General features: G+C 45.7%; 1 protein-coding gene and 1 pseudogene across 1 annotated transcript; one reads left to right on the top strand and one right to left on the bottom strand.

The window, feature by feature from the left end:
* The first annotated feature begins 7,602 nt into the window (after positions 1-7,602).
* Positions 7,603-10,639, top strand: LOC147958616 (choline/ethanolaminephosphotransferase 2-like). The gene is made up of 7 exons (XM_087532219.1): positions 7,603-7,618; positions 7,765-7,834; positions 8,154-8,217; positions 8,821-8,861; positions 8,950-9,034; positions 10,423-10,485; positions 10,577-10,639. Exons 1-7 carry the CDS (start codon positions 7,603-7,605, stop codon positions 10,637-10,639), a joined length of 402 nt encoding a protein of 133 aa, XP_087388345.1.
* Positions 10,640-38,994: 28,355 nt separating this feature from the next.
* On the bottom strand, positions 38,995-115,043 carry LOC147958615 (uncharacterized; annotated as a pseudogene).
* Between the last annotated feature and the right edge of the window lie 29,136 nt (positions 115,044-144,179).

Here is a 144,179-nt window from a genome sequence, read left to right as displayed (position 1 = left end):
CTTAATTACTGCTCGTTCTCGAGTAGGTAAATGATAAAAACAGAATTTTTGATGTGGAATGCTACCTAGCATAATTCTCAATGTAATTTTCTTTATTGTGGCATGAATGTTCAGATCCGAAAGATTCAAGAAAAAAGTTTAATATTGACATAAAAATAATAATACTTCAAGCATACTAACAAAGCAATCATGTCTTCTCAAAATAACATGGCCAAAGAAAGTTATTCCTACAAAATCACATAGTCTCGCTATGCTCTATCTTCATCACACAAAGTATTTAATCATGCACAACCCCGATGACAAGCCAAGCAATTATTTCATACTTTCGATGTTCTAAAACTTTTTCAATCTTCACGCAATACATGAGCGTGAGCCATGGATATAGCACTATAGGTGGAATAGAATGGTGGTTGTGGAGCAGACAAAAAGGAGAAGATAGTCTCACATCAACTAGGCGTATCAACGGGCTATGGAGATGACCATCAATAAATATCAATGTGAGTGAGTAGGGATTTCCATGCAACGGATGCACTAGAGCTATAAGTGTATGAAAGCTCAACAAAAGAAACTAAGTGGGTGTGCATCCAACTCGCTTGCTCACGAAGACCTAGGGCATTTTGAGGAAGCCCATCATTGGAATATACAAGTCAAGTTCTATAAAGTAAAATTCCCACTAGTATATGAAAGTGACAACATAGGAGACTCTCTATCATGAAGATCATGGTGCTACTTTGAAGCGCAAGTGTGGTAAAAGGATAGTAACATTGTCCCTTCTCCCTTTTTCTATCATTTTTTTATTTGGGCCTTTTCCTCTCTTTTTATGGCCTCTTTTTTCCCTCTTCTTTTATTTTCATCCGGAGTCTCATCCCGACTTGTGGGGGAATCATAGTCTCCATCATCCTTTCCTCACTTGGGATAATGCTCTAATAATGATGATCATCACACTTTTATTTACTTACAACTCAAAAATTACAACTCGATACTAGAACAAAATATGACTCTATGTGAATGCCTCAGGCAGTGTACCGGGATATGCAATGAATCAAGAGTGACATGTATGAAAGAATTATAAAGGTGGCTTTTCCACAAATACGATGTCAACTACATGATCATGCATTGTAATATGACAATGATGTAACGTGTCATAATAAATGGAACGGTGGTAGTTGCATGGCAATATATCTCGAAATGGCTATGGAAATGCCATAATAGGTAGGTATGGTGGTTGTTTTGAGGAAGGTATATGGTGGGTGTATGGTACCGGCGAAAGTTGCGCGGTACTAGAGAGGCTAGCAATGGTGGAAGGGTAAGAGTGCGTATAATCCATGGACTAAACATTAGTCATAAAGAACTCACATACTTATTACAAAAATCTATTAGTTATCGAAACAAAGTACTACGCGCATGCTCCTAGGGGGATAGATTGGTAGGAAAAGACCATCGCTTGTCCCCGACCGCCACTCATAAGGAAGACAATCAATAAATAAATCATGCTCCGACTTCATCACATAACGGTTCACCATACGTGCATGCTACGGGAATCACAAACTTTAGAACAAGTATTTCTAAAATTCAGAACTACTAAACTAGCATGACTCTAATATCATCATCTTCATATCTCAAAACAATCATCAAGTATCAAACTTCTCATAGTATTCAATGCACTTTTTATGAAAGTTTTTATTATACCCATCTTGGATGCTTATCTTATTAGGACTAATTTTATAGCCAACGCAAATTACCATGCTATTCTAAAAGACTCTAAAAATAATATAAGTGAATCATGAGAGATCAATAATTTCTATAAAATAAAACTACCACTGTGCTCTTAAAGATATAAGTGAAGCACTAGGGAAAAATTATCTAGCTCAAAAGATATAAGTGAAGCACATAGAGTATTCTAATAAATTCCGATTCATGTGTGTCTCTCCAAAAGGTGTGTACAGCAAGGATGATTGTGGTAAACTAAAAAAACAAAGACTCAAATCACACAAGACGCTCCAAGCAAAACACATATCATGTTGTGAATAAAAATATAGCCTCAAGTAAAGTTACCGATGGACGATGACAAAAGAGGGGATGCCTTCCAGGGCATCCCCAAGCTTAGGATTTTGGTTGTCCTTGATTTTTACCTTGGGGTGACTTGGGAATCCCCAATCTTAGTCTCTTGCCACTCCTTATTCCAAAATCCATCAAATCTTTACCCAAAACTTGAAAACTTCACAACACAAAACTCAACAGAAAATATCGTGAGCTCCGTTAATATAAGAAAACAAACCACCACTTCAAGGTACTGGAATGAACTAATTATTTATTTATATTTCTGTTAAACCTACTGTATTACAACTTCTCTATAGTTCATACCCCTCGAAACTAGCCATAGATTCATCAAAATAAGCAAACAACACACGAAAAACAGAATCTGTCAAAAACAGAAAAGTCTGTAGTAGTCTGTAGGTTTCGAATACTTCTGTAACCCCAAAAATTATGAAATAAGTTGTTGGACGTGAGTAATTTGTCTATTAATCATCTTCAAAAATAATCAACCTAATCGCACTCTCCAGTAAAAAATGGCAGCTAATCTCGTGAGCGCTAAAGTTTCTGTTTTTTACAGCAAGATCGCAAAGACTTCCCCCAAGTCTTCCCAAAGGTTCTACTTGGCACAAAAACCAATTAAAAGCATAAAACCACATCTAAAAAGAAGCTATATGAATTATTTATTACTAAACAGGAACAAAAAACAAGAAACAAAAATAAAATTGGGTTGCCTCCTAACAAGCGCTATCGTTTAACGCCCCTAGCTAGGCATAAAAACAAGAATAGATCTAGGTATTGTCGTCTTTGGTATGCAATCCATAAGTGGCTCTCATAATAGATTCATAAGGTAATTTAATTTTTTCCTAGGAAAGTTTTCCATGCCTTTCCTTAACGGAAATTGGAATCTAATATTTCCTTCTTTCATATCAATAATTGCACCAATCGTTCTAAGGAAAGGTCTACCAAGAATAATAGGATATGTAGGATTGCAATCTATATCAAAAACAATGAAATCTATGGGCACATAATTCCTATTTGCAACAATAAGAACATCATTAATCCTTCCCATAGGTTTCATAATGGTGGAATCCGCAAGATGCAAATTTAAAGAACAATCATCAAACTCACGGAAACCTAACACATCACACAAAGTTTTTGGAATCATGGAAACACTAGCATCCAAATCACATGAAGCATAGCATTCATGATCTCTAATTTTAATTTTAGTAGTGGGTTCCCACTCATCATAAAGTTTTCTAGGAATAGAAACTTCTAATTCAAGCTTTTCTTCATAGGATTGCATTAAGGCATCAATGATATGTTTGGTAAAAGCTTTATTTTGATCATAAGCATGAGGAAAATTTAGCACGGATTGCAACAAGGAAATACAATCTATCAAGGCGCAATTACCATAATTAAATTCCTTGAAATCCAAAATAATGGGTTCATTGCTATGTAAAGTCTTGACCTCTTCAATCCCACTTTTACGAATTTTTGCATCAAGATCTAAAAACTCCGAATCATTGGGACGCCTTTTAACTAAAGTTGACTCATCTCCAGTCCCATCATTATCAAGATTCATATTGCAAAACAAAGATTTAATAGGAGACACATCGATCACTTTTAGATCTTCATCCTTATTATCATCTAACTCTTCCGATTTGGCGGCCATCTTATTAACTAAGGTGGCCTGATTATCCAAAATTTGGTCTATTAAGTTTTCAAGATGAGCAAACTGAGATTTCAAACCATAAAATTCCTTAGACATATCGTCGAGCTCTTTATTCATGTACTACATAAAACCTTTTTGCTCTTTAAGCTCATTTCTGAAGAAATTATTATGCTCAAATTGCAAGGACATAAAACTTCTAACGTTGTTTTCAATTTCTTCCAACCTTCTATGGTGAAGATCAATACTTTTTGGAAGAGACATCGTGACACACAAGCACACAAGAAGCAAGAAAAAGAATCGAACAAAAAAGAGGCGAACGAAAAAGAGGGCGAATAAAACAACAAGGGTGAAGTGGGGGAGAGGAAAATGAGAGGCAAATGGTAAATAATGTAATGCGAGGGATAAGAGTTTGTGATGGGTACTTGGTATGTCTTGACTTGTGCGTAGATCTCTCCGGCAATGGTGCCAAAAATGGCTTCTTGACGGGAGATCAAATCTTGACTTGACTTGGTGCAACCTCCCCGGCAACACCGCCAGAAATCCTTCTTGCTACCTCTTGAGCATGCATTGGTTTTCCCTTGAAGAGGAAAGGGTGATGCAGCAAAGTAGCGTAAGTATTTCCCTCAGTTTTTGAGTAGCGTAAGTATTTCCCTTAGTTTTTGAGAAACAAGGTATCAATCCAGTAGGAGGTAACACGCAAGTCCCTAGTACCTGCACAAACAAACAAGAACCTCGCAACCAAAGTGATAAAGCGGTTGTCAATCCCTTCATGGTCACTTATGAAAGTGAGATCTGATAGAGATAATAAGATACATATTTTTGGTATTTTTGTTGTATAGATTGGAAAATAAAGATTGCAAAATAAAAAACTATAGAAATAGCAAGTAGATAGGAAAATAATATAATGGAAAATAGACCCAGGGGCCATAGGTTTCACTAGTGGCTTCTCTCAAGATAGCAAATTCTACGGTGGGTGAACAAATTACTGTCGAGCAATTGATAGAAAAGCGAATAGTTATGAGAATATCTAGGCATCATCATGTATATAGGCATCATGTCCGCGACAAGTAGACCGAAACAATTCTGCATCTACTACTATTACTCCACACATCGACCGCTATCCAGCATGCATCTAGAGTATTAAGTTCATAAGAACAGAGTAATGCATTAGGCAAGATGACATGATGTAGAGGGATAAACTCAAGCAATATGATATAAACCCCATCTTTTTATCCTCGATGGCAAAAATACAATACATGCCTTGCTGCCCCTGCTGTCATTAGGAAAGGACACTGCAAGATTGAACCCAAAGCTAAGCACTTCTCCCATTCCAAGAAAGATCAATCTAGTAGGCCAAACCAAACTGATAATTCGAAGAGACTTGCAAAGATATTAAATCATGCATAAAAGAATTCAGCGAAGAATCAAATATTGTTCATAGATAATCTTGATCATAAACCCACAATTCATCGAGTCTCGACAAACACACCGCAAAAAGAATTACTTCGAATAGAGAGAAGAAGCCAAGAGAATCGAGGAGAACTTTGTATTGAGATTCAAAGAGAGAAGAAGCCATCTAGCTAATAACTATGGACCCGAAGGTCTGTGGTAAACTACTCACACATCATCGGAGAGGCTATGGTGTTGATGTAGAAGCCCTTTGTGATCGATTCCCCCTCCGGCGGAGCGCCGGAAAAGGACCCAAGATGGGATCTCGCGGGTATAGAAGGTTGCGGCGGCGGATATACGGTTTCGTGGTGCTCCCGGATGTTTTTGGGGTATATGAGTATATATAGGCAAAATAAGTAGGTCGACGGAGCCACGAGGGGCCCATGAGGGGGGGGCCTACCCCCCTGGGTGCGCCCTCCTACCTCGTGGCCGCCTCGTTTCTTCCTGGACGTCCACTCCAAGTCTCCTGGATTGCATTTGCTCCAAAAATAACTCTCCCGAAGGTTTCATTCCCTTTGGATTCCGTTTGATATTCCTTTTCAGCGGAACACTGAAATAGGCAGAAAAACATCAATTTGCACTAGGCCTTTGGTTAGTAGGTTAGTCCCAAAAATAATATAAAATGTATATTAAAGCCCATTAAACATCCAAAAAAGATAATATAATAGCATGGAACAATAAAAAAATTATAAATACATTGGAGACGTATCACCGCCCCCCCGTTTCCTTCTCTTCTTCCTCTCCTTCCTTCTTCACCTACTTGGACTAGGAAAGGGGGAAACCTACTCCTACTAGGAGTAGGAATCCCCCCTTGGGCGCGCCCCTTGTGGCAGGCCCTCCTCCTCCTCCCCTCCTTTATATACAGGGTAGGGGGGCACCCCATAGACACACAAGTTGATCTTTAGACGTGTGCGGTGCCCCCCTCCATAGTTTTACACCTCAGTCATATTGTCGTAGTGCTTAGGCGAAGCCCTGCATCGGTAACTTCATCATCACCGTCAACACACCGCCGTGCTGACAGAACTCACCCTCGGCCTTAGCTGGATCAAGAGTACGAGGGACATCACCGAGATGAACGTGTGCAGATCACGGAGGTTCCGTGCATTTGATACTTGATCGGTTGGATCACGAAGACGTTCGACTACATCAACCGCGTTACTAAACGCTCCCGCTTTCGGTCTATGAGGGTGCGTCGACACACTCTCCCCGCTCGTCGCTATGCTTCTCCTAGATAGATCTTGCGTGATCGTAGGAAATATTTTGAAATACTACGTTCCCCAACACCTTTGTCTTCCTCATGTTCGGGAGCCTGATCATCGGACTGTCGGCAGCCCTAGAATTATATGCTTCAGCGCAAAGGACGACTCACTTCCCCACTGCTCATCGGAGTGGAACCCCCGGCTGATACTTCAGCGGGAGAGGAAGGCGGCGCCTACGCTTCCGTGGAGCCCATGTAGGATTGACAGAGGTCCTCGCAAGAGAAGAACCAGGCAAGACACCGGCTATGTACGTCGTCGTCGCCTCGGCGGTGCCTTCATGGGACCCAAGAGGCGGCGGCCTCCTGTGTTCTACTTATCCTTGATGATGGCAGCGGATGCTGAGGCGTTGGCCACCGACTCGTCGCTCTCCGCGCACCCGGCTTCTGTCTCTGCATGCATGGCGTGGCCACAGGCGCGGTCGTAGACGACGCCCGTGCTGCCGTGCTCCCCGCCGTGCCAGCATGGAGTAACTCTCCACTCCTCATCGAGTTGGTCTGGAGCGGCGAGTTGCTGTACCACGCGCCTGCTTGGGGCGGCAACTGGCTCCGTCATGCTAGGCTCGGCGGGCCACCCAGCCGGCTTATATGCTGGAGAACTGCTCTTCGAAAGCCATTGGAAGAGTGGAGAAAATGGTGAAGGAGGAGATTCTGGCCTCGTTTAAATAGAGGACGGACGGGAGGAGCTCGACCGACGTTGTGTTTAATGTCGGCCTGCTCATGAACGGACGTGTGGCCGGAGTAAGTTTCTCGGCTTCCACATAGCCTTAATGGAGACGTATGAATGCAGCGAGGAGGCGTGTTCAGCCGGGAATGCAGCGAGCGGTGCCCTCGGCCGGCGCGCCGCTTGAGGGGCGGAGGAAGTGAGAGGTCGCGTCTGCACTGAGCCACATTCAATGTAGAGCGGCGCACTCTAAAGTGGCATGAATGCAGGCAGCTGGCGCCGGGTGGGATGCGCGCGCAAGGGGGTAGGGTTTTTTGGTGGGCCAGGGCAGTCAGAAGTGGGCTTGGGATCGGTCCGGACTCCTGCAAACCTCACCCACTTTTGTCTCTGATTTGCGGGAGAAATCGCATTCGGACCGCACTACGGACCAATACAGGTCGGCGTTGGATGGCATCCGCAGTTCGGACGGTTGCGGGAGGTTTGAGGATCAGCGTTGGAGATGCCCTTATCTCCTGTATTTCGATAATGACTGCTAGCATAGGTCTGTACTATGTACTTTACTCTTTCTCTGCTGGAGTGCGAGTTACAACTTACATTGTCTAGCAGTGTTGCCAACATAGTAGTGCAAGTACTCCACGTGAATATTAATAGAAACTGTTTCTGATTTGTTGCTTTCACTTGTATCAGAAATCCCCCTATATGTTATCGTGTTGATTCTGATGATCATGTTTGTTGTAATCCCAACAGTTGGATCCAAGTGAGTTTAAATTCCTTTGTATTTTATTTTTTGAGTAACTTTTTTCATGGCTCCATGACATGAAGTGAACAAATGACTGATACATATGCCTGTCATGCAATTCTTATTTGTGTTTAATACCCAAAACTGTTGTGAAATTGCTTGCAAATAATTGAATCTTCATGTTTCAAGAACCAGTGCCCTTGAATGTGATTTTTTTGTGGCATTTACCGCATGTCCACTAAACAATTCCAAAGCAATAAGCCAATAATAAGTAATGTGCTACATATGTCTTACTGATATTTCTTGCTTACACATGAATGATTCTCCTGTCATGCAGTATTGGTAATGTCCACAAAGTAGTCGATGCACGGACAGGGAGCATGGAATTAGCATTGGCAATGGTAAGTTTTTGGAATTTCCTATATGCAAAATACTTAAGCTTGTAATCTTTTAGGTTGTAGATTCCTGGACTAGAGCGCTTCTGAAAACTCTAGGGCATCCATTCATTAGAACTTCAACAAGCAAGCAATGATTTGAATATTTGATATGTATAGTCTTCAGTTTGTATATGTGTATATGAACAATTTTTTTATCATCAAGCTTGTATTTTTTTTACCGTAAACTGTAGGAGAGGCCCCGACAGTAAAATTTTATTGATAAAATATAAAAAAACTTGTATGTCTTTGGACAACAAAATTACAAATGTATAATAATAATGTATCAACAAATAGTTCACCCCAAAGCTTATAACTAGAGCATAAAAATGGCAAAAAGTCAGGTCTTAGCTATTGGGTTTAGTTTTGTAGCCATTATTTTATCTTGGACAAGTGTAGCTCTTAAAAATATTATGCTTTTGAATAGTCCAAGTTCCGTCTGATTATTTTAAATATTTAATTCAACCTGGAAGGCTAAAACCTTATTTACAAGAACAATACCGAATTTCTGCTTTATCTTTTTACATTCCATGCACATTTTAATGCTTGTATTTTACATTTGGGCTGCAGCTCCTTCCGTTTATTGTGTTGTTAGTTGGAGTTGTTGTATGGTATGGGATAAGAAAGACTACTCATTGTTTATTGTACAAAATATCTATCTTTGAATGTAACGCTAGTTTCATTTATCTTGTTGTGTAGGTGTTATCTCTCTCCTTCGGATATCATGAGGAACCAGCCACATCTGCTTGTGATCGGAACTGATTCTGCCTTTGGAAATTTGGTTGTAAGTTCCTTATTTGTTGTTCGTTTCCTTGACACTGACTTGCTGGGTAGTTTGTAATATGGAATAATGTGCTTTCATATTTACAATATTGCTCCTGCTAAATCGCATGGTGTGTCTGTCTACTTTTCCTTCTAGAACACAGTATGTTGCATATGTACAACTGTGCATTGTGAAAAGAAGGGAAAAATGTTAGGGTTCAAAAGCTCCATAGTATTTGCATGTTGGATGTTTTTTGTTACTTCTAGATGTAGATCCAGTGCACCAAAAGATCGACTGCCTTCCAAAAAGCAGGCGATCCCCTTACTTTTTTCCAAGATCTGAACTGACCAAGCATTAAAACATCCAGACGAAATGATTGTCCAAGTGTGTTATCTTGGTAGTTCTGGTTGCTACTGGAAGTTGACTATACACCTTCAGCAACTGTCATCGAGTGCAATCTTATTTTCTGATTGAAAGGAAACAATATAACATTGTACATCAAACAAATTACAAATGTTCAAATGTAGTATGTTGCTACATCTTCTAACCATTGATTTCAATAAGAAGGTGAGGTATAATTCTGATTTCAACTTATTTGTTACTAAAATATTGATTTGTGCAGATATGAGCTAGTACTACATCCGTCCTGGTTTACTAGCCCCCCTCATATTTTGACTATGATTTTAGCTACTCCCTCTAATGCAGAATTAATTGACCCAACCTCTATACAATGTAAAAGGCACATTGTATACAGGCCGCGTCAATTAATTCGAATCGGAGGGGGTGATAAAATATAAGTTATACGTAGCAAAAGTAATATAATTGAAAATGACATTCAAATACGAATCCAACAATATTTTTTTGACATACATTAACTTTTTTGCTAGTCAAATATATGGTCAAACTTTGACACAAATACGATGGGACTAATAAACCCGGACGGAGGTAGTATCACTTAAATCTGAAACTTATTGTTTTCGAAACTTCGATTCTGTGATTTGAGATGATAAACTCAAAAATGTCGACATACGGTGTGCAAGTTGAGTTATGTGTGGTAAACTAGATAGTTCCGTTATCCACCTGGACATATGGAATGGAAAAAGCACCTAATGACTTGGATATTAGACATGGGCAAGCAAATCACCTTACAACTAACATAGATGATAGATTGAACTCATGTCTTGTGCTGCCTGCGGTGACACTCCATTTTCTGAATAAGCATCTAATGGCACTCTGTTCCTCCATGTTATGCTATTGCATTTACTTCTTCGTGATGATGCGGGCATTTATGGATTGACATGAAAGTGGCATACATATTGCATAAATTAGCCTATGATCATTCTTAAAAGAAATTCTAGACTTGCTACTTATTTTTCCATAATATAAATGAACTTGCCATGCATGGACAGGGAAGGAAGACACTTGCTCATTTATGTGACAATCCCAAAGGTCTAAAAACAGGAATGTGCATGGTATGTCTATGTTGTGTAGTGTCATGTTTTCACTCTTACATACAAAGTGTAGGAATAGTTCAAACTAATGACTAAATATCTCTTGTTTCAGGCTTTGGTGTTTCTTCCTTTTGCTATCGCAAATGCTCTCACCGCCAAGATTAACAATGTGTAAGTTTCTTGTCGCCGCTGTCGGTGTCAAAACTGGCGGATCTCGGGTAGGGGGTCCCGAACTGTGCGTCTAAGGCGGATGGTAACAGGAGGTGGGGAACACAATGTTTACCCAGGTTCGGGCCCTCGCAATGGAGGTAATACCCTACTTCCTGCTTGATTGATCTTGATGATATGAGTATTACAAGAGTTGATCTACCAAGAGATCGGAGAGGCTAAGCCCTAGAAGCTAGCCTATGGTATGATTGTTGTTGTCCTACGGACTAAAACCCTCCGGTTTATATAGACACCGGAAGGGGCTAGGGTTACACAGAGTCAGTTACAAGGGAGGATATCTACATATCCAAACGGCCAAGCTTGCCTTCCACGCAAAGGAGAGTCCCACCCGGACACGAGACGAAGTCTTCAATCTTGTATCTTCATAGTCCAGCAGTCCGGCCAAGGGATATAGTCCGGCTGTCCGAGGACCCCCTTATCCAGGACTCCCTCAGTAGCCCCTGAACCAGGCTTCAATGACGATGAGTCCGGCGCGCAGATTGTCTTTGATATTGCAAGGCGGGTTCCTCCTCCGAATACTCCATAGAAGATTTTGAACACAAGGATAGTGTCCGACTTTGCAAAACAAATTTTACATACCACCGTAGAGAGTATAATATTTCCACAAATCTAATCTCCTGACAACTTTTCATAACGTGACATCACGCCCTGGCCTCGGTCATTATTCGAACCATTTTTCCCAACCAGCCATTGCACGTGTTGCGAGGCGGTTTTATTGGCACGTCTTGTCGAAGCAGAGATCATGTCCCCTTATCACTGGATTCTTATCAATACGGGTGTGGGTAACCCAATCATGCTCGTAAGTACGACTCCTCGATTTTAGGCAAGTTCCAAACGGCCACGCGGAGGACGCTTGATATTCGCCGTCTTTATAAAGGGGCTCAAAGCCTGTCCTTTTCTTCTCACACTCAATCCCTCCCTTCCCCCACCCCGAGTTCCAACACCCAAGGCATAGGCGAAGTGCTTCGGACCTTCAATCATGCCCGGATCCAACCTTCAGGGCCGGTGGATGGCTTCCTCTGTCACAGAGGAGGACATCAAGAAGCTGAGGGAGGCCAGGTATCTGACCGTCGAAATCTCGCACAGGCTGACTGCCCGTGGGCAGGTCATCCCCACTCCCGAACCCAATGAGAGTGTCGTATTTGTTTCCCACTTCCTCCGAGGGCTAGGCTTTAGTCTTGATCCCTTCGTTAGAGGGCTCATGTTCTATTATGGGCTCGACTTCCATGATCTAGCTCCGGATTCAATTCTTCACATCTTGTCGTTTATCGTCGTATGTGAGGCCTTCCTCCGCATCACCCCACACTTCGGCTTATGGATCAAGACCTTCAATTTGAAGCCGAAGATAATCGATGGGCGACACACAGAATGCGGAGGTGCCACAATAAGCAAAGGCGTCGATGCACCATGGCCAAAGGGTTCCTTCCCGGAGATATCCAACTTATGGCAGCGGGAGTGGTTTTACATCACAGCTCCCTGAAGTACTAAGTGGGTGGCTCCCCTCGCCTTCCGTTTGGGCCCCAGACCACAACTGGCGTCATGGGTCAACAAGGGGCTAGACTGGGGGCCGGTTAATGATGTGCCGACATTGCAAAGTCGCATCCGAGATCTCCTCAAGAGGGATGTCGGTCTTGTCAAAGTAATGCAAGTTATGCTAGTTCCTCGGGTCCTGCCATGCCAACCTTGATCTCTCTGTATGTGTGAGTTCAACCCGAAAGGACCGCGAGCTATTCAGCAGTTCTTTGGCATGACGCTCGAAGAGATGTATGGATTGTTCTCCGGATCATGAATAAAGTGTCCGGACACCATCGAGGATGCGGGTCTCAACTGCAACCGTCCAGATACCCAGGTGAGTAATTCTGCGGAGGAACATGCTGTCTTTTTATTTGTCACAACATCATTCTGAAAAAATTGATCTTGGCCAGGACTGGATAACAAAGGCAAAGATGATCAGGTGTTCGGCTCCCCTTCCTGAAGGCTCACCGGATCCTAAACTAGCCAGGATGCTTGAGCATGCACCTTATCAAGTGCCATCAGGGGAAGATAAAGGGAGGGATAAAGAAGGGAAAAGCGGGCCTCACGCATTACTCGTCCAAACCGGGGGAATTAGTGTCTCCACGAAGGAGGAGGATCGGGGAGAAGAATCTAGAATCCCCTCCTCTCAAGGAAGGAAAAGGACTGCCTCTGACGACTTGGAAACGAAAGGTTCCCAATGAGGGAAGAAATCTTCGTCAGGAGGCACTGCCCCGGAGGGCGTCCTTATCGCACAGTGCCCGCAAGGGGGCCAGCCCTCCACCGAGCTGTAAGTGAATCAAGAGTACTTCTGGTAAATATATCCTGCATTATCTCCGAGGACAATAACCGAGACATATATCTTGCAGCTCGGCTCGCAGCCCTTCTCAACAGAGTTCATCTTTAGGGGATCTTCTTCCGGAGATGATGGAGAGCGAAACGCCTCCCCTGCCTCCCCGCCTCCTGGGACGGACGACCCTGAGATGTCATCACAGAGGGTTTCTCCTGATCTACCAAGGCCAGAAGGTAACCCTTCGGCCACCCGCAGTCCGAAATATTCGTCTCCCATGGAGAGCAACAAAAAGGGTCCGGGACTGTCCGGTGGGAAACCGGACGTACTGATGAGCTTTTGGAGAAAGCGGCTATTTCAGAGGAGCACCGTACTTTAATGAGTATGGTGGTTGAGAGGATCTCCTCCGCCACAAGTGGGTTGCATGAAGCTTTTATGAGCCTGCTAAGAGGCTTTGAGGTACGCAAAGTAATATATATAAAAAATTGACGGTACCGCACACATTAGGTGTGCTCTATACAGATAGTAGCCCCTGAGACTCTGGTTGCTATCCGTGGGCAGCAAACAGAGGATCATAATCCCAGGTTAATAATGGCGCTGCTTTCATGTGCAGACGGCTGACGGTCCGGTGGCTGGCCGGACTGCTGTGTTTGCTGGTTTGAGCCGGCAACTTGATACGGCAGATGCCAACATTGCGCTTGTGAACAAGCGGCTTGACGAGGCACAGGGTATGTATTTTCGGGTGGTCAGCAAGTATTAAGAGGAGCATGATGCTAGTGTCTGTAATACGTTTTGACTGCAGATGGAGCTGCTGCCATGGAGACCCTTCGGGTGGAACTTTCTCGAGCCAAGGAACAAGCCAGGAGAAGTGATGCGGCTTCCCTAAAGGTGGCCGAAGACTTAAGAGCCGAACAGGCTGCTCATCGCAAGAGCAAAGATGAAATAGCCAAGATGGCTGTTGAGCTAGAACATGCCGCCGGCCGATATGAGCTTCTTGAAAAGGAAAGCCAAGTGAGGGAGGCTGACCTGAAGAGAGCCGTGGAGGCAGCCAAGGAAACCCATTCTAAAATCAGAGCGGCAGAGGAGGAGCTCTGTCAAGCCGGAGATATCACGGCTAGGAAGCCCTTTTTGTTGCGGACGAAGTTCGGAGATCCGAAGTATGCCCCTCTGGATCAATTATGGAGTGCTGCGGACGCGTATGCGTACTTGGCAATGAGTGTTGCTGATGCGACTGCGTTTTTCAAAGATCAAGAAGATCACGAAGTGGGGAAGTTGTTCTGGTCACAATTCAGTGCTCCGACGCGTCCGCTGCTGTTAAATGAGCAAATGGCCGAGTGGGCTGAGCTCCATAGGTTGTCCGGGCTTGCCATGAGGTCTGTCGTGGATCATCTTTGGCCGGAAGGACCAAAGCCGAATAGTTATTTTGGTTTAGTGCAACGATTCCTTGGCGCTGTGCAGCATATCGATGCCGTAAAGAGGTCAGCGTGCATAGAGGGTGCGCGGATGGCTCTTGCTCGTGTTAAGACATACTGGGCAGAGATGGATGCCACCACTATTGCAACCCAGGGTCCGGTCGTAGGCCAGGTCTCGGCCGAGCACTATTTAGAAGAAGTCCTAGAAGGCGCTCGTTTAATAGAGGCTCAGTGCTCGAAGAATATTATGTTCGAGTGACATGTATCCCAATTGTAAAAAAAATGCTATTTGGGTTATAAAGGCTATGTTTATACTTTTGCCTTAAAGTATTAGTATTCCTCCTGTGCGGCTGTTCTATGTATGTATATAACCTGAAAGTTTGTAGTCATCGGCTTCAGCCCCACGCACATAATGCGGGGGTGTTCGGAAAAGCACGTATTCTCACTTTATCCAACGTCTTTATCCATGAAGAAGGAGGTGATAGCGCGGCGAACAAGGCAATCGCACTATATTGCTTTAACACTTTCACTTAGCCATAGGAGTTTGATAGTGGGGCTACTATATAGCCCCTGGTACCTCCGCGCTTATCCGAATACGGTGCACGTACATACATGACCAGGAAACCGGTCCTTCGTTAATGCGGAGGAATCGTGAAGATTCCGCTGAGTCATCGAGTGGTTGACCAATCTCGCGCTTTATCATGACAGTCAGTTTTCGGCTTTCTCTACTAAGGTGCTCACCCAGATGAACCAGGGAACAATCGCAGTAGTTCTCCCGGTGCCCCCTTAGCCGATAGAGTGGAACGTAAGGTAGCAAAACACGGGAGCCGGGCAAACCCAACATTTGACCAAAGACATGATTCGGAGCTGATGCATATAAGGCCAAACTCGTGACGCCGAACACTCCCTAAGGTATTCGGACTTTACAACATATACCGGGCTGAGCAAAGCCCTTGATAATAAACCTTGAATTTCCAGGTACGTGCATCGATCTGACATGGCAAAAATGCCAATAACGTCAGCATCCCTCTCGGTTGTGTTAAGTATCCGGAGGGCGTAAAGCAACAAGAGACAGTGGGAAAGGTTTACACATGGTCTTAATCTAAAAAGAAACCTTTGAGCGGGGCCCTACTGCACGTCTGCGCCTGTGTCTCCGTTGTGCCGTGTCTTGGGAGGGTGTAGCACGATTGTCATCTGCAAGAGAGAAAAAACCCAGGTGAAAGCCAATGTGCGGAAAATTGGTTATTATTAATAGATCATTGAAATTCAATCTAAGTAAGGTCAAACCGAACTATAGTCCTTTTTACATGCGGGAAGCCCCTAGCGCCACCTATGGGGGTATATCCATCGACCCGATCTCGGGTTTATCTGAACTGTTATAGCGAGGGGTGCGCCAGACTCGTCTAGCCGTGTCCGCGGTCTTGACGACCGATCCTTTATTCTGGTTGGAGGGGTCGCTCAGTGTTTGGCTGCGAAAGCCGCCGTACACTCCTCTGCATGTAAGGAATGCTCTGAGTGTCCGCTAACTGTGATAATGCCACGTGGACCGGGCATCTTAAGCTTAAGATAAGCGTAATGTGGTATTGCATTAAAATGGGCGAAGGCTGTTCTTCTGAGTAGTGCTTGATAGCCGCTTCGGAATGGAGCGATGTCGAAGGTTAATTCTTTGCTTCGGAAGTTGTCGAGAAAACCGAATACAACCTCTAGTACTATAGAGCCCGTGCAGCGGGGCTCTGGGCCTGGTACTACTCCTTTAAAGGTAGTATTGCTTTGGATGATTCTTGTTGGGTCTATCCCCATTTTGCGGACTGTGTCTTGATATATCATATTAGGACTACTGCCATCGTCCATAAGGACTCGAGTGAGATGGTATCCATCAATTATTGGGTCTAGTACCAAGGCAGCCGATCCTCCGTGCCGGACACTAGTCAGGTGATCCCTGCGATCAAAAGTGATTGGGCAGGCCGACCAAGGGTTTAACTTGGGGGTAACGGGCTCTACGGTGCATACGTCTCAGAGCGCGCGTGTGCTCGTCCTCTTTGTTACGTGAATCATGTTCACTGTTTTGACTTCTGGTGGGAATTTTTTCTGTCCCCCAGTGTTTTGTTGGTGAGGCTCATCCTCGTCTTCACTTGGTGTCTCCCTCCCCTTGTGTTCGGCGTTTAGCTTGTCGGCCTGCTTAAAGACCCAGCATTCTCTGTTGGTGTGATTTGCAGATTTATAGGAGGTGTCGTGAATCTGACATAATCTGTCTAGAATCTTGTTTAGGCTGGACGGTCCATCTTTGCTGCCTTTGAATGGCTTTTTCCATTGACCGTGTCGAGAGCCCCTGAATCCGGCATTTACCGCCGTGTTGTCTGGGCTGTCTTCATTGCTTCGACGCTTGCTTTTATTGCGTCATGGTTTTCCATTGCCATCCCTGCCTTCGGATGTTCTTGGGTCGCTGGTGCCGCTGCGGGCCAGCCAGCTATCCTCGCCCGCGCAAAAGTGGGTCATAAGGCTTGTTAGAGCTGCCATTATCCTTGGTTTTTCCTGGCCAAGGTGTCGAGCAAGCCATTCATCCCGGATGCTATGTTTGAAAGCCGCTAAGGCTTCGGCGTCCGGGCAATCGACAATTTGATTCTTCTTAGTGAGGAATCTGTCCCAAAGCTTTCGTGCCGACTCTCCGGGTTGCTGAATTATGTGACTTAAATTGTCTGCATTCGGAGGTCGGACATAGGTCCCTTGAAAATTAGCCCTGAAAGCGTCCTCGAGCTCTTCCCAACTTCCAATTGAGTTTTCGGGGAGGCCTTTCAACCAGTGCCTAGCTGGTCCTATCAACTTTAAGGGAAGTATTTGATGGCGTGGGGATCATCTCCACGAGCCATGTGGATGTGAAGGATAAAGTCCTCAATCCAGACCACAGGGTCTGTTGTTCCGTCGTATGACTTTATGTTCACGTGTTTGAATCCTTCTGGGAATTCATGGTCCAGTACCTCGTCGGTGAAGCATAGGGGGTGCGCGGCACCCGTGTATTTGGGTGTGTCTGACGGTTGTAGTGTTCGGTTTTGATTCTGAACTATTATTCTGTCAGTATAGTCATTTGGGCGGCGATGATTCTGTGCCGGAACGCGCTTCCTAGGTCCGTAAATGGACCTGGTCAAACCGGCTTTTTTGTGTAGGTCCTCGTGTAGGTCGTGTGCTGACTTGTGTACGCCATCGTTAGCCGCCCTGTCGCGACCACGGGGTGGCCGGTCCGGTTGATCGGCCGTTTTATTTTCCGGTTGAGTGGGCTCTAAGGCCTCATCATCGAATTCAGGCAACATCTTGCGCTTTGGATAGCTTTTTGTGTGGCGATTACCGCCGTACTTTTCTTCCGTGTCAAGCACTTTATACCATCTGCTGTTGAGCATATTCTGCGCGGTCTTAAGCCTTTCCTTCTTCTTCTTCAGGCTCCGCGCGGTTTCAATGAGCCTTTTATGAAGGTTCTCTTGTTCCAAGTGTCTTTCAGGGATGATGTGTGCATCGTCGTCCAGACTATTCATGTCTCCGGAGACAGGTTGATGAGTTTTACCCTCGTGGTCGTCGTGACCTGACAGCGGCACCGTACTATGTTCGTCGTCCGCTGGTTCACCCTGCTCCACCGCTGGGTTCATGTGGTCGTTGTCTCCTTTGGGGTCGACCGGGGTGTTACTCTTTCTTGCACTGTTATCGCTGTTTTTGCCGGGGCGGGATTTGGAGCGGCACTTATGCCGTCGCTTTGGTTGCTTCTCGAGGGAATTGTCCTTCGCTGCTTCCTCCCGTTCCTCGTCATCATTTTCTAGGGGTGTATCCACCATGCATATCATGTGATGAAGTGGCAGTCCAGTGCCCTGCGGGCGGTGGTTCCTGTTCATTTCCCGCATTGTCGTCCATACCGTCGATGTCTTCAGATCCGAAATCAAGCATGTCGGTTAAGTCGTCGACGGTGGCTATTAAGTGGGTGGTGGGTGGGGAACGAATTTCTTCGTCGTCTGCTTCCCACTCGAGCCGAACACAGTTCGGCCAAGGGCCTCCTGACAAGGAGAGAGACCTTAATGAATTTAGCACATCGCCCAAGGGCGAGTGCTGAAAGATATCCGCGGAGGAAAACTCCGGGATCAGCGCCCAATCATATTTGATAGGTACGGACGCAGGCGGTTCGGAGACCGTGGCCGGGGACGAATCCAGAGGTCCGGCAAGACAGGTCTCATAGGAGGTGAAGTCAGTATTCGGTTCTATCGCCGCTGAGTGTGCGGCCTCTGGGGAGGGGTCCATCCACCTGTCCTCGCACGGTGCGATCTGCTCCGGATCAAGGGCCAGAGTCGCCACAGGTGTGATCTCCCGAACACTGTCAGGCGGTAGAGCTAAGTCATGCCCGTCGTGACTGTGCGGCGCACCTGATGTGGGCTCGAATCCGTCGAAGATCAAGTCTCCGCGGATGTCGATAGTATATTTCAAACTTCCAAACCTGACCTCATGGCCAGGGGCGTAGCTTTCGATCTGCTCCAGATGGCCAAGCGAGTTGGCCCGTAGTGCGAAGCCGCCGGATGCAAAATCTGTCCAGGGAGAAAAACCTCACCCTGGATCGCATCGTTGCCGATGATCGAAGGAGCCATCGAGCCTTATGGTGACGACACAGTGGAATTCTCAATGAAAGCACCAATGTCGGTGTCAAAACCAGCGAATCTCGGGTAGGGGGTCCCGAACTGTGCGTCTAAGGCGGATGGTAACAGGAGGTGGGGAACACAATGTTTACCCAGGTTCGGGCCCTCGCAATGGAGGTAATACCCTACTTCCTGCTTGATTGATCTTGATGATATGAGTATTACAAGAGTTGATCTACCACGAGATCAAAGAGGCTAAACCCTAGAAGCTAGCCTATGGTATGATTGTTGTTGTCCTACGGACTAAAACCCTCCGGTTTATATAGACACCTGAAGGGGCTAGGGTTACACAGAGTCAGTTACAAGGGAGGAGATGTACATATCCGAACGACCAAGCTTGCCTACCACGCAAAGGAGAGTCCCACCCGGACACGGGACGAAGTCTTCAATCTTGTCTCTTCATAGTCCAACAGTCCGGCCAAGAGATATAGTCCGGTTGTCCGAGGACTAATAACCTACAAGTATAGGAGATCGCAACAGTTTTCGAGGGTAAAGTATTCAACCCAAATTTATTGATTCGACACAAGGGGAGCCAAAGAATATTCTCAAGTATTAGCAGCTGAGTTGTCAATTCAACCACACCTGGAAACTTAGTATCTACAGCAAAGTATTTAGTAGCAAAGTAATATGATAGTAGTGGTAACGGTGGCAAAAGGTAATAGTAGTAAAAGTAATGTTTTTGGTACTTTGTAGTGATGATAGCAATAGCAACGGGAAAGTAAATAAGCAAAGAACAATATATGGAAAGCTCGTAGGCAATGGATCAGTGATAGAGAATTATGCTGGATGCGGTTCATCATGTAACAGTCATAACCTAGGGTGACACAGAACTAGCTCCAGTTCATTGATATAATGTAGGCATGTATTCCGAACATAGTCATACGTGCTTATGGAAAAGAACTTGCATGACATATTTTGTCCTACCCTCCCGTGGTAGCGGGGTCCTTATGGAAACTAAGGGATATTAAGGCCTCCTTTTAATAGAGTACCGGAAGAAAGCATTAACACATAGTGAATACATGAACTCCTCAAACTACGGTCATCACCGGTAAGTATCTCGATTATTGTCACTTCGGGGTTAACGGATCATAACACATAATAGGTGACTATAGACTTGCAAGATAGGATTAAGAACTCTCATATATTGATGAAAACATAATAGGTTTAGATCTGACATCATGGCACTCGGGCCCTAGTGACAAGCATTAAGCATAGCAAAGTCATAGCAACATCAATCTCAGAACATAGTGGATACTAGGGATCAAACCCTAACAAAACTAACTCGATTACATGATAGATCCCATCCAACCCATCGCCGTCCAGCAAGCCTGCGATGGAATTACTCACGCACGGCGGTGAGCATCATGAAATTAATGATGGAGGATGGTTGATGATGACGATGGCGACGGATTCCCCTCTCCGGAGCCCCGAACGGACTCCAGATCAGCCCTCCCAAGAAGTTTTAGGGCTTGGCGGCGGCTCCGTATCGTAGAACGCGATGAATTTCTCTCTTTGATTTTTCTCTCCCCGAAACACAATATATGGAGTTGGATTCGGAGAGGCACCAGGGGGCCCATGAGGTAGGGGGCATGCGCGCCCCCACCCTCGTGGACAGGTGGTGGGCCCCCTGGTCTTCATCTTTTGCAGGAATTTTTTATATTTTCCAAAAAGTTGCTCCGTGAAGTTTCAGGTCATTCCGAGAACGTTTGTTTTTGCACATAAATAACACCATGGTAATTCTGTTGAAAACAGCGTTAGTCCATGTTAGTTCCATTCAAATCATGCAAGTTAGAGTCCAAAACAAGGGCAAAAGTGTTTGGAAAAGTAGATACGACGGAGACGTATCAGCTCACCCAAGCTTAAACCTTTGCTTGTCCTCAAGCAATTCAGTTGACAAACTGAAAGTGATAAAGAAAAACTTTTACAAACTTTGTTTGCTCTTGTTGTTGTAAATATGTAAAGCCGGCATTCAGGTTTTCAGCAAAGATTATAACTAACCACACTCGCAATAATGCTTAGGTCTCAGGTTTACTCATATCGATAGCATAATCAGCTAGCGAGCAATAATAATAGATCTCGGATGAAAACACTTTCTCAAAAAAAATCATAATATGATATAACAAGGTGGTATCTCGCTAGCCCTTTCTGAGACCGCAAAACATAAATGCAGAGCACCTTTAAAGACCAAGGACTGACTAGACATTGTAATTCATGGTAAAAGAGATCCATTCAAGTCATACTCAATGTAAACTAACAATAATGAATGCAAATGACAGCGGTGCTCTCTAACTGGTGCTTTTTAATAAGAGGATGATGACTCAGCATAAAACTAAATAGATTAGCCCTTCGCAGAGGGAAGTAGGGATTTGTAGAGGTGCCAGAGCTCAGTTTTGAAACAGAGGTGAATAATATTCTGAGCGGTATACTTTCATTGTCAACATAACAACCAAAAGACGGCGATATCTTCCATGCTACACACATTATAGGCGGTTCCCAAATAGAATGGCAAAGTTTATGCTCCCCCTTCCACCAACAAGCATCAATCCATGGCTTGCTCGAAACACGAGTGCCTCCAACTAACAAGAGTCCCAGGGGGAGTTTTGATTGCAATTATTTTTATTTGATTTGCATAAAGCATGGGACTAGACATCCTGGTGACCAGCCATTTATCTCGTGAGTGAGGAGCGGAGTCCACTCTTGAGAATAACCCACCTAACATGGAAGATACAGACAGCCCTAGTTGATACTTGAGCTATTCGAGCATACAAAACAGGATATTTATTTGAAGGTTTAGAGTTTGGCACATACAAATTTACTTGGAACGGCAGGTAGATACCGTATATAGGTAGGTATAGTGGACTCATGAGGAATAACTTTGGGGTTTAAGGGATTGGATGCACAAGCAGTATTCCCGCTTAGTACAGGTGAAGGCTAGCAAAAGACTGGGAAGCGACCAGCTAGAGAGCGACAATAGTCATGAACATGCATTAAAATTACTCAATACCGAATGCAAGCATGAGTAGGATATAATCCACCATGAACATAAATATCGTGAAGGCTATGTTGATTTTGTTTCAACTACATGCGTGAACATGCGCCAAGTCAAGTCACTTAAATCATTCAAAGGAGGATACCACCCTATCATACCACATCATAACCATTTTAATAGCATGTTGGCACGCAAGGTAAACCAGTATAAGCTCCTAGCTAATCAAGCATGGCACAAGAAACTATGATCTCTAGTTGTCATTGCAAACATGTTTATTCATAATAGGCTGAATCAGGAACGACTAACTAATCATATTTACAAAAACAAGAGAGGTCGAGTTCATACCAGCTTTTCTCATCTCAATAAGTTCATCATATAATAATCATTATTGCCTTTCACTTGCACGACCGAACGATGTGGATAATAATAATAGTGCACGTGCATTGGACTAAGCTAGAATCTGCAAGCATTCAATAAACAGGAGAAGACAAGGCAATATGGGCTCTTTTGTCAGATCAACAATAATGTATATAAGAGCCACTTCAACAATTTAATCATGGTATTCTCCTGTCGACCCCCAAAGAAAAGTAAAGAAATAAAACTATTTACACGGGAGAGCTCCCAACAAGCAAAAGAAGAACAGGAAATCTTTTTGGGTTTTCTTTTTAATTACTGCTACAAGCATGGAAATTAAACTAACTAAAAGCTACAACTAATTTTTTTGGTTTTTCTTAAGGTTTATTAAACACACAAGAAGAAAGCATAAAAAGGAAAATAAACTAGCATGCATGATACAATGAAAAAGTATGAGCACCGACATCTAGCAATGAGTGTGTGAACATAAATGTAATGTCGGTGGGAAATACGTACTCCCCCAAGCTTAGGCTTTTGGCCTAAGTTGGTATATGGCCACGGCTGGCCTGGCGGATATCCATAATAGTAGTTGGGGTCGTACTGAGAAGAAGAAGAAGAAGACTCCGATATCCCACTGGTAATTGGACTGTCGTGAAGGATCAACTTGTGGTTCCGGCTCTGGCTCCATGGCTGGTGCAGGGTTCTGGTAGGCGTGAATAGCCTTCAACGGAACAAGGTACTGGCCTGCAGATAAATCAAACAAAGAAGGAGCAGGCAGGGTAATAGTCTCAGGATGATGTTTATTAAAGAACAATTTGTATTTAAGTTCTCCTTCCCTATTCTTAACAATAAAATCATGTGCCACCATACTTTTATAATCTAGATAAACACGAGGCAGCACTTTTTCTTCCTTCTTATAATGCCTAATAGGTATGTTAAAATGTGCAGCTAGGCGTGAAGCATAGATGCCTCCAAAGATGGGGCCCTTGGTACTGTTCAAACTTAACTGTTTGGCAATAATGCCGCCCATACTAACAGAGTTATCACCGTATAAACCGTGGAGCAAAATAATAATATCAGGGATACTAAGGTTTCCACAGTTTCTGCGACCAATTAAACAACGACTAGAAAATAATGCAAAATAACGTAAAACAAGAAAATGTATGCTAGTGATTCAAGCATCGGAAACCTTCCTTGTTTCCCCTACAGTGATAGTATCAATAAACCCGTCCGCATCATCGCGATGTGGTTCTTCTGTCTTGCCCTCAAAAGGGACTAAACAAACCCGACAAAAATCATAAAGTGACATCTCCTTATGCTCATCATATAAATGGAACTCCACCATAGGTGGTGAGCTCCTAGAATGGAAATGAAAGTTTTGCACAAAGATATTTGTGAGTAAGAGATACTGATCGCATTGGTCATGGAGGCCATTCACACGCCCGAACCTCCGCGGTGCGAGGCAGATTATACTTAGGCTTCGGTGCCTTTTCCTTCAAGCTTTGGCTCGATGAGCCCCTCAAAAGTCTCTTCATCATTTTCTGAAAAATTCTGAAATTTTTAGTAACTTCAAAATAAAAGTAAACCAAACTCAATGATATTGATAGCAACTACTCCTACAAGTGCCTAGGGCCTATATCATGCATCAAAACTACTTTTCACCAAATAAATTTGACATGCAGGCTCAAGAACAGGGTCACCTAAGCAGCAAAAGTTTGCAATGAATAAAGCACTAGAACAAAAACTAACTGGACCAATGGAGGAGTCACACACAAAGGAACAATCTCCCCAAGCAGTTTTTCTGAGAGGTGCTTTGAGCAAGGAGATCGAAAATGGCAGCAAAACGAGCTTGGGCTCGGGTTTGAGCTGGATATTCGTGTTTGGGGGAGGAAGAAGGAGTGTGTGGGTGAAAGGATAAGTGGTGGAGGGCCACCGTGGGCCCATGAGGCAGGGGGTGCGCCCAGGGGGGTAGGGCGCGCCCCAACCCTCGTGGGCAGGTGGTTAACCCCACCTGCTGTGTTCTCAGTGCCAAATATTCTCAAATATTCTAGAAAAAATCATATTTAAATTTTAGGGCATTTGGAGAACTTTTATTTTCGGGGTATTTTTATATTGCACGGATAATCAGATAACAGATAGAATTTTTTTTATTTTTATTTTATTTAATATAAATAATAGAAAGTAAAAGGAGGGTACAGAAGGTTGTGCCTTCTAGTTTCATCTATCTCATGCTCATCAAAAGGAATCCACTAACAAGGTTGATCAAGTCTTGTTAACGAACTCATTCCAAATAACATGGAACCGGAGAAATTTTGAATAACACTATGTTACCTCAACGGGGATATGCACATCCCCAATAATAAGAATATCATATTTCTTCTTGACAGTAGGAAGAGGAAATTCAAAACCTCCAAATATAATCGATGGAATTTTTCCAATAGAATTGATACTGTGAACTTGAGGTTGTTTCCTCAGAAAGTGTACCGTATGGTCATTGCCATTAACATGAAAAGTGACATTTCCTTTAGTGCAATCAATAACAGCCCCTGCAGTATTCAAAAAGGGTCTTCCAAGAATAATAGACATACTATCGTCCTTGGGAATATCAAGAATAACAAAGTCCGTTAAAATAGTAATGTTTGCAACTACAACAGGCACATCCTCACAAATACCGACGGGTATAGCAGTTTATTTATCAGCCATTTGCAAAGATATTTCAGTAGGTGTCAACTTATTCAAATCAAGTCTACGATATAAAGAGAGAGGCATAACACTAACACCGGCTCCAAGATCACATGGAGCAGTTTTAACATAGTTTATTTTAATAGAGCATGGTATAGTGGGTAGTCCTAGATCTCTAAGTTTCTTTGATATTCCACCCTTAAAAGTATAATTAGCAAGCATGGTGGAAATTTCAGCTTCCGGTATCTTTCTTTTATTTGTAACAATATCTTTCATATACTTGGCATAAGGATTCATTTTGAGCATATCAGTTAATCGCATAAGCAAAAAGATAGGTCTAATCATTTCAGCAAAGCGCTCAAAATCCTCATCATCCTTTTTCTTGGATGGTTTGGGAGGAAAAGGCATGGGTTTCTGAACCCATGGTTCTCTTTCTTTACCATGTTTCTTAGCAACAAAGTCTTTCTTATCATAACATTGATTCTTTGATTGTGGGTTATCAAGATCAACAGTAGGTTCAATTTCTACATCATTATCATTACTAGGTTGAGCATCATCATGAACATTATCATTAACATTATTACTAGTTTCAGGTTCATTACCAGATTGAGTTTCAGCATCAGAAATAGAAATATCATTTGGATTCTCAGGTGTTTCAGTAACGGGTTCACTAGAAGTATGCAAAGTCCTATCATTTTTCTTTTTCTTCCTTTTAGAAGGACTAGGTGCATCTATATTATTTCTCTGAGAATCTTGCTCAATTCTCTTAGGGTGGCCTTCAGGATACAAAGGTTCCTGAGTCATTTTACCAGTTCTAGTAGCCACTCTAACAGCATTATCATTATTCTTACTATTCAATTCATTGAGCAAATCATTTTGAGCCTTAAGTACTTGTTCTACTTGGTGGTAACCATAGAAGCATGTTTACTAATAAGTTTAAGTTCACCTTTGACATTAGCCATATAATCACCCAAGTGTTCAAGCATATTTGAATTGTATTTCAATTGTCTACCAAAATAAGCATCAAAGTCTTCTTGCTTAGCCATAAATTTATCAAACTCATCTAAGCACGGGCTAGCAAACATAGTAAATGGGATTTCAGCTTTATCATATCTATAGAGAGAATTTACCTTTACTACATGTGTCGGGTTATCAAGACCATGATTTTCTTCAATAGGTGATGGATCAAGATCATATGTTTCTTCAACATGCGGTAAATTAAGACCGTGTATTTCTTCAATAGGAGGTAAATTCTTAACATCTTCAGCTTTAATACCTTTTTCTTACATAGATTTCTTTGCCTCTTGCATATCTTCAGGACTGAGAAATAGAATACCCCTCTTCTTCGGAGTTGGTTTAGGAATAGGCTCAGGAATTGGCTCCGGAGGTTTCCAATTATTTTCATTTGTTAACATATTATTCAATAGAATCTCAGCTTCATCCGGTGTTCTTTCCCTGAAAGCAGAACCAGCACAACTATCCAGGTAATCTCTGGAAGCATCAGTTAGTCCATTATAAAAGATATCAAGTATTTCATTTTTCTTAAGAGGATGATCAGGCAAAGCATTAAGTAATTGGTGAAGCCTCACCCAAGCTTGTGGGAGACTCTCTTCTTTAATTTGCACAAAATTATATATATCCCTTGAAGCAGCTTATTTCTTATGAGCAGGGAAATACTTAGCAGAGAAGTAATAAATCATATCCTGGGGGCTACGCACACAACCAGGATCAAGAGAATTAAACCATATCTTAGCATCACCCTTTAATGAGAACGGAAATATTTTAAGGATATAAAAGTAACAATTTCTCTCATCAGTAGTGAATAGGGTTGCTATATCATTTAATTTAGTAAGATGTGCCACAACAGTTTCAGATTCATAGCCATGAAAAGGATCAGATTCAACCAAAGTAATTATATCAGGATCAACAGCGAATTCATAATCCTTATCGGTAACACAAATAGGTGAAGTAGCAAAAGCAGGGTCAGGTTTCATTCTAGCATTTAGAGACTGCTTGTTCCATTTAGCTAATAACCTCTTAAGTTCGTATCTATCTTTGCAAGCTAAAATAGCTAAAGAAGCTTCTTCATCAAAAACATAACCCTCAGGAATAACAAGTGATTCTTCATCATCACTTTCATCAGTATTATCATATTAAATATTTTCAATCTCTCTAGCCCTAGCAAGTTGTTCATCAAGAAATTCACCAAGTGGCACAGTAGTATCAAGCATAGAAGTAGTTTCATCATAAGTATCACGCATAGCAGAAGTAGCATCATCAATAACATGCGACATATCAGAACGAATAGCAGAAGCAGTTTTAGGCGTCGCAAGCTTACTCAAAACAGATGGTGAATCAAGTGTAGAGCTAGATCGCAATTCCTTACCTTCCCTCGTAGTTGAGGGATAAATCTTGGTTCTTGGATCTTTCAAGTTCTTCATAATTATAAGAAGATATAAATCCCAAGTGACTCAAAGAATAGAGCTATGCTCCCCAGCAACGGCGCCAGAAAATAGTCTTGATAACCCACAAGTATAGGGGATCGCAACAGTTTTTGAGGGTAAAGTATTCAACCCAAATTTATTGATTCGACACAAGGGGAGCCAAAGAATATTCTCAAGTATTAGCAGCTGAGTTTTCAATTCAACCACACCTAGAAACTTAGTATATGCAGCAAAGTATTTAGTAGCAAAGTAATATGATAGTAGTGGTAACGGTGGCAAAAGGTAACAGTAGTAAAAGTAATGTTTTTGGTATTTTGTAGTGATTATAGCAATAGCAAGGGGAAAGTAAATAAGCGAAGAACAATATATGGAAAGCTCGTAGACAATGGATCAGTGATGGAGAATTATGCCGGATGTGGTTCATCATGTAACAGTCATAACCTAGGGTGACACAGAACTAGCTCCAGTTCATCGATATAATGTAGGCATGTATTCCGAACATAGTCATACGTGCTTATGGAAAAGAACTTGCATGACATCTTTTGTCCTACCCTCCCGTGGCAGCGGGGTCCTTACGGAAACTAAGGGATATTAAGGCCTCCTTTTAATAGAGTACCAGAACAAAGCATTAACACATAGTGAATACATGAACTCCTCAAACTACGGTCATCACCGGTAAGTATCCCGATTATTGTCACTTCGGGGTTAACGGATCATAACACATAATAGGTGACTATAGACTTGCAAGATAGGATCAAGAACACTCATATATTGATGAAAATATAATAGGTTCAGATCTGAAATCATGGCACTCGGGCCCTGGTGATAAGCATTAAGCATAGCAACGTCATAGCAACATCAATCTTAGAACATAGTGGATACTAGGAATCAAACCCTAACAAAACTAACTTGATTACATGATAGATCCCATCCAACCCATCACCGTCCAGCAAGCCTACGATGGAATTACTCATGCACGGCAGTGAGCATCATGAAATTGGTGATGGAGGATGGTTGATGATGACGATGGCGACAGATTCCCCTCTCCGGAGCCCCGAACGGACTCCAGATCAGCCCTCCCGAGAGGTTTTAGGGCTTGGCGGCGGCTCTGTATCGTAAAATGCGATGAATTATTCTCTCTGAATTTTTTCTCCCCGATGCACAATATATGGAGTTGGAGTCGGAGAGGCACCAGGGGCCCACGAGGTAGGGGGCGCGCCCCCCACCCTCGTGCACAGGTGGTGGGCCCCTGGACTTCATCTTTTGCAGGTATTTTTTATATTTTCCAAAAAGTTGCTCCGTGAAGTTTCAGGTCATTCCGAGAACGTTTGTTTCTGCACATAAATAAGACCATGGTAATTCTGCTGAAAACAGCGTCAGTCCGGGTTAGTTCCATTCAAATCATGCAAGTTAGAGACCAAAACAAGGGCAAAAGTGTTTGGAAAAGTAGATATGACGAAAACGTATCAAGGACCCCCTTATCCAGGACTCCCTCAGCCGCGCCTAGTAATACTAAATGGAATTGTACCTATGTGCAGTTAAGCTAAACGATGCATCATTTTTATCGACGGGACTCCTTTGGCTGATGAGCTTTTGGTTATTCTTCTGTATTGTGCAACCTCAGGTGAAGTACTGCACTCCAACATTTAGTTTCAGATGTTGATAGCTTAAGTGTTTGACCGTCTCAGCTGAATAGCTTTGCATCTGTTTGCAACCTAAGTGACATACATAAATATCCTACCATCTCATGTCTTTTTTTTTGTAACACAGTGGGTCTTTACATGGATCTCGCCATTTCGGTTTGTCATGAAATCAAGGATGCTCTTGGAATCTATTGCTTCAGGTCTGGAAATCTCACATGTTTTTTTGACACAATGAAATCTCCTGTGTCATCTATCATTCTAAAAAGTACCACATCTGACACCACCTTTTACTGTTTCACAGGATAGCCAAAAAAGAGGCTTGAGTTTGCCTGAATCCCTATGTAGCAAGCGAAGCATTCTCCCTTCCAGACATTATCTGTCTGCATTCACAAGTCTAATGTTACAACAGCGCATAGCCATGGATGCTCAACGAATCCTGTCTTCGGAACTCCATGGCCACCGGTTATTCATCATGTTAAAATGCAGATAGATATATCTTGTGTGGACTGTAATGCAGATTTGTGTTAAGTAGCGTAAGTACATGTGGTGCGGTCGGTGTAATGTACATCATGGCTAGGGAAGCGGTAGCTTTCTTAACTTAAACTAGATGGTGGGATAACTGTTGTTTGTAAGATTGTGTTCCAAGAGAATTATTTTGTGGGGTGCAAAGCCTAGTGTCACCAAAGTTTTTCCTTTTTCTTTTCAGAGGAGTTGATTACCGTATAGCAAATGTAATTTTGGGTGGTGCGAGCCGTCTTGTGAAACTAATTTACATGGCTTGTAGGTTTCCTTTTAGAACAAGTTTAGTAATGCCATATGTGTGCTAAAAAGTCCCTTCGTTTTAGAATACAAGGTGTATAGATATCGTACATCAGTGACTATTATCCATGCTAACATTGCGCGTTCCACATATAAATGTTGGAGTTTAGTAATACCATATGTGTGCTAAATATATACACCCTCTGCCCCTAATGTTGGACGTTTTTTGACAATACACTCATAATCTAGGACTTTTTTTGACACTAGTGTAGTATCAAAAAACGGACGGAGGGACTAGGTAACTATGCTTTTATTAAAAAGGAGGTGACACACAATTTCAATTACTGGGTTCTTTTGGATATTAAAAAAGGCCAAAGAAAAATATTAAAAAAGGCCAAGACTATTTTTCCTAACTTTTAAATAAGCATATGGGCTAGCATGACAAGTTAAGGCCTAAGGAGGTCATTAATTTAACAAAAGGTAACATAAACACAATTCACTGACATCACAAATGGAATGGGGAAACCAATACGCTGATATCGCAAAGGAATGGGGAAACCAAAATTCATTTTTTTCCTGAATGTAAAGGTATGCGAATGCAGTGCCATTGTTTGTCAAAATAACACCATCTGAACATACTGCATATGCAAATTGTAAAGAACTCTAGTTTTGCTAAACTTCTGGTGCCTGAAATTTTTGTTGGCATCAGTCACTTTTTCCTTCTTCCTGAGCAAGAGAGATGGAAGTCTAGACCTTGTCAGAGAAGAAGCAACCTCGCTGGAGAAGTGGCCCCCACTGTCTATTTTAGGGATGTGGGGGTACAGGTTCACCAGAAAGCAGCAACACCACTATATATCTTACAGGAGCGGGGGTGCGGGGGGTCGCTGGAGTTGTTCACTGGTGTGGGGCTTAGAGGGACGTCCGGGACGTTAGCCAACAACGGCGGTAGCGCCCACCGGCCGCGGGTGGTGGATGTCCTCGGTTGGGCGGGGCAAGATAGGGGCGTGTAGGAGGAAAAAGAGAGGAGGGAGGAAGAATATGAACAATACTAGATCTATTTTGGGCGGTTGGATGAAGATCGGACGGTCTATGTAAAAATGACCGATGAACCATTTTTCAGGTACCTGGCAAATAGAGGCTCCCAAAAAACTCTATGCTCCCTAGGTAGTGAGCACTCTAGGCTCTAGTTCCTTCTCATTTGCACATCATTTTGCGGGGCGCGTCACCCTCATCACCCCTCCCTCGTCGGAGCCGGGCAACCAATGTTGTAGTAAACAGTCAGGAAGTCATCATGCTAAGGCACCTTACGACCAATGCACCAGAAAAACAACTATCGTTGATGAAGAGAACCGTAGATCAAAAGGATCCAACCTGCAGACACATAGACGTAGACAAACGAAGACCAAATCCAGGCGGATCTACCAAAGACAATTGCCGACCGGATCCCATGAGATCCATCGGAGACACACCTCCACACGCCCTCCAACGACGCTTGAAGAATCACCGGGAGAAAGGCTAAGCAGGGAGAACCTTGTTCCATCTTTAAGAACTCGCCACCGCCTCGTCCTCTTGTGCATGGCACAAATCCTAACAAAACTCAAAAAGACACCTAAAAATGGAACCCTCCCATCGGCAAGGGCCAGGATCCACCACACCTCCATGGTCCAAGAACCATAGGAGACGAGATGGACCAGCGGTAATGCTGGCGAGAGGGAAGGAAAACCTATATGAGAGTTTCACGAGGTGGGATGACGGTGTTTCGGCATCGATCTACACTGCTCCAGCAGCTGCCAACGCTTCTAGACATTCCTTGTCAGCTTGTCATTGTTGACTAAGGTGCACCACATAAGAATCTAAGCATCCTAGAGCATCTTCGTTGGATGTTATAGATACAAAAATAATAGATTTTTACATCACCAAGGGATAAAACGATGCTCCAATAGATAATGTAGATGAAAAAAATTACTCGAGTATTTTATGTAAAATAGGGCACCAAGTGATACAAATTTTTCATCACTTGTGAGAAAATCCAAAAGCAGTCGTGTTGTAACACCCCGGTGTAATGATGCTACAGTAACCACTGGGGTTAAGTTAATCATTTTGCTGAACAAGTGTTTGAACATCATTTTCTCCTCTCTCTCTTTCAAATTCCAGTTGAATTCATTTTCAAATTATGAGTGAAATTCAAAATGCTCAAACATGAAAACTAAAATGTTCATCATGTGCCAAATTTTCCACAACTAACATTGGTGATGAACCAACATTTTTGCAAAGGGTTTAAGTGGCCTAAACTACTTAAAACAGTAACCTAAGCAATAAATTAAATGCCCTTTTTTAATTTATAAAATTGGCAACTATTCCAAAAGCCTCCCAACCTTTTTGTGGCAGTGCACTTTAATTCTTTGAAATTGTTTTGACTAGTGGCATAATTTTGCAAAGTCATTTTTGACAAAAAGGAAAATGCAACAGCTGCTGAAAATAAAAAAAGAAAAAGAGAAAAGGGAGAGAGAGAGAGAGAGAGAGAGAAGTGCCCCTGCCCCCCTGGGGTCAAGCCCACCTGGGCCGGCCCAAACTTCCCCTCACCCAGGCCGGCCCACCTACCTCTCCCCGGTACTGTTCCCCCCTCCCCCTGTTCAGGCCGAGGGCGCACTCGCGCGTCGCCGTCGGACCACCTCGCCGGCTCCGGCTAGGGGATAAGGCCCCCCGCCTTCCCGCCTCCTCGCTCCCCTCTCCCACTCGCCTGGCCTCCTCCCAGAGCCATCCCCCTCGCTCTCCCTCTCACTTGCTCACTCCTCCCCTCTGCGCGAGCTCCTCCGAGCAGGCTCGTCGCCGTCCGCCGCTCGCAGACGCGGCCATCATCGACCCACGTCCCCGGAGCGAGTCTTGGGGATCCGTGGGCCTCTTCTTCGTCAACCCCGCACAGCCATCGGGGCTGGGGCACGTTGCACGCGTCTCACCAAGTTGTCTCCCTCTCCACCGAGCGCATCAGTTGCCCCCCGCCGTCGCAGCCGCGGCCATCGGCGTCGTCCTGTCCTTCCAAGGTGCCCGAGGACTCCGCCGGTCTCTGCCTCATCACGTGGCGCTGTTTGCTGGAGCTAACAAGCCCCGCAACACCGGATCCCCGTCTTCTTCCTCCCCGGGTCGCCGGCCGCCACCGTCATTGATTCGGTCTTCCCCTGCGCTCACGACCTGTCGAGGGCCTTTCTTGCGCCGCGCGGTGAGCCCCTCATCCTCTCCCCTCGCTCCCCTGGCCTCTTGCGCTCCCGTAGCCACCGCGTCCGCCATGGCCGAGCTCGGCTCCGCCATGCAGCTAGTCGCTGTCGCTGTAGTCGTTACCAAGGTCAGGCAAGCACGGCAACGTGCTCAGGGCGTCTCACTGGTGCCGGCCGAGCCTCTAGCTCGTCTCCCTGCACCCTCTAGCTCCGTTTCCATCGCTACCCGATCTCCGGCGTCCGCTCCGCCGCTTGCCGCCGTCGTCTCTGCCGTTTCCGGCCAAACCATCACCACAGAACGACGCGGCATTGAGAGGCCGTTTGAATGAACCCAACCGCACGCCAAATGGTGCCATGTGTGCAAAGTCCGAGGTGCTCCAGTGCTTGGCCGCCGCGTTGAGCTTGCCGGAGCCGTCTTCGGCACCGCCACTGCCGTGGCACACCTGGGGCCCGCCCCTGGGTCACTACCAGTGGGACCCAGGGACCCTAGTTGACTGGGTTGACCAGTCAACCCTGTTGACTAGGCAACCCCCAGACACTGACCAGTGGGGCCAACCCCCCCCCCCTAATTAACAGGAATTAATTAAATTAGTTTAGTTAACCTAAATAGTGACTGACAAGTGGACCCAGGTTCTAATCTAGTTAATTTAGTTTAATTTAAAGCACTGTTAGCCCTCTGTGTATGACATGTGGGTCCCACTGGACCCACTGGTCAGGTCTGACCTGGTCAGCCGCTCTGTTGACTGCTGAGGTCATCAAGACGTCATGCTGACGTCATTTTCCATTTCTGTTAATATAAATAATTCCAGAAAATACTTTAATCTTTAGAAATTCATAGAAATTAAACCGTAACTCCGATGAAAATGTTTTCTATATGGAAGTTGCTTAGAAAAATCCCACGAATCCGAATGCGTGGTCCATTCACCTGTCACATGCCCCTAGCATGCTGAACATGGAACCGTCCCCCCTCTTCCATCTCTCCGGAATCCGCCTAACACCGGGAATTCATCCTCGGATGTTTATCCCCTCCGTCTACAACGTGTAGTACTACGTTAGGGCAACCCTAGCTTTGCCTATTGTCATGTAATGCTTGGTGATGCATCTGTTTACTCTGTATTTACTGTTTCTTCCCCCTCTTCTCTCCGGTAGACCCCGAGACCGATGCCGCCCCTGTGATCGACTACGTCGACGACGACACTTCTTCCTTTTCAGCAAAGCTTCCAGGCAAGCAACTCCCCCTTGAGCATTCTGATATCACCCATTTCTTCCCCCCTCATGCTTGCATTAGAACTGCTACTGCTTTCTCTTTGATCCTACTCTGATGCATAGCCTGTTGTTGTTACCTGCTTTCATACCTAACCTACTTATCCTAAACTACTTAGTATAGGTTGGTTAGAGATCCATCAGTGACCCCACCTTGGCCCAGTTGCCTCGCTTTATGTTTCGATGACTCGATCAATGTGATCCACGTCTAGGCCCGGACACCACACATCACCCCCCTAGTTGTACGACTCTGCAGAGTTACCATCAAGTGCCGAGGGTGGAACCTCTTACATCACTACTGATGAGACCTCTATAGTGTAGCTATACGGTCGAGGTCATCGAGGGTGATTTCCTCCTTAACCACTTCCGTTACGGCTCTGTCATGCAACCCCTCAAGTGTGAACCCCGAGGGTGGATCCTCTTATGTTCACCTTGATGATAACATCGAGTGGAATTCATCGGGGGTGATACCTCGGGTTTTCCCCCTGGTGTTAGACAAACAGTTACTATGGTTAATATGACTTTACACTGAACCATGTTACTAAAGACGGGTCGGCCCTGAGGGGTACCCGCACGAGCTTAATAGCGAGTGATGTGGAGTCGGGTTGACCTGGAAGGTGCCCGCGAGATACTTACGAGGCGTGGCCGGGCATTCCTAGCCCTTGCCACAAGTACTCGAGACGGGGCGACGGGGTCACATCTTTCATGAGTCTCTGCTTGTTACCGCGTGTTACTGATCCACTACGATTTGGATATTTGATCCAAGGGGCCTCTGACCTGATAGCACTAATCATCATATGGGCATAGTATGGGCGTTCTGCGTCGTATACATTAGCCGAAGCTTAATAGACATCAGCGACTGAGCGGCGTGCGCCGGGTTGGACTGCGTAACCTCCTGCCTTGTTGAAGGAGGTAGCTAGGTCTGCTCATCGGCCGCCCACGCAACGTGCAGGAGTTCCCGGGGCGATGACCCATGACCCCTGGGGGCATAGGTTTAGTCCGGCGTGTTGCCCACTCTATTAAGTCTAGGTCAGGTTGCGGCGTATTGTTTGGCCGAGGCCGGGCATGACCCAGGAAAGTGTGTCCAGCCGGAGTTAATCGAGCGTGGTGGGTAAGTTGGTGCACCCCTGCAGGGAAGAAAACATCTATTGATAGCCTGTCCTACGGTAACGGACACTTGGAGTTGTATCCCGATCGATACAACTAGAACTGGATACTTGTGATGAGAAATGAATTATGTATGAGAAATGGATAGTATGGCTCTGGGATTGCTTTCTCGCAGGGAGTCGAGAAAGGATCTCTGGCCGAGGTTGATAACACTACTACTGCTTTACATTATGTTGATATGTACTCTTCTATATGCTGCAAGATGCTTGAAGATGCTAGTCTTCAATAGGCTAGGCTTTCCCCTTCTCTTCTGGCATTCTGCAGTTTAGTCCACAGATACAACCCATTTCCTTTGATTCAAATGCATACTTTAGTTTAGATCTAATGTAAGTCTTGCGAGTACTTTGGATGAGTACTCACAGCTGCTTTGCTACCTCTTTTCCCCCATACCCGATTGTTGCGACCAGATGACGGATCCCAGGAGCCAGACGACACCACTCATGACTACTACTACCCCGAGGGTCCCTACTACTACATGACGACCGCTGACAACTTGGAGTAGTTAGCAGGCTCCCAGGCAGGAGGCCTTGCCTGTTCGATCATTGTTGCTTTTGTGCTAGCTTTCTTAAGGCAAACTTGTTTAACTCATGTCTGTACTCAGATAATGTTTCTTCCGTTGACTCCTTTTGTTTTCAAGCTTATGTATTCGAGCCCTCGAGGCCCCTGGCTTGTAATATAAAGCTTGTATTATTTTAATTTGTGTCTAGAGTTGTGTTGTGATATCTTCCCGTGAGTCCTTGATCTTGATCGTACACATTTGCGTGTATGATTAGTGTACGGTCAAATCGGGGACGTCACAAGTTGGTATCAGAGTCGACTGCCTATAGGTACCCCCCTTTCCTACTCCTTTGCCGAAGTTGAGTCTAGTCACTGAAAAACTTTTACTAACATTGGCTGTGTGTCTTACGGGCCCACGTCGCCATATGGGTGGTATTAGGATCTTTTATTCCTCGTCTATACTCTGGGACTCTGATCTCTCTTCTATTCGGGTTAAAATGGTTTTACTAACTCTAACATTAGGAGCCCGTGACCACATTCACCCCAAAGCTGGATAAGCCATAGTTTTCCTTAGAATAGTATTCTGGATAGTACACACACTCTCGTGATGACAACGAAGTGGTATCCATCGTACCTCTTTCATTATGCATGTTTCATCATGAATGATCCTTGTTTTTACAAATGCTCAATGTTGAATTACCCCATGTTACATGTTAGCGGGATGGTTAGACCTGCTGGTCGTGGCCGTGGTGCCAACGATCCACCACCGCCCGAATTCTTTGCTGGAATGATGCAACAATTTGAGCTGAACCGCCAGTTCATGGAACGAATGATGGCTCAGTTTCCTCGTCCGAACATGAATCAACAGCCAACCCCAGTATCTTTGCAGGACTTCATGCGTCTCAACCCAACTATTTACCGCAGCTCAACTCAACCCCTTGATGCTGATGACTGGCTCTGCGACATCACATATGAAATGGAGTCTGCTAGTGTGGCCCCTGCTAGTTATGTCACCTTTGCATCTTTCTTTCTAAAGGGTCCCGCTGCTGAATGGTGGGACAGCCACAGGCGTACCCTGCCTACTGGAACGGTCATCACTTGGCCAGATTTCCAAGCTGTTTTCCGTGCCCACTTCATTCCTCAAGGAATCATGGACAGGAAGAAGCGAGATTTCCGCAACCTCACCCAAGGCAACAATACTATAGATTCTTATTAGCGGGAATTTCTGGACTTGTCTAGTTATGCTGAAGAAGACATTGCAACTGATTCTCGTAGGCAAGAAAAGTTCCGTGATGGACTTCACCCTCATATTAAGCTAGCACTGCTCTCTCATGACTTTGCCGACTTCGCCACCTTGGTGAACAAGGCTATTCAGGTTGAGACTGGTCTTCAGGAACACCAGGGATCCCTTAGGCGCAGCCATGACGCTGGCCCATCTTCGGGCCCGTCAGCGCAGAAGCGTCAGATATGGATTCCCCACAGCATGTATCGTCCAGCTGCACCTGCACCAAGACAGTCTTATGCTACACCTCGTCTTCCCCCTCCACCGTAGTGGCAGCCCCTTCGGGTTGTACCACTCCAAGCTTCTGCTCCCAATCCCAATGATGGTCTGTGCTTCAAGTGTGGCCTTCCGGGCCATCGTTCCAGGAACTACCCTCAGGATCAGAATCAGCTGGCTCTGCCTTCTAATTCTCGTGGTATCAATCAACCCCGCAACCATAATGCCAGTCCATATGGTTGTGGTCAGGCTAATCATGTTGATCTAAATGAAGCTCAAGACCAGCCTGCCACTGTGATGGGTACTCTTGTCGTTAATTCAGTACCAGCATCTGTTTTATTTGATTCAGGAGCATCGCATTCATTCATGTCAGAAAATTTTGCATATGCACACGAGATTTGATGCGAGCCCATGAACACTCGATTGTGGTACGCACCCCTGCGGGTCAGTGTCGAACTACCATGATTGGTCGCGACGTCCCCGTTGAAATTGAAGGGTTGGAATTTCATGTTTCTCCCATTATTCTAGAGTCTTCCAACATTGACCTCATTCTGGGAATGGAATGGTTGAAAGCACATACTGCCTCTATCGTTTGTGCCACCAAAGTCGTTCATCTCCTACATCCTTCCGATGAGATAGTAAGCTACCATGCTCAGATTGTTCAAAACGCCGAGGCACGACTTTATGCTTTGAATGCGTTGAACGCAGCACCTCTTGAGGGAATTGAAAAGATTCCAGTTGTTCGCTACTTCCTAGATGTCTTTCTAGAAGAACTTCCAGGAATACCCCTTGCCCGGGCTGTCGAGTTCGTCATCGATTTGAAACCAGGCACCGTTCCTATCGCCAAATGACCCTACAAGAAGCCACCTCATGAACTCCTTGAACTTAAGGAGGAAATCGACAAATCTCTTCGCAATGGTTTCATTCGTCCAAGTTCCTCTGCTTGGGGAGCACCTTCCCTCTTTGTGAAGAAGAAGGATAGAACGAATCATTTGGTCCAAGACTACCGCCCTATCAACCAAGCTACAATTCAGAACAAATATCCCCTTCCTCGGATCAATGATCTGTATGATCAACTTTCTAGTTAATCAATATTCTCTAAACTCGACTTGAGATTGGGTTACCACCAGATCCGTGTTCGTGAAGAGGATATTCCAAAGACCGCATTCGTCACTCGTTATGGTTCTTACGAGTACACCGTCATGTCTTTTGGCCTGACCAATGCTCCAGCCACATTCTCTCGTCTGATGAACTACATATTCATGGATTACCTCGACAAGTTCGTCGTAGTCTATCTGGATGATATCCTGGTATATTCGAAGAACAAAGAAGAACATGATGAACATCTTCGACTTGTTCTAGAGAAGCTTCAAGAACATCAACTTTATGCTAAGTATTCCAAGTGTGAATTTTGGTTACCCGAAGTCACCTACCTCGGTCATGTCATCTCCAAGGATGGTATTGCTGTCAACCCAGAGCGCGTTAAGGCTATTCTTGACTGGACCCCTCCGAGGACTGTCAAGCAAGTCAGAAGCTTTCTCGGACTCGCCAGTTATTGTCGCCGCTTTGTGGAGAACTACTCCAAGATCGCCAAGCCACTGACCAACCTGCTTCACAAAGGCATTAAGTTCGATTGGACAAACAAATGTCAGGAAAGTTTCCAGGCACTCAAAGACAAGCTGACATCTGCCCCAGTGCTTGCTCCCCCTGATTCTCGCAAGGACTTTGTCACCTATTGCGATGCTTCATGTCAAGGATTAGGCTGTGTCCTAATGCAAGAGAGTAGAGTGATTGCTTATGCCTCCCGTCAAGTGCGTCCTCATGAAGAGAACTACCCAGTTCACGACCTTGATCTTGCTGCGGTTATCTATGCACTAAAGCTATGGCGACAGTACCTTCTCGGTAATCGTTGCGAGATCTTCACTGATCACCAGAGTCTGAAGTATTTGTTTACTCAGCCAGATCTGAACCTCCGTCAGCAGCGATGGATGGAAGCTAGTGCTGACTACAACTGCGGTATATCCTATACCCCTGGTAAGGCTAATGTAATGGCCGATGCCCTGAGTCGTAAGTCTTATTGCAATAATCACAGGGTCTACAAAGCTCAACCCTGCCTTTATGAAGAGCTATGCAAGCTAAACATTCAACTAGTTTCACAGGGTTCTCTGAATAACCTTGTCCTGGAACCAACTCTTCTGAAAGCAATTAAGTCTGCTCAAGCGAAAGATGCTCATGTTGATCTGATGAAAAAGGATCTTGCCTTGGAGAAATCAAGAGATTTCTCACTTGGTGAAGACGGAACCTTGTACTTCAGAGATCGCATTGTAGTACCTCGGTTCGAGCTTATGATAGAGAAGGTGATGGAAGAAGCGCATGACACCCCTCTCTCTATTCATCCGGGAAGTACCAAGATGTACTTAGACATTCGACAGAAGTATTGGTGGTCCAAGATGAAGCAAGATATTGCTCGATATATCGAAGAATGTGACGTTTGTCGTCGCGTCAAAGCAGAACATCAGAAACCGGCTGGACTTCTGCAACCTCTCCCTATTCCTGAATGGAAATGGGATAAGATTCAGATGGACTTCGTCACTGGCCTTCCCAAGTCTCAGAAAGGTAATGATGCTATCTTTGTCGTCATCGACCAATTCTTGAAGGTTGATCACTTTCTGCCAGTCAAGGAGACTATCACTGCTAGTCAATTAGCAAACTTGTATATCTCCCGAATTGTGTCACTCCACGGCATTCCGAAGGAGATCAGTTCAGACCGTGGCAGTTTATTCACTTCGAAGTTCTGGGAAAGTTTCCAAGAGGCAATGGGAACTCATATTACCTGGAGCACTGCTTATCATCCCCAATCCCAAGGCCAAGTTGAGCGAGTGAATCAAATTCTTGAAGACATGGTTCGAGCTTGTGTTATTTCTTTTGGCAAGAAGTGGGAAGAATCTCTCCCTTATGCGGAGTTCTCTTATAAGAACAGTTATCAAGCCAGCTTGAAGATGGCACCCTTTGAAGTGCTATATGGACGTAAGTGCCGAACCCCTCTGAATTGGTCAGAAACTGGGGAACAGACGCTCATTGGTCCTGACATAATTCAACAAGCTGAAGAGCAAGTTCACATTGTCCGGGATAATCTCAAGGCGGCCCAGTCCCGCCAGAAGAGCAACTATGACCGGAAACACTAGGTTCAACTTATCAACCTGGTGAACAAGCTTATCTGCGTGTCACTCCTTTGAGAGGCACTCATCGGTTCGGAGTCAAGGGCAAGCTAGCTCCGCGCTACATTGGTCCTTTCCGCATTCTCTCCCGTCGTGGACTGGTGGCTTATCAATTGGAGTTTCCACCTCAGTTCTCTCACGTCCATGATGTCTTCCACGTGTCGCAACTTCATCGGTGCTTCAAGGATCCGGAACGTGAAGTGGATGCGGAACTGATTGAAGTGCAAGATGATCTCACATACAAGGAGCATCCGATCTGCATTCTTGAAGAAGCTGAACGTCGAACACGCTAGAAGGTTACCAAGTTCCTCAAAGTGCAATGGTCAAATCATTCTAAAGATGAAGCCACATGGGAACGCGAGGATAACCTCTGTGCTGAATACCATGACTTGTTCCCTTCTACCTCTTAATTCTCGGAACAAGAATTTCGTTTAGAGGAGGAGAGTTGTAACACCCCGGTGTAATGATGCTACAGTAACCCCTGGGGTTAAGTTAATCATTTTGCTAAACAAGTGTTTGATCATCATTGTCTCCTCTCTCTTTCAAATTCCAGTTGAATTCATTTTCAAATTATGAGTGAAATTCAAAATCCTCAAAAATGAAAACTAAAATGTTCATCATGTGCCAAATATTCCACAACTAATATTGGTGGTGAACCAACATTTTTGCAAAGGGTTTAAGTGGCCTAAACTACTTAAAACAGTGACCTAAGCAATAAATTAAATGTCCTTTTTTTAATTTATAAAATTGGCAACTATTCCAAAAGCCTCCCAACCTTTTTGTGGCAGTGCACTTTAATTCTTTGAAATTGTTTTGACCAGTGGCATAATTTTGCAAATTCATTTTTGACAAAAAGGAAAATGCAAAAGCTGCTGAAAATAAAAAAAGAGAAAGAGAAAAGGGAGAGAGAGAAGTGCCCCTGCCCCCCTGGGGCCAAGCCCACCTGGGCCGGCCCAACTTCCCCTCACCCACGCCGGCCCACCTACCTCTCCCCGGTACTGTTCCCCCTCCCCCTGTTCAGACCGAGGGCGCACTCGCGCGTCGCCACCGGACCACCTCGCCGGCTCCGGCGAGGGGATAAGGCCCCGCGCCTCCCCGCCTCCTCAATCCCCTCTCCCACTCGCTTGGCCTCCTCCCAGAGCCACCCCCTCGCTCTCCCTCTCACTCGCTCACTCCTCCCCTCTGCGCGAGCTCCTCCGAGCAGACGCGGCCACCGTCGACCCCACGTCCCCAGAGCGAGTCTTGGGGATCCATGGACCTCTTCTTCGTCAACCCCGCGCAGCCGTCGGGGCTAGGGCGTGCTACCTCTTGAGCACTACATTGGATTTCCCCGAAGAGGAGAGGATGATGCAGCAAAGTAGCGTAAGTATTTCCCTCAGTTTTTGAGAACCAAGGTATCAATCCAGTAGGAGGCTACGCTCAAGTCCCTTGTACCTACACAAAAACAATAGCTCAACGCAACCAACGCGCTTAGGGGTTGTCAATCCCTTCACGGTCACTTACCAAAGTGAGATCTGATAGAGATGATAAATAATATTTTTGGTATTTTTGGCATAGAGATGTGAAGTAAAAAGTAAAAGCAAAGCAATAATAAAGTGATGAAGATTAATATGATGAGAAAGAGACCCGGGGGCCATAGGTTTCACTAGTGGCTTCTCTCAAGAGCATAAGTATTCTACGGTGGGTGAACAAATTACTGTTGAGCAATTGACAGAACTGAGCATAGTTATGAGAATATCTAGGTATGATCATGTATATAGGCATCACGTCCGAGACAAGTAGACCGAAACGATTCTGCATCTACTACTATTACTCCACTCATCGACCGCTATCCAGCATGCATCTAGAGTATTAAGTAAAAACAGAGTAACGCCTTAAGCAAGATGACATGATGTACGGGGATAGTTTCATGCAATATGATAAAAAAACCCGTCTTGTTATCCTTGATGGCAACGATACAATACGTGCCTTGTTGGCCCTTCTGTCACTGGGAAAGGACACCGCAAGATCGAACCCAAAGCTAAGCACTTCTCCCATGGCAAGAAAAACCAATCTAGTATGCCAAACCAAACTGATAATTCTAAGAGACTTGCAAAGATAACCAATCATACATAAAAGAATTCAGAGAAGATTCAAATATTATTCATAGATAGACTTGATCATAAACCTACAATTCATCGGTCTCAACAAACACACCGCAAAGAGAAGATTACATCGAATAGATCTCCACATGAGAGGGGGGCATTGTATTGAGATCCAAAAAGAGAGAAGAAGCCATCTAGCTACTAACTATGGACCCGTAGGTCTGAAGTAAACTACTCACACTTCATCGGAGAGGCTTGGATGATGATGTAGAAGCCCTCCGTGATCGATGCCCCCTCCTGTGGAGCTTCGGAACAGGCCCCAAGATGGGATCTCGTGGATACAGAAAGTTATGGCGGTGGAATTAGGGTTTTGGCTCCGTCCCCGATCGTTTGGGGGTACGTGGATATATATATAGGAGGAAGAAGTACGTCGGTGGAGCAACAGGGGGCCCACGAGGGTGGGGGTGTGCCTGGGGGGTACGGTGCGCCCCCCTACCTCGTGACCTCTTGTTAAGTGTCTTGACGTAGGGTCCAAGTCTTCTCAGTTGTACTCAGTGAGAAAATCACGTTTCCGAAGGTTTCATTCCGTTTGGACTCCGTTTGATATTCCTTTTCTTCGAAACCCTAAAACAGGCAAAAATCAGCAATTCTGGGCTGGGCCTCCGGTCAATAGGTTAGTCCCAAAAATAATATATAAGTGGAAAATAAAGCCCAATATAGTCCAAAACAGTAGATAATATAGCATGGAGCAATCAAAACTTATAGATACGTTGGAGACGTATCAAGCATCCCCAAGCTTAATTCCTGCTCATCCTTGAGTAGGTAAATGATAAAAACAGAATTTTTGATGCGGAGTGCTACTTGGCATAATTTTAATGTAATTCTTCTTAATTGTGGTATGAATATTCAGATCCGAAAGATTCAAGACAAAAGTTCATATTGACATAAAAATGATAATACTTCAAGCATACTAACTAAGCAATTATGTCTTCTCAAAATAACATGGCCAAAGAAAGTTCATCCCTACAAAATCATATAGTTTAGTCATGTTTCATTTTCGTCACACAAGAATGCTCTCATCATGCACAACCCCGATGACAAGCCAAGCAATTGTTTCATAGTTTAGTAATCTCAAACCTATAAACTTTCACGCAATATATGAGCGTGAGCCATGGACATAGCACTATGGGTGGAATAGAATATAATGAGGGGGTTATGTGGAGAAGACAAAAAAGGAGAAAGTCTCACATCAACGAGGCTAATCAATGGGCTATGGAGATGCCCACCGATTGATATTAATGCAAGGAGTAGGGATTGCCATATAACGGATGCACTAGAGCTATGAATGTATGAAAGCTCAACAAAAGAAACTAGTGGGTGTGCATCCAACTTGCTTGCTCACGAATACCTAGGGCACTTGAGGAGGCCCATTGTTGGAATATACAAGCCAGGTTCTATAATGAAAATTTCCCACTAGTATATGAAAGTGATAACATGAGAGACTCTCTACTATGAAGATCATGGTGCTACTTTGAAGCACAAGTGTGGTAAAAGGATAGTAACATTGTCCCTTCTCTCTTTTTCTCTCATTTTTTTGGGGGCCTTCTCTTTTTTATGGCCTTTCTATTTTTTTGGGCCTTCTCTTTTTTTTATGGCCTTTATCTTTTTTTATTCCTCACTTGGGGCAATGCTCTAATAATGATGATCATCACACTTTCATTTATTTACAACTCAATAATTACAACTCGATACTAGAACAAAGATGACTCTATATGAATGCCTTCGTCGGTGTACATATGCAATGAATCAAGAGTGACATGTATGAAAGAATTATTAATGGTGGCTTCGCAACAAATACTATGTCAACTACATGATCATGCTAAGCAATATGACAATGATGAATGTGTCATGATGAACGGAATGATGGAAAGCTGCATGGCAATATATCTCGGAATGGCTATGGAAATGCCATAATAGGTAGGTATGGTGGCTGTTTTGAGGAAGATATAAGGAGGTTTATGTGTGAAAGAGTGTATCATATCATGGGGTTTGGATGCGCCGGCGAAGTTTGCGCCAACTCTCAATGTGAGAAAGGGCAATGCACGGTACTGAAGAGGCTAGCAAGGATGGAAGGGTGAGAGTGCGTATAATACATGGACTCAACATTAGTCATAAAGAACTCACATACTTATTGCAAAAATCTACAAGTCATCAAAAACCTCGGGACTACGCGCATGCTCCTAGGGGGATAGATTGGTAGGAAAAGACCATCGCTCGTCCCCGACCGCCACTCATAAGGAAGACAATCAAATAACACCTCATGTTTCAAATTTGTTGCATAACGTTTACCATACGTGCATGCTGCGGGACTTGCAAACTTCAACACAAGTATTTCTTAATTTCACAACTACTCAACTAGCATGACTTTGATATTATTACCTCCATATCTCAAAACAATCATCAAGCATCAAACTTTTCTTAGTATTCAACACACTCATAAGAAAGTTTTATTATTAATCTTGCATACCAAGCTGTTGGGTAACGTGGTAATTTCAAAAAAAAATCCTACGCACACACAAGATCATGGTGATGCATAGCAACGAGAGGGGAGAGTGTTGTCTACGTACCCTCGTAGACCGAAGCGGAAGCGTTGACGCAACATAGAGGAAGTAGTCGTACGTCTTCCCGATCCGACCGATCCAAGCACCGTTACTCCGGCACCTCCGAGTTCTTGGCACACGTTTAGCTCGATGACGCTCCCCGGGCTCCGATCCAGCAAAGCTTTGGGAATGAGTTCCGTCGGCACAACGGCGTGGTGACGATGATGATGTTCTACCGACGCAGGGCTTCGCCTAAGCACTGGAACGATATGATCGAGGTGGAATATGGTGGAGGGGGGCACCGCACACAGCTAAGGAACGATCACGAAGATCAACTTGTGTGTTCTAGGGTGCCCTCCTGCCTCCGTATATAAAGGATCCAGGGGGGGTGCGGCCGGCCCTAGAGGAGGCGCGCAGGAGGAGTCCTACTCCTACCGGGAGTAGGACTCCCCTCCCTTTCCTTGTCCAAGTAGGAAAAGGGGGGGGCGCCGCCCCTCCCTCCTTGTCCAATTCGGACTAGGGGGTTCCTCTTCTCCACTTTAGGCCCATGAGGCCCATTAACCCCCCGGGGGGTTCCGGTAACCCCCCGGTGCTCCGGTTTTATCCGAAACTTCGCCGAAACACTTCCGGTGTCCGAATATAGTCGTCCAATATATCAATCTTTATGTCTCGACCATTTCGAGACTCCTCGTCATGTCTGTGATCACATCCGGGACTCCGAACTAACTTCGGTAAATCAAAATGCATAAACTCATAATAACTGTCATCGTAACGTTAAGCGTGCGGACCCTACGGTTCGAGAACAATGTAGACATGACTGAGACAAATCTCCGGTCAATAACCAACAGCGGGACCTGGATGCCCATATTGGCTCCTACATATTCTACGAATATCTTTATCGGTCAGACCGCATAACAACATACGTTGTTCCCTTTGTCATCGGTATGTTACTTGCCCGAGATTCGATCGTCGGTATCCAATACCTAGTTCAATCTCGTTACCGGCAAGTCTCTTTACTCGTTCTGTAGTGCATCATCTCGCAACTAACTCATTAGTTGCAACGCTTGCAAGGCTTATGTGATGTGCATTACCGAGAGGACCCAGAGATACCTCTCCGACAATCGGAGTGACAAATCCTAATCTCAAAATACACCAACCCAACATGTACCTTTGGAGACACCTGTAGAGCTCCTTTATAATCACCCAGTTACGTTGTGACGTTTGGTAGCACACAAAGTGTTCCTCCGGCAAACGGGAGTTGCATAATCTCATAGTCATAGGAACATGTATAAGTCATGAAGAAAGCAATAGCAACATACTAAACGATCGGGTGCTAAGCTAATGGAATGGGTCATGTCAATCAGATCATTCATCTAATGATGTGATCCCGTTAATCAAATAACAACTCTTTGTCCATGGTTAGGAAACATAACCATCTTTGATTAACGAGCTAGTCAAGTAGAGGCATACTAGTGACACTCTGTTTGTCTATGTATTCACACATGTATTATGTTTCCGGTTAATACAATTCTAGCATGAATAATAAACATTTATCATGAAATAAGGAAATAAATAATAACTTTATTATTGCCTCTAGGGCATATTTCCTTCAGTCTCCCACTTGCACTAGAGTCAATAATCTAGTTCACATCGCTATGTGATTAACACCAATAGTTCACATCTTTATGTGATTGGTTCACATCTCCATGTGACTAACACCCAAAGGGTTTACTAGATTCAATAATCTAGTTGACGTCGCTATGTGATTAACACCCAAAGAGTGATCATGTTTTGCTTGTGAGAGAAATTTAGTCAACGGGCCTGCCAAATTCAGATCCGTATGTATTTTGCAAAATTCTATGTCTACAATGCTCTGCACGGAGCTACTCTAGCTAATTGCTCCCACTTTCAATATGTATCCAGATTGAGACTTAGAATCATCTGGATCAATGTCAAAAACTTGCGTCGACGTAACCCTTTACGACGAACCTTTTTGTCACGTCCATAATCGAGAAACATATCCTTATTTCACTAAGGATAATTCTGACCGCTGTCCAGTGATCTACTCCTAGATCACTATTGTACTCCCTTGCCAAATCAGTGCAGGGTATACAATAGATCTGGTATACAGCATGACATACTTTATAGAACCTATGGCCAAGGCATAGGGAATGACTTTCATTCTCTTTCTATCTTCTTCCGTGGTCGGGCTTAGAGTCTTACTCAACTTCACACCTTGTAATACAAGCAAGAACTCTTTCTTTGACTGCTCCATTTTGAACTACTTCAAAATCTTGTCAAGGTATGTACTCATTGAAAAAACTTATCAAACGTCTTGATCTATCTCTATAGATCTTGGAGCTCAATATGTAAGCAGCTTCACCGAAGTCTTTCTTTGAAAAACTCCTTTCAAACACTCCTTTATGCTTTACAGAATAATTCTACATTATTTCCGATCAACAATATGTCATTCACATATACTTATCAGAAATGCTGTAGTGCTCCCACTCACTTTCTTGTAAATACAGGCTTCACCGCAAGTCTTTATAAAACTATATGCTTTGATCAACTCATCAAAGCATATATTCCAACTCCGAGATGCTTGCACCAGTCCACAGATGGATCGCTGGAGCTTGCACATTTTGTTAGCACCTTTCGGATTGACAAAACCTTCTGGTTGCATCATATACAACTCTTCTTTAATAAATGCATTAAGGAATGCAGTTTTGTTTATCCATTTGCCAGATTTCATAAAATGCGGCAATTACTAACATGATTCGGAGAGACTCAAGCATAGATACGAGTGAGAAGCTCTCATCGTAGTCAACACCTTGAACTTGTCGAAAACCTTTTGCGACAATTCTAGCTTTGTAGATAGTAACACTACTATCTGCGTCCGTCTTCCTCTTGAAGATCCATTTATTCTCAATTGCTTGCTGATCATCGGGCAAGTCAACCAAAGTCCAAACTTTGTTCTCATACATGGATCATATCTCAGATTTCATGGCCTCAAACCATTTCGCGGAATCTGGGCTCATCATCGCTTCCTCATAGTTCGTAGGTTCGTCATGGTCAAGTAACATGACCTTCAGAACAGGATTACCGTACCACTCTGGTGCGGATCTCACTCTGGTTTACCTACGAGATTCAGTAGTAACTTGATCTGAAGTTACATGATCATCATCATTAGCTTCCTCACTAATTGGTGTAGTAGTCACAAGAACAGATTTTTGTGATGAACTACTTTCCAATAAGGGAGAAGGTACAATTACCTTATCAAGTTTTCTACTTTCCTCCCACTCACTTCTTTCGAGAGAAACTCCTTCTCTGGAAAGGATCCATTCTTAGCAACGAATGTCTTGCCTTCGGATCTGTGATAGAAGGTGTACCCAACAGTTTCCTTTGGGTATCCTATGAAGACATATTTCTTTGATTTGGTTTTGAGCTTATCAGGATGAAACCTTTTCATATAAGCATCACAATCCCAAACTTTAAGAAATGATAACTTTGGTTTCTTGCCAAACCACAGTTCAGATTGTGTCGTCTCAACGGACTTAGATGGTGCCCTTTTAAACATGAATGCAGCTGTCTTTAATGCATAACCCCAAAATGATAGTGGTAAATCGGTAAGAAACATCATAGGTCGCACCATATCTAATAAAGTACGGTTATGACGTTCGGACACACCATTACATTGTGGTGTTCCAGGTAGCGTGAGTAGTGAAACTATTTCACATTGTTTTTAACTGAAGACCAAACTCGTAACTCAAATATTTGTCTTCGCGATCAGATCGTAGAAACTTTATTTTCTTGTCATGATGATTTTCCACTTCACTCTGAAATTCTTTGAACTTTTCAAATGTTTCAGACTTATGTTTCATCAAGTAGATATACCCAGATCTGCTCAAATCATCTGTGAAGTTCAGAAAATAACGATACTTGCCGTGAGCCTTAACACTCATCGGACCACATACATCAGTATGTATTATTTCCAATAAGTTAGTTGCTCGCTCCGGAGAACGGAGTCTTAGTCATCTTGACCATGAGGCATGGTTCGCAAGCATCAAGTGATTCATAATCAAGTGATTCCAAAATCCCATCAGCATGGAGTTTCTTCATGCGCTTTACACCAATATGACCTAAACGGCAGTGCCACAAATAAGTTGCACTATCATTATTAACTTTGCATCTTTTGGTTTCAATATTATGATTATGTGTATCACTACGATCGAGATCCAACGAACTATTTTCATTGGGTGTGTAACCATATAAGGTTTTATTCATGTAAACAGAACAACAATTTATTCTCTTAAATGAATAACCGTATTACAATAAACATCATCAAATCAAATTCATGCTCAACGCAAACACCAAATAACACTTATTCAGGTTCAACACTAATCCTGAAAGTATAGGGAGTGTGCGATGTGATCATATCAATCTTGGAACCACTTCCAACACACATCGTCACTTCACCCTTAAATAGTCTTTATTCTGCAACTCTCGTTTTGAGTTACTAATCTTAGCAACTGAACTAGTATCAAATACTGAGGGGTTGCTATAAACACTAGTAAAGTACACACCAATAACATGTATATCAAATATACTTTTGTTCATTTTGCCATCCTTCTTATCCACCAAACACTTGGGGTAGTTCCGCTTACAGTGACCAGTCCCTTTGCAGTAGAAGCACTTAGTCTCAGGCTTAGGACCAGACTTGGGCTTCTTCACTTGAGCAGCAACTTGCTTGCCGTTCTTCTTGAAGTTCCCCTTCTTCCCTTTTGCCCTTTTCTTCAAACTAGTGGTCTTGTCAACCATCAACACTTGATGTTTTTCTTGATTTCTACCTTCGTCGATTTCAGCATCACGAAGAGCTTAGGAATCGTTTCCGTTATCCCTTGCATATCATAGTTCATCACGAAGTTCTACTAACTTGGTGATGGTGACTAGAGAATTCTGTCAATCACTATCTTATCTTGGAAGATTAACTCCCACTTGATTCAAGCGATTCTAGTACCCAGACAATCTGAGCACATGCTCACTAGTTGAGCGACTCTCCTCCATCTTTTAGCTATAGAACTTGATGGAGACTTCATATCTCTCAACTTGGGTATTTGCTTGAAATATTAACTTCAACTCCTGGAACATCTCATATGGTCCATGATGTTCAAAACGTCTTTGAAGTCCCGATTCTAAGCCGTTAAGCATGGTGCACTAAACTATCAAGTAGTCATCATATTGAGCTAGCCAAACGTTCCGAACGTCTGTATCTGCTCCTGCAATAGGTCTGTCACCTAGCGGTGCATCAAGGACATAATTATTCTGTGCAACAATGAGGATAAACCTCAGATCACGGATCCAATCCGCATCATTGTGCCGGGGTACTGATCCACGAGCACCTATGGGACCGGCGGGCCGAGTCCCTTTCGGTTCGGCGGGGGCGGAGGTCGTGCAAAGAGCGGATCGAGGCGAAACACACGAGCAGTTTACCCAGGTTCGGGCCGCACGGATGCGTAAAACCCTACTCCTGCTTTGTGGTTTGTATTGATTTCTTGCTCGGGAGCGCTGAGTGCTACAGTACACACCAGAAGCTAACGAGACCGAGCGTGAGTGTTCGAACCAGCTAACCTTCTCCTATGTTGCGCATGGGCCTCCTTTTATATGCTCAAGGGGTCACCGACAAGTGGCAACGTAGACAAGGGCAAAAAAGGGAAAGGTGCTGCGATTGGTACAGCTACCTGCTACAGTGTATCGTACCTAACCCTGACGGCAGGGGACAAGGGCCTTAAATGCCCGTCTGCGTCGCCTAAACAGTGTAAAAGGGACCGTCAGGGACGCCGCCGCTCGCCACGGCGGCAATCTTGTCAGCGTCGCTTGCCACCACTCACCGCTGGCTGCACAGCCTTCCGCCACGTACGCTGGGAAGGGTCCCAGAGCGACACGTTGGTGGATGTGCTGGAGCGCGGGCACGGAGTGGTGGCTTTCCGCGGCAAGCGCCTTGCCGCGGTCGTTGTCTTGTCGCGTCCGGGAGCTTGTCGCTCACCGGGCCTTCCCGGCAAGCTCCTTTTGCCGGGGTCTTGACTTGGATACTTTGTTCTTGAACGGCTCCAAAGGAACCACGGAGGACCTTGGCGGTCACCCGGCAAGCCTTGCCGCGGGATGCTGCGACTGCCCGTGCACAAGTTCGGGATACTAGGGTACCCCTACTCTAGTACACCGACAGGAGCCCCCGGGCCTGGGCCATACACGGTGCCGAGCACTGTTGGGCCAGGCCCAAAACAGGGCACGGGCACGCGCGGCCTAGATTACACCGTATCTTTCTCCGTATCCACCGCGCCCTCCCCGAACGGCACGCGTTGAATGCGGCGTCGTGGCAGAGATCGTGGGTGGTTATTTTATTCGGAAATGCGGAACGTCCGCCCCCTCCCTCTTTATAAGCAGGGGAAACAGGGGCAGTTCGCACATTCGCCCGTTGCTGCTTCCAATCTCAGAAATCTCCGCCGCTCCCTCGTCTTCCCAAAGCCGAAAGAGAGCAGCGCTCCGCCCCCCATCGCCACCAGCACTACCAACGCCATCAATCTCCTCCACCGCTTCCGCCATGGCTCCAAAAGCCGACAAGGGGAAGGTCGTGAAGTCGACCGAGGCGCAGCGGCTTGCGGTGCTGCGGAAGGAGCGCGTAGTCTTCCCCCCCAAGCTTGCCGCGAAGGAGCTGAGGGAGAACTACTACCTCTTCTCGTCGGCGAAGACGCGAGCGCATCCGCGCATGAAGGTACTCCCCGCCGCCGCTTGGAAGAGGGCCCCAAATGGATACCCCTTCTTCGCTCTATTCTTCTACTGCGGGCTCTGCCCGCCTTTCTCTGAATTCTTCTGCGACGTCATGAATACCTATGGATTCCACCTCCTTGACTTCACCCCCAATGCCGTTCTGACCATGGCAGTTTTCGCACATCTCTGCGAAAACTTTGTTGGAGTCCATCCCAACGTAGCCCTCCTCCGCCACTTCTTCATACCCCGAGTAGAGAGAGGGGAGCCATTATCCGGCGGAATCGCCTGGATCTCGAGGGCCAGCAAGAAAGAAACCTATCTGGAGGGAGAGTTCCGCGGCAAGTGGGAGGAGTGGAGAGCAGATTGGTGCTGGATTGACGAGGAGAATCCGCAGCCATTCACCACCCGGCGCCAAACCCCAGTAGCACGCGGCAGCGATTGGAGTGACGTGGCCCCGGAAGACAATAGGCTGAAGATTGCCGTCACCAGGATCCTGTGCCTCAGGGTTGCCGGGCTTACTGTAGGCGCCGTTGGCGCAGATTTTCTTCGCCGCCGCATTGCCCCCCTGCAGGAACGGGGGAGACCCACTTGGGAGTTCAAGAATGCGGCGGACATCATGAGGCTGCGGCCGGGCCTCAACTACAACTTCATAGTTCTGGGGCTCAAGGCGATGCTCCAGGAGCTCTTCAAGTATGACCCCCAACATCCCGAAGTTTTCAGGTTGCCGGGGGGCGTCGTTCCGTTGTGCAACAATTCCTTGCTCGACCGCATCCGTGCAATGATGCCGGAGTGCGACTCGCATGGAATTGTGCCAACTTGGCAGGAGCCTGCAGACGATGTCGTGCAGCAGTTCTTCGATGACTTGGTAGAAGTGGCGATCCGCGCCGACGAGAAGGACGGCCTCACCCGCGAGACCACCGATGCGGAGATGGCACTTATCGCCACCAGGCTAGAAGAGGCGGCGGCAGCCTCAGCCGCGGGCGAATTTGGATTCACCGTGGAGGAGGCAGATGCAGCAGAGGCGGCAAGCCGTGCTGAGCGAAGGGAGCCTACCGACGAGAAAGAGCTTGGCGGGCAGAACGTCGAGTCGAGCGAGCCCGCCAAGGATACGAGCGGCTCGCTGGAGATCAACTCGTCTTCCACTTCGTCTTCGGGCAGCTCGCCGCAAGCAGAGCCTCCATCCCCACCAAGAAGGCGTCTCCACAAGGCCGGTGACGTAGCGGAGCGGCAAGAGGGTTAACAGTCGCCGCGCCGCGTGACACGCTCCACCGCGGCAAACACTGTGGCCGCGGGAGCGCCTCATGCTGCGACGACAACTGGAGCGGGGCCCTCCCGGACCACCGCTTCTGCCCCTGCCGCTTCTCATGCCGCGACGACAGCTGGGGCGGGGTCGTCTCAGACCGCCGCCACTGCTCCCGCCAAGCGGCCAAGGTAAGCTTCTCCTCCGCCTCCTCGCGCCGGGCGCGCGCCGGACTTCGACTTCTCCGTGTTCAGCTCCGACGAGGAAGAAGAAGAAGAGTAAGCTTCTCTTACTGTACTTGTTGTTCTTTAATCCTTGCTGTTTGTCTGGTATCTCATTTGCTTTTCTCTGAACTTGTTCCTCTTCAAGACTCTAGCCCAGAGAGCAGCAAAGAGGGCCAAGGTCCCGGTGATTGTCATCGAGGACGAGCCTACTGCGACAGCAGGAGGTGCGCCCGAGACAACCTTGCCGGACCCGGCAACTTTTCTCCAGAGCAGCCCCCAGCGTAAGTACTTGGTTTGCTTTCCGCTGTGAGGCGCGCATGGATATTCTGTCTTTGCTGATATTTGATTGCTGATTTGTGTAGGAGCAGAGCAGCCTCACCAGGAGCCAAGGGAGAATTCCCCGACAAGGGAGAATTCTCCGGCAAGGGAGGGCTTCCCGGTAAGGGAGAAGTCTCCGGCAAGGGAGAGCGCCAGCGGCCCCCTGACGGTGGAGACCGCGACTGCAGAACCCAGCACAGGTAATCCTTTTGCTGAAAAACTTTCCCTGGGTTCTTCTCCTTTTGATCTTCTTTTTGTTGGATTTTTGCTTGACTCTTCCCCTTTTCCGGCTGTCAGACCCATCCGCTGCGGAGCAGATGGAGACCGAGGTTGCCGCCGAAGAAGCGGCCGGTGCTGGCGATCCCGCCGGCGCAGAGGCCGCCAAGGCTGCCGCCGCAGCAACTGGCGAGGGGTCCGGTGATCGCACTGACGGCCCTGAGGCCGCAGGAGCGCCAGGCGCTACACCGACCGCCGACCTGTCCACCACTGCCGCAGCGCCAGACTCCGAAGAGCCCCAGCCAGGCGTCTACCTGAAGGCCGGTGAAGGCATCTTCATCAACCTCCCCTGGGCGTCAAGCTCCAGGGCGCCGGTCGAGGGGGAGATCTTCGACGGGGAGGTGCTCGCCTCCGCGGGGCTGACGCTGGTTGACGCGCCAAGCAGCAGCAACAACGAGCCCGAAGAAGAGCGGCTGCTGCGGAAGTTGATGTAGCTCTACCGCGCGCGGCAAGCCAAGCTGGAATCCCGCGAGGCGATTGTCGCGAAGGCGGGAGCAGATATCGAGAAGCGCGCGGAAGAGCTCGGGGGTTTCCACCGGGAAGCCCTCCGATCCCTGGCGGAGGAGCGGGAGCAACTTGCCGAAGCGCAGAAGGCCTTCCTCCTCGGGAAGGCTGAAGTCGAAGAGCAACAGCGGCTTGCCGCTGTGAAGCTATCCGCGGAGGAGGGCGAGCTGGCGCAGCGGAAGGTCAATCTTGACGCCCACGAGGAGGAGCTTGCCGCGCGTGATGAAAGACTTGGCGGAGCCCTCAAGCAAGCAGAGGACGCTGCCGCCGCCGCCGAGGCTGCCAAGAAGGAGTTGGAAACGAAGGTGGCACAGCTAGAAGCCGATCTTGCCGAGAAGGGCAAAGAGCTCAGCGCCGCCAAGGACTCCAACGCGGATCTTGAGTCGAAGCTGACCACTTTGACCAGGACGCTGGATGGCGCCAAGAAGCAGGAGGCGGCCTTGAAGGAAGAGATCAATGCCGACAAGGCGCTGCTAGAGAGTGTTGCCGCCACCCAAAACGCCTTCAGGGAGACTATGGAGCATTGGACGGAGAGTCTTGTGATTGCCGCCACAGATATTGACAAGGAGTTGGCGCAGCTGGGGATGGAGGATCTCGGGTATCCCTCCGACGAGAACCTCCAACCCAGCGCCAAGCTCGTCTTGTTCTTCAAGGGTGTGGCGATGGCCCTCCAGCGACTCCGGGAGATGGTCCCAAAGCAGCTGGCCGACGAGTCGCGCAAGATCTGCGCGGGAGCTCTTCAGAAAGTGTTGGTGAAGGTGGCCTTCCGCAATCCGGGCCTCAACTTCACCAACGTCCTCAAGACCCTGCCGCCGGATGCCGATCTGGAGGCGCTCAAGGCCCTTGTCGCACCCATTGTGGACAAGGTGAGCGGGATCAAGAGGATCGAGGGCGATCGCGTAGATTAGGGCGCCAATTTCTTTCCTTGTCGCTGTTTATCATGTTATGAAAACAATCTATTAGAGCTGCGACAAGCTATCTTTGTAATATAACTTTATTCTGGATAATGATTGCAATGTTATTCCCTTTACTTGTTTCCTCCCTTTGTATGTCTTCGCCCTACGCTTTTAGGGAACTTGCCGGTGCAGGCACCTGAGCCGCGAGCGCTGAGTGCGGAACGTCAGTAGCCTACTGGTGGTGCCGCTACCGACAAGAAACCTTGTCGCAACTAGTTGCAGCTCACTTAAGTTGTTGAGCGGACTCGAAACAAAGTAAGGGCGCAACTAGCTACGAGTTGGTTCCTCCGCGCACAGGTTTTCCATACAAAGCGCGGTCGTTCAAGGGAGATAACTTAAAAAATTTAAAAATCTGATTGCTCAAACTTTGGCAACTTAGCTTTTCTGTTGTTTGCTTCCCGGCAAGGCGAAATTTTCTTGAACGACGCCTGGTCCATACCATTATCTTCTTCTTTCCCCCCCGGCAAACTTGTGGGCGAGGGAACCTTCCTTTCCTTGAGAAAAAAGAAAGAAGAGAAAATAAAGATATGGAGCCTTGCGGCTCATTATTGCTTACCGGGGAGTAGGTGCTGCACAAAGTGTCAGATCATATATGCCAAAAAATAGAGAGCATGAAAATGACAAAATGTGCGTAGCACATGAGCTTTACTTATGCACGGGGTCTGCGCCCGGCTTTGTACAAAGGATTACATGCAACAGCGGCAAGACTTGTACAAAAGGTGGTTGCCGGAACAGGTTCCGGCAACCGCGCCTTACAGGTAAAACTTACGAAGATGCTCAATATTCCAGGAGTTGCTCACCGGAATGGCATCTTCGGTCTCAAGGCGGACAGCGCCAGGCCTAGTGACTCGTTTCACCCGGTAAGGGCCTTCCCACTTCGGCGTCAACTTGTTGGAATTCTTGGCGGACTGAACACACCGAAGAACAAGGTCGCCTTCCTCGAGACTTCTGGCGTTAACTTTGCGGCTATGGTAGCGGCGCAAAGCTTGCTGGTAGCGAGCAGCTCGCACAGCAGCCTGAAGACGGTCTTCCTCAAGGAGCAGCGCGTCATCTTCTCGCAGCTGCTCTTGTTCGAGCTCATCATAAGCGAGCACTCGAGGTGACCCGTATATGAGTTCTGTGGGGATAACTGCCTCTGCTCCATAGACTAGAGCGAAAGGTGTCTGTCCAGTGGCTCGATTTGGCGTCGTTCTGATCGACCAAAGAACCACCGGCAGCTCCTCGATCCAGTTTCTTCCGCACTTGTGCAGCCTGTCGAAAGTTCTGGTCTTGAGCCCACGCAGCACTTCAGCATTTGCCCTCTCCGCTTGACCGTTGCTTCTCGGGTGAGCAACAGAAGCGAAGCAGAACTTGGCGCCAAGGTCTTGGACGTACTGCATGAAGGTGCGGCTCGTGAATTGTGTACCGTTGTCGGTGATTATCCTGTTAGGGATCCCGAAGCGGCAAACAATCGACCTGAAGAACTTGACTGCTGACTGTGCTGTCACCTTCCTCACTGGCTCCACTTCCGGCCACTTTGTGAACTTGTCGATTGCAACGTACAAGTACTCAAAGCCCCCAACTGCTCGAGGAAAGGGGCCGAGGATGTCGAGCCCCCAGACCGAAAATGGCCAGGATAAAGGGATTTTCTGGAGAGCTTGAGCTGGTTGATGTATCTGCTTGGAATGGAACTGGCACGCTTCACACTTGGTTACTTGTGCAGTTGCATCCTGGAGGGCTGTCGGCCAAAAGAAACCTTGCCGGAATGCTTTGCCGACAAGTGCTCTTGCGCCAATGTGGTGACCACATATGCCTCCATGTATCTCTGCCAACAGCTTCTGTCCGTCTTCCCGGTGAATACACTTCAATTTCACACCGTTGAGTCTTCTTCTGTACAGTGTCTTGTCGACAAACTGGTACATACTTGACTGCCGGGCTACTCTTTCCGCTTCTTCTTGCTCTTCGGGAAGTTCTCCTGTCTGAAGGAAACGGACAATCTACTGCGCCCATGCTGGAGCCTGTGGCTCGACAACGAGGACAAAAGGCAAATCTGCTGCTGCGGGAACATCCGCTTCTACGGCAAGAAACTACGGCTCTGCCGGAGCTTGACGTTCCCCGACAAGCTTGCCGGAGCAAAACTTGTCGGGAGCTTCTGCTTCAACGGAACAAACCCTAGGGCTTGCCGGAGCATCTTGCTCCTCAGCGCTCTTGGTGTTGATCTCAGCTGCTGCGGGAACATCCGCTTCTACGCCGAGAATCTGCGGCTCTGCCGGAGCTTGACGTTCCCCGACAAGCTTGCCGGAGCAAAACTTATCGGGAGCTTCTGCTTCAACGGAACAAACACTAGGGCTTGCCGGAGCAGACTGCTCCTCAGCGCTCTTGGTGTTGATCTTGGGGACCTTCTTGGCGGCGGCTTCGGGAAGCTCTGCCGGCAAATAGCCACCAGAAATCAACTTCCTCTTCTTGCTCTGTCCAGTTGATGGCGTTACGGACGATTGAGTCAGCTTGAGCACAAAGATCCCTGGTTCCACAGGTAACTTAAGTGCGGCGCACTTTGACAGGCCATCAGTAATAGCGTTCTGAGCTCTTGGAACATGCTCCATTTGTAGGCCGTCAAAGTGCTCTTCTAGCTTTCTCACTTCGTCGACGTAGGCTTCCATCAACGGACTCTGATAGCTCTTGTTTACTTGGCGGACGACAAGCTATGAGTCACCCCTGACAATGAGCTTCTTGATCCCAAGGTCTGCCGCGATCCTGAGACCGGCAAGCAAGCCTTCATACTCTGCAGTATTGTTTGTTGCTTGCTCCTTGGGAAAGTGCATCTGGACTACGTACTTGAGGTGCTCTCCGGTGGGTGTGACAAGCAGCACGCCAGCGCCGGCGCCTTGCAGCGAAATGGCACCATCAAAGTACATCAGCCACTCTTTGCTTGCTTCCTTGCCGGGGATGCTCGTTTCTGGAATTTCTTCATCTAGTGTTGGCGTCCATTCTGCTATGAATTCTGCCAATGCTCTGCTCTGGATAGTTGAAGTGCTCTCAAACTTGAGGCCAAAGCTTGACAGTTCCAGTGCCCACTCAACAATCCTGCCTGTCGCTTCTGGATTCTGTAGTATCCTCTTCAGCGGAAAGCGAGTGACAACTGTGATCTCATGTGCTTGGAAGTAATGGCGCAGCTTTCTCGAGGCCATGAGAAGGCCGAAAAGCAATTTCTGCACGCCAGAGTACCTTGACCTAGCCCCCTGCAGAAGGGAACTGACAAAGTAAACTGGGCGCTGCACCATTTTCTTCTGTGTCTCGTGCATCTGCACAGATCCATCTTTGTCAGGACCAGAGCTTGCCGGGGAAGCCCCTTGCTTGTCGCTGGATGCGCTTGCCGTGGTTGCTGGCTCGTCATCTGCCTCCCTCTCTGCTACTAACGCAGCACTAACCACTTGATTGGTTGTCGCTATGTATAGCAGCAACTTCTCTTGCGGCTTAGGTGCGACAAGTATTGGAGGGGAGGACAAGTATCTCTTTAAGTCTTGCAGCGCAGCCTCCGCTTCCGGAGTCCATTTCATTGGACCTGCCTTTTTCAATAATTTGAAAAATGGCAGGGCGTGTTCAGCAGACCTAGAGATGAACCTGCTGAGAGCAGCCACGCAACCGGCAAGTCTTTGTACATCCTTGACGCGCTTTGGTGCTTCAATCTGCTCAATGGCCTTGATCTTGTCGGGATTGGCTTCAATTCCCCGCTGAGACACGAAGAACCTGAGAAGCTTGCCGGAGGGAACTCCAAACACACACTTCTCTGGGTTGAGCTTGAGGCTGATCTTGCGCAGATTTGCAAAGGTTTCATCTAAATCTTGGATCAGAGTTGCTTTGTCCTTGCTCTTGACCACTATATCATCCATGTAGGCTTCTACATTTCTGTGTATTTGTGGCTCCAGAGCGACATGGACTACTCTTGCAAATGTTGAACCAGCATTTTTTAAAAGCAAAAGGCATCCGTACGAAACAGTACGTGCCACATGGAGTAATAAATGCGGTCTTCTCCTCATCCTCTTCTGCCATGAAGATCTGATGGTATCCTGAGTATGCGTCAAGAAATGAAAGCAAATCACATCCGGCTGTGGAGTCAACAATCTGGTCAATGCGCGGCAAAGGAAATGGGTCTTTGGGACAAGCTTTGTTAACATCGGTAAAATCGATAAAATTCTCCATTTCTCGTTTGCCTTGCGCACGACTACAGGATTGGCCAACCACGTAGGATGGAGCACTCCTCTGACAAGGCCTGCTGCTTCCAACTTCTTGATTTCTTCTGCAATGAATTCTTGGCACTGCACTGCTTGCTTCCTGACCTTCTGCTTGACGGGCCGCGCATGAGGACAAATGGCAAGGTGGTGCTCAATTACTTTCCTGGGAACACCGGGGATGTCAGACGGTTGCCACGCAAACATGTCGACATTCGCCCGCAGGAAAGCAATGAGCGCGCTTTCCTATTTAGGGTCGAGAGTGGCACTGACGGTGAAGGTACCACCAGTGCCGTCCTCCTTGGCGGACACCTTCTTCGTCTCCGGCGGAGCTGCCATTGTCTTCTTACACTTGCCGGTGGAGCTCGATGGTGCGTCCTCGACGGCAGCGCAGCACTCCGAAGAGGTGCGCTTGCCGGAGTGGGCATCAGAACTCTTGCCGGACTTGGTCTTCTTCTTCCCCCCGGGAGCTTCAGCGGCAAGTGACTTGCGGTCTGTTGCGGCTGCCGCTTCCCGGTAGATCTTGTCGGCGCAGATAAGAGCGTCCTTCTTGTCGCCAGGGACAGAGATGACGCTTATTGGGCCTGGCATCTTGAGCATGTTGTATGCATAGTGAGAGGCTGCCATGAACTTGGCGAGTGCTGGACGGCCAAGTATCCCATTGTAAGGCAATGGAATATCGGCAACGTCAAAAGTGACCCTCTCAGTCCTGAAGTTGAGCTCGCTGCCAAATGTTACTGGCAACGTGACCTTCCCCTTCGGCTTGCTCCTTCCCGGGTTGATTCCTTGGAATGTGCCAGTCTCTTCGAGCTCGCTGTCAGGGATCTGGAGTTTCTGGAGTACAGCGGAGGAGATCAAGTTCAAGCCGGCCCCGCCGTCAACTAGCATCTTAGTGACCTTGAGGTTGCGGATAGTTGGTGAAACCAACATCGGCAAGCACCCGACCGCAGTTGTGCGATCAGGGTGGTCCTGAATATCAAAGATGATAGGCGTGCTGGACCATTTCAGAAGCTTGCGTGACTCGCCAGGTGGTTCTGCTGCATTGACTTCCCGCACCCACTGCTTGAGTTGGCGGTGTGAAGTATGCAGAGAAGCACCGCCGTCAACACACAAGACCTCTGTGGCTTTCTGGAACTCCTGCTCACTGGTCTCAACATCATCCATGTCTTCGTCGTCGTCGTCTTCGTCTTCATCCTTGTCGCGGCCGCGGGGAGGTCTGTCTCCTTGCCACTGCTTGGCCTTGCCGCGGTGTCCTCCCCGGCCGGCGCGCTTCTTGCCAGATTCTCCAGCGCCTCCTTGGGCCCTCTCCTTGTCTCGTCGCTCGTACTCAGCCTTCTGCTGCTGGATAAGCTGCTCGACCTTCTTGCAGCTCTGGAGGTCGTGGCCCTTGGTGCGGTGAATCTTGCAGTACTGCTTGTCGGTGCCGTCCTGCTTGTCGGCGACCGCCACAGCCTGGCAGTTGGTGCATGCGGCAATCTCCTTGCCGGAGCTACCAACTTTGGCTTTCTTGGTGCCACCTTCATTGCCGGACTGCTCAACGACTAGTACCTCTTTGCCTTTCTTCTTCCTGTTCCGCCGCCGGTTTTTCTTTGCCAGGGCAGCATCCTCACTGTCAGATCCTCCTGCTCCTATATTCTCTCCGGGGAGTTTCCTCCCTTCTTCAGCACGTGCACACTTGTCGGCCAGGGCATACAGCTCACTGACGTCTCTGATCTTGCACATCGCCATCTCCTCCCGCATCCTGCGGTTACGCATGTTCTGATGGAACGCGCTGATGACTGCGGCAGGGTGGACATCTGGGATGTTGTGCTGCACACGGCTGAATCGCTAAATATACTTGTGCAGGGGCTCTCCTTCCTTCTGGGCGAGTAGATGAAGGTCGCTCTCTTGGCCATGAGGTTTCTGGCCGCCTGTAAAGGCGCCGACAAACTGATGGCACAGGTCTGCCCAAGAGGATATGGAGTTGTCCGGCAAGTGCATGAGCCAGGACCTGACGTTGGGCTTGAGCACCAGCGGGAAGTAGTTGGCAAGGATCTTGTCGTCTCGCCCCCCGGCAGCCTGCACCGCGATGGTGTAGATGCTGAGGAACTCCGACGGATGCGACTTGCCGTCGTACTTCTCTGGTACGTCTGGCTTGAAATTCTTCATACTGGGCCACTGGACTTGCCGCAGCTCACGGGTGAACGCAGGGCAACCTACCGCGTACGGCAAGTCGCCTGGTTCCCCTGGCGCATGCATGTCGACAGAGGGCCCAGCGCGCTGGTCTGATTGACGTCGCGCTTCTCTTCGGCGCTCGATGCGAGTACGAGCGTCTTCTTGCTGTCGTTCGTGAAGAACTTGGCACTGATCGCGGCGAGCTCGCGGATCTGATGATGCGGTGGAGTCGCTGTCGAGGTGGATCCGGCGCGTCGGCGATCTTGGCCTTCGGGGTGGAGAGTGCACAGAGGTTACACCCCCACCGGTCTTGTCGCCACCGGCTCGTGGCTGGCTGACTTGCTGCGGCTGCGACGTGCTCGGCTGCCGCTGAGTGTCACCGTTGGCGAAGCCGATGAGATTCTGAATGGTGGCCCTCCAGTCGTCGATCTTGTCCGCTGTTGGAGGGTAGTCTAGGAGCAGTTGTGCTCGCGCCAAAGCTTCTACTGCAGTGGCGGGTGGTGGTGGCGAACGGCGCGAGGAGCGGGATATGCTCGGACTCCTAACTATGTTAGAAGGAGTAGTATCCCGTCCAGGCGACCGCGCCTCGCTCGTGCCAGCATGTTGGTGTGCATGCTGGTCTGGAGCACTCCGAGACCCACCAGCTCGATCTTGGTCCAGCAAACGCAAGGTACTATGAGCACCGTGACGCTACCGGTCCCGCGCCTCATGAGATGGGCGCGGTGCATGTATGGACGCCGAGGCCTTGGAGTGCGCCCGGTCGTTGTGGGAGCCGGCTACGCCGCCGATGGGCAGCGCAGCCTTGTCCTTGGACCTGGCAGCACCGTGAGCTCCCTCGTAGACGCCCGTTCTTCTGCCGACGTCCGCCCCATCAGCCGTTTGCTCCGGTGGTAGCGGGGCGGACGGAGCAGCCGCCTCCGAAGCCTTCTTCTTCGGTGGCATGTCGATGAAGATGATGAAGATCTAGCTCGCGTGAACGCCGGATCTGGTTCACACAACCTCGACGCCCCCTACCTGGCGCGCCAAAGATGCCGGGGTACTGATCCACGAGCACCTATGGGACCGGCGGGCCGAGTCCCTTTCGGTTCGGCGGGGGCGGAGGTCGTGCAAAGAGCGGATCGAGGCGAAACACACGAGCAGTTTACCCAGGTTCGGGCCGCACGGATGCGTAAAACCCTACTCCTGCTTTGTGGTTTGTATTGATTTCTTGCTCGGGAGCGCTGAGTGCTACAGTACACACCAGAAGCTAACGAGACCGAGCGTGAGTGTTCGAACCAGCTAACCTTCTCCTATGTTGCGCATGGGCCTCCTTTTATATGCTCAAGGGGTCACCGACAAGTGGCAACGTAGACAAGGGCAAAAAAGGGAAAGGTGCTGCGATTGGTACAGCTACCTGCTACAGTGTATCGTACCTAACCCTGACGGCAGGGGACAAGGGCCTTAAATGCCCGTCTGCGTCGCCTAAACAGTGTAAAAGGGACCGTCAGGGACGCCGCCGCTCGCCACGGCGGCAATCTTGTCAGCGTCGCTTGCCACCGCTCACCGCTGGCTGCACAGCCTTCCGCCACGTACGCTGGGAAGGGTCCCAGAGCGACACGTTGGTGGATGTGCTGGAGCGCGGGCACGGAGTGGTGGCTTGCCGCGGCAAGCGCCTTGCCGCGGTCGTTGTCTTGTCGCGTCCGGGAGCTTGTCGCTCACCGGGCCTTGCCGGGACGCGTGGCGCGCCGCGGCAAGTTCCTTAAGATGCCTTGGGCGGCCTTCCCGGCAAGCTCCTCTTGCCGGGGTCTTGAGGTGCCTTAGTTGGCCTTCCCAGCAAGCTCCTTTTGCTGGGGTCTTGACTTGGATACTTTGTTCTTGAACGGCTCCAAAGGAACCACGGAGGACCTTGGCGGTCACCCGGCAAGCCTTGCCGCGGGATGCTACGACTGCCCGTGCACAAGTTCGGGATACTAGGGTACCCCTACTCTAGTACACCGACACATTGCTACTAACATCTTTCAACACAATTTTCTCTAGGAACATATCAAAATAAACATATGAAAGCAACAACGCGAGTTATTGATCTACAACATAGATATGCTAATACTACCTGGACTAAGTTCATGATAAATTAAAGTTCAATTAATCATATTACTTAAGAACTCCCACTTAGATAGACATCCCTCTAATCCTCTAAGTGATCACGTGATCCAAATCAACTAAACCATGTCCGATCATCACGTGAGATGGAGTAGTTTCATTGGTGAACATCACTATGTTGATCATATCTACTATATGATTCACGCTCGATCTTTCGATCTCAGTGTTCCGAGGCCATATCTACATATGCTAGGCTCGTCAAGTTTAACCTGAGTATTCTGCGTGTGCAAAACTGGCTTGCACCCGTTGTAGATGGACGTAGAGCTTATCACACCCGATCATCACGTGGTGTCTGGGCACGACGAACTTTGGCAACGGTGCATACTCAGGGAAAACACTTTTATCTTGATAATTTAGTGAGAGATCATCTTATAATGCTACCGTCAATCAAAGCAAGATAAGATGCATAAAAGATAAACATCACATGCAATCAATATAAGTGATATGATATGGCCATCATCATCTTGTGCCTGTGATCTCCATCTCCGAAGCACCGTCATGATCACCATCATCACCGGCGTGACACCTTGATCTCCATCGTAGCATCGTTGTCGTCTCGCCAATCTTATGCTTCCACGACTATCGCTACCGCTTAGTGATAAAGTAAAGCATTACAGCGCGATTGCATTGCATACAATAAAGCGACAACCATATGGCTCCTGCCAGTTGCCGATAACTCGGTTACAAAACATGATCATCTCATACAATAAAATTTAGCATCATGTCTTGACCATATCACATCACAACATGCCCTGCAAAAACAAGTTAAACGTCCTCTACTTTGTTGTTGCAAGTTTTTACGTGGCTGCTACAGGCTTAAGCAAGAACCAATCTTACCTACGCATCAAAACCACAACGATAGTTTGTCAAGTTGGTGTTGTTTTAACCTTCGCAAGGACCGGGCGTAGCCACACTCAGTTTAACTGAAGTTGGAGAAATTGTCACCCGCAAGCCACCTATGTGCAAAGCACGTCGGGAGAACCGGCCTCGCGTAAGCGTATGCGTAATGTCGGTCCGGGCCGCTTCGTCCAACAATACCGTCGAACCAAAGTATGACATGCTGGTAAGCAGTATGACTTATATCGCCCACAACTCACTTGTGTTCTACTCGTGCATATAACATCAACACATAAAACCTAGGCTCGGATGCCACTGTTGGGTAACGTAGTAATTTCAAAAAATTTCCTACGCACACACAAGATCATGGTGATGCATAGCAACGAGAGGGGAGAGTGTTGTCTACGTACCCTCGTAGACCGAAGCGGAAGCGTTGACGCAACATAGAGGAAGTAGTCGTACGTCTTCCCGATCCGACCGATCCAAGCACCGTTACTCCGGCACCTCCGAGTTCTTGGCACACGTTCAGCTCGATGATGCTCCCCGGGCTCCGATCCAGCAAAGCTTCGGGGATGAGTTCCGTCAGCACAACGGCGTGGTGACGATGATGATGTTCTACCGACGCAGGGCTTCGCCTAAGCACTGCAACGATATGACCGAGGTGGAATATGGTGGAGGAGGGGTACCGCACACGGCTAAGGAACGATCACGAAGAGCAACTTGTGTGTTCTAGGGTGCCCTCCTGCCTCCGTATATAAAGGATCCAAGGGGGGTGCGGCCGGCCCTAGAGGAGGCGCGCAGGAGGAGTCCGAGTAGGACTCCCCTCCCTTTCCTTGTCCAAGTAGGAGAGGTGGAAGAAGAGAAGGAAAAGGGGGGGCGCCGCCCCTCCCTCCTTGTCCAATTCGGACTAGGGGGAGAGGGGGCGCGCGGCCTGCCCTGGCAGCCCCTTCCTCTTCTCCACTTTAGGCCCATGAGGCCCATTAACCCCCCGGGGGTTCCGGTAACCCCCCGGTGCTCCGGTTTTATTCGAAACTTCTCCGAAACACTTCCGGTGTCCGAATATAGTCGTCCAATATATCAATCTTTGTTTCTCGACCATTTCAAGACTCCTCGTCATGTCCGTGATCACATCCAGGACTCCGAACTAACTTCGGTACATCAAAATGCATAAACTCATAATAACTGTCATCATAACATTAAGCGTGCGGACCCTACGGTTCGAGAACAATGTAGACATGACTGAGACAAATCTCCGGTCAATAACCAATAGCGGGACCTGGATGCCCATATTGGCTCCTACATATTCTACGAAGATCTTTATCGGTCAGACCGCATAACAACATACGTTGTTCCCTTTGTCATCGGTATGTTACTTGCCCGAGATTCGATCGTCGGTATCCAATACCTAGTTCAATCTCGTTACCGGCAAGTCTCTTTACTCGTTCTGTAATGCATCATCTCGCAACTAACTCATTACTTGCAACGCTTGCAAGGCTTATGTGATGTGCATTACCGAGAGGGCCTAGAGATACCTCTCCGACAATCGGAGTGACAAATCCTAATCTCGAAATACACCAACCCAACATGTACCTTTGGAGACACCTGTAGAGCTCCTTTATAATCACCCAGTTACGTTGTGACGTTTGGTAGAACACAAAGTGTTCCTCCGGCAAACGGGAGTTGCATAATCTCATAGTCATAGGAACATGTATAAGTCATGAAGAAAGCAATAGCAACATACTAAACGATCGGGTGCTAAGCTAATGGAATGGGTCATGTCAATCAGATCATTCATCTAATGATGTGATCCCGTTAATCAAATAACAACTCTTTGTCCATGGTTAGGAAACATAACCATCTTTGATTAACGAGCTAGTCAAGTAGAGGCATACTAGTGACACTCTGTTTGTCTATGTATTCACACATGTATTATGTATCCGGTTAATACAATTATAGCATGAATAATAAACATTTATCATGAAATAAGGAAATAAATAATAACTTTATTATTGCCTCTAGGGCATATTTCCTTCACAAGCATATTAGGATTTTAAGCAAATTACCATCCTATTAAGACTCTCAAAATAATCTAAGTGAAGCATGAGGGATCAATAGTTTCCATAAAACAAATCCACCACCGTGCTCTAAAAGATATAAGTGAAGCACTAGAGCAAAATTATAAAGCTCAAAAGATATAAGTGAAGCACATAGAGTATTCTATAAAATTCTAAATCATGTATGGCTCTCTCAAAAGGTGTGTACAGCAAGGATGATTGTGGTAGACTAACAAGCAAATAGTCAAATCACAAAATACGCTCCAAGCAAAACACATATCATGTGGTGAATAAAAATATAGCTCCAAGTAAAGTTACCGATAGAAGTAGACGAAAGAGGGGATGCCTTCCGGGGTATCCCCAAGCTTTGGCTTTTAGGTGTCCTTAGATTATCTTGGGTGTGCCATGGGCATCCCCAAGCTTAGGATCTTGCCAATCCTTGTTCCATAATCCATCAAATCTTTACCCAAACCTTGAAAACTTCACAACACAAAACTTAAAGTAGAAAACTCGTGAGCTCCGTTAGCGAAAGAAAACAAAGGACCAATTCAAGGTACTGTAATGAACTCATTCTTTATTTATATTGGTGTTATACCTACTGTATTCCAACTTCTCTATGGTTTATAAACTATTTTACTAGCCATAGATTCATCAAAATAAGCAAACAACACACGAAAAACAGAATCTGTCAAAAACATAACAGTCTGTAGTAAACTGTAGCTAGCGCAAGATCTGGAAGCCCAAAAATTCTAAAATAAATGGCTGGACGTGAGTAATTTATCTATTAATCATCTGCAAAAATAATTAACTATATAGCACTTTTCAAATAAAAATGACAGCAGTTCTCGTGAGCGCTAAAGTTTCTGTTTTTTACAGCAAGTTCAACAAGACTTTCCCCAAGTCTTCCCAACGGTTTTACTTGGCACAAACACTAATTAAACACAAAAAACACAACCAAAACAGAGGCTAAATAATTTATTTATTACTAAACAGGGGCAAAAAGCAAGGAATAAAAATAAAATTGGGTTGCCTCCCAACAAGCGCTATCGTTTAACGCCCCTAGCTAGGCATAACAAGCAAGAATAGATCTAGGTATTGCCATCTTTGGTAGGCAATCCATAAGTGGCTCTCATAATAGATTCATATGGCAATTTTATTTTATTTCTAGGGAAGTGTTCCATGCCCTTTTTTAATGGAAAATGAAATCTAATATTCCCTTCCTTCATATCAATAATTGCACCAACCGTTATAAGGAAAGGTCTACCGAGAATAATAGGGCAAGAAGGATTGCAATCTATATAAAGAATGATAAAATCTACAGGCACATAATTCCTATTTGCAACCATAATAACATCATTAATTCTTCCCATAGGTTTCTTAATAGTGGAATCCGCAAGATGCAAGTTTAAGGAGCAATCATCAAAATCACGAAAATCTAGCAAATCACACAAAGTTTTGGGAATAGTAGAGACACTAGCACCCAAATCACACAAAGCATAAAACTCATAATTTTTATTTTTAATTTTAATAGCAGGTTCCCACTCATCATAAAGTTTTCTAGGGATAGAAACTTCCAATTCAAGTTTTCCTTCATACGATTGCATCAAGGCATCAACGATATGTTTAGTAAACGCTTTATTTTGACTATAAGCATGAGGAGAATTTAGCACGGATTGCAACAAGTAAACACAATCAATCAAAGAGCAATTTTCATAGTTAAATTCCTTGAAATCCATAATAGTGGGTTTAGCAACATCTAAGGTTTTAATTTCTTCAATCCCACTTTTATCAAATTTAGCATCAAGATCAAAAGATTCAGAATTCTTGGAACGCCTTCTAGGTAAAGGTGGATTATATTCAGTCCTATCATTATCAAGATTCATATTGCAAAACAAAGATTTAATAGGGGACACATCAATAACTTTTAGATCTTCATCATTATTTTCATAGGAACTAGAAGAACACGCTCTTATAAAAGCATCTTTTTTAGCACCCATCCTAGCGGTTCTTTCTTTGCACTCATCAATAGAAATTCTCATGGCTTTGAGAGACTCCTTGATATCATGCTTAGTTGGATTAGTTTTAAGTTTCAAATAATCAACATCAAGAGGAATTCTATCAACATTCATAGCCAAATCATCAATCTTAAGCAATTTTTCTTCAATCAAAGCATTAAAATTCTTTTGCGAAGTAATAAATTCTTTAATATTAGAATCAAAATAAGAGGGCATCTTATTATAATTTCCATAAGAATTGTTGTAGGAATTACCATAATTATTAGAGGGATTACTAGGATAAGGCCTAGGATTGAAATTTCCTCTATACGCGTCGTTACTAAAATTATTCCTACCAACAAAATTCACATCCATAGATTCAATATTATTCTAAATCAAAGTAGACAAAGGCATATCATTAGGATCAGAAGACACACTCTTATTAGCAAATAATTTCATAAGTTCATCCATCTTTCCACTCAAAACATTAATTTCTTCTATCGCATGCACTTTTTTATTAGTGGATCTTTCAGTGTGCCATTGAGAATAATTAACCATAATATTTTCTAGGAGTTTAGTAGCATCTCCTAGAGTGATTTCCATAAAAGTGCCTCCCGCGGCCGAATCTAAAAGATTTCTAGAAACAAAATTCAATCCGGCATAAAAAATTTGTATAATCATCCACAAATTCAAACCATGAGTAGGGAAATTACATATCATTAATTCCATTCTCTCCCAAGCTTGTGCAACATGTTCATGATCAAGTTGCTTAAAATTCATAATATCGTTTCTAAGAGAGATGATCTTAGCGGGAGGAAAATACTTAGAGATAAAAGCATCTTTGCATTTGTTCCATGAATCAATACTATTTTTAGGCAAAGACGAAAACCAAGCTTTAGCACGGTCTCTAAGCGAAAAAGGAAGTAGCTTCAATTTAACAATATCATTATCGACATCTTTATTCTTTTGCATGTCACACAAATAAACGAAGCTATTAAGATGAGTAGCGGCATCTTCACCAGGAAGGACGGAGAACAGATCTTTGATGACAAGATTCAGCAAAGAAGTATTAATTTCACTAGATTCAGCATTGGTAAGACGAGCAATCGGAGTGCTAATGAAATCATTATTGTTGGTATTGGTGAAGTCACATAATTTAGTATTATCTTGAGCCATCGCGACAAACAAGCAAACCAACACACTAGCAAACAAAAAGCAAACGGGCAAAAAGAGGCAAATAGAGAGGGAGGATAGAGAGAGAGGGAGAATAAAACGGCAAGGGTGAAGTGGGGGAGAGGAAAACGAGAGGCAAATGGCAAATAATGTAATGCAGGAGATAGGGATTATGATGGGTACTTGGTATGTTGACTTTTGCGCAGACTCCCCAGCAACGGCGCCAGAAATTCTTCTTGCTACCTCTTGAGCACTGCGTTGGATTTCCCCGGAGAGGAGAGGATGATGCAGCAAAGTAGCATAAGTATTTCCCTCAGTTTTTGAGAACCAAGGTATCAATCCAGTAGGAGGCTACGCTCAAGTCCCTTGTACCTACACAAAAACAATAGCTCAACGCAACCAACGCTCTTAGGGGTTGTCAATCCCTTCACGGTCACTTACGAAAGTGAGATCTGATAGAGATGATAAATAATATTTTTGGTATTTTTGGTATAGAGATGCAAAGTAAAAAGTAAAAGCAAAGCAATAATAAAGTGATGAAGATTAATATGATGAGAAAGAGACCCGGGGGCCATAGGTTTCACTATTGGCTTCTCTCAAGAGAATAAGTATTCTATGGTGGGTGAACAAATTACTGTTGAGCAATTGACAGAATTGAGCATAGTTATGAGAATATCTAGGTATGATCATGTATATAGGCATCACGTCCGAGACAAGTAGACCGAAGCGATTCTGCATCTACTACTATTACTCCACTCATCGACCGCTATCCAGCATGATGTAGAGGGATAGTTTCATGCAATATGATAAAAAAACCATCTTGTTATCCTTGATGGCAATGATACAATACGTGCCTTGCTGCCCCTTCTGTCACTGGGAAAGGACACCGCAAGATTGAACCCAAAGCTAAGCACTTCTCCCATGGCAAGAAAAACCAATCTAGTAGGCCAAACCAAACTGATAATTCGAAGAGACTTGCAAAGATAACCAATCATACATAAAAGAGTTCAGAGAAGATTCAAATATTATTCATAGATAGACTTGATCATAAACCCACAATTCATCGGTCTCAACAAACACACCGCAAAAAGAAGATTACATCGAATAGATCTCCACATGAGAGGGGGAGAACATTGTATTGAGATCCAAAAAGAGAGAAGAAGCCATCTAGATACTAACTATGGACCCATAGGTCTGAAGTGAACTACTCACACTTCATCGGAGAGGCTTGGATGATGATGTCGAAGCCCTCCGTGATCGATGCCCCCTCCGGCGGAGCTCCGGAATAGGCCCCAAGATGGGATCTCGTGGATACAGAAAGTTACGGTGGTGGAATTAGGGTTTTGGCTCTGTCCCCAATCGTTTGGGGGTACGTGGATATATATAGGAGGAAAAAGTACGTTGGTGGAGCAACAGGGGGCCCACGAGGGTGGGGGCGCGCCTGGGGGGTAGGGCGCGCCCCCCTACCTCGTGACCTCCTGTTAAGTGTCTTGACTGCTGAGGTCATCAAGACGTCATGCTGACGTCATTTTCCATTTCTGTTAATATAAATAATTCCAGAAAATACTTTAATCTTTAGAATTCGTAGAAATTAAACTGTAACTCAGATGAAAATGTTTTCTATATGGAAGTTGCTCAGAAAAATCCCACGAATCCGAATGCGCGGTCCATTCACCTGTCACATGCCCCTAGCATGCTGAACATGGAACCGTCCCCCTCTTCCATCTGTCCGGAATCCGCCTAACGCCGGGAATTCATCCTTGGATGTTTATCCCCTCCGTCTGCAATGTGTAGTACTACGTTAGGGCAACCCTAGCTCTACCTATCGTCATGTAATGCTTAGTGAGGCATCTGTTTACTCTGTATTTACTATTTCTTCCCCCTCTTCTCTCTGGTTCCGTTTGGTTATCGCCCATTTCTTCCTTTTTAGCAAAGCTTCCAGGCAAGAAACCCCCCCCCCCTTGAGCATTCCGATATCGCCCATTTCTTCCCCTATCATGCTTGCATTAGAACTGCTACTGCTTTCTGTATGATCCTACTCTGATGCATAGCCTGTTGTTGTTACTTGCTTTCATACCTTACCTGCTTATCCTAAACTGCTTAGTATAGGTTGGTTAGAGATCCATCAGTGACCCCACCTTGTCCCAGTTGCCTCGCTTTATGTTTCGATGACTCGATCAATGTGATCGACGTCCAGGCCCCGACACCGCACATCACCCCCTAGTTGTACGACTTTGCAGAGTTACCATCGAGTGCCGAGTGTGGAACCTCTTACATCACTCCTGATGAGACCTCTATAGTGTAGCTATACGGTCGAGGTCATCGAGGGTGATTTCCTCCTTAACCACTTCCATTACGGCTCTGTCGTGCAACCCCTCAAGTGTGAACCTCGAGGGTGGATCCTCTTACGTTCACCCTGATGATAACATTGAGTGGAATTCATCGGGGGTGATTCCTCGGGTTTTCCCCTTGGTGTTAGACACACAGTTACTATGGTTAATATGACTTTACACTGAACCATGTTACTAAAGACGGGTCGGCCCTAAGGGGTACCCGCGCGAGCTTAATAGCGAGTGATGTGGAGTCAGGTTGACCTGGAAGGTGCCCGCGAGATACTTACGAGGCGTGGCCGAGCATTCCTAGCCCTTGCCACAAGTACTCGAGACGGGGTGACGGGGTCACATCTTTCATGAGTCTCTGCTTGTTACCGCGTGTTACTAATCCACTACGATTTGGATATTTGATCCAAGGGGCCTTTGGCCTGATAGCACTAACCATAACATGGGCATAGTATGGGCGTTCTGCGTCGTATACATTAGCCGAAGCTTAATAGACGTCAGCGACCAAGCGGCGTGCGCCGGGTTGGACTGCGTAACCTCATGCCTTGTTGAAGGAGGTAGCTAGGTCTGCTCATCGGCCGCCCACGCAACATGCAGGAGTTCCCGGGGCGATGGCCCATGACCCCTGGGGGCTTAGGTTTAGTCCGGCGTGCTGGCTTCTCTATTAAGCCTAGGTCGGGTTGTGGTGTATTGTTTGGCCGAGGCCGGGCATGACCCAGGAAAGTGTGTCCGGCCGGAGTTAATCGAGCATGGTGGGTAAGTTGGTGCACCATTGCAGGGAAGAAAACATCTATCGATAGCCTGTCCTACGGTAACGGACACTTGGAGTTGTATCCCGATCGATACAACTAGAACTGGATACTTGTGATGAGAAATGAATTATTTATGAGAAATGGATAGTATGGCTCTAGGATTGCTTTCTCGCAGGGAGTCGAGAAAGGATCTCTGGCCGAGGTTGATAACACTACTACTGCTTTACATTATGTTGATCTGTACTCTTCTATATGTTGCAAGATGCTTGAAGATGCTTGAAGATGCTAGTCTTCGATAGGTGATATGTCTCCAACGTATCTACTTTTCCAAACACTTTTTCCCTTGTTTTGGACTCTAACTTGCATGATTTGAATGGAACTAACTCGGACTGACGTTGTTTTCAGCAAAATTACCATGGTGTTATTTATGTGCAGAAACAAACGTTCTCGGAATGACCTGAAACTTCACGCAGCAACTTTTTGGAAAATATAAAAAATACCTGCAAAAGATGAAGGCCAGGGGGACCACCATCTCTCCACGAGGGTAGGGGCGCGCCTGCCCCCCTAGGGCGCGCCCGCCTACCTCGTGGGCCCCCTGTTGCCTCTCCGACTCCAACTCCAACTCCATATATTGTGTTTCGGGGAGAGAAAAATCAAGGAGAAGAATTCATCGCGTTTTACGATACGGAGCCGCCGCCAAGCCCTAAAACCTCTCGGGAGGGCTGACCTGGAGTCCGTTCGGGGCTCCAGAGAGGGGAATCCATCGCCATCGTAATCATCAACCATCCTCCATCACGCCGTGCGTGAGGAATTCCATCGTAGGCTTGCTGGACGGTGATGGGTTGTATGGGATCTAACATGTAATCGAATTAGTTTTGTTAGGGTTTGATCCCTAGTATCCACTATGTTCTGAGATTGATGTTGCTATGACTTTGCTATGCTCAATGCTTGTCACTAGGGCCCGAGTGCCATGATTTCAGATCTGAACCTATTATGTTTTCATCAATATATGAGAGTTCTTGATCCTATCTTGCAAGTCTATAGTCACCTATTATGTGTTATAATCCGTTAATCCCAAAGTGACAATAATCAGGATACTTACCGGTGATGACCGTAGTTTGAGGAGTTCATGTATTCACTATGTGTTACTGCTTTGTTCCGGTACTCTATTAAAAGGAGGCCTTAATATCCCTTAGTTTCCGTAAGGACCCCGCTGCCACGGGAGGGTAGGACAAAAGATGTTATGAAAGTTCTTTTCCATAAGCACGTATGACTATATTCGGAATACATGCCTACATTACATTGACGAACTGGAGCTAGTTCTGTTTCACCCTAGGTTATGACTGTTACATGATGAACCGCATCCGGCATAATTCTCCATCATCGATCCATTGCCTACGAGCTTTCCATATATTGTTCTCCGCTTATTTACTTTTACGTTGCTATTGCTATCATCACTACAAAATACCAAAAACATTACTTTTACTACCGTTACCACTACTATCATATTACTTTGCTACTAAATACCTTGCTGCAGATATTAAGTTTCCAGGTGTGGTTGAATTGACAACTCAGCTGCTAATACTTGAGAGTATTCTTTGGCTCCCCTTGTGTCGAATCAATAAATTTGGGTTGAATACTTTACCCTCGAAAACTGTTGCTATCCCCTATACTTGTGGGTTATCAAGACTATTTTCTGGCGCCGTTGCCAGGGAGCATAGCTCTATTCTTTGAGTCACTTGGGATTTATATATTCTTATCATTATGAAGAACTTGAAAGATCCAAGAACCAAGATTTATCCCTCAACTACGAGGGGAGGTAAGGAACTGCCATCTAGCTTTGCACTTGATTCACCTTCTATTTTGAGTAAGCTTGTGACACCTACACCTGCTTCTGCTATTCGTTCTGATATGTCGCATGTTATTGATGATGCCACTTCTGCTATGCATGATACCTATGATGAAACTGCTTCTATGCTTGATACTACTGTGCACTTGGTAAATTTCTTGATGAACAACTTGCTAGAGCTAGAGAAATTGAAAATATTGAATCTGATGATACTGATGAAAGTGATGATGAAGAATCACTTGTTATTCCTAAGGGTTATGTTTTTGATCAAGAAGCTTCTTTAGCTATTTTAGCTTGCAAAAATAGAAATGAACTCAAAAGGTTATTAGCTAAATGGAGTAATCAATCTCTAAATGCTACAATGAAACCTGACCCTGCTTTTGCTACTTCACCTATCTCTGTTACTGATAAGGATTATGAATTCTCTGTTGATCCTGATACAATTACTTTGGTTGAGTCTGATCCTTTTCATGGCTATGAATCTGAAACTGTTGTGGCACATCTTACTAAATTGAATGATATAGCCACCCTCTTCACTAAAGATGAGAGAACTCGTTACTTTTACATCCTTAAAATATTTCTGTTCTCATTAAAGGTTGATGTTAATATATGGTTTAACTCTCTTGATCCTGGTTGTGTGCGTAGTCCCCGGGATATGATTTATTATTTCTCTGCTAAATATTTCCCTGCTCATAAGAAACAAGCTGCTTTAAGGGATATATATAATTTTGTGCAAATTGAAGAAGAGAGTCTCCCACAAGCTTGGGGGAGGCTTCTCCAATTACTTAATGCTTTGCCTGATCATCCTCTTAAGAAAAATGAAATACTTGATATCTTTTATAATGGACTAACCGATGCCTCCAGAGATTACCTAGATAGTTGTGCTGGTTATGTTTTCAGGGAAAGAATACCGGATGAAGCTGAAATTCTATTGAATAATATGTTGACAAATGAAAATAATTGGACACCTCCGGAGCCAATTCCTGAGCCTATTCCTAAACCAACTCCGAAGAAGAGGGGTATTCTATTTCTCAGTCATGAAGATATGCAAGAGGCAAAGAAATCTATGAAAGAAAAAGGTATTAAAGCTGAAGATGTTAAGAATTTACCTCCTATTGAAGAAATACATGGTCTTAATTTACCGCCTGTTGAAGAAACATATGTTCCAAATCCTTCTCCTATTGAAGAAACTCATGGTCTTGATAACCCGACACAGGTAGTAAAGGTAAATTCTCTCTATAGATATGATAAAGCTGAAATCCCATTTACTAAATTTGCTAGCCCATGCTTAGATGAGTATGATAAATTTATGGCTACGCAAGAAGATTTTAATGCTTATTTTGGTAGACAATTGAAATACAATTCCAATATGCTTGAACACTTAGGTGATTATTTGGCTAATGTCAAAGGTGAACTTAAACTTATTAGTAAACATGCTTCTATGGTTACCACTCAAGTAGAACAAGTACTTAAAGCTAAAAATGATTTGCTCAATGAATTGAATAGTAAGGATAATGATAATGCTGTTAGAGTTATGACTAGAGGTGGTAAAATGACTGAGGAACCTTTGTATCCTGAAGGCCACCCTAAGAGAATTGAGCAAGATTCTCAGAGAAATAATATAGATGCACCTAGTCCTTCTAAAAGGAAGAAAACAAAAAATGATAGAACTTTGCATGCTTCCAGTGAACCTGTTATTGAACCACCTGAGAATCCAAATGATATTTCTATTTCTGATGCTGAAACTCAATCTGGTAATGCTAAAACCCATGCCTTTTCCTCCCAAACCATCCAGGAAAAAGGATGATGAGGATTTTGAGCGCTTTACTGAAATGATTAGACCTATCTTTTTGCGTATGCGATTAACTGATATGCTCAAAACCAATCCTTATGCTAAGTACATGAAAGATATAATTAAAAATAAAAGAAAGATACCGGAAGCTGAAATTTCCACCATGCTTGCTAATTATACTTTTAAAGGTGGAATACCAAAGAAACTTGGAGATCCAGGAGTACCCACTATACCATGCTCTATTAAAAGAAACTATGTTAAAACTGCTTTATGTGATCTTGGAGCCGGTGTTAGTGTTATGCCTCTCTCTTTATATCGTAGACTTGATTTGAATAAGTTGACACCTACTGAAATATCTTTGCAAATGGCTGATAAATCAACTACTATACCTGTCGGTATTTGTGAGGATGTGCCTGTTGTAGTTGCAAACGTTACTATTTTAACGGAGTTTGTTATTCTTGATATTCCCGAGGACGATAGTATGTCTACTATTCTTGGAAGACCCTTTTTGAATACTGCAGGGGCTGTTATTGATTGCACTAAAGGCAATGTCACCTTTCATGTTAATGCTAATGACCATACGGTACACTTTCCGAGGAAACAACCTCAAGTTCATAGTATCAACTCTATTGGAAAAATGCCATCGATTATATTTGGCGGTTTTGAATTTCCTCTTCCTATTGTCAAGAAGAAATATGATATTCTTATTATTGGGGATGTGCATATCCCCGTTGAGGTAACATAGTGTTATTTGAAATTTCTCCGGTTCCATGTTATTCGGAATGAGTTTGTTAACAAGACTTGATCAACCTTGTTAGTGGATTCCTTTTGATGATCATGAGATGGATGAAACTAGAAGGCACAACCTTTTGTACCCCACTTTTACTTTCTGTTATTTATATTAAATAAAATAAAAACAAATATTTTTCTATCTCTTATTTGATTATCCGTGCAATATAAAAATACCTCGAAAATAAAAGTTCTCCAAATGCCCTGAAATTTAAATACGATTTTTTCTAGAATATTTGAGAATATTTGGCACTGAGAACATAGCAGGGGGGTCAACCACCTGACCATGAGGGTGGAGGGCGCGCCCTACCCCCCTGGGCGCGCCCCCTGCCTCGTGGGCCCATGGTGGCCCTCCTCCACTTATCCTTTCACCCATACACTCCTTCCTCCCCCAAACACGAATATCCGGCTCAAGCACGAGTTGTAGCTCACTTTGCTGCCATTTTCGATCTCCTTGCTCAAAGAACCTCTCACAAAATAGCTTGGGGAGATTGTTCCTTGGTATGTGACTCCTCCATTGGTCCAATTAGTTTTTGTTCTAGTGCTTTATTCATTGCAAATTTTTGCTGCTTAGGTGACCCTGTTCTTGAGCTTGCATGTTAAATTTATATGGTCAAAAGTAGTTTTGATGCATGATATAGGCTCTAGGCACTTGTCGAAGTAGTTGTTATCAATTTTATTAAGTTTGGTTTACTTTTATTTTGAAGTTACTAAAAATTTCAGAATTTTTCAAAAAATGATGAGGAGACTTTTGAGGGGCTCATCGAGCCAAAGCTCAAAGGAAAAGGCACTGTAGCCTAAGTATAATTTGCCGCGCACCGCGGAGGTTCGGGCGTGTGAATGGCCTTCTGAGGATTTCTTGAGAGCAGACGGGATTTATGAAGATTTTCATGAATTGGCTAAGAATGCAGGCCGTACCGCTTTCCTCCACGACCAATGCAATCAGTATCTCTTACTCACAAATATCTTTGTGCAAAACTTTCATTTCCATTCTAGGAGCTCACCACCTATGGTGGAGTTTTATTTATATGATGAGCATAAGGAGATGTCACTTTATGATTTTTGTCGGGTTTGTTTAGTCCCTTTTGAGGGCAAGACAGAAGAACCACATCACGATGATGTGGAGGGGTTTATTGATACTATCACTGTAGGGGAAACAAGGAAGGTTTCCGATGCACGAATCACTAGCATACATTTTCCTGTTTTACGTTATTTTGCATTATTTGCTAGTCGTTGTTTAACTGGTCGCGGAAACTGTGGAAACCTTAGTATCCCTGATATTATTATTTTGATCCACGGTTTATACAGTGATAACTCTGTTAGTATGGCCGACATTATTGCCAAACGGTTAAGTCTGAACCGTACAAAGGGCCCCATCTTTGGAGGCATCTATGCTTCACGCCTAGCTGCACATTTTAACATACCTATTAGGCATTATGAGAAGGAAGAAAAAGTGCTGCCTCGTGTTTATCTAGATTATAAAAGTATGGTGGCACATGATTTTATTGTTAAGAATAGGGAGGAGAGCTTAAATATCAATTGTTCTTTAATAAACATCATCCTGAGACTATTACCCTACCCACTCCTTCTTTGTTTGGTTTATCTGTAGGCCAGTACCTTGTTCCGTTGAAGGCTATTCACACCTACCGGAACCCTACACCAGCCGTGGAGCCAGAGCCGGAACCACAAGTTGATCCTTCACGACAGTCTAATTACCAGTGGGATCCGGAGATGATTCTCAGCCAGTGGCAATCGGAGTCTTCCTCTTCTTCTTCTCAGTACGACCCCAACTACTATTATGGATATCCTCCAGGCCAGCCGTGGCTATAGACCAACTTAGGCCAAAAGCCTAAGCTTGGGGGAGTACGTATTTCCCACCGACACTACATTTATGCTCACACACTCATTGCTAGATGTCGGTGCTCATACTTTTTCATTGTATCATCCATGCTAGTTTATTTTCCTTTTTTATGCTTTCTTCTTGTGTGTTTAATAAACCTTAAGAAAAACCAAAAAAATTAGTTGTAGCTTTTAATCAGTTTAATTTCCATGCTTGTAGTAGTAATTAAAAAGAAAACCCAAAAAGATTTCCTGTTCTTCTTTTGCTTGTTGGGAGCTTTCCCGTGTAAATAGTTTTATTTCTTTTCTTTGGGGGTCGATAGGAGAAGACCATAATTAAATTGTTGAAATGGCTCTTATATGCATTATTGTTGATCTGACAAAAGAGCCCATATTGCCTTGTCTTCTCCTGTTTATTGAATGCTTGCAGATTCCAGCTTAGTCCAATGCACATGCACTATTATTATTATTCACACTATTCGGTCGTGCAATTGAAAGGCAATTATGACGATATATGATGGACTGACTGAGATAAGAAAAGCTGGTACGAACTCGACCTCTTTTGTTTTTGTAAATATGATTAGTTCATCGTTCCAGATTCAGCCTATTATGAATAAACATGTTTGCAATGACAATTAGAGATCATAGTTTCTTGTGCCATGCTTGATTAGCTATGAGTTATAGTGGTTTACCTTGCGTGCCAACATGCTATTGAGATAGTTATGATGTGGTATGATAGGGTGGTATCCTCCTCTGAATGATTTAAGTGACTTGACTTAGCACATGTTCATGCATGTAGTTGAAACAAAATCAACATAGCATTCACGATATTTATGTTCATGGTGGATTATATCCTACTCATGCTTGCATTCGGTGTTGATTAATTTTAATGCATGTTCATGACTGTTGTCGCTCTCTAGCTGGTCGCTTCCCAGTCTTTTTCTAGCCTTCACCTGTACTAAGCGGGAATACTGCTTGTGCATCCAAACTCCTTAAACCCCAAAGTTATTCCACATGAGTCCACTATACCTACCTATATACGGTATCTACCTGCCGTTCCAAGTAAATTTGTATGTGCCAAACTCTAAACCTTCATATAAATATCCTGTTTTGTATGCTCGAATAGCTCATGTATCAACTAGGGTTGTCTGTATCTTCCATGTTAGGCGGGTTATTCTCAAGAGGAGTGGACTCCGCTGCTCACTCACGAGATAAAATGGTTGGTCACCGGGATGCCCAGTCCCATACTTTATCCAAACTAAATCAAAATAATTGCAAACAAAACTCCCCCTTGGACTCTTGTTAGTTGGAGGCACTCATTGTTTCGAGCAAGCCATGGATTGATGCTTGTTGGTGGAAGGGGAGTATAAACTTTACCATTCTGTTTGGGAACCGCCTTTAATGTGTGTAGCATGGAAGATATCACCATCTCTTGGTTGTTATGTTGACAATGAAAGTATACCGCTCAAAATATTATTCACCTCTGTTTCAAAACCGATCTCTGGCACCTCTACACATCCCTGCTTCCCTCTGCGAAGGGCCTATCTATTTACTTATATGCTGAGTCATCATCCTCTTATTAAAAAGCACCAGTTGGAGAGCACCGCTGTCATTTGCATTCATTACTATTAATTTACATTGAGTATGACTTGACTGGATCTCTTTTACCATGAATTACAATGTCTAGTCAGTCCTTGGTCTTTAAAGGTGCTCTGCATTTATGTCTTGCGGTCTGAGAAAGGGCTAGCGAGATACCACCTTGTTATATCATATTACGATTGTTTTGAGAAATTGTTGTCATCCAAGATTTATTATTATTGCTCGCTAGTTGATTATGCCATTGATATGAGTAAACTTGAGACCTATGCGTTATTGCGAATGTGGTTAGTTATAATCTTTGTTGAAAACTTGAATGCTGGCTTTACATATTTACAACAATAAGAGCAAACAGAGTTTGTAAAAGTTTTTCTTTATCACTTTCAGTTTGTCAACTCAATTGCTTGAGGACAAGCAAAGGTTTAAGCTTGGGGGAGTCGATACGTCTCCAACGTATCTACTTTTCCAAACACTTTTGCCCTTGTTTTGGACTCTAACTTGTGATTTGAATGGAACTAACCCGGACTGATGCTGCTTTCATCAGAATTACCATGGTGTTATTTATGTGCAGAAACAAACGTTCTCGGAATGACCTGAAACTTCACGGCGCAACTTTTTGGAAAATATAAAAAATACATGCAAAAGATGAAGGCCAGGGGTCCCACCACCTCTCCACGAGGGTGGGGGGCGCGTCTGCCCCCCTAGGGCAAGCCCCCCTACCTCGTGGGCCTCCTGTTGCCTCTCCGACTCCAACTCCATATATTGTGCTTCGGGGAGAAAAAATCAGGGAGAAGAATCCATCGCGTTTTACGATACGGAGCCACCGCCAAGCCCTAAAACCTCTCACGAGGGCTGATCTGGAGTCCGTTCGGGGCTCCGGAGAGGGGAATCCGTCGCCATCGTCATCATCAACCATCCTCCATCACCAATTTCATGATGCTCACCGCCGTGCGTGAGTAATTCCATCGTAGGCTTGCTGGACGGTGATGGGTTAGATGGGATCTATCATGTAATCGAGTTAGTTTTGTTAGGGTTTGATCCCTAGTATCCACTATGTTCTGAGATTGATGTTGCTATGACTTTGCTATGCTTAATGCTTGTCACTAGGGCCCGAGTGCCATGATTTCAGATCTGAACCTATTATGTTTTCATCAATATATGAGAGTTCTTGATCCTATCTTGCAAGTCTATAGTCACCTACTATGTATTATGATCCGTTAACCCCGAAGTGACAATAATCGGGATACTTACCGGCGATGACCGTAGTTTGAGGAGTTCATGTATTCACTATGTGTTAATGCTTTATTCCGGTACTCTATTAAAAGGAGGCCTTAATATCCCTTAGTTTCCGTAAGGACCCCGCTGCCACGGGAGGGTAGGACAAAAGATGTTATGCAAGTTCTATTCCATAAGCACGTATGACTATATTCGGAATACATGCCTACATTACATTGACGAACTGGAGCTAGTTCTGTTTAACCCTAGGTTATGACTGTTACATGATGAACCGCATCCGGCATAATTCTCCATCACCGATCCATTGCCTACGAGCTTTCCATATATTGTTCTCCGCTTATTTACTTTTACGTTGCTATTGCTATCATCACTACAAAATACCAAAACATTACTTTTACTACCGTTACCTTTTGCTACCGTTACCACTACTATCATATTACTTTGCTACTAAATACCTTGCTGCAGATATTAAGTTTCCAGGTGTGGTTGAATTGACAACTCAGCTGCTAATACTTGAGAGTATTCTTTGGCTCCCCTTGTGTCGAATCAATAAATTTGGGTTGAATACTTTACCCTCGAAAACTGTTGCGATCCCCTATACTTGTGGGTTATCAATAGGCTAGGCTTTCCCCTTCTCTTCTGGCATTCTGCAGTTAATCCAAAGATACAGCCCATTTCATTTGATACAAATGCATACTTTAGTTTAGATCTGATGTAAGTCTTGCGAGTACTTTGGATGAGTACTCACGGTTTCATTGCTACCTCTTTTCCCCCATACCCGATTGTTGCGACCAGATGACGGATCCCAAGAGCCAGACAACACCACTGATGACTAATACTACCCCGAGGGTGCCTACTACTATGTGACGACCGCTGACGACTTGGAGTAGTTAGGAGGCTCCCAGGCAGGAGGCCTTGCCAGTTTGATCGTTGTTGCTTTTGTGCTAGCCTTCTTAAGGCAAACTTCTTTAACTCATGTCTGTACTCAGATAATGTTGCTTCCGTTGACTCCTTTTGTTTTCAAGCTTATGTATTCGAGCCCTCGAGGCCCCTGGCTTGTAATATAAAGCTTGTATTATTTTAATTTGTGTCTAGAGTTGTGTTGTGATATATTCCCATGAGTCCTTGATCTTTATCGTACACATTTGCGTGTATGATTAGTGTACGGTCATATCGGGGGCGTCACACGCGTGAAGGCTCAACCGTCATCCGGAAGGTTCCCGCTGCCTCGCTGACTGCTCGATCTCCTTTCTGCCATTGTCACCGCCACCAGGCCGCCTTGGCTGCCTCCTTCGACCCCGTGGCCATCGTAGCTGCTACCGCGCACGTGCCATGGCCCTCCATCGCCGCCACCCGTAGCACACTAAGAAACGGCCACGGCCCGCCGCCGCCACCACCTACAACACACCAAGCAACGCTCATGGCAGCCCAGTGGCCAAGTAGCGACCAAGCACATGGAATCATCATTTTTCGGTGTGCAGATCGCTATGGTCCTACCCTAATGCTCTTCATGTTGAGTTGGGTGGATGCATGGAAGGGCTCTCGCTCATCAGTGGACCACTGAGGGAGTCCTGGATTAGGGGGGTCTCCGGACAGCCGGACTATATCCTTTGGCCGGACTGTTGGACTATGAAGATACAAGATTGAAGACTTCGTCCCGTGTCCGGATGGGATTCTCCTTAGCGTGGAAGGCAAGCTAGGCAATACGGATATGTAGATCTCCTCCCTTGTAACCGACTCTGTGTAACCCTAGCCCCCTCCGGTGTCTATATAAACCGGAGGGTTTAGTCCGTAGGACAATATACAATCATACCATAGGCTAGCTTCTAGGGTTTAGCCTCTATGATCTCGTGGTAGATCAACTCTTGTAATACTCATATCATCAAGAACAATCAAGCAGGACGTAGGGTATTACCTCCATCAAGAGGGTCCGAACCTGGGTAAATATCGTGTCCCCTACCTCCTGTTACCATCCGCCTTAGATGCACAGTTCAGGACCCCCTACCCGAGATCCGCCGGTTTTGACACTGACATTGGTGCTTTCATTGAGAGTTCCACTGTGTCGTCACCATAAGGCTTGATGGCTCCCTCGATCATCGGTAGCGATGCGTTCCAGGGTGAGGTTTTCCTCCCCGGACAGATCTTTGTATTCGGCAGCTTCGCACTGTGGGCCAATTCGCTTGGCCATATGGAGCGGATCAAGAGCTACGCCCCTAGCCATCAGGTCAGATTCGGAAATTTAAACTACACTGCCGACATCCGCGGAGACTTGATCTTCAACGGATTAGAGCCCGTGTCAGGTGCGCCGCACAGTCACGACGAGCACGACGTAACTCTGCCGCCGGACAGTGTTCGGGAGATCGCATCTGGAACTACTCCGGTCGTCAATCCGGAGCAAATCGCGCCATCCGAGAGCTGAGGGGTAGACCCCGCCAGGGAGTCCGCACTCTCAGTGGCGATAGAGCCGATACTGACTTCACCTCTCACGAGAGCTGTGTCGCTGAACCACTGGATTCACCTCCGGCCACAGACTCCGAGCCGCTTACATCTGTGCCCGTCGAATCCAACTAGGCGCCGATCATGGAGTTCACCTCCGCGGATATCTTTCAGCACTCACCCTTAGGCGATGTGCTAAACTCATTGAGGTCCCTCTCCCTATCAGGAGAACCTCGGCAGAACTATGTCCGGCTAGGATGGGATACGGACGACGGAGAAATTCGCTGCCCACTGCTACCTCTTGAGCTTGCGTTGGATTTCCCCGAAGAGGAAGGGATGATGCAGCAGAGTAGCGTAAGTATTTCCCTCAGTTTTTGAGAACCAAGGTATCAATCCAGTAGGATGCCACACTCAAGTCCCTCGTACCTGCACAAAACGATAGCTACTCGCAACCAACTCGATTAGGGGTTGTCAATCCCTTCATGGTCACTTACGAGAGTGAGATCTGATAGATATAATATTTTTGGTATTTTTGGTATAAAGATGCAAAGTAACAGTAAAAAGCAAAGTAAAAAAGCAAAGAAAGATTAAAGTGATGGAGATTGATATGATGAGAATAGACCCGGGGGCCATAGGTTTCACTAGTGGCTTCTCTCAAGAGCATAAGTATTCTATGGTGGGTGAACAAATTACTGTTGAGCAATTGACAGAATTGAGCATAGTTATGAGAATATCTAGGCATGACCATGTATATAGGCATCACGTCCGTGACAAGTAGACCGAAACGATTCTGCATATACTACTATTACTCCACTCATTGACCGCTATCCAGCATGCATCTAGAGTATTAAGTTAGAAACAGAGTAACGCTTTAAGCAAGATGACATAATGTAGAGAGATAAATTCATGCAATATGAAATAAACCCCATCTTTTTATCCTCAATAGCAACGATGCAATACGTGCCTTGCTGCCCCTTCTGCCACTGGGAAAGGACACCACAAGATCGAACCCAAAGCTAAGCACCTCTCCCATGGCAAGAACTACCAATCTAGTTGGCCAAACCAAACGGATAATTCGAAGAGACTTGCAAAGATAACCAATCATACATAAAAGAATTCAGGGAAGATTCAAATATTATTCATAGATAGACTTGATCATAAACCCACAATTCATCGGTCTCAATAAACACACCGCAAAAAGAAGATTACATCGAATAGATCTCCACAAGAGAGGGGGTGAACTTTGTATTGAGATCCAGAGAGAGAGAAGAAGCCATCTAGCTACTAACTATGGACCCGAAGGTCTGAGGTAAACTACTCACACTTCATCGGAGAGGCTATGATGATGTAGAAGCCCTCCGTGATGACGGCCCTCTCCGGTGGAGCTTTGGAACAGGCCCCAAGATGAGATCTCGTGGATACAGAAAGTTGGGTGGTGGAATTAGGTTTTTGGCTCCGTATCTGTTCGTTTGGGGGTACGTAGGTATATATAGGAGGAAGAAGCACGTCGGTGGAGCTCCGAGGGGCCCATGAGGCAGGGGGCGCGCCCTAGGGGGGCGCCCCCCACCCTCGTGACCGCCTCTTTGACTCCTTGCAGTAGGGTCCCAAGTCTCCTGGATCACGTTCGGTGAGAAAATCACGTTCCCGTAGGTTTTATTCTGTTTGGACTTCGTTTGATATTCCGTTTCTTCGAAACACTGAAATAGGCAAAAAAACAACAATTCTGGGCTGGGCCTCCGGTTAATAGGTTAGTCCCAAAAAATAATATAAAAGTGGAAAATAAATCCCAATATAGTCCAAAACAGTAGATAATATAGCATGGAGCAATCAAAAATTATAGATACGTTGGAGACGTATCAGGCATCCCCAAGCTTAATTCCTGCTCGTCCTCGAGTAGGTAAAAGATAAAAAGAGAATTTTTGATGCGGAGTGCTACTTGGCATAATTTCAATGCAAATCTTCTTAATTGTGATATGAATATTCAGATTAGAAAGATTCAAGACAAAAGTTTATATTGACATAAAAATAATAATACTTCAAGCATACTAATAAAGCAATTATGTCTTCTCAAAATAACATGGCCAAAGAAAGTTATCCCTACAAAATCATATAGTCTGGCTATGCTCTATCTTCACCACACAAAATATTTAAATCATGCACAACCCCGATGACAAGCCAAGCAATTGTTTCATACTCTAACTTTTTCAAAACTTTTTCAATCTTCACGCAATACATGAGCGTGAGCCATGGATATAGCACTATAGGTGGAATAGAATGGTGGTTGTGGAGAAGACAAAAAGAGGGGAAGATAGTCTCACATCAACTAGGCGTATCAACGGGCTATGGAGATGCCCATCAATAGATATCAATGTAAGTGAGTAGGGATTGCCATGCAACGGATGCACTAGAGCTATAAGTATATGAAAGCTCAAAAAGAAACTAAGTGGTGTGCATCCAACTTGCTTGCTCATTAAGACCTAGGGCAATTTGAGGAAGCCCATCATTGGAATGTACGAGCCAAGTTCTATAATGAAAGATTCCCACTAGTATATGAAAGTGATAACATGAGAGACTCTCTACTATGAAGATCAAGGTGCTACTTTGAAGCACAAGTGTGGTAAAAGGATAGTAACATTGTCCCTTCTCTATTTTTCTCTCATTTTTTTATTTGGGCCTTTTCTCTTTTTTTATGGCCTCTTTTTTGGGCTTCTTTGGCCTCTTTTTTTTCGTCCGGAGTCTCATCCCGACTTGTGGGGGAGTCATAGTCTCCATCATTCTTTCCTCACTGGGACAATGCTCTAATAATGATGATCATCTCACTTTTATTTTTCTTACAACTCAACAATTACAACTCGATACTTAGAACAAAATATGACTCTATATGAATGCCTCCGGCGGTGTACCGGGATATGCAATATGACAATGATGGAGTGTGTCATAATAAACAGAACGGTGGAAAGTTGCATGGAAATATATCTCGGAATGGCTATGGAAATACCATAATAGGTAGGTATGGTGGCTGTTTTGAGGAAGGTATATGGTGGGTGTATGATACCGGCGAAAGGTGCGCGGTATTAGAGAGGCTAGCAAAGGTGGAAGGGTAAGAGTGCGTATAATCCATGGACTCAACATTAGTCATAAAGAACTCATATACTTATTGCAAAAATCTAGAAGTTATCAAAGCAAAGTATTAAGCGCATGCTCCTTGGGGGATAGATTGGTAGGAAAAGACCATCGCTCGTCCCCGACCGCCACTCATAAGGAAGCCAATCAATAAATAAATCATGCTCCGACTTCATCACATAACGATTCACCATACGTGCATGCTACGGGAATCACAAGCTTTAACACAAGTATTCTTCAAATTCACAACTACTCAACTAGCATGACTTTAATATTATCACCTCCATATATCAAAACCATTATCATGCTTCAATCTTTTCTTAGTATTCAACACACTCAAAAGAAAGTTTCACAAATCTTGAATACCAAGCATATTATTAAGCAAAATACCATGCTATTAAGAGACTATCAAAATAATTTAAGTGAAGCATGAGAGATCAAAAGTTTCTTTAAAACAAATCCACCACCGTGCTCTAAAAGATCTAAGTGAAGCCTATAGAGCAAAATTATATAGCTCAAAAGATATAAGTGAAGCACATAGAGCAAAACTACTTAGCTCAAGAGATATAAGTGAAGCACATACAGTATTCTATCAAATTTTAATTCATGTATGGCTCTCTCAAAAGGTGTGTACAGCAAGGATGATTGTGTCACACTAACAAACAAAGACACAAATAATACAAGACGCTCCAAGCAAAACACATATCATGTTGGTGAATAAAAATATAGCTCCAAGTAAAGTTACCGATAGAAGTAGACGAAAGAGGGGATGCCTTCCGGGGCATCCCAAGCTTTGGATTTTAGGTGTCCTTAGATTATATTGGGGGTGCCATGGGCATCCCCAAGCTTAGGCTCTTGCCACTCCTTGTTCCATAATCCATCAAATCCTTACCCAAAACTTGAAAACTTCACAACACAAAACTTAAGGTAGAAAACTCATGAGCTCCGTTAGCGAAAGAAAACAAAAGACCACTTCAAGGTACTGTAATGAACTCATTCTTTATTTATATTAGTGTTAAACTATTGTATTCCAACTTCTCTATGGATTATAAACTATTTTACTACCCATAGATTCATCAAAATAAGCAAACAACACACGAAAAACAGAATCTGTCAAAAACAGAACAGTCTGTAGTAATCTGTAGCTAGCGCAAGATATGGAACCCCAAAAATTCTAAAATAAATTGCTGGATGTGAGGAATTTATCTATTAATAATCTTAAAAAATAATTAACTAAATAGCACTCTCCAAATAAAAATTACAGCAGTTCTCGTGAGCGCTAAAGTTTCTGTTTTTTACAGCAAGTTCAACAAGACTTTCCCCAAGTCTTCCCAACGGTTCTAGTTGGCACAAACACTAATTAAACACAAAAACACAACCAAAACAGAGTCTAGATAATTTATTTATAACTAAACAGGAGAAAAAGGCAAGGAATAAAAATAAAATTGGGTTGCCTCCCAACAAGCGCTATCGTTTAACGCCCCTAGCTAGGCATAACAAGCAAGAATAGATCTAGGTATTGCCATCTTTGGTAGGCAATCCATAAGTGGCTCTCATGATAGTTTCATATGGCAATTTTATTTTCTTTCTTGGAAAGTGTTCCATGCCCTTTTTTAATGGAAATTGAAATCTAATATTCCCTTTCTTCATATCAATAATCGCACCAACCGTTCTAAGGAAAGGTCTACCAAGAATAATAGGGCAAGAAGGATTGCAATCTATATCAAGAAAAATGAAATCTACGGGCACAAAATTCCTATTCGCAACAATAAGAACATCATTAATCCTTCCCATTGGTTTCTTAATAGTTGAATCTGCAAGATGCAAGTTTAGAGAGCAATCATCAAAATTGCGGAAATCTAGTAAATCACACAAAGTTTTGGGGATAGTGGAGACACTAGCACCCAAATCACACAAAGCATAAAACTCATGATTTTTAATTTTAATTGTAATAGTTGGTGCCCACTCATCATAGAGTTTTATAGGGATAGAAACTTACAACTCAAGTTTTTCTTCATAAGATTGCATCAAGGCATCAACAATATGTTCGGTGAAGGCTTTATTTTGACTATAAGCATGTGGAGAATTTAGCACGGATTGCAACAAGGAAATACAATCAATTAAAGAGCAACTTACATAATTAAATTCCTTGAAATCCAATATAGTGGGTTTAGCAACATCTAGATTTTTATTTCTTTCAATCCCACTTTCATCAATTTCATCATAAAGATCTAAATACTCCGAATTTTTAGAACGCCTTTTAGGTAGAGGAAGATCATATTCAGTTTCATCAAGATTCATATTGAAAAACAAAGATTTAATAGGAGACACATCAATAACTTTTAGATCTTCATCTTGATTTTCATAGGAATTGGAAGTACATGCCTTAATAAAAGCATCTTTGGAGGCACGCATCCTAGCGGTTCTTTCCTTGCACTCATCAATGGAAATTCTCATGGCTTTGAGAGACTCATTGATATCATGCTTAGGAGGAATAGATCTAATCTTTAAAGAATCAACCTCAAGAGAAATTCTATCAACGTTCCTAGCCAAATGATCAACTTTAAGCAATTTCTCTTCAAGCAAAGCATTAAAATTCTTTTGTGAATTCATAAACTCTTTAACACTATTCTCAAATTCAGAGGGAATCTTATTATAATTTCCATAAGAGTGTTTGTAGGAATTCCCATAATTATTAGAAGGGTTACTAAGATATGGCCTAGATTAAAATTCCCTCTATAAGTGTTGTTACCAAAATTATTCCTACCAACAAAATTCACATCCATAGATTCATTGTTATTCTCAATCAAAGTAGACAAAGGCATATCATTAGGATCAGAAGAAACACTCTTAGTAGCAAATAATTTCATAAGTTCATCCATCTTTCCACTCAACACATTAATTTCTTCTATAGCATGCACTTTTTTATTAGAAGATCTTTCAGTATGCCATTGAAAATAATTAACCATAATATTATCTAGGAGTTTAGTAGCATCTCCTAAAGTGATTTCCATAAAAGTGCCTCCCGCGGCCGAATCTAAAAGATTTCTAGAAGCAAAATTCAATACGGCATAAAAATTTTGTATAATCATCCACAAATTCAAACCATGAGTAGGGAAATTATGTATCATTAATTTCATTCTCTCCCAAGCTTGTGCAACATGTTCATGATCAAGTTGCTTAAATTTCATAATATCATTTCTAAGAGAGATGATCTTAGCGGGAGGGAAATACTTAGAGATAAAAGCATCTTTGCACTTGTTCTAAGAATCAATACTATTTTTAGGCAAAGACGAGAACCAAGCCTTAGCACGATCTCTAAGCGAAAAAGGAAATTGCTTCAATTTAACGACATCATTATCGACATCTTTTTTCTTTTGCATATCACATAAATCAACGAAGCTAGTTAGATGAGTAGCGGCATCTTCACTAGGAAGGCCGGCGAATTGATCTTTCATAACAAGATTCAACAAAGCAGTATTGATTTCACAAGATTCAGTATTGGCAAGAGGAGCAATCGGAGTGCTAAGGAAATCATTATTATTGGTATTAGTGAAGTCACACAATTTGGTAGTATCTTGAGCCATCGCGACAAACAAGCAAACTAGCACACAAGCAAACAAAAAGGCAAGCGGAGAAAGAGAAGAAGAAGGAGAAGGAGATAGGGAAAGAGAGGGCGAATAAAACGGCAAGGGTGAAGTGGGGGAGAGGAAAATGAGAGGCAAATGGCAAATAATGTAATGCCAGAGATAGGGATTGTGATGGGTACTTGGTATGTTGACTTTTTGCGTAGACTCCTCGGCAACGGCGCTAGAAATTCTTCTTGCTACCTCTTGAGCTTGCGTTGGATTTCCCCGAAGAGGAAGGGATGATGCAGCAGAGTAGCGTAAGTATTTCCCTCAGTTTTTGAGAACCAAGGTATCAATCCAGTAGGAGGCCACGCTCAAGTCCCTCGTACCTGCACAAAACGATAACTACTCGCAACCAACGCGATTAGGGGTTGTCAATCCCTTCACGGTCACTTACGAGAGTGAGATCTGATAGATATAATATTTTTGGTATTTTTGGTATAAACATGCAAAGCAAAAGTAAAAAGCAAAACAAGATTAAAGTGATGGAGATTGATATGATGAGAATAGACCCGAGGGCCATAGGTTTCACTATTGGCTTCTCTCAAGAGCATAAGTATTCTACGGTAGGTGAACAAATTACTGTTGAGCAATTGACAGAATTGAGCATAGTTATGAGAATATCTAGGCATGATCATGTATATAGGCATCATGTCCGTGACAAGTAGACCGAAACAATTCTGCATCTACTACTATTACTCCACTCATCGACCGCTATCCAACATGCATCTAGAGTATTAAGTTAGAAATAGAGTAACGCTTTAAGCAAGATGACATGATGTAGAGAGATAAATTCATGCAATATGAAATAAACCCCATCTTGTTATCCTCGATGGCAACGATGCAATACGTGCCTTGCTGCCCCTTCTGTCACTGGGAAAGGGCACCGCAAGATCGAACCCAAAGCTAAGCACCTCTCCCATGGCAAGAACTACCAATCTAGTTGGCCAAACCAAACGGATAATTCGAAGAGACTTGCAAAGATAACCAATCATACATAAAAGAATTCAGAGAAGATTCAAATATTATTCATAGATAGACTTGATCATAAACCCACAATTCATTGGTCTCAACAAACACACCGCAAAAAGAAGATTACATCAATTAGATCTCCACAAGAGAGGGGGAGAACTTTGAATTGAGATCCAAAGAGAGAGAAGAAGCCATCTAGCTACTAACTATGGACCCGAAGGTCTGAGGTAAACTACTCACACTTCATTGGAGAGGCTATGATGATGTAGAAGCCCTCCATGATGACGGCCCTCTCCGGCGGAGCTCCGGAACAGGCCCCAAGATGGGATCTCGTGGATACAGAAAGTTGCGGCGGTGGAATTAGGTTTTTGGCTCCGTATCTGTTCGTTTGGGCGTACGTAGGTATATATAGGAGGAAGAAGTACGCCGGTGGAGCTCCGAGGGGCCCATGAGGCAGGGGGCACGCCCTAGGGGGGCGCGCCCCCCACCCTCGTGGCCGCCTCTTTGACTCCTTGGAGTAGGGTCCAAGTCTCCTGGATCACGTTCGGTGACAAAATCACGTTCCCGAAGGTTTTATTCCATTTGGACTTTGTTTGATATTCCGTTTCTTCGAAACACTGAAATAGGCAAAAACAGCAATTCTGGGCTGGGCCTCCGGTTAATAGGTTAGTCCCAAAAATAATATAAAAGTGGAAAATAAAGCCCAATATAGTCCAAAACAGTAGATAATATAGCATGGAGCAATCAAAAATTATAGATACGTTGGAGACGTATCACCCACCCACCACCCACTTAGTAGCCACTGTCGATGACTTAACCGACATGCTCAACTTCGACTCCGAAGACATCAACGGCATGGACGAAGATGCAGGAGACGAACAGGATCCAGCACCCACAGGGCGCCGGACAGCCACTTCATCACATGACATATATATGGTGGATACACCCAAAGAAGGCAATGGCGAAGATACAGTGGAGGATGGCCCCTCCAAGGAGCAACCCAAGCGCCGAGGTCAGCGGCGCCGCTCTAAGTCCCGCCATAGCAAAAACAGCGATAACATCGCAAGAGAAAATAACACTCCAGTCGACTCCACAGGAAACGACGACCACATTGCCCCGGCGACAGAGCACGATGAAGCTGCAAGCGGCGAACATAGTACGGATCCGGTGTCTGAACACGGCGATGCCGAGGATAAACCTCATCAAACCCCATCTGGGGAGGAAAACAGTCCGGACAAAGATGCACACATCATCCCACAAACGCACTTGGAGCAAGAAAACCTCTGTAGAAGGCTTATTGCCACAGCGAGGAGCCTGAAGAAGCAGAAGCAAAGGCTTAAGGCCGCGCAAAACACACTCAACAGCAAGTGGAACAAAGTGCTCGACAGCGAAGCAAAGTATGGTGGAAGTTACCACACAAAGAGCTATCCAAAGCGCAAGCTGTTACCCGAATTCGACGACGAGGCCTTAGAGCCCACACAGCCAAATAATGAAACGGCCAACCGGCCGGATCCACCACCTTGTGACCGCGATAGAGCGGATAACAAATACGCACATAAGTCAACACACGATGTACGTGAGGACTTGCGCCAAAAATCCGGTTCGACCAGATCCATCTATGGATCTAGGAAGCGTGCTCCGGCACAAAATCAAAACCAAATACCACAACCGTCCGAACACCATGGTACATCCAAGTACAGGGGTGCCGCACACCCCTATGTTTCACCGATGAGGTCCTGGACCACGAATTCCCAGAAGGATTCAAACTAGTGAACATAGAAGCATACGATGGGACCACAGACCCTGGGGTCTGGATTGAGGACTTTATCCTCCATATCCATATGGCTCGCGGAGAGTCTGCCCCTCAAGCTTAAAGGACCAGCTCGGCACTGGCTGAAAAGCCTCCCCGAAAACTCAATTGGAAGTTGGGAGGAGCTCGAGGATGCTTTTCGGGCTAATTTTCAAGGGACCTGCGTCCGACCTCCGGATGCAGATGATTTAAGTCATATAATTCAACAGTCCGGAGAGTCTGCCCAAAAGCTTTGGAACTGGTTTCTCACCAAGAAGAACCAAATCGTCGACTGTCCGGATGCCGAAGCCTTAGCAGCTTTCGAACACAGCGTCCGAGACGAATGGCTCGCCAGACACCTCGGCCAAGAAAAACCGAGAACAATGGCAGCTCTAACAAGTCTCATGACCCGCTTTTGCGCGGGCGAAGACAGTTGGTTAGCCCGCAGCAGCACCAGCGACCCAAGCACATCCGAAGTCAGGGATGGCAATGGAAAACCACGACGCAATAAAAGAAAGCGTCGAAATAAAGAGGATAGCCCAGATAATACTGCGGTAAACGCCAGATTCAGGGGCTCTCGACCAGGTCAGCGGAAAAAGCCTTTCAAAGGCAGCAGAGACGGACCATCTGGCCTAAACAAGATTCTTGACAAACTATGTCACATTCATGGCACCCCCGTTAAACCTGCAAATCACACCCACAGAGAATGTTGTGTCTTCAAGCAGGCTGGTAAGCTAAACACCGAACAGAAGGGGGGAGACACCAAGCGAAGACGAGGACGAACCTCGCAGGCAAAGTGCTGGAGGACAGAAAAAATTCCCACCAGAGGTTAAAACAGTCAACATGATCCATGTGAAGAAGAGGAAAATCAACCATTCACTCCGAGACACACGCGCCATAGAGCCCGTCACCCCTAGGTTCAACCCCTGGTTGGCCTGCCCGATCACTTTTGATCGCGGGGATCACGCGACAAGCATCTGGCACGAAGGATTAGCTGCCTTGGTGTTAGACCCAATAATAAACGGATACCATCTCACACGAGTCCTCATGGACGGCGGCAGTGGTCTAAACCTGATATATCAGGACACAGTCCGCAAAATGGGGATAGACCCATCAAAAATAAGCCACTGTACTACTACCTTCAAGGGAGTAATACCAGGCCTAGAGGCCCGCTGCACGGGCTCTCTATTACTAGAGGTTGTATTCGGTTCTTCTGACAACTTCCGAAGCAAAAGGTTAAATTTCTACATCGCTCCATTCCGAAGTGGCTATCAGGTAATACTCGGAAGAGCAACTTTCGCTCGTTTTAATGCAATCCCGCATTACGCTTCTCTCAAGCTTAAGATGCTCGGTCCACGTGGCACCATCACAGTTAGCGGAAATACTGAGCGCGCTCTATGCGCGGAAGAATGTGCGGCGGCTTTAGCCACCGGGCACTAGATGGCCTCACCAACCAGAAAAAATGACAGGTCGTCAAGACCACGGACATGGTTAGACGAGTCCGGTGCACCACTACATATACATGAGATGGGTTTGATGATCAAGCCCCCCTAGACGGTACCAGGGGCTTCCCGCATGTAATCAGGGCTAGTTCGGCTCAACTCGACTTATCTTGAATTTTAATGGTTTATTGATAATAACCAATTTTCTGGCACGACAACTTTCACCTAAGTTCTTCTCTTTTACAGATGACAATCGTGCTACACCCGTCCAGGACACGGCACAATGGAGACATAGGTGCAGACGTGCAGCAGGGACCCGCTCAAAGGTTTCTTTTTAGATTAAGACCCTGCGTCAACCTTTTTTACTGTCTCTTGTTGTTCACATCCTCCGGATACTCAATACAACCGAGAAGGATGCCGACGTATTGGCATGTGGCCACGTCAGGATATTGCACGTACCTGGAAACCCGGGGTTTATTATTCAGGGCATTATTCAGCCCGGCATATGTTATAAAGACCGAATACCTTAGGGAGTGTTCGGCGTCGTGAGTTTGGCCCTATATGTATCAGCTCCGAATCATGTCTTTGGTCAAATGTTGGGTTTGCCCGGCTCCCATGTTTTGGTACCTTACGTTCCGCTATATCGGCTAAGGTAGCACTGGGAGAACTACTGCAATTGTGCCCTGGTTCATCCGGATGAGCACCTCAGTAGAGAAAGCCGAAAACTGACTGTCATGATATAGCGCGAAACTGGTCAACCACTCGATGACTTAGCGGAATCTTCGGGATTCCTCCTCATTAAAGAAGGGCCGTTTCCCGGTCATGTATGTGCGCGCCCCGTATTCGGACGAGCGCAGAAGTACCAGGGGCTATATAGTAGCCCCACCGTCAAACTCCTATGGCTAAGAGAAAGTGTTAAAGCAATATAGTCCAATTGCTTCGTTCAATGCGCTACCACCTCCTTAATGGACCAAGACGTTGGATCAAGTGTGAATACGCATTTTTTGTGAACACCCCCGCATTATATGCGTGGGGGCGGAAGCCGACGACTGCAAACTTTCAGGTTATATACATATATACATAAATGGCCACACAGGAGGCATCATAATACTTTCAGGCAAAAGTATAAATACAGCCTTGACGACTCAATAAAACATTGTTCTTACAATGGGAGTACATGTCACTAGAACATAATATTCTTCGAGCACTGAGCCTCTATCGAACGAGCGCCTTCAAGAACTTCTTCAAAGTAGTGCTCGGCATCCACTCGGCCCACGGCCGATCCTTGTGTTGCAATAGTGGTGGCCTCCATCTCTGCCCAGTATGTCTTGACACGGGCAAAGGCCATCCGCGCACCCTCCATGTACGCCGACCTCTTCATAGCGTCGATGTGCGACACAGCACCAAGGAATTGTTGCACTAAACTAAAGTAACTATTCGGCCTTGGCCCTCCCGACCACAGATGATCCACAACAGACCTCATGGCGAGTCCGGACAACCTATGGAGCTCAGTCCACTCGGCCATTCGCTCATTCAACAGCAGTGGACGCACTGGAGCATGGAACTGTGACCAGAACAGCTTTTCCACTTCGCGATCTTTTTAATCCTTGAAGTACTCGGCCACATCAGCAGCACTTGACGCCAAATCCACGTAGGCGTCCGCCGAACTCCATAGTTGATCGAGAGGAGCATACTTCGGATCTCTGAACTTAGTTCGTAGCAAGAAGGGCTTCCCAGACATGATATCCGCAGCTTGATGCAACTCCTCCTTCGTCGCTCTGATTTTAGAGCAGGCTTCCTTGGATGCTACCATGGCCTTTTCCAGGTCTGTCGCCCTCGCTCGGCTTTCTTTGTCAAGAAGCTGGTAACGGTCAGCGGCATCTTTCAACTCAATGGCCATCTTGGCTATCCTTTCCTTGCTCTGGCGATGCGCGGACTGTTCGTCCCTCAGCTCTTCGACCGCCTTCAGAGTGGCCGCATCACTATTCCTTGCTTGTTCCTTGGCTCGGGCAAGCTCTGCCCGAAGGGTCTCCATGGTGGAAGCTCCATCTGCAGTCACAACATAGTAAAGATACTGGCATCATGCTCCTCTTACTATGCGTTGATCATCGGAGAAATAACTTACCCTATGCCTCGTCAAGCCGCTTGTTGACAAGCATGATGTCGGCATCTGCCGCATCAAGTTGCCGCTTTAGCTCGGCAAACCCATCAGTCCGGCTAGCCACCGGAGCTTCAGCCACCTGCACATAAAGGCGGTCTGGTTATTGCCTGGGACTATGATCCTCTGTTTGCCGCCGTTTTCAACGACAACCAGAGTCTCAGGGGCTACTATCTGCACAGGGCACACCTAACGTGTGTGGTACCGTCAAAAACATACACTATGTCACGTACCTCAAAGCCTTTCAACAAACTCATAAAAGCGTCATGCAATCTGCTTTTAGCGGATGAAATCCTTTCAACTACCGTACTCATTAGCGTACGATGCACTTCTGAGATGGCCGCTTGCTCCAGAAGATCCTTCAGTGCGTCCGACCGCACACTATATGGTTTCGGACTCTTTTTGTTGCTCTCTTTAGGAGCCGAATACTAAGGACTCCGGGTGGCCAAGGGATTACCCCCTGGCGTTGGAGGATCAGGAGAAACCCTCCGCGACGACACTTCTGGGTCGCCCGCCTCATAAGGCGGGGTGGCAGGGGGTGTTTCACTCTCCATCATCTCCGGAAGAAGATCCCACGAGGATGAACTCTATCGAGAAGGGCTACGATCCGAACTACAAGATATAAGCTTCGGATATTGTCTTCAGAAGTAAGGTAGGATATTTTCACTACTAAGTACTTTTTGATTACTCACAGCTCGGTAGAGGGCTGATTCCCTTGCGGACACTGTGCGGCAAGGGTACCCCCCGGGGCAGGACCCTCTGGCGAAGATTTCTTCCCTCGTTTGGAAACCTCTGTTTCCGGATCTTTAGAGGTGGTCCTCTTCCTTCCCCGGGGACAGGGGATGTCAGATTCTTCTCCCTGATTGTCCTCCTTCACGAAGGCGCTTGTTCCCCTGGTTGGGATGAGTAGTGAGTGAGGCTCGCTTCTGGCCTCTTTATTCCCCCCTTCATCTTCCTTCAAGGGCACCTGATAAGGCGCCGGATCCAGCATTCTGTCTAGTACTGGATTGGCCAAGCCCTCGGGAAGGGGGCCGAACACCTGATCATCTTCGCCTTTGTTATCCAATCCTAGTCAAAGAGCGACTTTTCAGCATGATCCTGTGATAAATAAGAGAAACAGTGTGTTCGGCCATGGGATTACTTACTTGGGTATCCGGGCGACTACAGCTCAGACCCGCATCCTCGGTGGTGTCCGGACACTTTATTTGTGATCCGAAGAACAACTTGTACATCTCCTCGAGCGTCATGCCGAGGAAGTGCTAAATGATTCACGGTCCCTCCGGGTTGAACTCCCACAAACGGAGAGGTCTACGTTTGCAAGGCGGGACCTGGCGAACTAGCATGACCTGCATCACCGTGACCAGGTGGACGTCTTTCTCAATGAGATCTCGGATGCGACTCTGCAATATCGGCACATCCTTTACTGGACCCCAGTTTAGCGCCTCGTTGATCCATGACGTCAGTTGTGGTGGGGGGCCCGAGCGAAAGGCAGGGATGGCTACCCACTTGGCACTTCGAGGAGCTGTGATATAAAACCACTCCCGCTGCCACAAACTGGATACCTCTGGGAAGGAACCCTCTGGCAATGGAGCATTAGCGCTTTTGCTTATTACGGCTCCTCCGCACTCTATGTGTTGCCCCTTGATCATCTTCGGCTTCATGTTGAAGGTCTTGAGCCACAGGCCGAAGTGAGGGGTAATGCGGAGGAAGGCCTCACATACGACGATGAACAACGAGATGTGAAGGATGGAATCCGGGGCCAGATCGTGGAAATCCAGCCCATAGTAGAACATGAGTCATGTCGGTGTCAAAAATGGCGGATCTCGGGTAGGGGGTCTCGAACTGTGCGTCTAGGCCGGATGGTAACAGGAGGAAAGGGACACGAAGTTTTACCCAGGTTCGGGCCCTCTTGATGGAGGTAAAACCCTACGTCCTGCTTGATTAATATTGATGATATGGGTAGTACAAGAGTAGATCTACCACGAGATCGGAGAGGCTAAACCCTAGAAGCTAGCCTATGGTATGATTGTTGTTTTGTATGTTGTCCTACGGACTAAAACCCTCCGGTTTATATAGACACCGGAGAGGGTTAGGGTTACACAAAGTCGGTTACAATGGTAGGAGATCTACATATCCGTATCGCCAAGCTTGCCTTCCACGCCAAGGAAAGTCCCTTCACACGGGACGAAGTCTTCAATCTTGTATCGTCATAGTCCAGGAGTCCAGCTGAAGATATAGTCCGGCCATCCGGACACCCCCTAATCCAGGACTCCCTCAGTAGCCCCCTGAACCAGGCTTCAATGATGACGAGTCCGGTGCACAGATTGTCTTCGGCATTGCAAGGCGGGTTCCTCCTCCAAGCACTTCATGGAAGATTTTGAACACAAAGATAGTGTCCGGCTCTGCAAAATAAGTTTCCACATATTGCCATAGAGAGAATAATATTTACACAAATCTAATCTACTGACGTATTCCGTAGTGTGACGCACCACGGCCAAGCCTTTATTCGAATCGTTTTATTGTCCCACCTCAGCGCGTCATGCGAGGCGGTTTCCTTGGCACGTCTTGTTAAAGTAGAGATCGTGTCCCCTTATTCCAGGATTCTCATCAATACGGGCGTGGGTAACCCAACCGCGCCATTGATTACGGCGCTTGGAGATAAGCGAGTTTTACCAGGCTGGTGGGGACACGTAGTTGCGTCCACCCATATAAGGGGATAAGGATCCACCTTTTCACCTACGCCTTCTTCCTCCTTTGCCTATCCATTTTTGCGCACTCGAGCTCCAGCGCCCAAGTCCGCACTCCCCACCTCAACCTTCTCCAGCCATGTCCGGAGCGGGAGGCAAGTGGATGGTCTCCTCCGTCACGGAGGGACACATCAAAAAACTGAGGAAGGCCGGATACTTGTCTAACGACATCGCGTACCGGCTTCCCGAAGAGGGGCAGCTCCTCCTCACCCCAAGGCCCCATGAGAGGGTAGTGTTCCTTCCCCACTTCCTCCACAGACTGGGCTTTCCTATCCACCCATTCGTCCGGGGACTCATGTTCTACTACGGCCTGGATTTCCATGATTTGGCCCCGAACTTCATCCTCAACATCTCGGCGTTTATCGTCGTGTGCGAGGCTTTCCTCCGCATCCGCCCCCATTTTGGCCTATGGCTCAAGACTTTCAATGTCAAGCCGAAGGTGGTGCGCAGCAACCAGGCGGAGTGCGGAGGCGCCATGGTGGGCAAGATGCCCAACGTCTTATGGCTCGAGGGCTCCTTTGTGGAGACCCTGAAGGGGTGGCAATCGGGGTGGTTTTACATCACCGAGCCGCACGACCCTGAGTGGGTCGCAGCCCCCGAGTTCCGGTCCAGACCCCCAACGCGGCTCACGTCCTGGAAAGAGATGGCCTGTCGTGGGGCAGCAAAGGAGAGGTGACTGGACTGCAAACATGCATCCAAACCCTGGTGAACAAGAAGCTCAAGCTTGTCAGTGTAGTCCAGGTTATGCTCATCCACCGGATCCTCCCGTGCCAGCAACGGGCCCTCAATCTGTGGGAGTTCAACCCGGCGCAGCACCGAACTCTGAGCAGGCTCTTCAACATGATGTACGAAGATGCCTGGAAGGTGCTTTTCAAGGGCGTCGAGGCTCCCGCATCCGCTACCGAGGATTGCGGATTCAACGCGCAGCGTCATGCTAGCGCGGTAAGTTGTTTGTACCTTTTACAGGGTATTGGTTTTTCATGGTTTAACTCTATGCGGGATCTAAGCTCCCTTACCTTTGAGAGGATTGGCAGGCGAAGTCCAGACAGATCGACTGTCCGGCTCCTTTGCCCGAAGACCCGGCCAATGCCCGCTTGGCGAAGCTACTGGTTCCGGCACCCTATGTGGTGCCGGAGAAGAAGGCCACGAAGAAGGCCACGGGGACTCGAAAAAGTGCCCGCCGCCAGGAGGTGTCGGGTTCATCATCCGACGGCTCCAAGGCGCATTCCTCCCGTGAAGACGAGGAGGAGGAAGAAGAGACCTCTCCCCCTCCAGCGGGGGGAGAGAAGAAAAGGAAGGCCGCCCTCACTGGGGAGGCCGAAGGGTCCAAGAAGGGGAAAACCCTTCCTCCAGACTACTCCACCAACGCTGACGACGGCGGAGAGGAGTGGCCGCTCAGGGCCAAGCCCCTGGCGAAATCGTAAGTATCTGGATACTAGAGTAATTCATAGTATTCCTTTATTGCACAGCTTTCCCTTATGTCGAATATGATTATGCAGCCCACCCAAAGGCCGGCTCGACGCGTCGTCGAGCGGTTCATTGGACTCGTCGGATGTGAATTCGCTTCCAGCGGCTACCTCCCCCCGTCCTACAGATGATGCTGAAGTGTTGTCCCAACAGGTTCCAAGCCAGGAGGAGGTGGTCCTGGAGGCGCCGCAAGGCAACCTCCCGGACTCCAGGAGTAAAGGGGATAAAACCCCCCCCCAGGGCTCCAAGTCCGGCTCTAGGCCGGACACCGCTCCGGAACCTTCAAAGGTTCCAGAGTTCGGCGGGCGACCTCCTTCCAAGAGGAGCAAGCCCATCGTGCCGGTGACCCCCGTCCAACCGGAGGCGCCGGACAATCTGTTGGAGGTGCTCAAAGGCGCCTCCATCGACGAGGAGCACCGCACCATTATGAGTGCGGTGGTCCAGAAGGTTCAGTACGCCAAGAGTGGACTGACTGAAGCTTGTGCTAGCCTTCTAACAGGCTTTGAGGTAAGTAAAGAATGTGTAAATAATATTACCGCATAGACAGTAGCCCCTGATGCTCTGTTTGGCGTTCGGGAAGAAAAGCCGAATAGAGGATCAAATAAAATTCGCAGGAGTCTAACAAAAAGGAGTCAATATGCGTATGCAGGCTTCTCTGCTGGCATCTGCCGCACTGACTGCGGAAGTGGACACGCTAAAGCAGAACCTCGAGTAGTCCGAGCAAGAGCTCGGGCATGCCAAGAAGCAGCTCGAGGACAAGGAAGGTAAGAAATACCTTGTTTAAATATATATATATATATATAAAAGGTGCAATTGCAAAAAATGACAGGATCATCGTGGCTATTGTAGGGGCCACGTCTGAGGTGGCGACCCTTAAGCAAGCGCTGCTCGAGGCCGAGAAGAGGGCGGCCACGGAGTGCACTGAGTGGGAGAAGTATGAGGCCCAGGTTGGTAAGGTGCAGCAAGAGCTCCAGGCTCTCATGAAAAAGCATGAGAGTTTGGAGCTTGACTCAAAGACGCGAGCGTCCGAGCTCGCGGTGGCTATTAAAAATGCCAAGTCTGTCAAGGCCGAATCCCAGAAGACCCTCCAGGAGTTGGATGCGGTGAAAAAGATAGTGGCGGGTAAGGCATTCTTTATGCAAAGCAAACACATAAACATGAGTTACTTGTTACTTACCCGAATCCGGAGCCCTCCAGGAGCGTTCGTAGATCTTCCCCATAGCGTGTCCGATGCCGCCGCATTCTATTGAGCCGAGGAGGGCAGCTCGACCGAGAAGGTGTTCTGGTCTCAGTATGCTGAGGTCGGACACCCCGTGCCCCTGAGCGACCAGCTGAAGCAACTGGTCGAGCTCCACAAGGCGGCCGAACAGGCCATGAAGGGCTTCATAGTTCGGCTGTGGCCTGGAGAGGCTCTGCCTGGGAGCTATTTCGAGTTGGTGCGGTGGCTGGTGGGGGCCTGTCCAAGGCTCGAAGTCATCAAGCGCTCCGTCTGCATTGAAGGTGCCCGTAGGGCCCTTGCCCGTGCTAAGGTGCACTGGGGCAAGCTGGATGCTGAGAAGCTTGTGAAGGACGGGCCACCGCCGGGGAAAGAGCATCGCAAGCCCGAGAATTATTATAAGGATGTTCTGAAGGGTGCCTGCCTTATGGCGGATGAATGTTCCAGGGATGTAATTTTTGAGTAAAACTCGCTCATTTTGTCCTGTGTGCTGAAAGCTTGTTCATATGCGCTAAGCAATGCTGTTGGAATTTAAAATATTACCTTCTGTGCGGCTGTTTATCAATTCTGAGAGATGGCGAGTCGTCGGCTTCTGCCCCCGTGCCGCTAGTGCTGGGGTGTTCGGGGATAAACCTGAGCGCTCTTTTTCCCATGTTTGGGTCCTTCGAGGGAGGCGCTCAGCACAACGAACAAGGCAATCGGACTATAATGCGTGAACACTCTCACTTAGCCATAGAATTCTATAATTTTAAATTTCAGCGAAGCCCCTGGTATTCGGACGACCGAGTTCCGGGTGCTATCCACGCCTTGGCCGGACAGAGCCGACTCCTCGCTCTAAGCGGCATAAGTCTTTAGGTACTCGAAAAACCTCTCGAACAGCAACCAGCTCTCGCTTCATCATGACAGTCGGTTTTAGCTTTCTCTACTGAGGTGCTCGACCCAGCTCAACTGGGGCACAATCGCAGTAGTTCTCCTAGTGCTACCTTAGCCGACATAGCGAAACGTAAGGCGCCAAAACATAGGAGCCTGGCAAACCCAACTATTGACCCAAGACATGATTCGGAGCCGATGCATATAATGCTATAAGTTCGGGGTGCCGCACTTGTTAAAGTGTTCGGACTTCTCACACCATATTGAGGGGTACTAAAGCCCCTGGCGTATTTTGGCCGTACCAAAGTGTACGGGTGCAACATGTCGTTAAGGAACATATATTTGTAAAAAAAGAGTAATGCAAAATTAGACAAAAGCTATGCATTGTTTATTAAAAAGGGCTGCGATCAAAGCAGAACGATACAAATAATGCGATAAGCAAAAGGTTGGACTATTTAACATGTCCGTTCCAGGGGCAGGCTGCGGAATGGTATGCGAAACAGGTATACTGCTCGTGATAGAGACCACCTGGGAGTTTCGTAATGCGGCATGGCTTGTCTGCTTCCCTGGTTCTTGCATTGTTTGTGCGGCAATTGAACTGCCGAACAGGCCTTCCGAAGAATGGAGTCCTGGAAGTAAGAGAAAATTAAAAAATCGGCAGCCCCTGGTGCGGTTTAAGCCGTGTTTCGGGCGTGCTGTGATGGTGCCCCTCCCCCTATACCCATGGTATTTCTATAGCGTAGCTTTGTACGCGAAGCACTGGCATCGCATTTTTGCGAGGGCTGGGGTTGGGGCCGCATTGCTACGCCTGCTCGGAACGTGCCAGGCGGTCTTGTTGTAGGTTACTCCAGGCGCGCTTGACGGTGTCCGGACGTTTAATGGCCGGACTGGAGAACTTCCTGGAGAGGCTGCTTTGTACTTCCGCTGCCAGGGCCGCCGTGTGCTCCTCGTTCGGAGGGAGCGTTCGGTGTTTCCATTGACCGTAATTACTCCTCGAGGGCCTGGCATCTTGAGCTTAAGGTATGCGTAGTGAGGTACCGCGTTGAACTTGGCGAATGCAGTTCACCCGAGCAGTGCGTGATAGCCACTGCGGAATGGGACTATGTCGAAGATTAACTCCTCGCTTCGTAAATTATCCGGAGATCCGAAGACCACTTCAAGTGTGACTGAGCCTGTGCAGTTGGCCTCTACACCTGGTATTATGCCTTTAAAGGTCGTTTTGGTGGGCTTAATCCTCGAGGGATCTATGCCCATTTTCCGCACTGTATCCTGGTAAAGCAGGTCCAGGCTGCTGCCGCCGTCCATAAGGACTCTAGTGAGATGAAATCCGTCGATAATTGGGTCTAGAACCAATGCGGCGAATTCTCCATGACAGGTGTTAGTGGGATGGTCCCTTCGATCAAAGGTGATCGGGCAGGAGGACCATGGGTTGAACTTTGGGGCGACTGGCTCTACCGCGTATACGTCCCTTAACGCGCGCTTCCGCTCCCTCTTGGGGATGTGAGTTGCGTATATCATGTTCACCGTCAGCACTTGTGGGGGAAAACCCTTCTGTCCACTATTGTTCGGCGGCCGGGGCTCTTCGTCGTCATCGCTATGCAGCCCCTTGTCGGTATTTTCGGCATTTAACTTGCCTGCCTGCTTGAACACCCAACAATCCCTGTTGGTGTGATTGGCCGGCTTTTCGGGAGTGCCATGTATCTGGCACAAGCGGTCGAGTATTCGGTCCAAACTGGACGGGCCCCTAGGATTTCTTTTGAATGGATTTTTCCGCTGACCGGATCTATAGCCTCTGAATCCGGCATTAACTGCCGTATCCTCAGCATTGTCGCTGTTAATGCGGCGCTTCTGCTTGTTGCGACGCGACCTGCCACTACTGTCCCTGGTATCCGAATTACCAGGGTTCTTGGTCATATTGTTGCTACGAGCAAGCCAGTTGTATTCTCCCGCGCAAAAGCGGGTCATGAGTGTCGTGAGTGCTGCCATAGATTTCGGCTTTTCCTGTCCAAGGTGTCGGGCAAGCCACTCGTCATGGATATTGTGCTTGAAGGCTGCTAGGGCCTCTGCGTCCGGACAGTCGACTATTTGATTTTTCTTTGTTAGGAACCGTGTCTAGAATTGCCTGGCCAATTCCTCTGGCTGCTGAATTACGTGGCTTAGGTCATCAGCGTCTGGTGATCGCACATAAGTGCCCTGAAAATTGTTGAGGAATGCGGCTTCCAGGTCCTCCCAACAACTGATTGATCCTGCTGGCAGGCTGTTAAGCCAATGCCGAGCTGGTCCTTTAAGCTTGAGTGGGAGTTATTTGATGGCGTGGAGATCATCGCCGCGGGCCATGTGGATATGAAGGAGATAATCCTCGATCCATACCGCAGGATCTGTTGTGCCATCATATGATTCGATGTTTACGGGTTTGAAACCCTCGGGGATTTGATGATCCATTACTTCGTCTGTGAAGCATAGTGGGTGTGCGGCGCCTCTGTACTGGGCTATATCACGACGTAGCTCCAATGAGCTTTGTCTACTGTGTTCGGCCCTACCGGATTTGTGTCTGGCATGACGGTTACCGTCTCGAGTCATGGGGCGCCCACGCGATCCGTAGATCGATCTTGTTTGCCTTGCCTTGTCCTCCAACATATCTCGCAGGTCAGGCGCATTTTCCTGTGCCTTGGCACGGGGTGCGGCTTGAGTGGAGGGCCGGGAGGCCTCTCTGTCGCGGCCACGAGGTGGCCGGTCGGCCGTATCAAGTGCTGGTGATATAGGTTTAAGTGCTTCCTCCTCTAATCGGGGTAGCAACCTGTGCTTTGGGTAGCTCTTGGAGGGGCGTTCGAGTTTATACTCTTCGGCCGCAAGGACTTCAGTCCATCTGTCGACTAGCAAATCTTGATCAGCTCTAAGCTGTTGTTGTTTTTTCTTGAGGCTTCTTGCCGTGGCCATAAGCCTGCGTTGAAAACGCTCTTGCTCGATGGGATCCTCTGGCATGACGAATTCGCCGTCATCGAGGCTTGCCTCGTCTTCGGAGGAGGCATACAATTATCGTCCTCGGCCTCTCTGTCTGTCGCTCTCTCATGAGGGATCGCTTCTCCATCCTCCTGTGCTGAATCTTGCTGGAGGGGGTTTTCTTCGGCACTCTCCGGAGTATTATTATCTCCCGTGCTGGAATCACCGTATTTGCTTTGGCGGGATTTTGAGCGGCACCGTTGACACCGACGCTTAGGCTGTTTCTTGGAGGGGTCATCCTCCGCTGTTCCATCGCCATCTCCTTCTTTTGGGGTGTCCATCATGTATATGTCATATGACGAGGTGGCTTTCTAGGGCCCAATAGGCGCTGGCTCTTCATCGTCTCCTGCATCGGCGTCCATACCGTCGATGTCTTCGGAGTCGAAGTCGAGCATGTCGGTTAAATCGTCGACAGTGGCTACAAAGTGGGTGGTGGGTGGGCTTTGAATTTCTTCATCGTCCGTATCCCAACCTTGCTGACCGTAGTCCAGCCAGGGCTCTCCTGATAAAGAGAGAGACTTTAGTGTCTTCAAAATATCGCCGAAAGGCGAGTGCTGAAAGATGTCCGCGGCAGTAAACTCCATGATCGGCGCCCAATCGGATTCGATCGGCAGGGGCGCGGAGGGTTCGGAGTCCGGAGAGGAGTCCGGCTCCTTGGAGTCACGAGTCTCGCGGAGTGCGGGGCTGGTGTTCGGCTCGATCGCCGTTGGGATCGCAGCCCCCGAGGCGGCGTCCAACCACCCATCCTCAATCGGCGCGGTTGGCTCCGAATTAAGGGTCGAAGCCGATGCGGGTGCGGCCTCCAGGGCATTGTTCGGCGGTAGAGCTAGATCATGCTCGTCGTGACAGTGCGGCGCGCTCGGCAGTGGCTCGAATCCGTCGAAGATCAAGTCCTCACGGATGTCAGCCATGTAGTTTAAACTTCCAAATCTGACCTGACGGCCAGGGGCATAGCTTTCGATCTGCTCCAGATGGCCAAGTGAATTGGCCCGCAGTGCGAAGCCGCCGAAGACGAAGATATGTCTGGGGAGGAAGGTCTCACCCTGGACTGCATCGCTATTGATGATCGTAGGAGCCATCAAGCCTAACGGCGATGACACAGAGGAACTCTCAATGAAAGCACCAATGTCGGTGTCAAAACCGGCGGATCTCGGGTAGGGGGTCCCGAACTGTGCGTCTAGGCCGGATGGTAACAGGAGGCAAGGGACACGAAGTTTTACCCAGGTTCGGGCCCTCTTGATGGAGGTAAAACCCTACGTCCTGCTTGATTAATATTGATGATATGGGTAGTACAAGAGTAGATCTACCACGAGATCGGAGAGGCTAAACCCTAGAAGCTAGCCTATGGTATGATTGTTGTTCTGTATGTTGCCCTACGGACTAAAACCCTTCGGTTTATATAGACACCAGAGAGGGTTAGGGTTACACAAAGTCGGTTACAATGGTAGGAGATCTACATATCCGTATCGCCAAGCTTGCCTTCCATGCCAAGGAAAGTCCCTTCCGGACACGGGACAAAGTCTTCAATCTTGTATCTTCATAGTCCAGGAGTCCGGCTGAAGGTATAGTCCGGCCATCCGGACACCCCCTAATCCAGGACTTCGTCCCGTGTTTGGATGGCAAGCTAGGCAATACGGATATGTAGATCTCCTCCCTTGTAACCGACTCTGTGTAACCCTAGCCCCCTCCGATGTCTATATAAACCAGAGGGTTTATTCCGTAGGACAATATACAATCATACCATAGGCTAGCTTCTAGGGTTTAGCCTCTACGATCTCGTGGTAGATCAATTCTTGTAATACTCATATCATCAAGAACAATCAAGCAGGACGTAGGGTATTACCTCCATCAAGAGGGACCGAACCTGGGTAAACATCGTGTCCCCTGCCTCCTGTTACAATCTGCCTTAGACACACAGTTCGGGACCCCCCTACCCGAGATCCGCCGATTTTGACACTGACAACCACCTTGCCGATTATTGTTGAATGTGATAGCCTACAAGCGGTACAACTGATAAGCTCCAACGCACTGGACATATCGATGTACCCCATGGTCGTAATGGAGGTGAAGTGCCTCATGGTGAAAGAGAATGTGTGTTTACTCATATTTCTAGGGAGCAAAATAAAACTAGCCATGTTCTTGCAAACTTCGGTCGGACGGAGGAGCACGCTGTTGTTTGGATCCAACCCGGGCCGGACAATATCCCTAGTCTGTGTATGGATAAACTTCTTTGCTCTTGAGTAATACACCATTTGTACCCCCGCAAAAAAAAGTTCAACATCCGTAGCCTCCTCCACCCTACACCAATCCCCTTTCCTGTGTTCTAAATTCTAACTCGTGCCCCCTTTATTCCATGTTTTGAAGTTCTTATGCATCTGACTCCTTGAAGTCCCTTGTCCTTTTTTTACTAATTCACCAGATTTTTTTAAAATCACCATTGTGCTTTTACCAACCTTTGTATTGTTGTATATCATTGCTCATTAGGAGTATCATTGTTCTCCCTTTATGTCGATATTCATCCATCTTAATAGCTTATATAATTATACATTATACATTCTTCGAGATGGATGTGTTGAGGTAGATGGTTCTATCTCTGCTTGTTCTTCTCTTGGCTCTGTGAGCATGTTGAGGCAAAGGGTTACTTAGAATGTGGACTTCAGTTTAATTTTGTCTCCTGAATGGGCATGGTATATAAGAACTTATGTGAATTGTGTCAGTCTGAAATATCAGTCCACTTTGAATCTTATTATTAAGTCTTGGTGTGTGTTGTAGAGAATTTCAGTCCATTCACAATCTTATAAATTCAAAAATTCAAGCCATTGATTTAACACCATCTTCTTAAATCTAACATTTGTAAACTTCAACTCAATGTATGCTTTTATCTGATGATTCTGATCTAAATGAGAAGACACCACCCATTTGGCTGTTTCCACCCTTTGTCGATTTTTTTGGCTATTTCCAGTTGAATGATTTATCCTTAATTTCAATGTGTCAATGAGCTCGTATGATGTATTGGTAAATGATATACACCTTGTGGTAGAAATTATAAGAACGATTACATAGTTCGTACTTGGTAGCATGTTAGAAGACTTCTATGGTGTTTGTTTCATTTCCATTCTACCCTGTCATTAGACTTGAATGTAACTACACAATGATTGTATATATTTGCTTGACCATATATGGGCTGCTCAACTTACTATTGATCCCTCCGCTATTATTGGCCCTCTTCTTTTCTCTATGTTTTGGATGTTGTTGTTTATTGACGGTAATGAGATGCAAGATGGAACAGATTCTAAGCCATTATTGCATTTATAAATAAAGGTCTTCTTTACCCTTGAATTTGGTTTAAGTTACTCATGGTTCACACATTCTGATGTCATGTGGTCAGCAACCGATCCTTGCTGACCTGGTGGGTATGAGTGGTTCGGATCCCCCTAACTAAGATGATTCCTCCATGTTATGTATCATGCAATGTTCAATACTTGTATTAATGATCATTACGGTCGAACTGGAGATGCAAACAAGCAACAATGGCCTAATTTGGGTTAAAAGGTGCTTCAAAGTTGTCCTAGATTTTTTGTTGCGAAAAGGATCAGATTTATTATAAAAGTTCACCGGAAGTACAAAGAATCCCAAAGACAATAAAAATTACATCAAGATTCCAAGACCACCGAACAAACACTATTGTCACAAGAATGAGCCATCGACGCGTTGTTGTTGCCGCTCCCCTACTGAGGTCGACCTAACCATGTAAAAAGTTATCCTAGATTTTAGAATAGATGTGGAGACACTAGGATTTCTGTGGCTAGTGTCTTGAACAATGGGCGGGGAGTATATTGTTTTAGAAACACAATGGGAGGACTGCATGTCCTACATAATAAAAGGTTTCACATATAGATCTTTTTACAAGAACAGAATTGGTTGATGTCCATTTCCCATAAAAGTATTTGTAGAAAATGAAGGTGCCTCTGAAGATCAAGACTCTTTTTTGGTTAGGTTTTGTTTCAGACCCAGATAAGGATTGACCAAGAGAGGATGGCAAGGAAACAAACGATATCAGTTAACTAAAAAATATATGTGTCAATCAGTTATAATTCCACTGTTCAATAGCAAAATATACTTGGAGAATCTGTGCATATGATTTATAATCTGAAGTTACTAACCTAGATGATGATGTCAGCTTGGTGGATGCTCTTAGAGCACTAGATCTCGATCTCTGGGGTGAAACCCCTAGATCGAATTGGGATGGCACCCGCGGGGTTTGGGTACGGGTGGAGCCACCCCATACCCTTACCCGTCCCCTCTGAACTTACCCATCACCCTTACCCATACCTGTCAATGGGTACAAAATTTTCCCATACCCGTTACCCGACAGGGTAGATGGGTACCTGTGGGTAAAATTACCCATGTTTTCAAATCATCAGTTTGAACAACTCATAGTCATAAAAATATCATATAATTATAATCTATAAACAACAATAGATTATAACAACACACACACTTTTAAACAGCAACACATCATAAACAACAACATATTTAATAAACAACATCACTGTCTCATAAACAACAACACATCAAAACATCATCACATAGTCATATATTTTGAGTTTACAAATTCATCACAAAGTGTAGAGATAATTTTGAGTTCATATATATTTTAGATGGGTACATGGGTATGTGGGCATGGGTTATATGGTCCCATACCCGTACCTGCTCTACCCGATGGGTTTAACATTTCCCTATTTATATACCCATGGATAATGTTTTGTCTCATACCCTTACCCTAATAGGGTTTTTACCCGCAGGGTATGTGGGTAATGGGTACCCATTGCCACCCCTTCCAACCTTTGATGGTTGCACTTGGCAATGGCTGTATTTATGCATCATGTTTTTCTCGAAGACATTGCTTTGGAGTTGTGTAGGCATGCTCTCTCGGGTTGAAAACCCCAATACCTCACCCTTATGGTTGGATCCGGCAGCTGCAAGTGTGTTGGCCGCGTCGGTTTTCTTCGTTCATTTACTTCTTCTTTTCAATTTTTTGTTGTTGTGTGCACCCTTGGTGTCTCGGCTTTGTCTTGATATCATCTCGTTGCATAGACCGGGTATAACTGGTATCATCTTGATATTAATATATTATCGGTTCTCGAGAGATGTTTGTAAAAATGAACCCTGTCGACGAGGACGTTGTTTCTGTCGAGATGCCGGGAGAGGGGGGATTATATAAGAAGGACCAATTTACCCACATTATATTAGAGTGGTAATTCTAATCCAAACCATTGATTCACATCGATATTTGTGAAAAAAGTTAAAGAGATATTGAAGCATACTTAATTTAATTTACTTTATTACTTCTACATAACCTTTGACACTAAATGATTCTTAACACCCACGTACATAGGCAGTGAAGTACCAAATTTTATCCCATTAGGTCAGGCAAGACATCTATATCTATATCTATATCTATACCTAATATTAAAGGACGGATTGTTTCTCCACTATTTTTGGTCCATCAGATTGTTTTGTCTCGAACCCTTGCCCTCTTATGTTGATCCACAATAAAACAACCAGCCTACCTAGCAACAATGTTGTTAGCAAAAACAGAGTTATGTTACCTTATATACGCTCGACACCCGCGCGCCCTATTGGGCCGGCCCATTAGCGGCATGAGACTCCCCTTTTTCTTATGTCGATTTTATCTTCTTATTTTTTTTCTGTTTTCCTTATTTAAAATAATATGGGATTTTAGAAAGTTCCAAATTTCAAAAGAAAATGTGAATATTGAAAAATGTTTTAGAAACCGTGCGCCCTATTAGGCTGGCCCATGAGCGGGGAGGGATGCCACTGTTTTCTCTTTTTTTATTTTTCTCTTCTTTAAATAATTTGGAATTTTAGAAAAGTTGCAAATTAAAAATAATGTGAATTTTGAAAAATGTTCCTGAAGTAGTAAAATGTTTATGAATTTAATAAAAATTCTGTGAATTCAAAATATGTTCATGAACTTTTGAAACAATGTTCACAAAAATAAAAAAATGATCGTCAATTTCAAAAAAGTTCATTGATTCAAAAAATGCTCGCTGATTCAAAATCTTCATGCATTAAAAAATAATGTTAGTCAAACAAAGAATGTTCATTAATTTCAAAAAAAGTTCACCCATTCCAAAAATGTGCGCCTATTGAAAAAAATGCAAGTTATAAAAAATGTTCATCCATTCAAAAAATAATCATCGTGCTCTGTAAGAAAATTTCCAATTACTCACAACAATATTCATCAAGATGCCGTCAACCTCCTAGATTTTATTGATTGTTTGATTGTTGTTGTTGGCTGCACACAACATGATCTGTGCCATCCATGGTCATGAACCACATGTTGCAAACTCCTTCATCGCCTCGATGAGGTCATTGAAATTTTGCCCCGATGTAAAATTCATGTCACTTTGTTGCCCTAATCCTTTTTTATATATACTAATTATTATACTAATATTAAAGGAAGGAGTGATTCTTCCGGTTAATTATAGTTTCGGCCATCATCTATCTACCAATGTACTACACATATTTTATGTTTCTCTGACGCATGGGCCAAGCTAGGCTGCTCCACACTTTTTCTTTCTTCGATTCTATTGTGGAGCAGTGAAAAATAATAGGTTTCTATTTCACCCCTACGTCGGCCAAGATGGGCCTATTCCGAAACATTTTTTTTCTTTCTTTTCATTTGATTGTGGCATGCAGGTGAGAATGAAACTATGAAGCCGCAAACTGAATGGTGATCATTTTGCAAAGAGGTATGGTTGAAAGCATAATTCTTTTTAATCTTGGGAATAATTGTCGTGGATCATAAATTAAATAATAATTTATATCTTAGTCTATGTTAGGGAAGTTAAATTTTTTTCCGTTGCAACGCACAGTCATTTTTGTTAGTAATACGTACCGCGGTAGACAATACCAGTCCCGCAATAAGCCCACCTGCTTGTTAGTAATACGTACCGCGGTAGACAATACCAGTCCCGCAATAAGCCCACCTGCTTATATACGTACAACGTGATTCAGGTCACAACGACATAATTATTTTTACCCCCAAAAGACATCACTATACCCCAGGATACTTGGCCTTGTAGTCGCTCCACAGCTAGTCCACGCTCTTCCCCAGGATCTGCACGAAGTAGTCGTCGCTGTAGCCGTCCTTGAGCTTGCCGTTCATCTCCGCCACGAAGCCGGGCTTGAGCGAGTCGCAGTAGTCCAGAACCTTGAGCGAGTCGAAGTCGGAAGAATACACCGTTTTGTGAGTAGTTAGGTCTTTTTTTCCTTAGATGTTGAGTGGGTTCCGCTAACAGGATGTTCGCATCTATGCCTAACCTTTTGTAATTATGATTGCTCCCTTCTATAAAAATATGATACGCCATTGACGTACTTTTCAAAAAAACGTCGTACCCCTGATCCCATCGGTCGCCGCCGCCCTCCTTCACCCAGTGCCCCGGCACGTACCCGGCCTTGAGCCGCACGTAGTCTGCGATGCCCTCGAAGACCCCCGAGTGCGCGTCGTAGTCCTGCGGCCCCCACTGCCACACGTGCGCCACCTCGTGGTACATCACCCTCGTCACCTGCTTCTTGAGGTCGTCGCCGGTGATGCCGCCGACGTAGCAGGCGCTGAGCCACGGTGCTGCCACTGGTGGCGGCGATGCCATCCGTATCGCGGACGGCGAGGGTGACAGTGTCACCGTCGGCGGGCCTGCAGTCGGAGGGGTCTGGCCAGGGCAGCAGGGGCGACGGCCCGGGGCCCAGCCAAACTAGGGCCCCCGACACCAGCACAAATAAAAGGATACAACCATATAATGTAGGTCCAACATTGATGCGAAACAAAAAGGCCAACGAGGCCCGTATATGATATGTCTAGGAGAAGCCCACAAGCCTAATGTGCAACTCACGTGATTGCGCGGCCCCGGATCAAAAAAAAAAGACTTGATTGTGCGGCGCCGTGGCGGTTTGCTTGACCGTCTCTTCAATTTCTCCGATATAATCTAGCAACCTGTACTATATACGTACGCATGTGTGATCAAGGCCGCAAGGTCCCATGATGATTACTTTGTCTTTGCTTTTGCTGGAGAATGGAGCATATCAGCACCGAGTTACTCCATCGCACTAGCTGACGGCTTCTAGCACAGTAGGGCAAGGAACGGCAGAACAACCGAGGTATTATGTGTGTGAATTATTTTAGTCCTCAATCTCAATCTGAAGTATTTTTTATTCCTGTAAAAGCAAGGTGTCGGCCCTCGATCCTTTTTTTGGCAAACATGTTACCTGAAAAACACTTGTCTAGCTGTGAGAAGAAACACAGTAAATGAGCAGATAAATTAACTATCATTAATCTTGACACTATCATTGATGATTTTTGAATAAAAAATTGTTTCTCATGATTATTAAAGGCATTTGTTTTTTGTTGTGCTATGTAACTTATTGATATTTGATCTAGAACATAAAAGTACAGCATTGTTACCAAATATTATCCACCCGAATTTTTTATCATTGTTTATTATGGCTTTACAATATTTTTTATATCAATGTATGGAATCTAAAACAAAAACACTTCGACCACTGGGCCCATTTATCGAGTTCGCCCTAGGGCCTCCAAAACTTCAGGGCCGGCCCTGCTGGTTGAAGATGCCCCAGGTGAAGGAGGACACGTCGGACCTGCTTGCCGTACGCGGCGCCGTACTCCTGGTCGAACCGCTGGCCGCCGGCCGTGCTCGACGCCTCGTTCGTCACGTCGAACGTGACGGCGCCCGCCGTGGCTGCCAGGGCCAGGAGGAGGAGGGCGATGGAAATCTTCATCTCGCTCGTCTGGGTCACTGGGTGCTTTGGTGAGTGCTACGTGGTGTTAATTAGCCCAATTTATAGGCAGCACCGGTGCGTGCGTGGTACGTACTAGTGAACCATGCAGCTTGACGTGCTCTTTCCAACATGGCCAGGCCAAACTTGCTTTGACTTATCTTTGGACGACTGTGCCAAATGCGCGGTGCCAATGAAATCGCGAAACTGCGAGGAACCTAGTCCCAGGAAGTCCTTGTGCCGTGCTTGACCGTTCGAATTTCAGTCGGTGCGTACGTGTTAGGTCTTCCGTCGAACAGTGTTTATGTGGTCTTTAAATTTTTCAAAGTGTACCCTATATTCCAAGCTAAATTAAAAAACACCCCTTATGTAAGATAACAGTCTCTAGTACTCCCTAGTGCCAGAGAGGTAGGATGTACTCCCTCCGTTCCCGAATACTATAAGTATTTTCTAAATATTCCAATAAATAACTACATACGAAGCAAAATGAGTGAATCAACGCTTTAAAATATGTCTACATACATCCATATGTTGTAGTCCATTTGAAATGTCTAAAAAGACTTATATTTAGGAACGGATGGAGTATATGTGTGTCAATGTGTGTTTATATAGATGCGCGTATATATGTTTCTATGAGCGTGTTTGTACTGAGTTTTTTTAAGAAAAATTCGGATCCTTGTCCTGGTGATCCGGCGGGCCATCAGCATCGGCACTAGACTTTCCAGCAGAACTGTCTTCGACCGTGGCCCGTGGGCTCGACTAATCAATGCAAGTGAGAGAAAAATCAGTCAAGGCTAAGAGCAGCTGAACCTCGCAAAATCTGCTCCCCAAACTTGGCGGACTGGTTCGGACGTGTTTGTGTTTGTAGACAATGACCGGACAACACTTATTTTTGGTCCATTGCAATTACATATCTCAAACTTCACTTCTCAAATCCATATTACAGCATCTACAACAGGACACCTCAAACGTTCGCACGGACGGTCCGGTTAGTGCCGGTCAAAAAACCCGATCTAAATGAGCGCCTCAAACAGGTTTCAAACACCCAGGCTGCCCGGCACCTCTCATATCCAACCCCAATACTGGACGGATATGGGGAGACCTGCGCGCGTCTGTCACATCGGACTGGCGATAGGGTCCTACACAGAAACACCTCGAAACCCGATGGTCTGAAATTCGTCTCCTTCGTCGAACCAATGGCGTCGCCTGGCGCTGCTCTGACAGGCCGTGTAGTGCCCTTCGGCTATTTAAGCATACCGCCGGCACCAAAACCATATCCGTCTATATTTCCCCTCCCGTCCGCCGCCGCCGCCACAGATAGGGAACTTGCATGGAAAACAAAAAAAATCTGCGAAACACCCAAGGTATATTCTATGGAGATGCTAGCAATGAGAGGGGAGTGCGTCTACATACCCTTGTATACCGAAAGCGTTATCGATCTAGATATCGTGGTTGGCGTAGTCGTACTCCTTCGCGATCCAATCCGATTCGAGTACCAAATGAACGACACCTCTGAGATGTGCACACGTACAGCTCATTGACGGCTCCGCCTTCTTGATCCAGCAAGGGAGGGTGGAGAGGTAGATGGATCTAGGCAAGCACGACAACGTGGTGGTGGCAGCAGAACACTGGCAGGGCTTCGCCAAGCGCTACGCGGTGGAGAAGGAGTAACGGGAAGGAAAGACGGCCAAGGGTGGAAGGGTGTCTGCCACCTACGCCTCCCCACCTTTATATAGGCGTGGAGGGGGCTAGTTGCTTGCCCTCCATGCCACTAGGGTCGTTGGCCAAGGCGGAAGGAAGGAAATCACCCATTTCCTTCCCCACCAATCGTTATCCCTTTTTTAGGGATCTTGATCTTATCCTTAGGGATATGATCTATTCCTTTTAGGGGGGGTGCCTAGACCAGGGGTGTGGGGCCATGCCCCATTACCCACGTCTATGTGGGCCCCTCCATGCAGGTGGGCCCTGATGAAGCTATGTATCTAGGGTAGGGTCATAGGCCTGACCTAGACACCCTCCCCTAGGACATCATTCTAAAACCAGAAGCATTCAAGGGATAGCATCATCCACTCGACTACAAGACATTCCACTCGGAAGGTTCAAGGTCACTCGACCACAACAATTATCACTCAACAAACAGAAGACCTAAAGTCACTCTGCACGACAACGGTCGGACGTTTACTTCATAGACTTAATAAGCATTTATGTCACTTAATTACTAGCGTTACCAGTAACGTCCTCCTCTTAATGTACCTTAAACCTCTTGTAACGTGGGCTGGCAGGGGTCCTGGCGCACTCTATATAAGCCACCCCCCTCCACTGGCACAAGGGTTCGCACCCCCTGTAAACACATGCATACATAATTCAGTTGACCGCCTCTGGGCACCGAGACGTAGGGTTGTTACTTCCTCCGCGAAGGGTCTGAACTCGTAAAACTTGTGTGTACAACTTTGCCATAGCGAGGATCTTTCCTCCTCATACCTTACCCCCATTCTACTGTCAGTCTTAGATCCACGACAGTTGGCGCCCACCATGGGGCAGGTGTCTTAGCGACATTTTGGTGGAGTTGCGATTTTTTCTATTCTCATCATCATGGTTTCCACCGGCGGACTGGTTGAGGGCCGCGAGATCCGTCCCGACGCGCTCGTGTTCATTGCCGACAATTTCGCCTAGCTCCAGGAAGTTCCACTCGACGTCGATGCGCTCCTCATCCGCGGGGCGACGCACTTTCGCGCGTGCGTCCGCGGCGTCCTTCTCCGGCAACCGTCAACCCAATATCGGTCGGTTCCTATGGTGTCCTCATCCCCCGCCGCCCACCGGCACAAGCGTTCCGGTTGGTCGCGGCTCCAGCGGTGGGTGAGGCACACGGTGGCCCGCCAGTCGGTCACCTCTCAAGTCGCGGCAATCGAGCCCGGCGAAACTCTCTACGGCCTGTTCGACCTGTCGACTGGCTCCATCGAGACCGCATCCGAGTGCCACAGCAGCGATCTCGCAGCAGAAGTCTTGATGGTCGACGGACCACCCAGTCCTCCTAGCTTCCCCCGCAACGACGATGGTGATGGCGGCGGCGATCCGTCGCGCGTTCACGAGGAGTACCGCCCCGAGCCCCTTTCTTCGCAGCGGAGGGAAGAGCTTCGCCGCCGCAACATGGATGCACTTCACACTCCTATCGTTGGAGAGACCCCCGAGGCTCGGGCCTTGGAGGAAGCGCGCCTGGCCAACTTGGTTCAGCGCACTCGACTGGAGAACCTGCAGCACGCACTCGATGAACGTGCTCGGCAGCGAATCCCTGAATCCAGTCGATGGTAGCTTTTTCCGCCTCGAACTCAGGTATACCGCACTCCGATTCAAAATCTCACAGCTGCGGCCCGAATAGCAGAGTCAATCCAGCCCTCTCAGTCGGAGGCAGGCAGAGGTTTGGTGCAAATCCGGGCCTTGCTCCGGGCAGCTGGAGAGCAGAACACCGTAGTGTCTCAGTCGTGGAATAGGATTCCTAGCAGATCTGTGGTGGCAGATACAGTACAGTTGGCCCACAGCCCAAGATCGCCCCCGCGGCGTGAAGGACGTGAGCACAGGCAAGATCAGTACAGGAACCATGAGCAATATGATCACCGCCTCAGCCACGACGACCAACGTCGAGTGCCCACGCTCCTCCGAGGAGTGGGTCATATGTGCCACGTCGGCATGATGACAGACGCCCTCACAACGGCGAGCGAAGAATACCAGTCGACCCAAGGGAGCCAGGCTTTGATGCGAGATATATTCTCGTTCAAGGTCTGGTTGACAGGAACAGAGCACTCAGAGAAGGCCATGACAGAGATTATCCGACTGGCAGTAGAGTGCATGTTTCAGGTCCCGAGTGTTTTAGTAGAGCCATCAGGGCTGCAGTGATTCCTCCCAATTTCAGATTGGCGACTGGAGTCAGCAAGTTTACGGGTGAGTCTAAGCCTGACACTTGGCTTGAGGACTACCGAGTAGCTGTACAGATTGATGGTGGCAATGATGAAGTCGCCATGAAACACCTTCCTCTGATGTTGGAAGGCTCGGCTAGGGCGTGGCTGAACCAGTTGGCACCCGGCAGTATATTCAGTTGGAGGAACTCGCCCGAGTGTTTGTTAGGACTTTCGAAGGTACTTGCAAGCGACCAGCGGGGTTGACTGAATTGCAGAGTTGTGTACAAAAACCGAATGAAACCCTGAGAGATTATATTCAGAGATGGATCACGTTACACCATATAGTGGAGAATGTGTCAGATCACCAAGCAGTCTGTGCCTTCAAGGAAGGCGTCAAGTATCGGGAGTTGAATCTGAAATTCGGTCGGACAGGAGATATGTCCCTGACTCGGGTGATGGAGATTGCCACCAAATATGCTAACGGCAAAGAAGAAGACCGACTCCGGAGTGGTAAGCACAAAACAGTCGCCCAAGACACCAGTGGAGGTACTTCCAATCGGAAACAGAAGCGTAAGGTCGAGCCAGTTGCTCCTGGTGAGGCTTTAGTTGTGGCTCAAGAAAAGTTCAAGGGGAAGCCCAAAGGACCCTGGAATCCCAAGAAAGTGAAAGATCAAGACGGAAATGATGTGTTGGATTTGCCGTGTCATGTTCACACCAAGAAAGATGAAGAGGGTAATCTGATTTATCCCAAGCACACCACTCGGCAGTGTCGACTCCCGATCCAGCAATTCCGAGAGAAACAACCCAAGGAGAAGGAAAATGAGTCAGACAAGGATGAGGACAAGGACGAGGATGATGACGGTTTTCCCAACGTCAACTCCACTCTGATGATTTTTGCTGACGTTGAGAGAAAAAGTCGATTGAAAGTTATCAACAGAGAAGTGAACATGGTTGCTCCGGCGACACCAAGTTATTTGAAGTGGTCCCAGACTGCCATCACATTCGACCAGTCTGACCCTGGATATCCTTTATGTTGAAACCTTGAAGGGAATGGGGATTCTGATGTCCAAGCTCAGCGAAAGTAATATGAGTTTCCATGGCGTTATACCTGGCAAGAAGGCTGAATCACTCGGCCAAATCGCCCTTGATGTGGTTTTCGGTGATTCCAAGAATTACCACAAAGAAAAGTTGACATTCGAAGTAGTGGATTTCAAGAGTGCTTATCATGCCATTCTGGGTAGGCCTGCCTATGCACGTTTCATGGCTCGACCGTGTTACGTGTACCTCAAATTGAAAATGCCTGGTCCTAGAGGAGTGATCACTATCACTGGCAATCGGCAGAAAGCAGAAGAGTGCTTCTAGAAGGGCTAAAAAATCGCCGATGCACAAATGGCAGCAGTTGAAATGCAAGAATACCAGAAAAATGCAGATCTGAGTGATTTGCTGCGCTCCAAGAAGCCTGTCACTGATTCTGCATTTCAGTCGTTCGGTGAAACCAAGCCGGTTTATATTCATCCAACCGATGCTAATGTTGCTCCTACTCATATCTCAACTTCACTCGACAGCAAATAGGAAGAAGCGCTCATCCAGTTCCTCCATGAGAACTGGGACATCTTTGCATGGAAGCCTTCTGACATGCCGGGTGTATCCAGGGGACTGGCTGAGCATCGTTTGCGAGTCGACCCTAAAGTAAAACCAGTCAAGGAACATCTCCCACGGTCCGCCATACAAAAGAGAGAGGCAATTGGTGAGGAAGTGGCTCGGCTCCTGGCAGCTGAGTTCATCCGAGAGATTTACCACTCCAAGTGGCTCGCCAATGTTGTTATGGTCCCCAAGAAGGACGATTCACTTCGCATGTGCATTGACTTCAAGCATATCAATCGGGCCTGCCCGAAAGATCATTTTCTTCTCCCCCGCATTGACCAAATTGTCGATTCGACTGCGGGGTGTGAGCGTTTGCCTTTCCTAGACGCCTATTCCGGGTACCATCAGATCCGACTGTATTGATCCGACGAGATAAAAACAGCTTTCATCACTCCATTCGGATGCTTTTGTCATGTCACCATGCCATTCGGTCTCAAGAACACTAGGGCCACATTCATGAGGATGATTCAGAAGTGTCTGCTCACTCAAATCAGTCGGAATGTGGAAGCATACATGGATGACATTGTGGTCAAGTCGCGTAAAGGTTCCGACCTGCTGACTGGCCATGCTGAAACCTTTGCCAACCTAAGAAGATATGATATCAAGCTTAACCCATCAAAGTGCACATTCAGAGTTCCTGGCGGAAAGTTACTCGGCTTCCTCGTTTCGGAACGAGGAATCGACGCGAACCCAGAGAAAGTTGGTGCCATACTCCGGATGAAGCGCCCTGTGCACGTGCATGATGTCCAGAAGCTTACTGGTTGTTTGTCCGCCATGAGTCGATTCATTTCTCGCCTCGGTGAAAAGAAATTGCCTCTTTACCGACTGGTGAAGAAATCTGACAAGTTCGAGTGGACTCCAGAAGCTGATGCAGCGTTTGCATATCTCAAAGCCCTGCTTTCCACCCAGCCGGTGCTCGCTATCCCAATCAGCAAAGAGTCTTTACTGCTTTACATTGCAGCCATTGTACAAGTTGTCGGTACAGTACTCACGGTTGAGCGGGAAGAAGAAGGAAAAGCCTATAAAGTTCAGCGCCTAGTATACTATGTTTATGAAGTTTTAACTCCATCCAAGCAAAGATGTCCACATTATCAGAAGCTTGTTTATGGGATTTATATGACCACGAAGAAAGTTGCACATTATTTCTCTGATCACTCCATTACAGTCGTTAGTGATGCACCATTGTCAGAAATTCTGAACAACAGAGATGCAACTGGTCGAGTGGCAAAATGGGCGATTGAACTCCTTCCCTTGGATATCAAGTTTGAGGCAAAGAAAGCTATCAAGTCCCAGGCAATAGCGGATTTCCTCGCCGAGTGGATAGAACAGCAACTGCCGACTCAGATTCACTCGGACTATTGGACCATGTTCTTTGATGGATCTAAGATGCTAAATGGTTCTGGTGCTGGGGTAGTATTGGTATCCCCCCGAGGTGACAAGCTCCGCTATGTTCTCCAAATTCATTTCGATTCCTCCAACAACGAAGTTGAGTATGAGGCACTTTTGTACGGGTTGCGTATGGCCATTTCACTCGGCGTCCGTCGCCTCATGGTCTACGGCGATTCAGATTTGGTAGTGAATCAAGTGATGAAGGAGTGGGACGTCAGAAGCCCGGCTATGACTGGCTACTGCAATGCAGAAAGAAGGTTAGAGAAGAAGTTTGAGGGTTTAGAGCTCCATCACATACCCTGACTAAAAAATCAAGCAGCGGATGATTTGGCGAAGATAGGTTCCAATAGAGAAGCCATTCCCAATAATGTGTTTCTGGAACATATTCATACACCTTCAGTCCAGGAAGATCCTTTCACTGAAGAGCCCCCGCAACCAAAGAGCGTCGCTGATCCGACTGAAGTCGAAGTCCCGGCCATGGTCGACTTCATCATGGAGGTTTTGGTCATCACTCCCGACTGGACAGTGTCGTACATCGCGTACATCCTTTGGAAGGAACTCCCAGAGGATGAAGAAGAGGCCCGACAGATCGTCCACCGATCCAAAGCTTTTACTATGATACGAGCACAGCTGTTCAGAGAAAGTGTAACTGGAGTCAGCCAGAAATGCATAAACCCAGAGGAAGGTCGAGTGATCCTCAACGACATCCACTCGGGGACCTGTGGTCACCATGCGTCCTCTCGGACCATTGTGGCCAAAGCATACCGAGCAGGATTTTATTAGCCACGGGCAAATGAGATGGCACAAGAAATAGTCGACAAATGTGAAGGTTACCAGTTTTACTCCAACACGTCTCATAAGCCTGCATCTACCCTAAAGACCATTCCACTCATCTGGCCCTTCGCTGTTGGGGGTTTGGACATGGTGGGACATCTGCGAACTGGTAGGAGCGGCTTCACTCATGTACTCGTGGTAGTCGACAAGTTCACCAAATGGATTGAAGCCAAACCCATCAAAAGTCTTGAAGCTAGTACTGCGGTCAGTTTCATCAGAGAGTTAACATTCAGATATGGTGTTCCGCATAGCATCATCACTAATAATGGGTCAAACTTTGATTCTGATGAATTCAGAGCCTTCTGCGCTTCCCAAGGCACTCGGGTCGACTATGCTTCAGTCGCCCATCCCCAATCGAATGGACAAGTGATAACCCACAAGTATAGGGGATCAATTGTAGCCTCTTTCGATAAGTAAGAGTGTCGAACCCAACGAGGAGCTAAAGGTAGAACAAATACTCCCTCAAGTTCTATCGACCACTGATACAACTCTACGCACGCTTGACGTTCGCTTTACCAGAAACAAGTATGAAACTAGAAGTACTTTGTAGGTGTTTTTGGATAAGCTTGCAAGAAAGTAAAGAGAACGTAAATAAAACAAGGGGCTGCTTAGATAAAGACACAACTAAATTAGTTTTAATAGAGAGCTTTTGTCAACAAGAAAGTTATTTGTCCCTAGGCAATCGATAACTAGGCCGGAAATCATTATTGCAATTTTATTTGAGGGAGAGGCATAAGCTAACATACTTTCTCTACTTGGACCATATGCACTTATGATTGGAACTCTAGCAAGCATCCGCAACTACTAAAGATTCATTAAGGTAAAACCCAACCATAGCATTAAAGTATCAAGTCCCCTTTATCCCATACGCAAACTACCTACTTACTCGAGTCTGTGCTTCTGTCACTCACGCCACCCACCATAAGAAAATCATGAACATATTACAAACCCTACAAAGGGAATCCCTCACGCTTGCGCGACACGGAGAGCACCATAGGGCAGCACCAATAATAAAACATACAACTCAAACCAATCTTGATCATCAAATAGCCATTAGGACAAAACAGATCTACTCAAACATCATAGGATAGCCATACATCATTGGGAAATAATATATAGCGTTGAGCACCATGTTTAAGTAGAGATTACAGCGGGTAAGAGAGAGGTTACACCGCTGCATAGAGGGGGGAAGAGTTGGTGATGATGGCGGTGAAGTTGTTGGTGAAGATGGCGGTGATGATGATGGCCCCGGCAGCGCTCCGGTGCCACCGGAAGCAAGGGGAGAGGGCCCCCCTTCTTCTTCTTCTTCTTCCTTGACCTCCTCCCTAGATGGGAGAAGGGTTTTCCCTCTAGTCCATGGCCTCCATGGCTTGGGAGGGGCGAGAGCCCCTCCGAGATTGGATCTGTCTCTCTGTTTCTGCGTTCTCAGATTCTTCCCTTTCACCGTTTCTTATATTCCCAGAGATCCGTAATTCCGATTGGGCTGAAATTTTAACACGATCTCTATCCGGATATTAGCTTTCTTGCGGCGAAAGAAGGGCATCAAACGCCTTACGGGGTGGCCACGAGGGTCATTGGCGCACCTGCCTCCCTAGGGTGCGCCCCCTACCTTGTGGGCCCCTCGAGCATCGTCTCGCGTGGATTCTTCTTCCCAAAAATCATATATATTCCAAAAAATATCTTCGTCAGTTTTTATTCCGTTTCGACTCCATTTGATATGGATATTCTGCGAAACAAAAAACATGCAACAAACAGGAACTGGCACTGGGCACGGGATCAATATGTTAGTCCCAAAAATAGAATTAAAAGTTGCCAAAAGTATATGAAAGTTGAATAATATTGGCATGGAACAATCAAAAATTATATATACGACGGAGATGTATCAACAAGCTGAAAGAGCAAATGGATTGATCTCAAAGGACTGAAACCCCGACTGATGCGTGATCTCAAGCACGCGGCAGGCGCCTGGGTCGATGAACTTTCGTAGTGCTTTGGGGCTTGAGGACAACTCCTAATCGGTCGACTGGCCGAACTCCATTCTTCCCGGTTTATGGAGCTGAAGCTGTTCTCCCGAGTGACTTGCTTCACAACGCACCCAGAGTCGAGCTTTTTTCAGAAGATGAAGCAGAACAGGCTCGACAAGACGCACTTGATCTCCTGGAAGAGGAAATAGAGATGGCCCTGATCCGGTCGACCATTTATCAGCAAGACATGCGTCGATTCCACGCCAGAAACATGAGGGTCGAGCATTTCAGGAAGGAGACTTGGTTCTTCGAGTGGATCAGCAGAAACCACACAAGCTCACTCCTACTTGGGAAGGCCCCTTCATTATCACCAGAGTGCTCCACAACGGAGCATACCACTTGTACAACGTCGAGCACAAGAAAGACGAGCCACGCGCTTGGAATGCGGAGCTGCTCCGCCCCTTTTACACTTAAGCATTCAGACTGTTGAGATGTAATAAGAAATACCCTTTAGTTTGGTCAAAGACACAGTTTTACAGTCTCTTAAATTATTGTTGTTCCTTTTTTATATGTTCTAAATCCCCCAGTGGGTGCCTTAGATGCGAATCCGTTTCGCCTAAGTTCGAAAAATCCTACTGAGTGGTGAGCAAGCCTCTCACTCGGAGGCTTAGCTGCGAACCTGTTTCGCGTAAGTTTGAAAAATCCTACCGACTGGTGAGCAAGCCTCTCACTCGGAGGCTTAGCCGCAGTCCAGTACTCGCCTAAGTTTAAAAAATCCTACCGAGTGATGAGCAACCCTCTCTCTCGGGGGCGTAGCTACAGTCCAGTACTCGCCTAAGCTTAAAAAATCCTACCGAGTGGTGAGCAACCCTCTCACTCGGGGGCGTAGCTACAGTCCAGTACTCGCCTAAGTTTAAATAATCCTACCGAGTGGTGAGCAACCCTCTCACTCGGGGCTTAGCTGCAGTCCAATACTCGCCTAAGTTTAAAAATCCTATCGAGTGGTGAGCAAGCCTCTCACTCGGGGGCTTAGCTATAGTCTAATACTCGCCTAAGTGTAAAAAATCCTACCCAGTGATGAGCAACCCTCTCACTTGGGGGCTTAGCTGCAGTCTGGTACTCGACAAAGTTTAAAAATCCTACCGAGTGGTGAGCAAGCCTCTCACTCGGGGGCTTAGCCGCAGTCTAGTACTCGCCTAAGTGTAAAAAAATCCTACCGAGTGGTGAGCAACCCTCTCACTCGGGGGGCTTAGCTGCAGTCCAGTACTCGCCTAAGTTTGAAACACATCCCCTTCCGCAAGGACGATGAGGTGCAGGTCGACTACAACCTTCTCTTCGGAGCTACGCCACAAATACAACGTGCGCTCCATCTTCATCCGCAAGGACGATGAGATGCAGGTCGACTACAACCTTCTCTTCTGAGCTAAGCCACAAATACTGTTTGGTTTCGTAGTAATTTCAAAAAAATTCCTACGCACACGCAAGATCATGGTGATGCATAGCAACGAGAGGGGAGAGTGTTTGTCTATGTACCCTCGTAGACCGCAACGGAAGCGTTGACGCAACGTAGAGGAAGTAGTCATACGTCTTCCGATCCGACCGATCCAAGCACCGTTACTCCGGCACCTCCGAGTTCTTAGCACACGTACAGCTCGATGACACTCCCCGGGCTCCGATCCAGCAAAGCTTCGGGGATGAGTTTCGTCAGCACAACGGCGTGGTGACGATGATGATGTTCTACCGACGCAGGGCTTCGCCTAAGCACTACAACGATATGACCGAGGTGGAATATGGTGGAAGGGGGCACCGCACACGGCTAAGGAACGATCACGAAGATCAACTTGTGTGTTCTAGGGTGCCCCCTGCCTCCGTATATAAAGGATCCAAGGGGGGGTGCGGCCGGCCTAGAGGAGGCGCGCAGGAGGAGTCCTACTCCTACCGGGAGTAGGACTCCCCTCCCGTTCCTTGTCCAACTAGGAGAGGTGGAGGGAGAGAAGGAAAGGGGGGGGCGCCGCCCCTCCCTCCTTGTCCAATTCGGACTAGGGGGAGAGGGGGCACGCGGCCTGCCCTGGCAGCCCCTTCCTCTTCTCCACATTAGGCCCATAGGGCCCATTAACCCCCCGGGGGGTTCCGGTAACCCCCCGGTGCTCCGGTTTTATCCGAAACTTCTCTGGAACCCTTCCGGTGTCCGAATATAGTCGTCCAATATATCAATCTTTATGTCTCGACCATTTCGAGACTCTCGTCATGTCCGTGATCACATCCGGGACTCCGAACTAACTTCGGTACATCAAAATGTATAAACTCATAATAACTGTCATCGTAACGTTAAGCGTGCGGACCCTACAGTTCGAGAACAATGTAGACATGACTGAGACAAATCTCCGGTCAATAACCAATAGCGGGACCTGGATGCCCATATTGGCTCCTACATATTCTACGAAGATCTTTATCGGTCAGACCGCATAACAACATACGTTGTTCTCTTTGTCATCGGTATGTTACTTGCCCGAGATTCGATCGTCGGTATCCAATACCTAGTTCAATCTTGTTACCGGCAAGTCTCTTTACTCGTTCCATAATACATCATCTCACAACTAACTTATTAGTTGTAATGCTTGCAAGGCTTATGTGATGTGCATTACCGAGAGGGCCTAGAGATACCTCTCCGACAATCGGAGTGACAAATCCTAATCTCGAAATATGCCAACCCAACATCTACCTTTGGAGACACCTGTAGAGCACCTTTATAATCACCCATTTACGTTGTGACGTTCGGTTGCACACAAAGTGTTCCTCCGGCAAACGGGAGTTGCATCATCTCATAGTCATAGGAACATGTATAAGTCATGAAGAAAGCAATAGCAACATACTAAACGATCGGGTGCTAAGCTAATGGAATGGGTCATGTCAAACAGATCATTCACCTAATGATGTGATCCCATTAATCAAATAACAACTCTTTGTTCATGGTTAGGAAACATAACCATCTTTGATTTAATGAGCTAGTCAAGTAGAGGCATACTAGTGACACTTTGTTTGTCTATGTATTCACACATGTATTATGTTTCCGGTTAATACAATTCTAGCATGAATAATAAACATTTATCATGATATAAGGAAATAAATAATAACTTTATTATTGCCTCTAGGGCATATTTCCTTCAGTCTCCCACTTGCACTAGAGTCAATAATCTAGTTCACATCGCTATGTGATTAACACCAATAGTTCACATCTTTATGTGATTGGTTCACATCTCCATGTGACTAACACCCCAAGGGTTTACTAGTTTCAATAATCTAGTTCACATCGCTATGTGATTAACACCCAAAGAGTGATCATGTTTTGCTTGTGAGAGAAATTTAGTCAACGGGCCTGCCAATTTCAGATCCGTATGTATTTTGCAAAATTCTATGTCTACAATGCTCTGCACGGAGCTACTCTAGCTAATTGCTCCCACTTTCAATATATATCCAGATTGAGACTTAGAATCATCTGGATCAGTGTCAAAAACTTGTATCGACGTAACCCTTTACGACGAACCTTTTTGTCACGTCCATAATTGAGAAACATATCCTTATTTCACTAAGGATAATTCTGACCGCTGTCCAGTGATCTACTCCTAGATCACTATTGTACTCCCTTGCCAAATCAGTGCAGGGTATACAATAGATCTGGTATACAGTATGACATACTTTATAGAACCTATGGCCAAGGCATAGGGAATGACTTTCATTCTCTTTCTATCTTCTGTTGTGGTCGGGCTTTGAGTCTTACTCAACTTCACACCTTGTAATACAGGCAAGAACTCTTTCTTTGACTGCTCCATTTTGAACTACTTCAAAAACTTATCAAGGTATGTACTCATTGAAAAAACTTATCAAGCGTCTTGATCTATCTCTATAGATCTTGGAGCTCAATATGTAAGCAGCTTCACCGAAGTCTTTCTTTGAAAAACTCCTTTCAAACACTCCTTTATGCTTTACAGAATAATTCTTCATTATTTCTGATTAACAATATGTCATTCACATATACTTATCAGAAATGCTGTAGTGCTCCCACTCACTTTCTTGTAAATACAGGCTTCACCGCAAGTCTGTATAGAACTATATGCTTTGATCAACTCATCAAAGCGTATATTCCAACTCCGAGATGCTTGCACCAGTTCACAGATGGATCGCTGGAGCTTGCACATTTTGTTAGCATCTTTCGGATTGACAAAACCTTCTGGTTGCATCATATACAACTCTTCTTTAATAAATATATTAAGGAATGCAGTTTTGTTTATCCATTTGCCAGATTTCATAAAATGTGGCAATTACTAACATGATTCGGACAGACTCAAGCATAGATACGAGTGAGAATCTCTCATCGTAGTCAACACCTTGAACTTGTCGAAAAACCTTTTTGCGACAATTCTAGATTTGTAGATAGTAACACTACTATCAGCGTCGTCTTCCTCTTGAAGATCCATTTATTCTCAATTGCTTGCCGATCATCGGGCAAGTCAACCAAAGTCCAAACTTTGTTCTCATACATGGATCATATCTCAGATTTCATGGCCTCAAACCATTTCGCGGAATCTGGGCTCATCATCGCTTCCTCATAGTTCGTATGTTCATCATGATCTAGTAGCATGACTTCCAGAACAGGATTACCGTACCACTCTGGCGCGGATCTCATTCTGGTTGATCTACGAGGTTCAGTAGTATCTTGATCTGAAGTTTCATGATCATCATCATTAGCTTCCTCACTAATTGGTGTAGTAGTCACAAGAACAGATTTTTGTGATGAACTACTTTCCAATAAGGGAGAAGGTACAATTACCTTATCAAGTTTTCTACTTTCCTCCCACTCACTTCTTTCGAGAGAAACTCCTTCTCTGGAAAGGATCCATTCTTGGCAACGAATTTGCCTTCGGATCTGTGATAGAAGGTGTACCCAACTGTTTCCTTTGGGTATCCTATGAAGACATATTTCTCCGATTTGGTTTTGAGCTTATCATGATGAAACCTTTTCATTTAAGCATCACAATCCCAAACTTTAAGAAACGACAACTTTGGTTTCTTGCCAAACCACAGTTCAGATTGTGTCATCTCAACGGACTTAGATGGTGCGCTTTTAAACGTGAATGCAGCTGTCTTTAATGTATAACCCCAAAACGATAGTGGTAAATCGGTAAGAAACATCATAGGTCGCACCATATCTAATAAAGTACGGTTATGACATTCGGACACACCATTATATTGTGGTGTTCCAGGTGGCGTGAGTAGTGAAACTATTTCACATTGTTTTTAACTGAAGACCAAACTCGTAACTCAAATATTTGTCTCCGCGATCAGATCGTAGAAACTTTATTTTCTTGTCACGATGATTTTCCACTTCACTCTGACATTCTTTGAACTTTTCAAATGTTTCAGACTTATGTTTTCATTAAGTAGATATACCCATATCTGCTCAAATCATCTGTGAAGTTCAGAAAATAACGATACTTGCCGTGAGCCTTAACACTCATCGGACTGTATACATCAGCATGTATTATTTCCAATAAGTCAGTTGCTCGCTCCGGAGAATGGAGTCTTAGTCATCTTGCCCATGAGGCATGGTTCGCAAGCATCAACTGATTCATAATCAAGTGATTCTAAAAGCCCATCAGCATGGAGTTTCTTCATGCGCTTTACACCAATATGACCTAAACGGTAGTGCCACAAATAAGTTGCACTATCATTATTAACTTTGCATCTTTTGGTTTCAATATCATGATTATGTGTATCACTACGATCGAGATCCAACGAACTATTTTCATTGGGTGTGTAACCATATAAGGTTTTATTCATGTAAACAGAACAACAATTTATTCTCTTACTTAAATGAATAACCGTATTACAATAAACATGATCAAATCATATTCATGCTCAACGCAAACACCAAATAACACTTATTTAGGTTCAACACTAATCCCGAAATTATAGGGAGTGTGCGATGATGATCATGTCAATCTTGGAACCACTTCCAACACACATCGTCACTTCACCCTTAACTAGTCTCTGTTTATTCTGCAACTCCCGTTTCGAGTTACTAATCTTAGCAACTGAACTAGTATCAAATACTTAGGGGTTGCTATAAACACTAGTAAAGTACACATCAATAACATGTATATCAAATATACTTATGTTCACTTTGCCATCCTTCTTATCCGCCAATCACTTGGGGTAGTTCCGCTTCTAGTGACCAGTCCCTTTGCAGTAGAAGCACTTAGTCTCAGGCTTAGGACCAGACTTGGGCTTCTTCACTTGAGCAGCAACTTGCTTGCTGTTCTTCTTGAAGTTCCCCTTCTTTCCTTTGCCCTTTTCTTGAAACTAGTGGTCTTGTTAACCATCAACACTTGATGTTTTTCTTGATTTCTACCTTCGTCGATTTCAGCATCACGAAGAGCTTGGGAATTACTTTTGTCATCCCTTGCATATTATAGTTCATCACGAAGTTCTATTAACTTGGTGATGGTGACTAGAGAATTCTGTAAATCGCTATTTTATCTGGAAGATTAACTCCCACTTGATTCAAGCGATTGTAGTACCCAGACAATCTGAGCACATGCTCACTAGTTGAGCGATTCTCCTCCATCTTTTAGCTATAGAACTTGTTGGAGACTCCATATCTCTCAACTCGGGTATTTGCTTGAAATATTAACTTCAACTCCTGGAACATCTCATATAGTCCATGACGTGCAAAACGTCTTTGAAGTCCCAATTCTAAGCTGTTAAGCATGGTGCACTAAACTATCAAGTAGTCATCATATTGAGCTAGCCAAACGTTCATAACGTCTGCATCTGCTCCTGCAATAGGTCTGTCACCTAGCGGTGCATCAAGGACATAATTCTTCTGTGCAGCAATGAGGATAAACCTCAGATCACGGATCCAATCCACATCATTGCTACTAACATCTTTCAACACAATTTTTCTCTAGGAACATATCAAAATAAACATATGAAAGCAACAACGCGAGCTATTGATCTACAACATAATTTGTAAAATACTACCAGGACTAAGTTCATGCTAAATTTAAGTTCAATTAATCATATTACTTAAGAACTCCCACTTAGATAGACATCCCTCTAATCCTCTAAGTGATCACGTGATCCAAATCAACTAAACCATGTCCAATCATCACGTGAGATGGAGTAGTTTCATTGGTGAACATCAATATGTTGATCATATCTACTATATGATTCACGCTCGACCTTTCGGTCTCCGTGTTCCAAGGCCATATATGTATATGCTTGGCTCGTCAAGTATAACCTGAGTATTCTGCGTGTGCAACTGTTTTGCACCCGTTGTATTTGAACGTAGAGCCTATCACACCCGATCATCACGTGGTGTCTCAGCACGAAGAACTTTTGCAACGGTGCATACTCAGGGAGAACACTTCTTGAAAATTAGTGAGAGATCATCTTATAATGCTACCGTCAATCAAAGCAAGATAAGATGCATAAAAGATAAACATCACATGCAATCAATATAAGTGATATGATATGGCCATCATCATCTTGTGCTTGTGATCTCCATCCTCGAAGCATCATCGTGATCACCATCGTCACCGGCGCGAGACTTTGATCTCCATCGTAGCATCGTTGTCGTCTCGCCAATCTTATGCTTCCACGACTATCGCTACCGCTTAGTGATAAAGTAAAGCATTACAGCGCGATTGCATTGCATACAATAAGCGACAACCATATGGCTCCTGCCAGTTGCCGATAACTCGGTTACAAAACATGATCATCTCATACAATAAAATTTAGCATCATGTCTTGACCATATCACATCACAACATGCCCTGCAAAAACAAGTTAGACATCCTCTACTTTGTTGTTGCAAGTTTTACGTGGCTGCTACGGGCTTAAGCAAGAACCAATCTTACCTACGCATCAAAACCACAACGATAGTTTGTCAAGTTGGTGTTGTTTTAACCTTCGCAAGGACCAGGCGTAGCCACACTCGATTCAACTAAAGTTGGAGAAACTGTCGCCCGCAAGCCACCTCTGTGCAAAGCACGTCGGGAGAACCGGTCTCGCGTAAGCGTACGCGTAATGTTGGTCCGGGTCGCTTCGTCCAACAATACCGCCGAACCAAAGTATGACATGCTGGTAAGCAGTATGACTTATATCGCCCACAACTCACTTGTGTTCTACTCGTGCATATAACATCAACATATAAAACCAGGCTCGGATGCCACTGTTGGGTTTCGTAGTAATTTCAAAAAATTTCCTACGCACACGCAAGATCATGGTGATGCATAGCAATGAGAGGGGAGAGTGTTTGTCTACGTACCCTCGTAGACCGCAACGGAAGCGTTGACGCAACGTAGAGGAAGTAGTCATACGTCTTCCGATCCGACCGATCCAAGCACCGTTACTCCGGCACCTCCGAGTTCTTAGCACACGTACAGCTCGATGACACTCCCCGGGCTCCGATCCAGCAAAGCTTCGGGGATGAGTTTCGTCAGCACAACGGCGTGGTGACGATGATGATGTTCTACCGACGCAGGGCTTCGCCTAAGCACTACAACGATATGACCGAGGTGGAATATGGTGGAAGGGGGCACCGCACACGGCTAAGGAACGATCACGAAGATCAACTTGTGTGTTCTAGGGTGCCCCCTGCCTCCGTATATAAAGGATCAAGGGGGGGTGCGGCCGGCCTAGAGGAGGCGCGCAGGAGGAGTCCTACTCCTACCGGGAGTAGGACTCCCCTCCCGTTCCTTGTCCAACTAGGAGAGGTGGAGGGAGAGAAGGAAAGGGGGGGCGCCGCCCCTCCCTCCTTGTCCAATTCGGACTAGGGGGAGAGGGGGCGCGCGGCCTGCCCTGGCAGCCCCTTCCTCTTCTCCACATTAGGCCCATAGGGCCCATTAACCCCCCGGGGGGTTCCGGTAACCCCCCGGTGCTCCGGTTTTATCCGAAACTTCTCTGGAACCCTTCCGGTGTCCGAATATAGTCGTCCAATATATCAATCTTTATGTCTCGACCATTTCGAGACTCTCGTCATGTCCGTGATCACATCCGGGACTCCGAACTAACTTCGGTACATCAAAATGCATAAACTCATAATAACTGTCATCGTAACGTTAAGCGTGCGGACCCTACGGTTCGAGAACAATGTAGACATGACTGAGACAAATCTCCTGTTAATAACCAATAGCGGGACCTGGATGCCCATATTGGCTCCTACATATTCTACGAAGATCTTTATCGGTCAGACCGCATAACAACATACGTTGTTCTCTTTGTCATCGGTATGTTACTTGCCCGAGATACGATCGTCGGTATCCAATACCTAGTTCAATCTTGTTACCAGCAAGTCTCTTTACTCGTTCCATAATACATCATCTCACAACTAACTTATTAGTTGTAATGCTTGCAAGGCTTATGTGATGTGCATTACCGAGAGGGCCCAGAGATACCTCTCCGACAATCGGAGTGACAAATCCTAATCTCGAAATACGCCAACCCAACATCGACCTTTGGAGACACCTGTAGAGCACCTTTATAATCACCCATTTACGTTGTGACGTTTGGTTGCACACAAAGTGTTCCTCCGGCAAACAGGAGTTGCATAATCTCATAGTCATAGGAACATGTATAAGTCATGAAGAAAGCAATAGCAACATACTAAACGATCGGGTGCTAAGCTAATGGAATGGGTCATGTCAATCAGATCATTCACCTAATGATGTGATCCCATTAATCAAATAACAACTCTTTGTTCATGGTTAGGAAACATAACCATCTTTGATTTAATGAGCTAGTCAAGTAGAGGCATACTAGTGACACTTTGTTTGTCTATGTATTCACACATGTATTATGTTTCCGGTTAATACAATTCTAGCATGAATAATAAACATTTATCATGATATAAGGAAATAAATAATAACTTTATTATTGCCTCTAGGGCATATTTCCTTCAAATACAACGTGCGCTCCATCCTCGCCCGCAAGGACGATGAGGTGCAGGTCGACCGGGACATCCTCCTCATAATTGCATCTGAAGTACAAAGAATGTTCCGAGTGAAGAACAAGTTCCACTCGAAGGCAAATGCAAGCGCATTCAGAAGATAAACCAAGTTCGAATAAATCTTAAAGTTCCAGAACGGAGATAAAAGTACTCGGGCATCAGGATCTTAGGAGTTTAACGATTACAAAATCACTCAGCATTCCGAGGCAAATTTAAGGCGAGGTATAAAGTTTGTTCACTCTGCGGGAGGAGGGCTTGCAGGCTCGACGAACTCGTCCAGGTCAATTCCGTCAGCGATTCGAGTGGCAGCAGCAATGAAGGTTTCCATAAAGGATTGGAAGTCATGCTTTTTTGTATTGGCAACCTTGATCACCGCCAGCTTCTCTTCTCGAGCTTCTTTGTAGTGGACCCTAACCAGCGACAGAGCCATGTCAGCACCGCATCGGGCAGATGACTTCTTCCATTCCTGCACTCGACCAGGAACTTCATTGACTCAAGCCATCGGAGACTCGAGGTCATTTTGAAACGTTTCCCTTGGCTAGAGTGATGTATCAATGCACGACACCGCCACCTTCAGGCGAGCAAGATAGCTTGTAACGCTGGCAATGCGAGATTCCATTCAGAGCACGTTCATGGCAGCCTCATCGCCGACTGGAGAAAGGATAGGATCCAAGCCTGTCTCGATCCACCCGGTTTCCTCTTCAAAGTTTTGGCAGAATTCTGCAAATTCAAAGAGTTAATGATTCAACCGGTTCATGATGACTTGCAAACAATGAATCAGTCGGATTAAGAAAGGTACCTTCGAGCATAAGGAAGAGCCTCTTGGCGAGTGCTTTCAGATATGCTTCGAGGTCATTCCTTCGGTGAGACATGCTTTCCAGTTGCTCGTTCAGGGCCACTTTATCCTTCTTCAGATGAGTCGCCTCTCGGTTGGACTCGGTAAGAGACGTCTTCAGCTTGGTGATTTCCTCCTCTAGCGCACCGACCGAAGCCAACTTTTTGTCAGCAAGTGCAGTCTTCTCCTGAGCCTCCTTTTGCGCAGCTGCAAGATCGAGGTCCTTCTTCGCCAGAGCCAGCCTCATTTTCTCTGCAAGATATACACTCACGTCAGACAGAAGAACGAAGAGATAACTGAAGTCAAAATAAACAGTCGACGGGTCGTTACCTTCCGTACCTGCCACTTCATCTTTACCCTTTTCAAGTTCTGATGAGCTAGCTCCAAGTCAAGGTTGAGTTGTCTCTGTTTTTCCTTGAATTCAGCGAACTTGGAGATAAGCGCACAGGATTTCTACAATGAGCAAAAGACATGTCAATGGACAAGATCAAAGATTATTTACTTCCAAGTGAATAAAACTTTAAGACTACTGCAAAATCAGACATTCTACAATAGTCTCGGGGACTACACCCAGTGGGTGCACTTATCATGCCCCCACTGATTCAGATTCCAATCGACATGGTCCGCCTAGACCGAGTGGAGGAGTAAAAAAGAGAGAAAGAAATACTCAGACCGCAACCGACTGCTAGCAGTCGACTGCGGTCTCGGGGACTACACCCAGTGGGTGCACTTAGCAAGCCCCCACTGGTTCAGATTCCACTCAACATGGTCTGCCCAGACCGAGTGGAAGAGTGAAACAACAAAGATGTCAAACACCCACCGGGTGCGCAGATGCGAAGTGCAGGATAACAAGAGATTGCACGGAGAAAAGTCTTCAGGTAGCATATCCTAACAAAACAAGTTCAGTCGGAAGCCAACTTACCTGGACATTGGCTCGAAGGGCCGCACTGGCGTCGTAAGCAGCCTGACTGTTTTCGTGCACCACCTTCACTCGCTCCATCATTAGGCCAGCTTGGCAAATGGCTTCTGCAGCGGCATCCGCCTGGCTTTCCAGAACATGATGAGTAGTGAAGAATGGGACTAACGGTCCAGACGCAGCAGCTGGAAGTTCCGAGGCATGAAGCTGGACGGTGGAAGCAAGCACTGGCACAGTCGACGATGTGGGGCGTTCACTCGAAACTGGATCAGCAAAAGTAACAGAAGCCCGAGTCACACCTTCTGAAGGAAATATGCCCTAAAGTTATTATTTATTTCCTTATATCATGATAAATGTTTATTATTCATGCTAGAATTGTATTAACCGGAAACATGATACATGTGTGAATACATAGACAAACAGAGTGTCACTAGTATGCCTCTACTTGACTAGCTCATTGATCAAAGATGGTTATGTTTCCTAACCATAGACAAAGAGTTGTCATTTGATTAATGAGATCACATCATTAGGAGAATGATGTGATTGACTTGACCCATTCCGTTAGCTTAGCACTCGATCGTTTAGTATGTTGCTATTGCTTTCTTCATGACTTATACATGTTCCTATGTCTACGAGATTATGCAACTCCCATTTACCGGAGGAACACTTTGTGTGCTACCAAACGTCACAACGTAACTGGGTGATTATAAAGGTGCTCTACAGGTGTCTCCGAAGGTACTTGTTGGGTTGGCGTATTTCGAGATTAGGATTTTTCACTCCGATTGTCGGAGAGGTATCTCTGGGCCCTCTTGGTAATGCACATCACTTAAGCCTTACAAGCATTGAAACTAATGAGTTAGTTGCGGGATGAAGTATTACGGAACGAGTAAAGAGACTTGCCGGTAACGAGATTGAACTAGGTATTGAGATACCGACGACCGAATCTCGGGCAAGTAACATACCGATAACAAAGGGAACAACGTATGTTGTTATGCAGTCTGACCGATAAAGATCTTCGTAGAATATGTGGGAGCCAATATGAGCATCCAGGTTCCACTATTGGTTATTGACCGGAGACGTGTCTCGGTCATGTCTACATAGTTCTCGAACCCGTAGGGTCCGCACGCTTAACGTTTCGATGACAGTTATATTATGAGTTTATATATTATGATGTACCGAAGGTTGTTTGGAGTCCCGGATGTGATCACGGACATGACGAGGAGCCTCGAAATGGTCAATACATGAAGATTGATATATTGCAAGCCTATGTTTGGATATCGAAAGTGTTCCGGGTGAAATCAGGATTTTACCGGAGTATCGGGAGGTTACCGGAACCCCCCGGGAGCTTAATGGGCCATAGTGGGCCTTGTGGAGAAGAGGAGAGGCGGCCAGGGCAGGGCCGCGCGCCCCTCCCCCCCCCTAGTCCGAATAGGACAAGGAGAGGGGGCGGCGCCCCCCCTTTCCTTCCTCCCTCCCTCGTCTTTCCCCCTCCTCCCCTAGTCCAACAAGGAAAACGGAGGGAGTCCTACTCCTGGTAGGAGTAGGACTCCTCCTGGCGCGCCCCCTCTAGGCCGGCCGCACCTTCCCCCTTGCTCCTTTATATACGGGGGCAGGGGGCACCCAAGAGACACAACAATTAATCTCTTGATCTTTTAGCCATGTGCGGTGCCCCCCTCCACCATAGTCCACCTCGATAATACTGTAGCGGTGCTTAGGCGAAGCCTTGTGTCGGTAGAACATCAACATCGTCACCACGCCATCGTGCTGACGAAACTCTCCCTCAACACTCGGCTAGATCGGAGTTCGAGGGACGTCATCAGGCTGAACGTGTGCTGAACTCGGAGGTGATGTGCGTTCGGTACTTGATCGTTCGGATCGTGCAGACGTACGACTACATCAACCGCATTGTGCTAACGCTTCCGCTTTCGGTCTACGAGGGTACGTGGACAACACTCTCCCCTCTCGTTGCTATGTGCTACCTCTTGAGCACTGCATTGGTTTTCCCCAAAGAGGAAGGGATGATGCAGCAAAGTAGCGTAAGTATTTCCCTCGGTTTTTGAGAACCAAGGTATCAATCCAGTAGGAGGCTACGCGCGAGTCCCTCGCACCTGCACAAAACAAATAAATCCTCGCAACCAACGCAAATAGGGGTTGTCAATCCCTATAGGGCCACTTATGAGAGTGAGATCTAATAGATATGATAAGATAATATTTTTGGTATTTTTATGATAAAAGATGCAAAGTAAAATAAAGGCAAAGGAAATAGCAAAGGAAATAACTAAGTAGTAGGAGATCAATATGATAAAGATAGACCCGGGGGCCATACGTTTCACTAGTGGCTTCTCTCGAGAGCATAAGTATTCTAAAGGTGGTTGAACAAATTACTATTGAGTAATTGACAGAATTGAGCATAGTTATGAGAATATCTAGGTATGATCATGTATATAGGCATCACGTCCGAGACAAGTAGACCGACTCCTGCCTGCATCTACTACTATTACTCCACTCATCGACCGCTATCCAGCATGCATCTAGAGTATTAAGTTAAAAAATGAGTAACGCCTTAAGCAAGATGACATGATGTAGAGGGATAGACTCATTCAATATGAAGAAAACCCCATCTTGTTATCCTCGATGGCAACAATACAATACGTGCCTTGCAGCCCTTACTGTCATCGGGAAAGGACACCGCAAGATTGAACCCAAAGCTAAGCACTTCTCCCATTGCAAGAAAGATCAATCTAGTAGGCCAAACCAAACTGATAATTCAAGAGACTTGCAAAGATAACCAATCATACATAAAAGAATTCAGAGAAGATTCAAATATTATTCATAGATAGACTTGATCATAAACCCACAATTCATCGGTCTCAACAAACACACCACAAAAAGAAGATTACATCGAATAGATCTCCACAAGAGAGGGGGAGAACATTGTATTGAGATCCAAAAAGAGAGAAGAAGCCATCTAGCTAATAACTATGGACCTGTAGGTCTGAAGTGAACTACTCACACTTCATCGGAGAGGCTATGGTGTTGATGTAGAAGCCCTCCGTGATCGATGCCCCCTCCGGCGGAGCTCCGGAACAGGCCCCAAGATGGGATCTCGTGGATACAGAAAGTTACGGCGGTAGAATTAGGGTTTTGGCTCCGTATCTGATCGTTTGGGGGTATGTGGATATATATAGGAGGAAGGAGTATGTCGGTGGAGCAACAGGGGGCCCACAAGGGTGGAGGGAGCGCCTGGTGGGGGTGGGCGCGCCCCCCTACCTTGTGGCCTCCTGTTTCTTTTCTTGATGTAGGGTCCAAGTCTCCCGGATCATAATCTTCCTAAAAATCACGTTCCCGAAGGTTTCATTCCGTTTGGACTCCGTTTGATATTCCTTTTCTTCGAAACCCTAAAACAGGCAAAAAACAGCAATTCTGGGCTAGGCCTCCGGTTAATAGGTTAGTCCCAAAAATAATATAAAAGTGGATAATAAAGCCCTATAATGTCCAAAACAGTAGATAATATAGCATGGAGCAATCAAAAATTATAGATACGTTGGAGACGTATCAAGCATCCCCAAGCTTAATTCCTGCTCGTCCTCGAGTAGGTAAATGATAAAAACAGAACTTTTGATGCGGAGTGCTACTTGGCATAATTTAATATTGACATAAAAATAATAATACTTCAAGCATACTAACAAAGCAATTATGTCTTCTCAAAATAACATGGCTAAAGAAAGTTATCCCTACAAAATCATATAGTCTGGCTATGCTCTATCTTCACCACACAAAATATTTAAATCATGCACAACCCCGATGACAAGCCAAGCAATTGTTTCACACTTTTGACATTCTCAAAACTTTTTCAATCTTCATGCAATACATGAGCGTGAGCCATGGACATAGCACTATAGGTGGAATAGAGTGGTGGTTGTGGAGAAGACAAAAAAGGGAGAAGATTTGTCTCACATCAACTAGGTGTATCAACGGGCTATGGAGATGCCCATCAATAGATATCAATGTGAGTGAGTAGGGATTGCCATGCAACGGATGCACTAGAGCTATAAGTATATGAAAGCTCAAAAAGAAACTAAGTGGGTGTGCATCCAACTTGCTTGCTCATGAAGACCTAGGGCATTTTGAGGAAGCCCATCATTGGAATATACAAGCCAAGTTCTATAATGAAAAGTTCCCACTAGTATATGAAAGTGATAACATGAGAGACTCTCTACTATGAAGATCATGGTGCTACTTTGAAGCACAAGTGTGGTAAAAGGATAGTAACATTGTCCCTTCTCTCTTTTTCTCTCATTTTTTTATTTGGGCCTTTTCTCTTTTTTCTTTTTTTTATTTTTTTGTGGCCTCTTTTCTTTCTCTTTTTTTTCGTCCGGAGTCTCATCCCGACTTGTGGGGGAATCATAGTCTCCATCATCCTTTCCTCACTGGGACAATGCTCTAATAATGATGATCATCACACTTTTATTTTTCTTACAACTCAACAATTACAACTCGATACTTAGAACAAAATACGACTCTATATGAATGCCTCCAGCGGTGTATCGGGATATGCAATGACTCATGAGTGACATGTATGAAAGAATTATGAATGGTGGCTTTGCCACAAATACGATGTCGACTACATGATCATGCTAAGCAATATGACACTGATGGAGTGTGCCATAATAAACGGAACGGTGGAAAGTTGCATGGCAATATATCTCAGAATGGCTATGGAAATGCCATAATAGGTAGGTATGGTGGCTGTTTTGAGGAAGGTATATGGTGGGTGTATGATACCGGCGAAAGGTGCGCGGTATTAGAGAGGCTAGCAAAGGTGGAAGGGTGAGAGTGCGTATAATCCATGGACTCAACATTATCCATAAAGAACTCATATACTTATTGCAAAAATCTATAAGTTATCAAAGCAAAGTATTACGCGCATGCTCCTAGGGGGATAGATTGGTAGGAAAAGACCATCGCTCGTCCCCGACCGCCACTCATAAGGAAGACAATCAATAAATAAATCATGCTCTGACTTCATCACATAACGGTTCACAATACGTGCATGCTACAGGAATCACAAACTTTAACACAAGTATTTCTCAAATTCAAAACTACTCAACTAGCATGACTTTTATATTATTATTACCTCCATATCTCAAAAACAATCATCAAGCATCAAACTTCTCTTAGTATTCAAGACACTCTTAAGAAAATTTTACGAACTTTGAATACCTAGCATATTAAGATTTTAAGAAAATTAACATGCTATTAAGACTCTCAAAATAATCTAAGTGAAGCATGAGAGATCAATAGTTTCTATAAAACAAATCCACCACCGTGCTCTAAAAGATATAAGTGAAGCACTAGAGCAAAATTATATAACTCAAAAGAAATAAGCGAAGCACATAGAGTATTCTAACAAATTCCAAATCATGTATGGATCTCTCAAAATGTGTGTACAGCTAGTATGATTGTGGTAAACTAACAAATAAAGACTCAAATAATACAAGACGCTCCAAGCAAAACACATATTATGTGGCGAATAAAAATATAGCTCCAAGTAAAGTTACCGATAGAAGTAGACGAAAGAGGGGATGCCTTCCGGGGCATCCCCAAGCTTTGGCTTTTAGGTGTCCTTAGATTATATTTGGGGTGCCATGGGCATCCCCAAGCTTAGGCTCTTGCCACTCCTTGTTCCATAATCCATCAAATCTTTACCCAAAACTTGAAAACTTCACAACACAAAACTTGAAGTAGAAAGTCTCGTGAACTCCGTTAGCGAAAGAAAACAAAAGACCACTTCAAGGTACTGTAATTAACTCATTCTTTATTTATATTGGTGTTATACCTACTGTATTCCAACTTCTCTATGGTTTATAAACTATTTTACTAGCCATAGATTCATCAAAATAAGCAAACAACACACGAAAAACAGAATCTGTCAAAAACAGAACAGTCTGTAGTAATCTGTAGCTAGCGCAAGATATGGAACCCCAAAAATTCTAAAATAAATTTATGGACGTGAGGAATTTATCTATTAATCATCTGCCAAAAGAATTAACTAAATAGCACTTTCCAAATAAAAATGACAGCAGTTCTCGTGAGCGCTAAAGTTTCTGTTTTTTACAGCAAGTTCAACAAGACTTTCCCCAAGTCTTCCCAACGGTTCTACTTGGCATAAACACTAATTAAACACAAAAAACACAAACAAAACAGAGTCTAGATAAATTATTTATTAAATAACAGCAAGGAAAAAATATTGGGTTGTCCCCCAATAAGCGCTTTTCTTTAAAGCCTTTTTAGCTAGGCAATGATAATTTTAATGATGCTCACATGAAAGACAAGAATTGAAGCACAAAGAGAGCATCATAAAACATGTGACAAACACATCTAAGTCTAACATACTTCCTATGCATAGGCGTCTTATAGGCAAACAAATTATCATGGCAAGCAAAAACTAGCATATGCATGGAAGAGGAGAGAAACAATAGTAATCTCAACATAACGAGAGGAAATTTAG

This window comes from Triticum urartu, chromosome 7A (assembly GCF_056163025.1).
Source record: "Triticum urartu cultivar PI428250 chromosome 7A, HENAU_Tu73, whole genome shotgun sequence".
NCBI lineage: Eukaryota > Viridiplantae > Streptophyta > Magnoliopsida > Poales > Poaceae > Triticum > Triticum urartu.
The sequence above is the reverse complement of the archived record's forward strand: the minus strand, read 5'-3'. Positions and strand labels throughout refer to the sequence as shown.

Coding starts and splice junctions, on each gene's coding strand:
- LOC147958616 (XM_087532219.1), top strand. Junction 7,835..8,153: donor ATCCCAACAGTTGGATCCAA/GTGAGTTTAAAT, acceptor CCTGTCATGCAG/TATTGGTAATGTCCACAAAG. Junction 8,218..8,820: donor TGGAATTAGCATTGGCAATG/GTAAGTTTTTGG, acceptor TTTGGGCTGCAG/CTCCTTCCGTTTATTGTGTT.